General features: G+C 45.9%; 3 protein-coding genes across 3 annotated transcripts; 2 read left to right on the top strand and 1 right to left on the bottom strand.

Annotated features, from left to right (window-relative positions):
- Nucleotides 1-33,382: 33,382 nt before the first annotated feature.
- LOC307183811 (glycine cleavage system H protein, mitochondrial-like) lies at nt 33,383-33,901 on the top strand (the record flags this gene model as incomplete). Its single annotated transcript, XM_079916906.1, has 1 exon — nt 33,383-33,901. The coding sequence occupies one exon, from the start codon at nt 33,383-33,385 to the stop codon at nt 33,899-33,901; it is 519 nt and encodes a 172-aa protein (XP_079773032.1).
- Nucleotides 33,902-50,797: 16,896 nt separating this feature from the next.
- Nucleotides 50,798-77,879, bottom strand: SRD5A1 (steroid 5 alpha-reductase 1). The gene is made up of 5 exons (XM_079917299.1): nt 77,390-77,879; nt 64,671-64,837; nt 61,319-61,420; nt 59,474-59,624; nt 50,798-52,719 (listed from the first exon to the last, which is right to left on the bottom strand). Exons 1-5 carry the CDS (start codon nt 77,668-77,670, stop codon nt 52,653-52,655), a joined length of 768 nt encoding a protein of 255 aa, XP_079773425.1. The 5' UTR covers nt 77,671-77,879; the 3' UTR covers nt 50,798-52,652.
- Nucleotides 77,880-77,980: 101 nt separating this feature from the next.
- On the top strand, nt 77,981-107,513 carry NSUN2 (NOP2/Sun RNA methyltransferase 2). The gene is given in 20 exon segments (XM_079917298.1): nt 77,981-78,386; nt 78,489-78,646; nt 79,806-79,910; nt 85,344-85,449; nt 87,755-87,826; nt 88,607-88,691; nt 89,862-90,054; nt 92,083-92,157; nt 93,295-93,425; nt 96,353-96,426; nt 96,995-97,125; nt 97,437-97,533; nt 100,250-100,434; nt 101,080-101,172; nt 101,901-102,036; nt 102,828-102,908; nt 103,222-103,360; nt 104,563-104,602; nt 106,579-106,798; nt 106,801-107,513. Coding segments are annotated over 20 exon segments (2,328 nt in total). The 5' UTR covers nt 77,981-78,275; the 3' UTR covers nt 106,897-107,513.
- Nucleotides 107,514-141,353: the final 33,840 nt, after the last annotated feature.

Genomic DNA, 141,353 nt, shown 5'->3' with positions numbered 1-141,353 from the left:
TGGGAGGCCGGCGCTGCCGGTGGACGTTCCGCACCCCCGTGCGGGGTCCTCGCCCTCCGCTGGCCGACCTTCCAGACCTGCGTAGGGAACTGACAGCCCCCACTGCGGTCCCGTCGCTGCTCCAGGGAAAGGACAGAGATGCCCGAAGCCCCCTCCCGTCCATCAGGGTCCTGCGTACCGCCGGTCACGCTGCGGTCCCTCGTGTCGGCGCCCTCACAAGTGCTCGCCGGCGTCCTCCCGGAGGAGCAGGTCTTATACCCTGCGCCCGGCCGGCACTGGCCCCTGAGCGGCTGCCAGGAGCGGGGCCCAGGGGTGCCCTGGCAGAGCCCTACTCTGCCTGTTTCCTCACAGGCTTTTTTAGTTTCATTTAAAAATGACTTTCTATGCAGAAACGAGTGTTAAAACTTTCAGCTTAGCTCACTGGAGCGATTTCCCGAGGCAAGCTTGGCAGTGCTGCCCATCAGAGAAACAGCCCGTGTACGTGGGTGTCGGACGCGTGGCCTTGGCTGTTCGAGCTGGCACAGGTTCGCAGGATGCATTGGAGAATTGCCCAGCTGTCTGCTCTTTGAGTTCCCCGTGTCCAGAGGATGCTCTGAGCCGGGTCTGACAATAGTATTGTTCGGAATACAAAGCTAACCACGCAGTCTGTGAGATCCAAAGCAAGCCTGCCTTTGCCATGGCAGCCCAGACTGCCTGCCGGACCCCGCGGACCGCGGCCCCCCCCGCCCCCGCGCGTCCTGGTCTGAGTCCGGGGAATGCGTTCCCGGGCCAGGCGACTTCACGGCACCGAGCCAGGGACCTGAGGCTGTGTGCCTCACTCCCACAGCGCCTGGGCGCCATTCCTGTTAAATATGTGGGAACGAGGCGAATTTCAAATGATCTGTTCCTCGTCTGTGTCAGAGGTGAGTCGACGTTACCAAGTGCTTGACGCCTCAAACCTTGTACCGACATGAAAAGTCCGTGTGTTGCATACTAAGGTTTTTTGCCAGATGATGTTACTTGATAAAAGTGGCTCTTTGAGTTCAGACGTTTTTCAGTACCTGTATATTGTACATTTGGAAATTATGATCAAGTATTAGAACATGTCCAGTTAAATAAACTACAGAAAATCGCACACAAGCAAGTTAGGCGCCATTCTGGAACTCCTTGCTTCCAGTGCCTCAGGCCAAAACCCCTGGAGTCATCCCAGCCTCCTCTGTCTCCATAACCAATACGCCCTCGTGGCTTCACCTTCGGAAACAGCCAAAGCCCTACAGCTACCCTCAGTCCACCCTACCCCCTACCTACACCCCCCTTCAAGCCACCAATATTTTTAGCCTATTTTAAACAGTGCCTTCTAGCTGGTTTCCCCTATTCCATTCTTAGCCCTTTGGCATTGTCTCCCTACAGCCACTTGAGTGATCCTTTAAAAAACGAATGTGGACTTAAAAAATAATAATAATAAGATCATGCCACTTTTCTGCTCAAAACCCTCTGGTGGCTTTCTTTCTCACTCAACCTTACTGTGATCTACAAGTCCCTGCATTGTCTGGTGCCCTATCCTAGCCTGATCAAGTCACAAGCCAGTGGGCACACTCCTACCTCAGGGCCTTTGCACTTGCTGTTACATCTGCCTGGGATGCTCTTCCCTGAGATGTCCGTCCCCACTCTCAGGTCTTAGTGAGGACTTCCAAGTGGCTCTGTTTAAACTACAAAGCTAGCCTTCAACACTCCCTGCTACCCTACCCTGCATTATTTTTCTTAGCATTTATCTCCGTTAGTTTCCTAGGGCCACATAACAAAATACCACAAACCAGATGGCTTAAAACAACAGAAATTTATTCCCTCACAATCCTGGAGGCTAAAAGTCTGAAATCAAGGTGTTGCCAGGGCCGTGCTTTCTCTGAGGGCTCTGGGGGAGAACCTTACTCTTAACTTCTGGTGTTGCCAGCAATTCTTGGTGTTCCTCGGCTGGTAGGTACATCACTCCAATCTCTGCCTCCATCGGTGCATGGCGTTTTCCCCGTGTGTGTGTCTCTTCTCTTCCTATAAAGATACCATTTACATTGGGTTGGGACTCATGCTGTTGACTTCATCTTAACTTGACTACATCTGCAAAGACCCTATTTCCAAATACAGTTACATTCTACTGGTACCCAGGGTTAGAGCTTGAACGTATCTTTTTTTTTGGTGGGGGGGGGCGGACACAATTCAACCCACTATACCATCTAATCTAAATTTTGTTTACCGTGTTTGTCGTCTGTGTCCCCTCACCCCATTGGAATATAAGCTCCACAAGGAGAAGAATTTTTATCTGTCCTTTTCCCTGTTGGGTGCCAACTCAAGGACGGTGTCTGGCACATTACAGGTCCTCAGTGAACGCTGGTGGGGTGACCAATGTTCACCTAACCGACCCAATGGGAATGAAAGCAGGAAGTTGCCTTGCCGAGCTTCCAGGAACTAGTACACGGGTTGTCGTTGTTTACTTGTTTTCAACATTTCAACCTCCCCCCCATGACCTCCCACTCTGTCTTTGCCTCTAGCTAATCCCCCTTAGTTTGATTCATCAGCCACCAGTCAACTTCTTGTAATTATATCCAGATTTTGATATTTATGCATTTGATCAGAAATCTTTTATGTAAATTAGAAGCAGTATATTTCTTTATGTAAATCAAGAAACAACACTGAGGGCAAAATGCAGTCTCTGAGAGTCTGGGCAGGGGAGGTCTTTCTCTTTGCTTATCAATTTTCACAGTAAGCCCAACATTTACCCTTTTTGGCCAAAACCCACTCTTCTCTCGCTCTCCTGATATTAAAGGAGAGGTGATATTTGAGATTACATTATGGTTTTAGTGTTCTCACGAACAAATGGTTTCCAAAGTGTGTTTCATGGGCTTTCTGTACCAGAATCAGACATGCTGGTTAAAATGCAGGGATCTGGGGCTCATCCAATCTACTGAAACTTTCTAGAAGTGAAACCCAGGAATCAGTATTTTAAGTAAATTCCCTGAACAATTCTTAAGCACAGTAAAGCTTGAAAACCTCTGCCTAATCTAAGATTTCCACACTCAATTGCTCACAGGAACTGACTAGGTAATATAAGTAACTGACAAAAAAATCTGTGTGTGTGTGTGTGTGTGTGTGTGTGTGTGTGTGTGTGTGTGTTAGCTACTGCTGAGTAACAAACCACCCCCAAACTCAGTAGCTTAAAATAAGTGTTTGGTATAGCTCACAAGTCTGTGGACCAGCTGAGTGGTTCTGCTGATCTGGGTCAGACACGGCTGAAATTGGCTTAAGGTTACTTAGGTGCTTCAGTCAGCTAGAGGGTACCCCAAAGGCTGGCTGACCTAGAGGGGCCACACGCACAGGGCTGGCAGTTGGCTGGGTAGCAGTTGGCACACCAGGGTTGACTGGCCCATGTGTCTCTCATTACCTCTCAGGCTGGCCCCAGCTCATTCTCAGGGTGGCTGAATAGGATTTCAAGAAAACAAACGGGCATGCACGAGGCCAGACTGGCATGCCTTCACTTCCTCCCAATTCTGTGAGCCCAAGCAGGTGACAAGGCCTTGGCAAGATTTAAGGGGTGGAAAAGTAGCCTTCACCCCTTGATAGAAGAGCTGAAGTCACATTTCAAGGGTCATGGGATGCTATGAAGGGAATAATTAGGGCCCCAGAGTGACATGAATGAGGAATGGTGGGAACGAGGGGCCCTGGAGAGCACCTGCCTGCCGTAAAGGACCACAGATGCTGCTCTCCAGCTGGCAGGAATACAGGACTCACCCAAGGTACCAGAGATGGCCTTTCTCACAGGAAACTGGAAATGCAGACGTGAGCCTGAAATGTCCTGTTTTGTAATGTCAACCTGTAGGCAGGTGCTGTTGGTTGCCCACTCAAGTCCTTTGGCCCTGCTGCCCCCCCTCTGTTGTAGCAGGCAGAGCCCCCTTTCTGCCCAGGTGTCAGCATGGCCAGGTACACAGGAAGGGCCCACCTTCCTTGGATCAGAGGCTGAATCATGCCGCGTCTACGTCACTCCTGGGGGTCTCATTCTCCCTGCCAGCACCAATATAAGCACGACACATGACTCTGTCCTAGAGGACAGGACCTGTGGGAAAGGCTGCTGGACACTCCTGGGAAAGTCTTCAAGGTGAACATAAAAGAGACATCCAAGAGGAAACTCCCCTCTTCACCGCTGGACACAGTTATATAGGATGCCTGGCACTGCTGCAGCCACGCTGAGGCCAGTAAAGAGAGGGGACCAACGCTCTGGGGGCCGAGCAGAATGATGGAAAGAAGATGCCCTTGGTTGCCTCACTGAGCAACAGAATGAGCCACAGCACAGCCTCCCTCTGCAGACCCCTTGGCGTCCGAGGTGATGACCACCCTCACTAGTTGAGGCATTTTCTGGACGGGTCACACTTTGCTGCAGAAATCACCTTGATACAGCAATTTAATTCAGAAAATGCCACCATACAGTGAGAGCCAGACTCGAATAGTCAGTGGATTACATGTAGCTTATGGGTAATCTCTGGTCCCTGGGAGGCAAATAATATGATGGAGAAAAAAGAGGTGAGAGAAAGCAAGAGAGCGATCCATCTGTGCTGTGCCCTAGTGATTCTGTGTTCGTGAGCAGAGGTTTCCTTCAAAGAGCTATATTCCTGCAAAGGTGAGTGCTGGACTTTTTGAAAGTTGCAAGCACTGGGGCCACTCATTAAAGGAAATCTAGAATATATATATAGAAACTAACACAACATTGGAAGTCAACTATATTTCAATATTTTTTTTAAAAAAAGGAAATCTTGGAAGTGAGCATTTTGGTATAATAAATGACCTTCCTCTTATCATTAATTATGGAAATTTTCAGATTTATACAACAGTAGAGAGAATCTATATAATGAGCCCCTGTATACCCATTACCCAGATCCAGTAATTATCAACTTGTGGTCAACTGTGTTCACTCATATCCTCACGCACTTTCTTCCCTTCCAAATACGTTGAAGCAAATCCCAGCTAATGTATCATTCCATCCATATTTCAGTAGGTATTTCTAAGTTATAAGCACACTTGCTTTAGAACAAAACTATGATATTGTCCCATCAAGGTAGTAATAATAATGTCTTGATATCATCAAACGTCTGATCCATAATATAATGAATATCTTTGATTATCTTACAAAAATTTTAATAGGTTGTTTTTTCCCCAAAGTTCTATATATTGCAATGGTTGATTTGTGTCTTCCCAGGTTTTTAATCTATGATTTCTCCCTCATCTTTTTCTCTTTTCTCCTGCAAGGGTTGAGGGGGTTACCGTCTGTTGTTGAAGAATTTGGTTCCTTTGTCCCACAGTCTGGATCTTGCAGTTATATCTCCCTGTGGTAACATCTAACGTGTTCCCTGTCATCTCTCTTTTCTGTAAATTGGTCTGTTGGATCTAGAGTCTTGATCACATTCGGCTTCGGTCTTTTTTGGCAAGTGTGACAACGGCGGAGGTGGATCTGTGTCCTTCAAGTGCCTTTGATGAGCATCACCTAAGACCCTCCGTCCATTATTCCACCAGGGCGGGGTCACCACATTTCAACAGCACAGCCGTCCCAAGACGCTCCTTCCCACCTGAGACGCAGAAGATGCCATGCAGATCGTCCGGTCTAACTCCTCACAACCCCGGATGAGGACTCTGAGGCTTTCCTGAAACCCAGACTTCTAATCTTCTGGCCCAATCGGGTCGACTGGAGTGGGGGGCTCAGCAGAGCAAGTCCTGGCAGTTAAACCCCGTAAGAATTAACTTCAGTATGTCACGCAAATATGACATAACGGAATACGGAAGGAGTATTCCTGTGGAAGGCATATGTAACAGAATTTGGGAAATGGTCTGTAGGGAATCTATAAACAGGGAGCCCCATAATCATGCTTTGACTCTCTCTTGTCCCAGGATGGACACCCTGACCCTGGTGGACACACATGGTCCTTCACCATGAGATTTGAGGGGGGCAGGGAGATTTTCAAAAGGCTCCACCTAAAAAACCTAAGGTAAGATGGATATGTCAGCTTGGCTGTAGCAATTATTTTACTATGTACAGGTGTATCCAATCACCATGCTGTACACCTTAAATATGCACAATTTTTCCTTAAAAGTAAAATAAAGAAAGAAATGAGGTTGAATTTTTAAAACTTTATACGTAAGCTCAAGCATATTGAAAAAATTTTGGTTTTGAGAAAACAGAAAATGTATGTTTCAGAATGCTTCAAAATTAACACTAAATAAATGTATAATTGACAATATTAGAAGTGTGTGAGCATAAAAAGTGGTAAGCCTCAGTTTTCTGCAAAATCATTTTATGTGGAAAATCTAACTTCCTCACAATGTAAGATAAATGAAGTGTATTCCATGCATGTTGTTCTCCACCATTTTAATGTCTCTATGATAAATAATAAAAAACAGATCAGTGGTAAATATTTGGAGCCAATTTTTTTTTAAAGGCTCCACCTAGACATGAAAGAAACCAGCTTCATTTTCCCTAGAACAACAGCTGACCTGCTCCTCTCCTTCCCTTGTCTTCAAACAAGCACCCTGGAAATTAAATCTCCCAGTGTGGTTTTTAAGTTGGTTTTTCCATCCATGTCTTAGTGTATTCATTGAGAATAGTTTCATCTAAATGGATAAAGACGATGTGGTACATATAGACAATGGAATACTACTCAGCCATAAAAAAGAACGAAATAATGCCATTTGCAACAACATGGATGGACCTAGAGATTATCATACTAAGTGAGGTAAGCCAGACAAAGAAAGACAAATATCATGTGATATCACTTTTATGTGGAACCTAAAATATGACGCAAGTGAACTTATCTGTGAAACAGAAACAAACTCACAGGCATAGAGAGCAGACTTGTGGTTGCCAATGGGGGGGGAGGGATGGATTGGGAGTTTGGGGTTAACAGCTGCAAACTATTACATATAGAATGGATGGACAACAAGGTCTCACTGTCTAGCACAGGGAACTATATTCAATATCCTGTGATAAACCATAATGGAAAAAAATATGAAAAAGAATGTGTGTGTATGTATATATAAATAAAACTGAGTCACTTTGCTGTACAGCAGAAATTAACACAACATTGTATATCAACTATACTTCAATAAAATTTTTTTTTAATTTTTTAAAGAATAGTTTCATTTAAAGCAGCAGAAAACTTCACTAACAGTGGCTGTATTTGTTTCCTGGGTCTGCCTGTAACAAATCACCACAAACATGGAGGTTTAAAACAGGTGTAATCCACTCCCTAATAGTTGAGGAGGCCAGAAGCCCAAAATCAAGGTGTCGGCAGGGCCGCGCTCCCTGCTTCCTCTAGTTCCCGTGGCTCCTGGTGTCCCGTGGCTTGTGGCTGCATTGTTTCCTTCTCTGCCTCTGTCTTTCCACGCAGCCCTCTTCCTGTGAGTCTCCCCGTGCTCTCTCCTCTTCTTATAAGGACACCAGTCACTGGATTTAGGGCCCACCCTAAATTCAGTATCATTTCATCTCAAGATCCTTAACTAATTACATCTGCAAAGACCCTATTTCCAAATGAGGTCATATTCTGAGAATCTAGGTGGACATTAATTTGGGGGTCAGGGGAAAGATACTATTCAACCCACTGCAGGGTCTTACATGAAAACAAAGAGTTCTTTTTCTCCCATAACTAAGAGTCAGAAGAAAAAGCACCCCTGGCAGGGTGGTTCAGTGTCCGAGGATGTCCGAGCTGACCCGCCCGTGGCTCCGCTGGCCTTTGCTCCAGGGCTGCCCCAGGCCCACTTGTCATGTTCACAGTCAAGGATGGAGGGAGGTGAAGCAGGGAGGTGTCTCCTGCTTGCGGCCCTTTTTATCAGAAAAGCAGAAATTTCTAAAAAGAAACTAGATTTTGCCTTATATCTCGTTGACTAGAACCAGTTATAAGGCCACCCCTAACTGCAAGAAAAGCTGGGAAATTATATTGAGACACAGAATGATCAAGAAAGGCCTAGACTAATCGTGAGACATTGCTTGTGCTGGGCGTATGGCCGTGTTGACAAAGACCGGGGTCTGTTAGCTCAGAAGAAGCAGGCAGTGGGTACTGTGTAAGCCCAGTGTCTGCCACCCCAGGCTCTTCTGAATTTGGTCCCTTGAGAGCTTGTTTTGATAAAATCCAGGTTCAGGTCAACATTGACCAGGGTGACCCCACCGAGATAACGTGCCCTCTGATTTCTTGTCAGGATCAGCAGATGGTCCCTTCTCCCACCTGACTCAAAGGCAGGGCTTCTCAAGTGGGGTGGATTTTGCCTCCCAGGAGACATCTGGCAACGTCTGCAGACACTTGTGATTGTCAGGTCTCAGGGGTAGCTGCTGAGCCTCTGCTGTGTGTCAGGCACAAAGATGACCAGCACAGTCTCTGAACCACATGCTCTGGGTGGAGAAAACACAGTGATATGCATGGCGTGCAGGTTGTTGACAGGGATACAGAAAAAGGGAGCCTGGAGCAGGTGTTGCCAGAGGATCCTGCGGGATGCAGAGAAGTAAGCCAGCAGAGGGAGGTAGAGGCAGGCAGACGAAGGATGTTCCAGGCCTGGGGAGAGAAACAGCCCTGAGGACAGACACGTCTGCCGTCCCTGCATCCGGGCCCAGGGGATGGCCACAGAAATCTAACACGAGGCTGGCGCTGTAGACCAAGGCCAGGCCTGGGAAGACCATGTTCCACGCTGCAGCACTTTGGAGGCTATCGGAGTCCCCATGAAAAGATTTGCACTGAGGAGTGACAGGGTCTGAGCTGTGTTTTAAGAGGCTCACTCTGCCTTAGGAGATGGAATTGTGATGCACGAGGGACAGAGGTGAGGAGAACGTGGCCTGGGGAGAGAACTAGAAAGTCAGTAATGGGCACAGTATTAGGTTTGCACAGGAATATTTAGGAGAAGATAAACTAGTTCGGGTCAGTAGCTGTAGATGGTGTAAGAAACACCCTCAGATCGCAGTGGCAGGACGTAGTGAGTTTCTCTCTCATTCACATCCCCATCCAGCTGGGCCTGATGGGGCCTGGGTGTCGGGAGGGGAGGGACTTCACGGGGTCCCTCAAGGATGCAGGCTGCCTAATTCAGGAGTGCAGCGGTTCCCTGGCTCCTGGCAGGCTCCGCTGGTTCTCGGCAGTGGGCCGGCAGGAGAGGGAAGGAGCAGGATGGCGGGTCCTGCAGGAGGTTTGGGGCCAGGCCTGGGGTGGCCTGCGCATCTTCAGCCCACATCCCGGTGGCCAGAACTCAGGCTCACGGACCCACCTAATCGGAGGGAGTCTAGAAAGTGTAGTCGAGCCGAGAGCCCCAAACCGAAAGGAAACGGGTCTGGTAAACACACGGCACTGACTCTGCCATAGAATACTTTTCAGAGGTAAAACCCTCGGCCCTGTAATTGATTCCACCTGGAGGAAGGGACGAGGGAAGAGCTGGAGAGCTTCCAGGTTTCCAGCGAGGAGCCTGAGGGCAGACCCGCTGACGGAGAACACGGGAGCCCGGCCCTAACGACGAGTCTGACCAGGGCTATCCTAAAAGCACCGCAGAACACTTAACGGGCACCACCTGTTTTACTGTGTGCCCTGCATCCCATTGGAGGAGAAATATGGATATAAACGCATGTAAATCTATGATGTAAAAGACACCCTGCATGTGAAACCGGAAAATTCTCGTTTTTCAGGATCTCATTCTTAGCTAGGAGAGGCCCCTTGGCTTCGTTGTTTCTCCCACTCCCTGGAGAAGCCTTTACAACCAGAAGCACCTACTGAGTGTTTATTTTACACACCAGAGTCTCAGACACTTCCCGCAGCTGAAGTCGCCAGGGGCTCTGTCCCCGCCCCTGACAGAGGTCACTGGCAGCCAGGTCCATATGTTACTGCCACAGCCCCTGGCGTTCGTAAGCTACGGCTCCATACAGGGAGGCAGTCGTAGGCAAGTAAACCCAGACGCTCTGTCTCACAGAGTCTGCTGAAACTTCCCTGTGCTTTAGGACTGTAATGGGGCATGCAGCCCATTCTTAAACCCAGATCTGTTTCTCTGGTTAAGAACAGGGGCTGTGGAGCCAGCTCACTTTGCAAACACTCTGCCATTTCCTGACGGCTAGGCCTTGGGCAAGCTGATTAACCTTGGTGGCCCTGATTTGCTCATCTGCAGAATGGGGACAATAGTTGTAACCTGTGCGTAGGATTGTGTGCAGATTAAAAGAGTCATACATGTGAAGTGCTTACCGGAGTGACTGGCACAGAGCACAGGTGCTACATGTGTGTTCGCAAGGTTATTTCGCGGAGATTCTTAAAGAAGCTAGAATTTTCCTGGCATCCTTAGTTTCCTAGTTATCTCCTCCTCTAACTGAGGGGAAGATGCAGTCAAAGGCCATGCTCTCTGCTTTTGGCTCTTGGTCAGGATCCAACATCCCTGGTGATGGAAGAGAAGAGTTTATTGCTCTGCAGATCTGAAGAACTCATTCATTTTTCTATTTCTCTTCAGTCCCAGACAAACCCTCTGGCTGTCTGTTTTGTTCTATTGTGCAAACCAGGACTTGGATGGGTGGAATGGAAGCATCCCTATTTCCAGTCATTGCTAAACCATCGCTTGAGTCAAATCTCCTGTATATGACATTTAATAGCTAGAGACGAGAGGGGCCTCAGGACCCACAGACATGTGTCCTTCCTCACAGGCCAGGGCGACAGGATTCTGGGCCCAGCCATGGAGACGGCGCCTACACCCCCAGCAGGTCGCCCCGCATGCTCTGTGAAGGGCAACCGGGCAGAGGGAGGAATCCAGGCAGGGAACCAGTCTGGCGCCACGGCAGCTCCACGGAAGAGATACGGGCGCTGGTCCCAGGATGCTGGGGGCTGACGGGGACCAGTGGGCACATCCAGCATGGAGTTTGAAGGTAGAATTATTAGGATTGACTGAGGAGTGAGGCAGAGGGAAGAGTAAAGGGTCCACCCGGGTTGGTGGCCTGAGCAGTTGAGAGCCTTCCTTTCCCAGATGGAGACACAGGGAAAGCAAGAAGCATCCCTTTTGGAAACGTTAGGTTTGCGATGTCCCTGCCTGACATCCTGGGGAGATACCCAGGAGGTGGTTGGCCACATAAGTGCTGTGTTTGGAAGAGAAACTGGTCTGAAGAGGCGTGTCTGGGAGGGAGCTTCACTGCTGGCCTGTAGTGCCGATGGGTGAGCTCAGCCCCGTGGGTGTGGTTGGCAGGGCAGCCAAGGGGGGATGGGACCAGCCTGATGGCACAGGGCGAGGCAGCTCGTGTCACTGTGCGAATTCGCTGCATGGCGTTTTAAACCTGTTCAAATTTCTGAGTAGATTTAAGATGTGTGTTGTCACTTTTCAAGGCCGTATTCAATAAAATATTTCAGCAATTACTACATACCCTCGGGTAACTGGCTTAGGTCCACCGAGGCCTAAAAATAGAAAGTTACAGACCTGCGGGTTCTCTTCTCCTGACTGTGAGGCCTCGCGGGCCCAGCCAAGCAGTGCTGGAGGTGAAGGCAAGCTGGGCCCGGAGACTTGTCGGCAGAGGCGTTTCTGGTGAATTCCATGCTGCCAGGAGGGCAGATGCAGGCGGTGCTGGGGATCTCCTCGTCCAGCAACCCGCTACTTGTTGAGAAAAACATTCTCATCCTAACGTCGCCTTCCTTCTGAACTTGAGCCATGACAGGATCATGGCTGGAGTCCCCCATCACGAAGGGCCACAGCCCTTCATGAAAGAAAATGGGAGGTGGATGGTCACAGGACACAGGACGGTCACCTTCCCTAAAGCACAGGGCACCCTCCTGCCCGAAAATGAGGAAGCAATCAAATGAATCCGTTTCTGAAGTTTCAAACCAGTACACGATGCCGCAGTGCTTCCTTAACAGACCACAAGTTGTGAAAAAGGCATGGGTTTCACCCCCAGCAAAGAAACGATGACAAGTACCATGGTTTAAAAAATGTATTGGGCTTCCCTGGTGCCGCAGTGGTTGAGAGTCCACCTGCCGATGCAGGGGACACGGGTTCGTATCCTGGTCCGGGAGGATCCCACATGCTGCGGAGCGGCTGGGCCCATGAGCCCTGGCCGCTGAGCCTGCGCGTCCAGAGCCTGTGCTCCGCAACGGGAGAGGCCACAACAGTGAGAGGCCCACATACTGGAAAAAAAAAAAAAAAATGTATAGGACAGGATGCTAATCATTGTCGTTTTCCGTTTATTAATTCTCTTGAATTGGAGGAGTGTTTAATTTTAGCCATGAGGTGCCTTAGTGCAGCTCAGAGAGAATATGGTCATTCTATGGGAAGTATTTTTGGGCCGGACTCCTGCTCTGGACTTACAGTTGAATTTCAAGAGTTTGGGATTTGAAGGGAGTGGGCAGGGTTATCAAATACCCCTACACAAGGGGGCTGGAAGGAGGGTGCTCCAGCCTGGGGGGCTCTGCATGATGCATTTGCCTGTCCTGGCACAGACGCTTTGAAGGAGGACCGTGCCCTAAGGTAGAGATGGGCCCGCGTCACCGGAAGTCACTTTAGCCTTCCTGGAGGGGAGGGTGTGGGCATTGAGCTGCAAAGATCACGCTGGCCTGATACACGCTTCCTTTGGCCTACACTATGTTGTTCAACGTTTTAAAATATAAATCACTGGAATTCCCTGTCCTTCCAGTGGTCAGGACTCAGCACTCTCACTGCCAGATCCCTGGTCAGGGAACCAAGATCCCACAAGCTGAGCAGCGTGGCCATAAAATACCATAAAATGAATAAAATAAAATAAAATTCACTTGATTAGTCAGCTTTGCTCGTTTATGCTGCAGTAACAACCCCCAGCCCCCGTCTCAGTGGCTTCTAGGAATAACACGGCACACTTCGGCAGCACCTCCCAGCACTGTTCCACATCATACTTTCTTCATTCAGGGACCCTGGCCGGAGGATCAGTCCCCAACTCAGGCACACGGCGAGGGAAAAGGAAGACATAGCCAAGCCGCACCTTGGCTCTCGGGATTCTGCTGGGATGTGGCGGTGCCACATCAAGTCACACCCCCCTGGCTGAAGCCACGCCCAAGGGAGAGGATGGGATGCGTGATCCTCTGACAGAGGACGGAGAACAATCAGGGATAATGGAGATCCAATACCACCTCCGGACAAAGGATGTCACCTTGCATGCTCCACATCTCACCAGTGGTCCACCCCACTCATAGACAATGCTTCTGTGTTCCAAGGTGGCGCTGGAATTTGCAGACTCTGGGCTAATAAATGCAGGGCTGTTCATTGCCTCAGTCTGGCTAAGTTTAAAAACAGCCATTAACAAGTCCATTTCTTTTTATCTTAAAAATATTTAAGACTAGTGGATGTTCTGACCTCAAGATGTTTGGAAACAAGAACGAAACCATTTCAACTGTCAAAGCTTTGCTTTGTCTTTGTGGCCGTGTCTTTCTCGGTTCTTCTGTAGATAAATTCGTCCACTTGTGCATTCATTATGCAATGACTGAACAGACCTATGTGGAGTCCTTTTGCCCCCATGGGATGGGTACAGGATGGACAGCAGGGAATACTGCAGGGATCATCCTCCCATCAGAAAGAATGAGGACTCGAGGTCAAACACCTTCCTCAGTCCCGGGGAAGGTCCCACCCCCCGTGAGCAAAAGGCAAATGCCTGGGAAAAGGAGGTCAAAGTTCTGGGTAGAAAGTTTCAGTGTGACCGACCCTGTGCACAGGGGATGGGCCATGAGCCATGTCAGAGTGACGTGACCTTGGTGACGTCCCCTTCTGCTACCCCGGCTGGGGACAGGGACAGTGCCAACCTGCGCACCCTTTGGCACAGCTCAGCGGGGTGTCCCATACACAGTTGTCAACTGAATAAAGCAACCAACATTCAAGATCCTCCCAACCGGACCTCGATCTCCAGACCAGCTTCCCTCCAGGCACTCTGCCACTTGCTGGTGCCCAGGGTCTCAGAGTTCTTTGCTCACGGCCCCTGAGCTTAGCGAGCCGCAGTCTTTCTTGTCTCTGACCTGCGTTCAAGGTGCACCAATTTTCTGGAAGTTTCTCTCAACCTCATCTTTGCCTCTCCCAGTACAACTCAAACCTCCCAGACCCAGGTCCAGCCAAAACCTTTGCAAGGCTTTCCTGGCCACATTAACCCAAAGTGATGGAATTAGGAAGTGGAGATTTACAGTCATTCTGAACGTTACTGTAGTGATTTTGAAAAGGAGTGATGGGCTTCTCCCACTGCCTGGAATCTGGCAACTGTGGGATCCCTTGATTTTTCACCCTTTTACTCGGTGTCCCAGGTGGACCATAGGCTTCATCACAGCAGGAGTCTTACCTCCTGAGCATCTGAGCCCTGCACTGGCCCCAGCCCCTCAGCTGGCCGGCAGGAGGCGCTCAATCCACGCAGGTGTGACGTGTTTCCAGCTGCTTCTCTGCTCCTTTGTAATTCACGGGACAGGCACAGGTGCTTCTGACACTGCCTGGGATAACCCAGTATCACAGGGGAGGAAATGTCCTTAACCGCAATTGGGTACAGATCTTTTAAAAGAACTACAAAATTTCAAATTAACAGAAGACAGACACCATTCATCTCCAAGTGCTCCAGGAAGCAAAAGGGGGAATCTGTAAGTATTTAAGGAGTAACCACCGCACATCAGGGTGCCGGGCTCTGAGCTGCCCACTATCCGGAAGACCTCAACTTAGCGGACAAGAGAGAAGTTTTTCCACACTGGTTTGAAAACATAAGCTCTTATTAAGCAAAAATCAAAAGATTGAAATGGGTCGCTTGTAGGATTCAGTGAACTCAGCACAATTGCTGACATGGATTATCTGGGTGCTAAAATTTCAAAAAATTGTCCCAGAGTAAAGGGAGATATTCAATTTATTTTGTTTTCATCCTTAGCTCAATCAAATAATATTTCTAAAATTCACTTCCAGAGCCAGACAAAGATAAATATACGATATCTCTTATATGTGGAATCTAAAACAAACAAAAAAACCCAAAAAAGATACAAATGAACTTATTTCCAAAACAGGAAGAGACACACAGACATAGAAAACAAACTTACGTTCACCCGAAGGGCAAAGGGGGGTGGGGGAGGGATAAATAGGAGTTTGGGATTAACAGATACACACTATTACATATAAAATAGATAACCAACAAGGACCTACTGTATAGCACAGGGAACTATACTTAGTATTTTGTAATAACCTATAAGGGAAAAGAATCTGAAAAAGAATATATATATATAACTGAATCATTGTGCTGTACAGCTGAAACTAACACAATATTGTAAATCAACTATACAGCAATAAAATTTTTTTAAAAATTTGCTTCCCATCCTTTTGAAACAGAATATGTGCTTTATAATGAAACACTACATTTTATCATAAAGTTCGCAAGTGATCTTGGCTAAGTTTTTTCCCAAAGAAACTGGCTCTTTTTCAGGACAATGCACTCAGCATGGTTTAGAGACACAGACCAGAGCGTGTGTTTTCCACCAGGCACACGGCTATTGGAGGGAGACGGGAGAAACTTTGACCTCGTTTCTTTACCACTAATTTCTAAGAATGAGTTTGTGAAAATTTGAAGTGTCATAGAAAATATATGCACGAATCCTGTAATTAGGTCATTACTTAATAAAGGCCTGTGTAGTAACAGACAGGTGAACGCATTTCATGTCTAAACAATAAAATGATAAAATCATTTTTTTTTTCCAGGGGAGTTAGAAAGTTTTATTCCAAAAGCATCTTGTTTGCAAAATGTCTAAAGCAAAACAAACATGCTGTGGAGACAAAGACATTTCCAGAATTCAAAAATTTTAAATTGCTGTAAAGAATTATTGCCAACACTGGCACATTACTTACAGCTGCTAGTTAAAATTTTTGAAAGCTAGACATGTTTAAATCCAAATTGTGACCCCTTAGGACCCAGTCTCCTGACGTCTAAAATGTGACGTATAATTTCATGGGAGAAAAAATACTTACGGTAAAGTTAAGCCCAGTACTGAAAAATATCTTCTACATTTGTGAATTTTTTATGAAAAAGTAATTCGAGAGAAGAACATGTATACTGTTTTCAACTGGTGGATCATGAAAATAAAACAAGGGTTCAATGGGTTAGTATAATATTTTGAGAATAATGACCAACCACAGTGAAGGGATAAACAATTCATAGAATACTTTTTCTGACTGTGAGTCCCACTTAGAATTTCTTCACCCATTCAAATACATATATTTATTTCCACCATATATGTATGCATTTATATTATGCATACACAATGGAAATAAATATATGCGTTTATATTTCACATTTAAAACTTTAATGCATTTGAATTGATTTATGTGTAAACTGTGAGATAGGAAATCTGATTTAGTTTTTCCAAATAAGTAGTCATTCAATCCAATATTTCTGGGCTTCCCTGGTGGCGCAGTGGTTGAGAGTCCGCCTGCCGATACAGGGGACACAGGTTCGTTCCCTGGTCTGGGAAGATCCCACATGCCGCGGAGCGGCTGGGCCCGTGAGCCATGGCCGCTGAGCCTGCGCGTCCGGAGCCTGTGCTCCGCAACGGGAGAGGCCACAACAGTGAGAGGCCTGCGTACCGCAAAAACAAAAACAAAAACAATCCAATATTTCTCTGACTACTCTGATTGTGACATACTACATTTTTACAAACACTCGATATGTTTCTAAAGTTTCTTTCTGTATTGATAATTAGTCTGTCCATTCTTAAACCAGAAAATTACCATTTTAATTATTAGATTGTACATTGGTATGTCTAATGTCTGGTAAGGGGGGCGGTTCCTCTCCAGAGTTTTATGTTACTTTACAAGAAACAAATTATCTTGTATGTTTCAGTAAAGGTATTGTTCCAGGTAAATCTTAGAATAATTTTGTCAAGGTCAAATAAAGACCCAATAGAGTTCTATAAATTCAAATGTATTAAATTATATTACATTTTTAGATCCTATAAATCAATTCTATTACATTGTATTAAATATATATAAGAATTAATGTAAGTCTTCCCACCCTGAAGAATGTTATGTCTCTTCACTTATTCAAGAATTTTATATCTTGGGACTTCCCTGGCGGTCCGGTGGTTAAGACTCTGTGCTTCCAATGTTCCAACGCAGGAGGTGCAGTTTCTATCCCTGGTTGGGGAACTAAGATCCCTCATGATGCAAGGCGGGCCAAAAAAAAAGAATTTTATGTCTTGAAGTAAAGTGCTAGTAGCGACTTGACAGGGACTCTGCACATTCTGTGTTTTACTAGTATCTTTATTTTTTTAATTGAAAATATGTAGATGATTTTTTAACTTTACTGCTATTGCTGCTATTTCAGAAAGATATCGATCTCTGTGTATTGGATTGCTAACCACCACTCAGTTTGAGTTTGTCATTAATTAAAACAGTTTTAATAAGTTGATTCCCTTGGGCTTTTCAGGCAGACAGTCAAATTGCCTGTAAAATGAGATAACATTGTCTCCTACTTTGCAATATGCAGCTTCGTGTTTTTTTCATCTTATTTCGTTGTCTAAAATTTTCAAATGAATGATTAACCATAACAGTGATTGTAGGCATTTTTCTTGTTCTTGATTTTAATGGGAGTGCCCATATTTTTTCACTGCTAAATAAATTTACCTGCTTATTTCCAATAGGATTTTAGATTTTTAAGAAAATGACATTCTAGCTCTAGAAGCTTTTTTTTTAAATTCAGAAATGAATATTATCAAACACCTTTTTTATATTTATCAAAAAATCATAAACCCTTTCCACTTTTTTTTTGTGTGTGTGTGATACGCGGGCCTCTCACTGCTGTGGCCTCTCCCGTTGCGGAGCACAGGCTCCGGACGCGCAGGCTCAGCGGCCATGGCTCACGGGGCCAGCCGCTCCGCGGCATGTGGGATCTTCCCGGACCGGGGCACGAACCCGCGTCCCCTGCATCGGCAGGCGGACTCTCAACCACTGCGCCACCAGGGAAGCCCAAAGCCTTTCTACTTTGACCTATTTATTCATTCAAGAATTATAGAACAAGGACTTCCCTCGTGGTGCAGTGGTTAAGAATCCACCTGCCAGTGCAGGGGAGAGGGGTTCAAGCCCTGGTCCGGGAAGATCCCACATGCCACGGAGTAACTAAGCCCGTGCACCACTACTGAGCCTGCATGCTGCAACTACTGAAGTTCACACACCTAGAGGCCATGCTCCACAACAAGAGAAGCCACCGCAATGAGAAGCCCACACACCACAATGAAGAGTAGCTCCCGCTCGCCGCAACTAGAGAAAGCCCGTGCACAGCAACGAAGATCCAACGCAGACAAAGAAAAAAAAAAGAATTGTAGAACAACTTAATTTATGTTAAATCTTACTTAGACATGGTGGATTATTACTGGAATAGACCACTAGACATTAATATTTTATTAAAGTTTTTGCATCTGTGAGACTCATACGTAGTTTAAATAGTGACATTTGTTCCTTAAGGATTTCATGGCAATGATTTGTAAAATTATCTTGTGACAGCAATGTTACTGAAGACAGATTTCTGATAACTTTTAAAATTTCCAGAGTTCTTTGCTGGCTTTCTATTTCTTATCGAATCCATTTGAGTTATCTGCATCTTTCTAGCAAAACATCAGTTTTCACATTTCTATAGCATAAAGTTGTGTTTCTATCCATTTCTGTTTTGTAGTTCTAAATAGTTGTTGCCTTTTTTAAGCTCTGTTGTTTGGTCACTGAAGAGTCATTAAAGTTATATATTTGTTCTGAACTGTATAATCTAACAATGTAAAGTGACACCCCTGTGCTCCATTCAATCCGCTTCTTCTCGCTGGTGAGTCAGCATTCTGTCAGGATAACAGAGCCACTGTGAGCATTATGAGAATGAGGGACTTATTTTAGGACCCAGGGCTGACAGGTGTGGGAGAGGCTCGGGCACTGAAGGTCTGTGAAGGGGGATGAAGGATCTGAGAAGCGATCACTCACCAGCTCATCTGAAGCTGGTGGACATACGGGGGGGCTTGCAGGTCTTGCTTCCAAAGTGAAACCACAAAGGGCGAGTCCTTGGTGAGGGCCAGGGATACTTCTGCCTCAAGGGAGGCGCTGCCTCTGAGTACAGCCGTCTGTACAGGTCTACAACCAATTGCCTGGTGGTGGCCTGGGGACACGGTTTCTCAGCAGGACCAGGAGTCAGGAGCACAAGTTGGACCCAGAGCCAAAAGTTAGCAATATATAAACATGATGATACGTCAGGTCAAGTTTGGGGTAATTACAATAGAAGGTTTAACATTTGAAATCAATCTACCTAGTTTACCACATTAGCATAAAAAGAAGAAAAAGCATATGATCATCTAGATAGATTCAGAGAAAAAAAGCATTTTATGAGATTTAACACCCATTCATGATTATAAAAAATCCCCAAAAAACTAAACTCTTGAAAACCAGGAATATAATGGGCCATCTTTAATAAGAAACATCAACAAGAACCTTGAAGTAAACCTCTTAATGATAAAATATTGAAACTCCCCCCATAAAATCAGGAATGAGACAAGGATGTCCATTGTTACACATTCATCATTATATGGTAGGTCTTCCGTTTGTGACAAGCCAAGCAAAAAAAGGCAAGAGAATTATAAAGAAATAAATAAAACTCATTATCTGCTGATGGCATCATTGTGTACATAGAGAAGCCAAAGCAATCTACAAAGTATTCAAATTAATAATCAAATGGGGCAGAGTGACTGAATACAAAACCAACACACACACAAAAATCAAATGTATTTCTATATGCCAGCAATAAAGAAGCAGAATAAGAATTTTAAAAAATGTATCATTGACAATAACATACAAATAAAATACCTAGAAGTAGATGTATCAGAATATGTGCAGGAATTTTACATTGAAAGTGATGAAGCATTTCTGAGGGACATTAAAACAGACCCATGTGAGTGGAAAGGTACATCATGTCCATAGATGGGGAAAACCAATATGCTAAGGATGCCAGGCCTCTCAAATTGATCTGCGCCTTGAATCCAACCCTAAGTAAAATTCCAGCATGTCTACTATTGTGAAACTTGGAGAACTGATTCCAAAATGCATATGGAAACGCATAATGCTGAAACAGCAAGAAAATCTTGAATCAGAGCAAAGATGGAGTCCTTCTCCGCTTAGTTTCTTCCTTTAACTTTCAATCTGCTAATATCAGATTTTGTAGGCATGACTCTCATGAATAGTACTCACATTTTCAGAACTTTCTGAAAATTTTCTTTCTGATTCTGGGTTATTACACCATTTATATTTTTTATTCTAGTTGATAAATAATTGCTTGCTTCTGTCTTCTTGTTCTTTGCATTTATCTTCTACGTCTTTGTTCTTTCTCCTCGCCTTAATTTTTTTTTTTCTTGATGGTATGGAGCAGAAGCTTTATATTTCGAAGTTAGATATCCTGACCTTTAATTCTGGAAATGGTTATATTGTTGATTTTTAATACAAGCTCATGAGCTAACCTTCTCTAATTCTCAGAGTAAAGATCTAAATGTTACTTTTTGATTTACTATCTATTGCTCCATCTCACCCAATCCCCCAAATACACACATACACACACGGACACATGCACACCTCTGCACACACATACACATACACAAACACACACCACACTGTTTTTCATCCTATCTTCTCCCGTCCATGTCTCCACATTTTAAATATAATCTTATATCCACTCATTTAATTTCACCATTTTTCACTTTCTAAAACTTCTCTATTGAGAATAAACTCATTATTTACATTCCAAGAGTCCTGTGGTCACTACATCACATCTGCAATTTTCTCTTTCTCAGGCCCCAGCTTTGGCTGTATGTCCCAGCCAGCAGGAGCCCATCTTCCTGTAACTCATTTCAGTGTCTTGCACTGAGAAAACCTGAGTATTTACTACACACTGGTAAAGTGCATTATGGGGTGTTTTTGGCTCTTCCATTGGCTATAAATTAAAGTGGGATCAACTTAAAGTGACATGAAATAACAGAAACAATACATTTATGGAAGCATTGTTTTTTTAATTTTAAAGAAAAACATTTTTAAAGAAAAATAATTACAGGGGACTTGTCCTTCCAGATATCAAACAACACTGTAAGAGTATAGTCTTCCAAGAAATCTTGTATCTAGTAAATTAATAAGCAAAGTAGAGAACGCCAAAACAGACCCTAGTAGATTCGGAATCTAGGAAATGAAAAGAAGTGGTATTTCAAAAACCTGAGGAAAAGATGAAATATTGGTCTTTCCCAGGAAAAAAAAGATACCCACGAAGCCCTGAGGCAGCAGGTTCTCAAACCTCAAATACTTTGATCTCAGACTTCCAGGCTCCAGAATTGTGAGAGCATGAATTTCTGCTGTTTAAGCCACCCCGTATGTAGTAGTTTTCAAGGGCAGCCCCAGCTGACTAAGACAGTGAGTCCTACCTATTATCCCACCGCTGGTCCCGGGGGCTTCAGTCCTGCCTGAATCAGACATTTGTGCAAACCACACATCTACTTACGTGTGTACTGACTCATTAACAACTCCCTGCGAACGGGGCCTCCGCTGACTCAGCAAAGAAGGCTCTCAACAGATGACAGTTACATAGTGACGACTCATTAATTCTCCCTCGAGTATAAAGGCTCAAACCTGAAATATACAAAGAAATCCCGGTGGGTTCTTCAGTTCTCTGATTCCTAAACATGTCTCAATTGATTTTTTAAAAGATACTCAGCGAATTCAGGTGGCATTGGACTCGCTTTGCATCTGTAATGGTGATTTTCATCCTTTTTGGAAATGTTAAATGCCATGTTGCTTGATTTTTAATCACTTCCCCCAACTTGCTCAATTTTAAGTGGCCTCATAGTACTCTCATGAAATGAGTTTAAATTCTTCTGAAGAGATTTCTATGACCTTCCTAAAGATAATTTCAGATAACTACAAGTCAAAAACACAAGAATGAGGAAATTCCCTGGCAGTTCAGTAGTTAGGACTTGGCACTTTCACTGCTGTGGCCCGGGTTCGATCACTGATTGGAGAACTAAGATCCCACAAGCTGTATGGCCAAAAAAAGCACAGGAATGGGAAAAGGGTAAGCAACTGGGATTGGAAATTGTGACACTCAGCTGGGACTATTTATGTAACCATGTTATAGAAAAATTCTTAGGTCTTTCCTGCAATCATTTTGAACCTCAGCAAACAGGTGCAGGTCATTTGTGGTTTGATCTTTACAAAATTGCTGGAGGATTCTCAAGACTGTCCAGGGGTCACCTCCTCCGAGAAGACTTCCCTGAACTTCCTGGGGTGTAGGAACATCCCTCCCCCGCTAACTCTGGAGCTTCCACAGCACCCTGAGGTTACCCTAACTCTGCCATCACCACCTGGCAGCCTCCCCCTTCTGACTGTGGGTTCAGCTTCCTGGTCTTCACATCCCCAGGGCCCACTGCAGGCCCGGCCCCAGCAGGTGCTCAATGAATATGAAGGATGGAATAATCCACCGTGAAAGGAAGAGTGACACAGGTGGGGTTTAGAGAGCAGGAATCTGCCATCCTAACTGTTGGCGCCCCTCTGGTCCAACCCCAAGTACGTAGCAGCAGGCGGAAACCCAGTAAGCCTCTGTGATTGATGACAGCCCCCCAGTGGGGATGGGTGGGTGAAGGAAACAGAGCAGGTGCAGGCCCTGTGCCCTGTGCCCCTGACTCTTCCCTCCGAAGCATCCCTGATTCTCCAGGCTGCCTACACCACCCTTAGCTCAGCCTCTGCACAGTTCCCGAAGCCTCAGATCTGCTCAGGACTGTTATAAACTCTTATTATGAATTTCTCTCCATTAAAGTTTGGTGTTATTTTAAGGACTTCCCTGGCGGTCCAGTGGTTAAGACTCCGTGCTTCCACTGTAGGGGGCGTGGGTTCGATCCCTGGTTGGGGAGCTAAGATCCCGCATGCTGTGCAGCGTGGCCAAAAAAAAATGTAAGCTTAGTATTTTTAATTTTTTTGCATATATGTCATCTTTTCAAGATCTGAATTCTCCAGTGGAACTCTGGTGTGTCTAGGGGACAGGTATGGCTTATCTGATCCATAGGGGCAGCACCCTTGTCTCTGGCTGGGCCATTTTGAAACTCTATAGAGATAGGAGTTAACATGCACAGAACTGAGGAGTCCCCTTATTAAACATGCAAGTGAATTTTGTCCTGTCAAGATACAAGTGCTTTCTACCCTGTAGAAAGGATGATTCCAAACATCCTAGGGCCTCAATTGGCAAATTCATCTATATACATCTATTCTGCAGATTCTCCTTTGAGCTGATGGTAACGTCTTAGCAGTTCTCTCACTGATAAGAGCCCTGAGTAAAAAAAAAAAAAAAAAAGATCTGAATTTTCTAAGAGCAGGACCCTTGCTTGTGACGTTTGCTGGGAGGCTTAATTTTATGTGTCAACTTGGCAAGGCCATGGTGCCCAGTTGTTTGGTCAAACATGAATCTAGGTGCTCCTGGGAAGGTATGTTGTAGGTGTCATTAACATTTACAATCAGTTGACTTGAAATAAACATTCCTCTTGATATTGTGAGTGGGCCTCATCCAATCAGTTGAAGGTCTTAAGAGCAAAAACTGGTTCTCCAGAGAATAAGGAATCCTGCCTCAAGGCAGCAGCAGCAGCTCCTGTCTGCGTTTCTAGCGTGCCCTTCCTGCTGGCCTGCCCGATGGAGCTCAGACTTCTCAGCCCCACGATTGCATAAGTCTATTTGTTCAAATAAATCTTTTTGTATCTATTTCTCTCTGTGTGTGTGCCTGTCCCTCCAACCATCCTAGTGGTTCTGTTTCTCTGCAAAACCCTGACTGATATAGGTACATATTTAAAATATAATGCAGGGGCTTCCCCGGTGACGCAGTGGTTGAGAGTCCACTTGCCGATGCAGGGGACACGGGTTCGTGCCCCGGTCTGGGAAGATCCCACATGCCACGGAGCGGCTGGGCCCCTGAGCCATGGCCGCTGAGGCTGCGCGTCCGGAGCCTGTGCTCCACAACCGGAGAGGTCACAACAGTGAGAGGCCCGCATACCGCAAAAAAAAAAAAAAGAAAAAAAATATATATAATGCAGCTTTCCAAACAAGTGCACCTGTACAAGGCATAGTCGTTCCAGTGGAACTGTCTGGTTGACTTTCTCTCTCAATTGAATTAAATGTACGGGGAAATTGCTTTACTTTCTGCTTTTCTTATACCTCAGAAACCTGGCTGAGATTAAATCAAGTTGCTAATATGTAACTGACGCTTCTTGGCTACATGTTATAAAAAGTTTTGACAGACAATATTAAACTATGACTTTTAACTTTTTATTGGTTATGCATATGACATCATGGCTACAACTTTCATTACTGAGTCCTGTAGTTCTATGGGGAAAAGTAATATCCTTCCATTGTTATTGGAGAGGGGTCTGCAGACCTGGGGATAAAGTCACTCTCTGAGAGGGAATCTAGGCAGAGTCATGAAAAGCAGAGGGGACCAGCTATGAGTAGATACTTCAGATCCAAAATGCTTAAATCTGAAGCTGCATCACTGTTCACAACAGCCAGGACATGGACACAACCTAAGTGTCCATCGACAGAGGAGTGGATCAAGAAGATGTGGCACATATATACAGTGGAATATTACTCAGCCATAAAAAAGAATGAAATACCATTTGCAGCAACATGGGTAGACCTAGAGATTATCACATTAAGTGAAGTAAGTCAGACAGAGAAAGACAAATATCATAAGATATCACTTATATGTGGAATCTAAAAAAAAAAAGTGATACAAATGAACTTATTTACAAAACAGAAACAAACTCACAAACATAGAAAACACATTTATGGTGACGAAAGGAGGAGGGGGGAGGGATAAATCAGGAGTTTGGGATTAGCAGATACAAACTACTACATATAATATAGATAACAACAAGGTCCTACTGTATAGCACAGGGAACTATATTCAATATCTTGTAATGAACTATAATGGAAATGAATCTGAAAAAATATACATATACATACACATACATATATATGAATCACTGTGCTATACACCAGGACCTACTGTGTAGCACAGGGAACTATACTCAATATCCTATGATAACTTATAATGGAAAAGAATCTGGAAAGGAATCTATATGTTTAACAATCACTTTGCTGTGCCCTTGAAACGTAACATTGTAAATTAACGATACTTCAATAAAAAGATCTGAAGCTACTGCTCCTCCCAAGAAAGCCCCCGTTCCTTTAGCCCCCATCTTTGCTAACAATGGCACCTCCATCTTTCCAGTTGCTCAGATCAAAAACCTTGGAGTCATCATTTCTTCCTCTCCTACTGTTTCACTCTGGCTCTTCCTTCCCTGTGCACCCAGGACCCACCCCCTTTCAGCATCCCCGCTGCGAGCACCTCAGTCCCAGCCACCATCACCTCTGCCTTGAGTTCAGCCATAACAGCCTTGTTACATACAGACTGAATCTGTGCATCCCCCCAAATTCATATGTTGAACACCTGATGCCCAAAGTGATCCTATGAGGAGGCAGGACCTTGGGAGATGATTAAGTCATAAGGGTGGAGCCTTCATGAATGGAGCCAGGGCCCTTAAAAGAGGTGCCGGAGAGCTCCCTGGCCCTTTCTGCCATTGGAGGATGTGGGAAGTCTATGACACAGAAGAGGACTATCAGCCAACCACGTCGGTACCCTGATCTCGGACTTCCAGCCTCCAGAATTGTGAGCAGTCAATTTCTGCTGTTTATGAGCGCCCCCAGGGGTGGTATATTGGTACAGCGGCTGGCCCAGCTCCCCCTGCCCTGTCTGCCTCCTCTGCCTAGCTCTGGCCACATTGGCTTCCTTGCTCTTCGCAAGCCCCCCAGGCTCCCACCTTAGATCTTTGCCATGGCCCCTCCCTCCGCCCACCACCCTCCTCCACATATTCCCCTGGCTCCTTCCCTCCCCTCCGTCTCAGCCACGCCCGCCTCGGTAGCCCTGATCAGTACGCCTTTCTCTCCTCCACGATCCTGATGCCCGCAGTCCTGCCTGAGTCTGTCATTCTTCTCCCTACAGCACTTTGCAACTCCCAGCGTGCTGTGGAATTCACTTCTTCACTGTGTTTATTGTTTCTGTTCTGTCTTCTTCCACAAATGTGAGCTTTGTTCACTGATGTTTGCACAGTGCCTGGAACACACACACAGTAGGTCTTCATTAACTGTTGGTTGAGTGAATAAATGAAGGGTGAGTAAAAGTACTTTGTACTTGGCATGGGCCTGGGGCAAACAGGGACTGTTCCTACAACCATGTGTGATGGACAATCAAGGATGCACTGGTCAACCAGACCAGGAGCCAACAGGAAGAAAGGATGGCTCCAAGAGATGAAGAAGTTGGCACTGACCAAGGCAAAAGGAAGCTCCCTGGCAACCAGCCTCTCGAAGGCCAAGCGATGTCTCCTTGGAGAACACCTTCTCCCCTTTGCGCTTATTTCACATTCAACCAAGGAAGTTCTGACCAATAGCAGAGGCTTTTGGGTACCAGAAGGGGTGCTGGGACAGGAGGTCTTGTTATTTCGGCTGATGGACAGAAAGATCCCAAGTTGGATGTCTCTCGGTGGCGCTCTGACTGGTACATTGTCCCCGTGGCTGGTCCTGCACTTCTCCTAAGCAGACCTGTGGTTGTGAAATATTGCACCCCACTCTCTGCCTGCCCAACAGCCTGTGGCCTCCTCTCCACAGTGCCCGGTGGTCGGCGAAGAACAGACACTTTGGGAGAGCAGTTCTTGAGCCCAAGGCGCTGCCACTGATGCCCTGAGCCCCTTGGGTCAACGTAGTACAAAGGGAAGCAACCACAAAGACCAGCATCGGCCTGCATGCTAGGTTCCCTGCAGGAAGGGAGGACAGTCCAGTCCCCAGCTCCAGAGATTTCGAAGAGCCGTTCCATCCTTGGGCCAGATGTGGTCCCTGCAGAGATGCAGAGAGCTGTTTGTGTGGATGGAAGGTAGCACCAGACCTGAGGTGGGCAGCCTGAGCTGTCACAGCTGAAGCCAGAACCCATGGTGCCACTGCCCTGTGCCCAAAAAGGTGGAAGGAAGGAAAGAGGGAAGGAGGGAAGGAGGGAAGGAAGGAAGGAAGGGAGGAAGATAGGAAGGAAGGAAGGCTGGAAAGAAGGAAGGATGGAAGGAAGGAAGGATGGAAGGGAGGAAGGATGGAAGGGAGGAAGGATGGAAGGAAGGCAAATAATTGCTCACCTCCCTGAAATAAAAATAAATATCAGTATTTATTACCAATATTGAATATGAAACTAACAGCTGTTCTGTGTGTGTTACTGGTGAAAACACAGAAGTGCGTGGCACGGCTCTTACAGTCACTTTTCTCTTAGGGGGAGAACATGAGAAACAACCATGGAAGAACCCACTGAATCCCTCTGTACAAATGACAAGTGTTACTTTGAAGAAGGCGAGTGAGGAGAGGTCAAGTTCACTGAAGAAGGCTTAATAAATATCAGAAGCAGACCCTGAACTGGGCTAAGAGCCACCTTGCTTGTGGGGTGTCCCTGTTTTGGCTGCTCAGATACTGTCTCATTTAATCTTTTTTTTTTTTTTTTTTTTTTTTTTTGCGTTACGCGGGCCTCTCACTGTTGTGGCCTCTCCCATTGCGGAGCACAGGCTCCGGACGCGCAGGCTCAGCGGCCATGGCTCACGGGCCCAGCCGCTCTGCGGCATGTGGGATCCTCCCGGACCAGGGCACGAACTCGTGTCCCCTGCATTGGCAGGCGGACTCTCAACCACTGCGCCACCAAGGAAGCCCTCATTTAATCTTAACAACAACTCTGCAAGAGAACTACTATCGTTCCCACTTTACAGACAAGGAAACTGAGGTTGCAGAGCAGTAAGGGATGTGAGGAATCCCGTAACTGGTGAGGCGTGGGGCTGGGAGTCTGTGCAGAGCTCCTGGCTCTTACTGTAGCACCACACTGGCCTCCACCAGTGGAGGGCAAGATGTGAGAAAGGGATTCTAACCTGGCCTTGAGAGGAGATGCTATGGCAGGGGTGCACCCCTCCCCAGGGCCTCTGATGTCCTTGCCCACTGCGTGGCCTACAGCAGTGGCCAAGGCGAGCTCCAGGACGGTAGTGGCCACACAGTCGGTAGAGAGAGGAAAAGAGAGTGGGCCCTCAACACACACACACACACACACACACACACACACACACACACACACACACAGAGCAGCTCAAGGCCCAGAGAAGCCCCGCTGTTCCGTTGGTTCTCTCCCTTCACCATTTTGAAGTAAATTAACTATAATGCATCAGGTTAAAATGTTCCCCTACCTACTTACGCCCTCTATTGGAAATTACAGTTGCCAGATCCAACACAGTGAATTCAGGCAGGGATATAAATAATTAAAGAAATTCAAAAGCAATGTCTTTGAAAAGTGAAGAATTACTCCTTGAAAACGATCACTACTGCATTTATTATGGGGGTCACAGATTAAGGTATTTTATAATAAAATACGTCTTAAGGGTATTTTTATTTTTTTTTTTTAAGAAAACCTATTTCCTTTTAAATTTTTATTATTTATTTATTTTTGGCTGTGTTGGGTCTTTGTTGCTGCGCGCGGGCTTTCTCTAGTTGCGGCGAGCGGGGGCTACTCTTCGTTGTGGTGTGCAGGCTTCTCATTGCGGTGGCTTCTCTTCTTGCAGAGCACAGGCTCTGCGTGCGTGGGCTTCAGTAGCTGTGGCTCGCGGGCTCAGTAGTTGCGGCGCACGGGCTTAGTTGCTCCGCGGCATGTGGGATCTTCCCAGACCAGGGCTCGAACTCGTGTCCCCTGCACTGGCAGGCGGGTTCTTAAGCACTGCAACACCAGAGAAGTCCGTGAAGAGTATTTTTAAATCCTCTTACAAATGGAGAGTAAATTTAAGATTTCCTTTTAAATGCAGGTAAGAAATGATTCACAGCAAATGGATGCCTCAGGCATATGTCAAATCTCAAAGTGGTTTTTAAGATTCTCGGGGAGGTTATGGAGAGTCTTTGATGGCCAGTGACTCATCTTATTCATCAATCATTTCGCTGTCTGTCTCCCATGGATAGGGGGTCAAGAATTATGGACTGTGGGCCAGTTCCAGCCTGCTTCCTGTCTTTATAACTAAAGTTTTATTGGGGCATAGCCATGTGTATTGGGGCCATATTGTCTCTGGCTGCTTTTGTATTAGGACATCAGAGTTGAGCAGTGGTGGCTGGGACTCCCCTGACTGGGCAGGCATCCACATCAAGGGTTTCTCCACGTTGTGTAGAACCAACTATAAAGCAGGCATGAGGGCTTCTCCCCAGTCAACTAGACATAACAAATCTCCCACGAGGAAAATGAGGCAGCTCAGCAGGGACAGAGGTCAGAGTCTGAACCACATACTTATGCACCTTCCTTGTGCCTTCTATACCAGCCAGGGGCCAAGCACATAGACACAACACCTACTTGGTAATGAAATACTCATGCATCCACCCACACTTGGTAGCTTAGATAGCACCTAGTCCAGAATGAGGCATTCAGCTCTCAAGGACACCGATCCTGTGGTCAAAGTTCCATAGTTTCCAAGGCCTATTACCAAGCCAGGTGCTTTTATTCAAAGAGAAGTCTGTTGCTCTGCAGAAGAGAGGCCTTTGCTCCAAAAGTGTATGGTTCTGTCCCATGGTCCTCTTGTTGGGGTTTCCCAGAGAGGCAACACACAGGGAACATCACCCATCTGCTCTGTCCTGAGGCTCAGGTGGCAGGGCAGTTTGGATTGTAATCTGCACCTGCTACAGAATCTTCTCTCGCTCTGAAACCCCACTGAAAACTGGTGGTCTTTCTGGTTATTCTGTAGATAGGTTGGACTAGCAAACTCAAACGTGGAATGTGTTGCCTCCAAATTCTGAAAGTGCCCCTAAGTATTGAATCTGTTTTTATTTTTAAGTAGAAGTTGTGTGCAGCAACTTTTCTTTAGCCTTCAAAGAGTATTCCGGGGCTTCCCTAGTGGCGCAGTGGTTGAGAGTCCTCCTGCCGATTCAGGGGACACGGGTTCATGCCCCAGTCCAGGAAGATCCCACATGCCGTGGAGCGGCTGGGCCCGTAAGCCATGGCTGCTGAGCCTGCGCGTCCAGAGCCTGTGCTCCACAATGGGAGAGGCCCCAACAGTGAGAGGCCCCAGTAACGCAAAAAAAAAAAAAATATTCCGATGTGCTATAGACCATAGAGGCCTAGGGACATTATCAAGGTAATGGGCCCATGAATTTTCTTTGTATTTATCTCACCTGCTCTAACTGTCATGGTTCTTATATGACATCTGCTATACACTGAATTATGTCCCCCAGATTCATATGTTGAAGCCCTAACCCTCAATATTACTATAGTTGGATATGAGGTCTTTAAAGAGGCCTTTGAGGTTAAATGAGGTTGTAAGGGTTGGGTCTAATCCTATATGACTGGTGTCCTTATAAAAGGAAGAGACATTAGTGCTCACTCCTTCTCTCTGAGTACACAGAGGAGAGGCTGGGTGAGGATACAAGCAAAAGGCAGCCATCTGCAAACCAGAAGAAGAGATCTTGCTGGAAACCAACCCTGCTGGCCCCTTGATCTTGGACTTGTAGCTTGCAGAAGTGAGAAAATAAATTTCTGATGTTTAAACTGCCCAGTGTGGTGTTTTGTTATGGCAGCCTGAGCTGACTGAGATAGCATTGAAAGTACTTGTTATTTCTTGATCAAATCCAATCTGCATAATTCCAGGCACATGCAGGGTCAGTGTGATATTCTGAAGGATATCAAAATAATCAAGTTCTCCACAGACTAGATTACGGCAGAGAAGACAAGTGAATACAATGCTGAGGCAAGATTGTGAAGGTATATTGTTGGCCCTGCCAAGTAAAAGCAAACTTCTTCTGGTACTTGCAAGTTTGAAAATAATAAATGAAAGCATTTTTCAGATAAATAGCTGCATATTAAATGCCAGGAGCTCTGTTCATATTTTCCAGTAAAGGTACCATGTCTGAAAGAACAGCTAATATTGGAGTCACCATGTAATTAAGTTTGTGGTGATCCATAGTCCAATTACCTTCTGAAAAGATCAAGGCTTGGGCTTCCCTGGTGGCGCAGTGGTTGAGAGTCCGCCTGCCTATGCAGGGGCGCGGGTTCGTGCCCCAGTCCGGGAAGATCCCATATGCCGCAGAGAGGCTGGGCCCGTGAGCCATGGCCGCTGAGCCTGCGTGTCCGGAGCCTGTGCTCCACAACGGGAGAGGCCCCAACAGTGAGAGGCCCCAGTAATGCAAAAAAAAAAAAAGATCAAGGCTTGTGTATCTATCTTCCAGTTTGACAGGATCAGATCCTAGGTGTCCAGAACAGTGAATCTTGACCATCTCTCAGCCTTCTTTTTACCTAAAGACAGACCCCTTTTCCCTGTTTACCTCACTGCCTCGTGGTATTCTTGGCAAAGCAATCATCTCAAAAACTTAATGACTGCTGATATATTTGCCTCCAGTCACTCTCAGGTACCTATAACTGCACCCAAAGACATTTCCTAAGCACTGTTCTGGAATCTCCTTTGTTTTCTGGCCTCCTCACTCCTGTGACTCTCTCTCAACAAAGAGGCAGCCTCTTGGAGGCCACTGGCTTGAGGGGCAGTCTACCCGCTCACTCACACCTTTGTCCCAAGTCATGTTATTTCACTCAGAAAGTTCACCAAAACTGAAAAGTCAGCTCAATTACATTTTATTCCCATATTTTACTGTTTGGGGACTAGAAACAGTTACCTTTTGCAGCCTTACAAGTTCCTGAATTTCTGGACTCTCTATTACCTTTCATTTTCTGCTTAAAAACAGCCAACTATTTCCTGAGTTCATCTCTTCCTTGGATTGCCTTGTCAAACAGAGCCAAGTCCAATTAAAACACGCTTCTAACATTCCATTTTCCAGTACACCCCTTATCGTGATGGGGTCTGCCTTCCAAATCTCTGCAGGTGACCCTTTGGTCGAATGATTTATCACTACATCACATAGATGTCCAGCCACCCAGCATGCTGTTTCTTCACCCTCTCTTGCCCAGCTGCTAAGAAAATAGCCACCTATTTTTTGTCACCCAAACAGCCCACTGCAAAACAGCAATTTCCATGGTGTTAAATAAGTTTCGGTAGTTGTTGTAAACAACACCCAAATTTCAGTGGCTCGACAAAGAGGAAGTTTCTCATGCACTTGATATCCAATTCAGATTTTCCAGCTGGGGCACCTCCCTCAGGCAGTGACTCAGCAATCCTGGCTCCTCTGTCTTGAAATGCTGCCATTTCTAACATGTGGCTCTAGATTTGCTACAGCAGAAGAGGAGAAAGGATCAGGTGTGCAAGGTATTTTATGGGCCAGCCTAGAAGTATCATCTATCATATCTGCCTACCTCCCACCGGCTGGAATTAGTTTCAGGGGCCCATTTGTGTAAATGGAGCTGGTAAATGTCATCCTCCTGGTTGCACAGGAAGAGAATTAAATGGTTGATAACAATGAGAATTATTTCTGCCAAAGACTGGTCTGAAATGTTACCTGCTGTCTTTGCAGAATCAAACGTTTCCCCCTCCACTTACACATGTCTTGAACATACTTTGTATCACATACCTGCCACCTTGTGTTAAAAATGTATTTTATTGACTCATCAGGTAATGAGTGCCTCAAGGTTGAGAACTGTCCTGTATTCGTCTCTGTAGCACCTGAGCCTGAGCTCTGCCTGCCACTTGGCAAGAGCTGAATGAATGCTTGTCAGGAGGATGTTGAGAGGGGAGGGAGGCAAGTGGAGGAGAGTGGACATTGAATCTATCCTCTCTGCAGGGTAGGATGGGTGTTCTCTATTATGTGGACTAAAAATGCTGCCTGCCATATCAATAAACAAAGGATGTAGCAGCCATTAAGCCATCACGTTACAGTCTCCTGACGGTGAGCCCTGAGGGAACTCAGGATAGAAACAGGATGCCCGCCATCAAGCCCTCAGTCACTGCAGCCACCCCACAAAGATGCGCCCTGAGGAGACTCAGGATGGGAAAGCACAGGATACCGGCCCCAGACAGCTGAGGTGCACATCAAAGGAACGATTTCAGTGAGTCCAGACTCTTGCATCTTCCCATACAGAGAACAGCACCAATTTCCTTAACTTGAGATGTCTGGTTTTCTTTAATTAACAATAATCTTTTGACATACCCACTACCCAGTCTTTTTTGCAAAAACTCCTCTATAACCTGGCTCCCCACCTTGTCTCTTCAGAGTGATCTGAGATTCTTTGTCCCCGGCTTAAGTCCTCATTTTTTGTCCACCGGATTAAACAACTCTCAACTTTTAGGTTGTGCATTATTTTCAGTTGACAGTTTGAAAGAGAAAAATTGGGAGCTATTATAAGGCATATTTTCTAATAAAAATGAAAGTAGTGACCCCCGAGAACATGGCACTGCGAGCAGTGTGGAGTGTGCCAGCCGTGGTCTGCAGCCCGCGCGCCATCTCTGTGCCCAACATGCCCTGCCCGCCGTGGCCCTGGGGACTGAGGGTGGGCGCCGCCGGGGCGCTGCGCACCAGCCCCGCTCTGCTATCGGTGTGTAAATTCACAGACAAACATGAATGGGTAACAACAGAAAACGGTGTTGGAACAGTGGGAATCAGCGATTTTGCACAGGAAGCTTTGGGAGATGTTGTTTACTGCAGGCTGCCTGAAGCTGGGACAAAATTGAACAAACGAGGAATTTGGTGTTTGGAAAATGTGAAAGCTGCTAATGAACTCCATTCTCCTCTGTCAGGAGAAGTAACTGAAATTAATGAAGCTCTAGCAGAAAATCCAGGACTTATCAACAAATCTTGTTATGAAGATGGTTGGCTGATCAAGATGACACTGAGTAACCCTTCAGAACTAGATGAACTAATGAGTGAAGAGGCATATGAGAAATACATAAAATGTATTGAGGAGTGAACATGCAACCCCTAAGTAAACTAGTTTGAAACAACTTAATCTAGCATAGTTGTCTTAAATTAGTAGCTGATAGATTTTTTAAAAGCAACTTTTAGCAAAAGAAACTACTTGCTACAATATTGTCTGAAGAAAATACCCCTTAACTTCCTAATGATGTCAGATAAACCCTATGCATCTTTTTCTCAACAGCCTATGATTTTTAGGCTAGTCTCCAGTTATAACATTCAGAATTCCTGAAATTATCTGTGGTAAAACTAGTTATAAAAATTATGTAATTCAAGAATGACATTGTTATCTTACCTTATACAATATTGTAAATTGCTTACAGCCATCCCTGGATTTGGATCAAAATACTCAATGATTTTCCCACTGGAAATAAATGGCAGTGGAGAAAAGTTTGTGAGTTGTATAGTGTCCAATGAAGAGCATTACTCTCTTAATTTTGCAATATACTGTATTTGCTGGTACTATTTTTGTACAGTGAGGCAACAGCCTTGCAGGAAAATAAGAAACGGTTTAATAATAAAATATTCAACTTCTTAAAAAAAAATGAAAGTAGCAGTATGCTCCTTTTCATTTATTCAAGAGGGAAAATTGTCCCCGAGCCCCACCAGCCTTGGCATTCACTTGCCAATCTTGAAACTCCCAGCGCTTTATTCTCAACACAATGAACATTCTTAGTAGAGGCTATTATTTATATGTCTTTGAATAACATCTCTTGTCCTGAATTAAATTATTACCTATAATAGAAAAAACAGCTGTAAATTATGGGCATTGGACATTCTCAGGACCCACGTTGCACTCAGTACTGGGAGGGTAATGTACGGGGAGTCTGTCCACTGAAGATTTAGGACGGCACCCCAAGGCTTCTCTTCTCAAGGAGCCCAAGAGAGAAAACCTTCTTATTCAGGCAGAACTAAGTCCAATTAACTGATGGAAATAAACAGAAACGTGGAACAGTAGCCCATTTTTGTGCTATTAACCTAGAAAACTCCTAAGGACTCCTGATGAAGCTGCACGAAGGGATTCTGAACATCATCTGTGAGGTCTCCTGGCCCCTCAGCAGGGACAAGTGAGTGTGGAAAAGGATGCTTCCTGGGGGGCAGAGGGGACCAGCCACCAGGATGGATATTCCAGGAGCTGTCGGGTGGTTGGGGAGTGCGGAGGGGGGCACCACGTCTAGGAGGTACCATCAGAAGTGTGGACAGTGCAGGTTTGTACTTATCTTGACAGTTTTCTAGCAGATGCAAGTGTCTTGTTCTAAAATCAGAACAAGACTGGTGGTCCAGTGGTTAAGACTCCGTGCTTCCACTGCAGAGGGTGCAGGTTCCGTCCCTGGTCTGTCCGAATGGGCAAAATGCCCTCTCTTTCCACTTAGCTATTGTTTCTTTAATTAATTGACTTTACTTTTTAGAGCAGTTTTAGGTTTACAGAAAAAAATGGAGCGGAAAATGGAGTTTCTGTATCCTTCCCTCTCTCCACACATAGTTTCCCCTATTATTAACATCCTGCACTAGTGTGGTGCCCTTGTTACAATTAATGATATTAAAAATATAATTTAAATAAAGTAAAACCTAAATAGCATTTACATTTGACAATTAAATTATTATTTAAATGATGAATTAAAATAATTATAATAAAAATAATACATTATTATTAACTAAAGTCCATAGTTTACATTAGGGTTCCCTTGATGTTGTACATTCCATGGGTTTGGACAAATGCATAATGACATGTGTCCGTTAGTATAGTGTCATACAGAATAGCTCTATGGCCCTAAAAATCCTCTGTGCTCTGCCTACTCAATGCTCCCCTCGCTCCCAACCCCTGGCAAGCACTGATCTTTTTACTGTCTCCATATTTTGCCTTCTTCAAAATATCATATAGTTGGAATCATACAATATGTAGACGTTTCAGATTGGTCTCACTTAGCAATACGCACTTACGTTTCCTCCACGTCTTTTTGTAGTTTGAGAGCTTTTTATCTCTGAATAATATTCCATTGCATGGATGTACCATAATTTCCTTATTCATTTATCTTTTGAAAAATATCTTGGGGGTTTCCCTGGTGGCGCAGTGGTTAAGAATCCGCCTGCCAATGCAGGGGACATGGGTTCAAGCCCTGGTCCGGAAAGATCCCACATGTCCCCGCGGGGCAACTAAGCCTGTGTGCCACAACTACTGAGCCCACATGCCACAACTACTGAAGCCCACACGCCTAGAACCCGTGCTCTGCAACAAGAGAAGCCACTGCAGTGAGAAGCCCGTGCACCGCAACAAAGAGTAGCCCCCGCTCGCCACAACTAGAGAAAGCCCGTGCACAGCAACGAAGACCCAACGCAGCCAAAAATGAATAAATTAAATAAATTAATTAAAAAAAAATCTTGGTTGCTTCCAAGTTTAGGCAAGTGTAAGTAAAGCTGTTATAAACATTCATGTTCAGGTTTTTGTGTGGACATAAATTTTCAACTCATTTTAGCTAGGTTGGCAAACGTCTAGGAGCGTAGTTGCTGGATAGTATAGTAAGAGTATGTTCAGCTTTTTAAGAAACCACCAAGCTGTCTTCTAACGTGGCTGCACCATTCTGCATTCCCTCCAGCGATGATGAGACTTCCTTTTTTTTTTTTTTTTTTTGCGGTACGCGGGCCTCTCACTGTTGTGGCCTCTCCCGTTGCGGAGCACAGACTCCGGACGTTCAGGCTTAGCAGTCATGGCTCAGGGGCCCAGCCGCTCGGCAGCATGTGGGATCGTCCCGGACGGGGGCACCAACGCGCGTCCCCTGCATCGGCAGGCGGACTCTCAACCGCTGCGCCACCAGGGAAGCCCGATTAGAGTTCCTGTTGCTCCACGTCCTCACCAGCATTTGGTGATGTCAGTGTTTTGGACTTTGGCCATTTGAATAGGTCTGCGGTAGTATCTTGTTTTAATTTGCAATTCCCTACTTGATATGCTATCAAGCATTTTTTCATATGCTTGTCACTCATTTTTTCCCTATGGGCCTAAGGGAGATATCTGTAATTCAAAGCAGAAATAATTGGCTTGTCATTATGGGAGGAATACTTTTCTAGACTGATTGGGCCAAACACTCCCTTAACACATCTTTCAAAAGTGATGGGAAATGATACTAATGCCAAGTAACATTTTCTTTTTTACATGCTTTCAAATTAGACGGTACAATCAATGTTAAAACAATGGGGAATAATTGATGCCCTCTCCAGAGGATCCTAGCTGGGAATGGAGTTTTCTCAGCCACGTGGAGCCTTTGAGACCAAATCTTGCTGATGTGCAATGTGCGGAAGCAACCAGTCTAGACTGTTGAATACTTTGCAAAGAGCTAGACACGAATTAACTTGAGATAGTTCTACAATACTGCCTCCCACTTGTGTATTTTAGGTCATGCAAGCTAGAGTTTTAAAAAGAGAAAGGCAATTGTCACCTCATTGAGAGGATTGGCTTGTTTTCAATTCTATCAAACTGAAGAATTTAAATTTAGTGTCTGTGCTTGCTCCAGCAAATTCTCCATGAGCCAATATTTATTAAGACGTTAACGTTATCTCTTAAGGACCACCCTGTCAGCCACAGTGAGAGACGCAAAGAGCAAAGAGTCGTGGCTCCCTTGTCACCTTGATGGGAAGACGGGATTAATACACAGACAACAGCCCAGACAGCAAACATCTACAAACAGGAATGCAACTGCCAGAAGTTTCAACGTCCAGCTTGACCATGACGCTTGAGCTCTTTCTGTCTCTAGTTTGACATTGACAATGGGAGCTGTCTGCCCTGAAGCGTGCCACCCCAAAGAAGGACCTCCTCTTAGTGGGACTGAGTGACAGAGCCCAGTGGCTGTCTGTCTGAGATCCTCAATGTGTCCTTGCAATGGTCAGTGTGTGGGCACCATGGTTCCTAGAGGCCCCCTACTCACAGCTTGAGTTTTCCTCCTTAAGCTTTGGGGAATAATGAACTGTCAGGTCTCTGGAATGTCTAAGTCAGCATTTCCAGGAATCCAGGCCAGACTCTTCCCAAATGCACCCAGACTGTGGAGCTCGACTGTGAGCTTTGTTGCTGCTCATCTTCATCCTGGCCAAGCTCTGTCGAGCATCGCTCTATGAGGCAAGACGGGAAGTGAGATGTCTTTAACACCCTTGGGCTTTGTCTTTAGCCCAGGGGCCCTTCATTTATCATGGTTTTCACTCCGCTCTGGGTATTACATAAAACTTTTCCAAATATTCCCTCCAAGATATAGAGTTTTAACAATCTCATTCATTCATTCTTCCTCAACCAACTCCTTCATAGATACTGAAGAACCCACTCTTCCAGTGTAATCTATACAAAGCAGCTGGGTTTCCAGTATCTTCCTAGAGGAAATGCAAACTGGGGGAGGTACCCTGGCAAAGGGCAGATCTCTTTGACCAGAGGGCTTCATATATACAGTCTTCAAGAGATACCACCTCCCCTTTTCCATTTGGAGCAGAGCAAATGCTCACCGGGGGACTAGCTGCATGGATGATGCAAACCCTTAGTCCTCAGCCTAATGCTAAGGCAGCCCTCCCCAGCACCGCATCAGCTCTCCATGTTCCAGTCCTGTTGAATCCATCTTGCTTCATTTCTGGTGGGCTAGAGAGTCCCATCATCCTTCCTGAAAGCAGGAGCATAGTATCTAATCCTTCCTGTTCTTCCCTATATACAGACACCTGTCCATCTGCCAACAGACGTCTAGATAGACCACTAAATGCTGAGGGATTTTTATACTGCTTCTTTAAACATATCTTCATTTTATGTAAAAACTGACTGCTTTAGGAGACCCAAGAATTGATGAGGTAACAATCTAATATTCCATTCGTATTGTATTTGACAAAGGTGAGGCTTTTATAAATGAAGGTGAACATTCTGAAATATTACCTTTGAGTTCCGTTAGTCAGTGGCAATATAAATATGATTTTCCAACCCCATTTTCTTCAGGGAAAAGTGGAGAATGTCATTTTAAAAAAAACCTGCTTTCAGCAGTTTTTAAACTGGTTCATAGTTGAATGATAGTGTTAATTAGATTCCATCATTCTGTGGACAAGGTCCTAGAAGTTCAGAAAGACTATTTTACTGACTTAGCAGTTCCATTTACTATCTTCTGACAAGTTGGGTTTTGAAATGACTTAAAGCAGGAAGGACATTTTGACCAAACCTGATGTTAGCACTGGGGTTAGAGCAAACAGACAAAAGGCAGTTTTACAAAAGGTTCTGGTTCTTTGTGAGGTTAAGAGGATGTCCTAATATGTGTATATTTGTCTTAGCTGCTCTGAAAAGTTTTCCACCCTCAGTCCATTGTGGTTTTCAAACAAAAAAGCAAACCATCATACTCTTTATAATTGTATTAGTTACCTATTGCTGCATAACAATTGTACCGCAAACTTTAAGGTGTAAAACAACACATGTTTATGACCTCAGAGATTCTGAGGGTTGGGACTCAAGGGCACAGCTTAGCAGGGTCCTCTGCACAGGGTCTCACCAAGCTGCAGTCAAGGTGTCAAATGGGTTGGGATCCCATCAGAGAGTCTAATTGGAAAGAATCTGCTTCCAAGCTGGTGTGGTTGTTGACAGCCTTCAGTTCCTGTGGTTGTAGGACTGAGGGCTTCAGCATCTTGCTGTGAGTCATCTGGAGGCCATTTTTACCTCCTTGTCATGTGGACCTCTCCATGGGGCAGATTCCACCATGGCAGCTGGCTTCTTCAAAGCAGAGAGAGCATCTTACAAGATGGGTGTTACAGTCCTATATGTCATAATTACACATAAAAGAAATTGAATCAGTAATCAAAACCTCCCCAGAAACAAAAGCCCAGGGCTTCCCTAGTGGCGCAGTGGTTAAGAATCTGCCTGCCAGTGCAGGGGATGTGGGTTTGAGCCCTGGTCCGGGAAGATCCCACATGCCACAGAGCAACTAAACCCGTACGCCAAAACTACTGAGCCTGCGCTCTACAGCCCACAAGCCACAACTAATGAAGCCCACATGCCTAGAGTCTGTGCTCTGCAACAAGAGAAGCCACCTCAATGAGAAGCCCGCACACCACAACGCACAGTAGCCCCCACCCGACGCAACTAGAGAAAGCCCGCACGCAGCAGTGAAGACCCTATGCAGCCAAAAATAAATAAAAATAAAATAAATAAATTTATAAGAAAAATAAAAAGTCCAGGACCAGACAACTTCACTGATGAATTCTACTAAACATTCAAAGAATTAATATTGATCCTTCCTAAACTCTTTAAAAAAACAGAAAAGGAAAGTAATCTTTCAAACTCATTTATGGGGCCAGAATTACTCTGATACCAAAACCAGGCAAAGCTGCCACAAGAAAAGAAAATTACAGGAAAATTTCCCTGATAAACACAGATGGAAAAATTCTCAACAAAATATTAAAAAATCAAATTCAACAATGCATTAAAAGGATCATACGTGGACTTCCCTGGTGGTGCAGTGGTTAAGAATCCTCCTGCCAACGCAGGGAGCACTGGTTCAAGCCCTGGTCTGGGAAGATTCCACACGCCACAGAGCAACTAAGCCCATGTACCGCAACTACTGAGCCCGCATGCCACAACTACTGAAGCTCACGCACCTAGAGCCTGTGCTCTGCAGCAAGAGAAGCCACTGCAATGAGAAGACTGAGCACCGCAACAAAGAGTAGCCCTCGCTCACCGCAACTAGAGAAAAGCCAGCATGCAACAATGAAGACCCAATGCAGCCAAAAATAAATAAATAAATTAATTAATTAATTAAAAATTTTTTAAAAAAAGGATCATACACCATGAACAAGTGGGGTTTATTCCAGAGATGCAAAGATTGCTCAATATCTTCAAGTCAGTCAATGTGATATACCACATTAAATAAAATGAAGGATAAAAATCATACAATCATTTCAATAGATGCAGAGAAAGCATTTGACAAAAGTAAACATCCTTTATGGTAAAAACTTTCGACAAAGCAGGTACAGAGGGAAGATACCTCAACATAATAAAAGCCATATTTGACAAGCCTACAGCTAACATCATACTCAGTGGTGACAATCTTTTCCTCTAAGGTCAGGAACAAGACAAGAAATCCTACTCTCACCACTTTTATTCAACATATTATTGGAAGTCCTAGCCAGAGCAATTAGGCAAGAAAAAGAAATAAAAGGAATCAAAACTGGAAAGGAAGAAGTAAAACTGTCATTATTTGCAGATGACATAACATAAATATAGAAAACCCCTAAGACTCTGCCAAAAAACTGTTGGAATTAATAAACAAATTCAGTAAAATTGCAGGATATAAAATCAATACACAAAAATCTGTTGTGTTTCTATACACTAATAACAAGCTATCAGAAAGAGAAATTTAGAAAATAATCCCATTTACAATTGCATCAAAAAGAATAAAAAACCTAGGAAGAAATTTAACCAAGGAGCTGAAAGCTCTGTATACTGAAAACTACAAAATATCAGTGAAAGAAATTGAGGAAGAACGCAAATAAATGGAAAGATATTTTGTGCTCATGGATTGGAAGAATCAATATTAAAATGTCCATACTACCCAAAGCAATCTACAAATAAATGCAATCCTTATGAAAATTTCAATGACATTTTCACAGAAATTGGACAAATAATCTTAAAATTTGTATGGTACCCCAAATAACCAAAGAAGCCTTGAGAAAGAGCAAAATTGGAGGCATCATGCTCCCTGATTTTAAACTATATTACAAAGCTATAGTAATTATGGTATTGACGTAAAACTATGGGTTCGACTCTAAATTTTGTGGAAGCTTGATTCGAATGAGGTTTTTAGAGCTGAAAGTCTTGTCTCCAACTCCCAACAGGAACTGCAAATCTCAGAGTATGTGTTGTAAGTACGTATCAGAAGTGGGCTTGATCTGCAGGCACTGTCTGCGATGCTGGGCTTACCAGGGGAAGGTGAGGTAGCCTGCTGGAGATGCCTTCTCCATGAGCTGACCCATTGGGTATCCATCCCCTTTGGCATTTCTCTTCTCACTGAGATGTAATATCAAGAGGGTCCTACCCCATAAGACAGAGGTTTCTAGAAATGGAATCAGTGGGCAGAGTGATTCAAACTGCTGTGCTGTGGAGCCCGGGACAGACATTCCCTCCTGGATCCAGCAGAAATGGAAGTCACAGGAGGAAGCCTGGCCCTGGACAAGCAACCTCTGAGGAGGGCAGGTATAGTAAGCTCTCTGCCTTGTTGGATTTCAGATTTAGCTGAGACAGCCAGTGGATTATTTTCCCATAAATAGCAGCAGACTGAGTGGGTAGCAGTTAGAAGATGACTGACGCCTTGCGCAGTCATGGGAGGGAGGAGCCTGGGACTCAGGTGGTTTGGATGAGAAGCAGGTAAAAGGTAGAGAGAGAAGTCCCTGCCAGGCAGAGTGCCAACTGCTGCCAGGTCAAGTGAGGAGAAGCTTGGCACTGAGCCCTGGGGGTTGCTGGAGGGATTCTGAGTCAGTGAAGGAAAGGGACCGTCTGTTGGGGCTGAGGGAAAAATCACTTGGGGTTAAAACAAATAAGGCAGCTGGCAATTGTAAAAGATGACAGCTTCTGCAATACCGCTCGACTTCAGCCCCTTCATGCTAAACAAGTCCCGCATTCTGTCCTGCACCTTGTGCAGCAGCAAGGCTCAACCACAAAGTTGAAGGGCAGAAAGAAAGCCCAGTTAGGCAAGCGAGGACAGCGTGGGAAGCCTGCCCCTTCCAGACCTGGGCACAGTGAGGGGAGGAAGGAGGGGCTCTCTGAAACTGCCCCCGGCTTGGGCCCCTGCTCCAGCCCCAGGGCTGCCACAGCAGAGTGATTTTGGCAGAGGGAGGCCAGGTATGGGAAAGCACGCTGCTTATAGGAGACTGCAGATGCTGAGAGGCAGCTCAGAAGGCAGCAGGTCTGTGGGCAGGGCGGCCAGCTCCTCTCCATGCTGAATGAAGAGCTGTGGGTTGGACCCCTGGATGCACCTGGTTCCCCAGGGATTCTGAACGATGAGGGAAGACTGCCCTGGCCACTAGAGAGAGGCTGGGACGCTGGTCCCCGAGGAGAGGCTATAGCCTCAGCAGTAGCAGGGCAGTTTCCCTGCAGACCAGCCTCCTACCTGGGATGGGTGGACAGCGCCAGAGTCCAACATTGAATCTCAGCTAAGAGTTGGTCTCAGTCAGGGAGGGAGACACATGTTCCGATGGGCAAAACAAAGACAGCGGATTCTCCCCAGGGGCATAGCGGAAGGTTGGAGGAACCAGGGGCCCCTGAATCACGCTGGAGCTACAGGCTGTTAAGTCGTGACTTATTTGGCAATCTTGGACTTCATCATAGCGCAAGGATACCCCAAATCTCATCCTTAGCGATGCTAGTCAAGGCTGAGTCTGCGCTTTGAGAACAAGATCCAGGTAACAGAGCGAAGAGGCAGACGTGAGGGCCCCAAGCTGGCCCAGGGTGGGGTCTTAGCTTCTGGAAGTTGCTTCTGTGCAAGAGGGGTCACCAGGGGACACCCCCAAGAGCCATCAATCATGTGTACCCACTCACTCGCTTCCAAGCATACAGGATTCCAAGACGATTATGGGTCTAAAAATACACAGGCCAGCTGTGTTCGGCAATACACTTGAATGACCTCCAGCCAGAGGCAGCGACGGGCACACTTGTCCAGACTGTCTGTGAGAAAGCCACCAATTCCCCACAGGACACTTATTTCAGGATCCAGACCCTCGGCCCAGGTTGGCCCGTCCTAAAGCATGGAGCTTTTCTACCTTGGTTTTCTTGTTGAGCGAGAAGCAGTGTGGGAGTCATTGTTTCATTTAACAAGTGTGTTTTGGTCCCTGACTATGCCCCAGGTTCCCTACCAGGTCTTCAAGTGGACCTCGACGGACGGGCCCTGGGATAGTGCTGTCCAGGGGGGATAAAACGTAAGCGGCGGAGGCCACGCTGTGCTCATATCTAATCCTTGGAACCCAGCCTCCTGGGCACTGATCAGCCTGGGTGAATGGAACACTTGAGCTTGACGTCTCTGTGTATGATGGCTGCTAGCCTGCTGTCCAGACAATCACTTGGGAAAATGCCAGAGATTTCTATCATAGGAAGGCATAAAATGTCTATCAGGGGAGGATTTGCCTGCAGGAAGTGGGAAGAACAGCTAACCCTCTGCACATCAAAAGAAGTAGTCTCCTGGCAGCCGCTACCTATTTTTTATGCTGGTGAATCCATGTTCTATGTAAATAATTAGCATATAACCAACCATTTGATGTCTGAATAATTTTAACAGGTTAACAGTCAGCGTCCTGGTTTCGTTGCCTACGTGTCCAACAGGCTCATACACTGTCATCCCCGTAACTCATTCTGCAAATGCTCTTCTGGTGTGTCCGAGAGTGATTTCGCGAGGAATTCTGAGGCATGTGGTAGAAAATAAAATAGAAAATGACTTACGTCTCTTTCACTGTGGTTTGGAAGAGATGCATCTTTACAGGAAAAGGCCATTTTTGGACTAGCTTTTTAAATTAAATTTTAAAAAAGAGGGTTAAAATGTTGTCAATAAAGATTATATTCTCAGTAAGGTTTGCTTTTCTCTGGTCAAACAAATTTGCATTGTACTTGGAGAACCTCCACTTTGAACAGACCTAGTTTTTAAATGATTTGAAGTAAATGTAACAGTATTTAATGGGGGGAAGTAAATAAGTTATGACTTATGAATCTTACTGAGGAAAATGTTCATTTTTATTCACTACTTGACCAGCTTCAAGTCTCTAGAAAGAGCAGAGGGACACTGTGAAGTAAGGATTCTTACTGTGCACGCCATCCTTTGTGGTGCCAAGGCTTTGAAAATGAAGTTATTTTTATTTATCCAAATTGAAAATTTATTTTCTTTTTAAATACAGCATTTTAAGTCTAAATTATATTTTGCCTGCCAACTTGAACTGGAGTCTCTTATGGTACTATGGTCTTTACTTCGTATGTGATAAACAGTTTCCACATCCTCTAATGGCACATTTCCAGTTCAGTATGCCATGAAATCAATACTTCTGAGCTTTGATAATGAAGGAAAGCTTTCAGTAATTTTAAGTCCAGGCAAGATAAATATTAGGAATGTAACTCCTAAAGCTTCCAGCGGTGTGCTTATTAAATTCACACTGTCAATGGTCTTCAAAGAACAAGCAATACATTTAAAAAATTCAATCACTTTTACAGTTAACATTTCCTAAAATTCAATAGAAATTCAGCTTAACCTTCAAACTCAGAATTAAGAGCCTAAGAATATGTTACGGTGTTTTTGTATATAGATAGATGGTATGTTGTAGACCAACAATGTTCTACATTCATGATCAAATAGTGATAAAATGTAAGTGATAAAATGTAATAGTGATAAAAATGTAAGACCATTGGGTCTTTAATTAGCATTAAATATTTGACAATTCAAAACAAAATAAGGAAAAAAGGAAGGGAGAGAGAGAGAAAGAACATAAGAATGAAAAGAAGAAAACAAGGAAGAAACGAAGAAAAGACAGGGAGGGAGAGAGAGAGAGAGAGAAAGAGAAAAAAAAGAGAGGAAGGAAATTTCTGGTTTTCCAAATCGGTATTGCTATTTTCCATTCCCCCCAGCCAGGTGGGTGAGACTTTGAGTTGCTTCACATCCTCTCCAACACTTAGTATGCTCAGGCTTTTCATTTGAGCCATTCTATCACATGTGTGGTAGTATGTTTGTGGTGTCAATTTGCATTTTCCTAATGACTAAAAATGTTGAACATCTTTTCATGTGCTTATTTGCCACAGGTGTATTTTCCTTAGTGAAGTTCAGATCTTTGGCTCATTTAAAACTACAGCCTTTCATGGGACTTCCCTGGTAGTCCAGTGGTTAGGACTCAGTGCTTCCACTACAGGGGGTCAGGGTTCGATCCCTGGTCGGGGAACTAAGATCCCACAGGCTGTGCGGTGAGGGGAAAAAAAAAAAAAAAAAAATTAAAAAGAAATACAGACTTTCAACTTCTACTCCTCGGTATTTATCATGCCCACCCCTCCCCCAACACCTGTCTGTGCAGGTCCACACCTGCTCTTCTCCTGACTCCTCACCCATCTCCCTGTCCTGCCTACTCCTCTGCATCATGCTCATGGCTACCAGAGAAACCTCCGGAGCCTCCAGGTCTGATGTCATAGCCCCTCTCAGGCATGCCTGTGGGCTCTGAACGACGGGACTTTCTGTCCTTTGCCGGCCACATGGTGTCTTCCTCACACGTGCCTCACCTGTTTTATCTTAGCCCCTCCAATTCCCCCTTTCTCACTTATTTTCACCAACATTGGACTAAATTCGGTCCCAGAAGCCTCCTGGCCTTCCACTCCTCTGGCCTCTACAGATATGGCCTCTGCCCAGACTGTTTTCCCCAAATTGTAAACATACAATAGCCACTGAGCAGACTGAGGGCCCTCTGTCCTTTTCATTTCCCATAATGCAGCATCCCATTGTATTTTCCTTCTACACTAGACCCCAGATCTACTGGGGACACAACTACATTGTGCCTTTTAGCCCCCTTGTCTAATTCCGTGACTGGCCACGGTGGACCACAGGTTTCTCCAGAAACGTACTGAGTAATCTAACCCTGCATTTCTCTTTTGGGATACAGGGATACAGTATCTGTCATCTGTTAAACTTCCTCATTCAGTGTGTAGGAACTGTCGTCAAATCTCAGTGGTGTTCACGAACTCCTTGTGCTGCTTCTGACGCCCCCAACAACAACAACGACAGCAAAGGAAGGTGTGAGACCCTCTGCCCTAAGAACAGGATGGCTGCCTGTGTGGAGCTCTCCAGAGTCCTGTGAGTTTCCATGTGTACGGCTGCTCCAACTCAAGGCACGCCTTGCTTACAGCCCGTTTTCTCCTTTCCTATTTACAGCATCCTGGCTTCACTTTCCTCACCATCCAGACTCCACTGTCCACTTCCGTATTCTTTTCTTTTTTTAATTAAAAAATAAAAACACATAGAACTGCAAAGTATAACATAGCCACCCAGCATAAATATTATTTGAAACATAGATTTGATATATTTGCTTTAGATCTTTAGAACAAACATGCCTGGAAGCCTGAAGTAGCCCAGATTCTCCTCCCCATTTCCAGTCTCCTCTCCTTGCTGCCGAAATGTTGGCTTCCCTGTGCACCTAGGCTGAACAGAAATACGGAGATAGGGATTTTGGAGGAAGAGAGAGATGGCTTTATTTTTCTGCCAGGCAGAAGGGAAGATGCAGCAGGCTAGCACCTCCAGAGCTGTGTCCTCCCTCCTTGGGAATCAGGGAAGATTTTATATGTGGGGCTTGCAGTCCAGGGTATATGATAAGGATCAAAGTAGTGAAGGTCTTGCATTCTTCCTTTCCTTTGCATTATTTCAAAACAGTCATAGCTGGCGTCAGGCCGCCCCGTAATTGGGGTCCCGCTGTCTGGTAATTGCAACCGTTCGCCTCTGGTTTATTGCCCGGTGACCTTGTTTCTGAAATGCAAAACCTATAGGGGGTGATTTGTTACAAGAGGCGAATAGAATGTAAGTGCTGGACATAATAAGATTAGGGAGTGAGAGGCAGGGGGTGTAACTCACACAGAGTCAGGGGTGATGGGTGCCGAATGTAAATTACACAGTGTCAGGGAGTGAGGGAGTGAGGTTAGCTTTGTAAAGTACAAATCTAGTTACTCCAAATTAGTGACAGTTAAAGTAAACCAAGGCGTGATTAACTCTTTCAGGCCAGGTTATGTTTCTTCTCTAGCCTGTTCGCTGTCCCTTTGTTTTCCTTGCTCTCAGGGGAGGGAGGACTTCATTTCTATTTTTATTGCTGAAACATCCTCCTCAAAGACAACCATGACCAAGGACTTCTGTGTATCCAATCCCTGTTTTCATGCTTCTACTACATGTGCACGCATATTCTCCACAGATACAGCGTTTTGTTTCCCTCTCAACTTGCAAACACTGTATCATTCTCCAGTGATTGTCGTGCCGCTTGCTTGCTTCCTTCACCAGAAGGCCAACCAGGGCTTCCTGTCTAGTCTGAGTCCACCTTGTTTCACAGGTCACCTTGAAGCAATCCTCAGATCAGCTTATGTGGACGGAGGTTCTTGAAATCATCCCAGTTAGGGAAGAATTGGGGAGAAGGCTTTTCTGTTATGCCCATGAGTCAAATGTGGGACCGTCTACGTGGTGCTGTGTTTCCTTGTTCTTGGTCGTTATATTTTCTAGGACAGCCTTGATTTTGCCTTCTACCTCTTCTATCAAATTCTCATTTTCTAAGTTCCTAGATTCATTGTTCTCAGATAAGTTCGTTTTCATAGCATTCTATTGTTTTGCAAGTGTAATAACATGATTTTTTTTTTTAAAAGCTCGAGGTATAAGGGACATACAATGAACTGCATATATTTAAAGTGTATCATTGGATGCACACAGCTTCACATAACCAAGATAACAAACGTCAACCCCAAAGGTTTCCTCATGCCCCCTCCCCCTTGCCCTCATTCCCAGGCAAACGCTTATCTCCACACAATGCAGCAGGTACTCTTTTTTATCTGGCTTCTTTCAGCCAGCATGATTTTGAGACACATTCACGTTGTTGCTGAGATCCATAGTTTATTCCTTTTTATGCAGGGTAGTATTCCATTGTGTGGATACACAACAACTGGTAGACAACTGGATTGTTTCCAGGTTTGGGCTACTATAAATAAAACTGCGATGAACATTCATGTAAAAGTTTTTGTATAGATATGTGCTTTCATTTCTCTTGGGTAAATACATAGGAGTGAAAATTTTGGGTCATATATTAAATGTATGTTTAAGTGTTTAAGAAACTGTTAAAGTGTTTTCCAAAGTGGTTAGCTCATTCCCCATTTCCTCTAGCAGTATGTGAGGGTTCCAGGGTCTCCACATTCTTGCCAAACCTTGGTTGGTCATTCTTTTTAAGTTTAGATATTCAAAGAGATGGGCAGTGGTATCTCCTTGTGGTTTGATGGGTGTTTCCCTAGTGACTCAAGATGGTAAACACCTTTGCATGTGCTTACTTGCCATTCGAATGTATTCTTTGATGAGTGTCTGTTCAAATCTTCTGCCCATTAAAATATATTTAAAATATCTATTACTGAAGTTTGAGAGGTCTTGACATATTTGGATACAAGACCTCTATCAGATGTGGTTTGTAAACCTCTGTCAGCAGGCGGAGGAAGTCAAAGCATAAGTTCAGCTCATCATATTTAACTGGGAGCTTCTAAGCGAACTCCTAAAAACATAAAATCATTCCTAAGGTGCTAAAAAATAAAGGGAATTTTAACAATATAACTAACATGTTTGAATTAACTATAGAACAAACAGCACCAACTTTAAAAATAGTGTTGTTATTTTATAAAAAAGGTTTGAGGCTACAAAGGAAAACTCAAAATCCACAAAGGAGAAATCTCACAGAAAATGGTCTCTACTATATCCACACATGTGAAAAGAACAAAAAATGTTTAAATAAAATCCCCCCAAATGGTTGAAAAGTAAAAAGCACCATTTCAAACAAAAAAACTAGTTTCCTAACAATATTTGGATCAAAGCAAATCTAAGAAGTATAGCTGGGACTCCTCAGGATCATAATTATAGGAACTTGGTTAAACTTAAGGAAATGTGGTCGATGTTACTTAGGAGAAACACAGAGCCTTAATAAAAGCCAAAAAATACACATGCTCAGAAGAAAATAAATGAAGCACTCCTTCTCAACAGCTAGGAACACAATGGAAAAATCTCCCCCAAATTAGAGGAGTGAAATTAGAATCGTGAAAATAAGATCAAAGTGAATATTAACAAATTAGGCAATACAGAGGAAATTACCATAAAAAACATAGAGTAAAACAGAAAAAGATAAACTCCAAGAACATCTAATGAATAACCTGCAAGACCAGAATGTCCAAGTGGGCCTGTTCTTAGTTTGCCATCTCCTCTACGCCTGCTGGCCAACCCTTGTCTTCATTCCTGATTTGTATGACGTGCATTTGAAATTCTCAATAAAAAGATAAACAAAAAAAGCAAAGACAAGATCCCAACGGCTGAAGCTTAAACAGAACCATAACCACACAAGAAAATCAGTGCTCAAAATAATCATTTCACATTAGGCATTCCTGTCAAAATTATGCAAGAATCCTAGCAATCACCTCTATTATTTAATATTGCTTTTGAATTTCTTGTTAATATAAGCAGCAAACGACAATAGCAACAGCTTCAAATACTGCAAAATAAGAACTACTTATTGAGAATGGTATGACCGTAAAGCTAGAGAACCTAAGAATAACAGCAACAAAAGGTGGGAATTCATAAAATAATCTTAGTAGCATGGCTGGATGTGACAAATATACAAACCTCAATAGGTTTGATTTATCCTGGTTATAAAATGTATTTGGGGACATATTCTCATTCACATATATCTAAAAATAACCTTAAGCTGGGACGAAGTGAGAGAGTGGCATGGACATATATACACTACCAAAAGCTAGTGGGAAGCAGCCGCATAGCACAGGGAGATCAGCTCGGTGCTTTGTGACCACCTGAGGGGTGGGATAGGGAGGGTGGGAGGGAGGGAGATGCAAGAGGGAGGGGCTATGGGGATATATGTACACATATAGCTGATTCACTTTGCTATATAGCAGAAACTAACACAACATTGTAAAGCAATTATACTCCAATAAAGATGTTAAAAAAATGAAATAAATAAAAATATCCTTAGCAGAAATGCACAAGATTTATACGAAGAATGTCACACAGCTCTACTGAGAGATAGAAGAGAATATTTAGCACTATGAAATATTAATATGGGTGGGAAAGAGATTTCAGGGCTGTCTGAACTTCTAGCGTGAAGAATTGTCCACACAGAAGGGTAACAAAACAACCGAACTTTTACCAGTAATTTTATTAATCTCCTTAATTATTATAACTAACACAATAACAAACTGTCATAATCTGCTAGTTACAGTTTTTAGCAAAGGGAAGACAGGCAGACAACATAGAACAAGATTTCGTCCTGTCAATCATCCACCCAGCACATGACAGTGAAGTAGCAACCATTCATCAAATCCCCACTTAACCCAAACTTTTGGTCACTCAAATAAAAAAGAAGCACCAACAGAATTAAAAGTCACAGTGAGCATCTCTAGCTCTCAGACAAGCATCTTTCTGGCCAGGTACACCTTCCAGAACCCAGGGGCCCAGATCCATCAAGACTTGCTCAGATTTCTGAGTTTTCTGGAGGAGATCCTAAATATTTATTGTTTTATGGTTTCAAGTAATTATTCAGTCAGAAAAAGGGCCAGAGTTATTTGATCATAACATTTCCCCACAAAAGCATTCCATTTTTAGTTAAAAATGAAGCACAGACACATCAGGAAAAGTTTTCCGTGTCATTCTAAAACCCTAAGGGACTCTAAAAACCACTAACACCAAGAACACAGTTTCTACATGAAACCTCACGGGGAGGGAGCCCCTGGTTGGGAAGGTGAGCCAGGAGAAGGGGGGAGGGAGCTGATGGGGTGCCCAGGGGCCCCGGGGTGCAGGGGGCAGGAGGGCCTGCTCCCTGCCCAAAGGTGGCAGTCGGTCGGAGAACATACAGGACGCAACGTCAGGCACGTCCCGGAGGCCTCTGCCACCCAGCATCGTTAGAGATCGTTAAGTGAACACGGACTCTCTCCACTTACACCTTGCTCGGTTCCCACCCCTGCAAATGCGGGAGCAATAGAGGTAGTGCTGTCCCAGGTGAGGAGGGGTCCGTACCATGTGTTCATTGGATTTTCACAGAGCGGGCAAGAGACTCAGTAGGTAGCCTTCCAGTGGGGAGATTTCTTTCACATATCTGGCAATAAGTAGTACATTTTATTACTGTCATTCATCTCCGTGGAGGTTTTGAGTGCATCTAAAATAAGAAATTCTGCTTCAAATTATAGTTTTGCAATATTGAGAGGTATTTAAAAAGAAAAAGTGCCTTTAAAAAATGTTAATTCTACCTAGAAGGAGGAAGAAAAATCATCCCAAGCCAGAGACTCCTAATGGCTCATGGCGAGTGACCCGAGATGGGAAGGCTGCCCCGCAGCACCTTCGTGCTCCCAGCTGAGGGCCTCCAGGAAGTAAGTCCCTTTCGTGGGGGACACAGCAGCTTGCTCCTTAGGAATGCCCCCAGTGCCCTGTCCTGCCAGTGAAGCCACCTGGTGGTCCAGGCTGGAGCAGGTGCCAGAGGCCTTTTGCATCGGCCTCCGCTGGGCCTCTCCTCTCTACGCCCAGCTTCTCTGCCTGCCCAACACCCAACAGTGAGAGGCTGTGGTGGGTGTACTCTGTGGGGACCCGGGCCTCTCCGACCTAGGGGGATGAGAGGGACATGAAGACAGAACACACCTCCATAGGGGGAGGGGACAACATCACCTTTGACCTTAAACCCATTGCTGTAGGGAGTTGTGCAAGGGGTAGAGAATGTTTTGGTCCAAAGAGGCAGACAAATGAGAGGAGGGTCAAGCTGCAATTAGAGTTCCAGATCCGTGACCCGGTATGCAGCGTCATACTTCCAGCTGCCATTTCAGTTTGATTAGACTGTTATTAGGTAGCTTACACATTGGCTACTGTTATTAGCTATTTACTCATTTACACAATCCTAGAGCAAATCTTGAAAAAGGTGAAGTAGCAGAAACATTACACAGACACACATTCATTTATATCATCCTGAGAGAAACATGATCGAAAAGCTTCAAGTTGAAGGTAACCCCATTGACAACGAACTTAAAACAAAAATGGAATCATAATTTTTCTGAATTTGGGATAGTCTTCAAATTTCTCATGGTACCACCTGAAATAAGACAAAAAAATACATTAAAAATTAATTTTCTCACTGAAACATTTAACAGTTGCTAACAAAACGGACAATATTTCTCATCATAAAGGGATACTGAGCTTTTTAAAAGTAGTAATAAAAATTCTGGCATCTCAGACACATAGCTTGACCTTGTCTGTATCATGAATGAACATATCAGATGGTACAGCACGATTCACGAAGATGTGACTCATATAATTCACCTTTATATTGGCAGGGAAAACTACAGGCATGTGATAAACACACAGATCAGGATACTGGGGCGCCATCTTTGCAGATCTTGGGAAGCAGGCTGACTGGGGGAGGGGAGAGGAACCGAGTAGCTGTATCCTGAGTATCTCTTAGTTACCCCAAGAGTTTTCTCCAGTTCCCAGAAGAGAACTACTGCTCCAGACCCAGGGTCTGTGGCAGGGGCACGCAGCTAAATGCCAGGTGACTCTCAAACAAACCTAGGAACACGTGACACGGGTCGTTCATAATTCGGCCCTGCACTCAAACAGGTATTTTCAGTTTTGATATAAATTAAATCAACAAAGGCACACTCATTCGTTGTGGGGTAATAGCCCGTTGGGAAGGGTGGCAGCTAAGTGGGTGGAGTAAAAGATTAAAAATAATTTGACAAAATGGAGAAATAGGCAGAAAAAGCCTTTCCATAAGTACAAAAGAGTGCTAAACAGACTAAAAACAACGATGAAAAATAATTAGCTATTGTAGAGAACAAACGTATGGACACCAAGGGGGGGGGAAATGGCGGGGGCGTGGGGGTGGGATGAATTGGGAGGTTGGGATCGACATATACACACTAATATGTATAAAATGGATAACTAATAAGAACCTGCTGTATAAATAAATAAATAAAATTAAATTAAAAAAAAATTAGCTAATTTGTTAAGACGGCAGAAACGTATGAAAACAACAACCTGAAAGTGAGTCAACAAAATCCTGTCGATTTTAGATCAACTAAACACTGTCATCCACAACTACAGAATTACAACATAGCAGATGCCATGGTGCTCTCATGCGCTGTTCTGTATTCCCCAAAAGACACAGGATGAGAAACACCCACAGAAGCTGGTCACTGGGCCTCAGATCAAGCAGCACCTCCCCTGACATGAGGCCACAGTAACAACGGACTTTTCCAGATCAGTGATGTGTGTGGAGACAAGCAGGGCTACGGGCAGCAGAGGTGCCAAGAATGTGTACAGTCCACATATTTACTCATGTCAGCCTGTGCTATGGTCTGAATGTGACCCTTGCAAAAGTCATGTGAAGGACCTAACGCCCGAGGCAATGATAGTATTAGGAGGTGAGGCCTCTGGGAGGCAAAGAGGTCATGAAGGTGGAGCCTCAAGGATGGAATTAGTGCCTTGATTAAAGAGGCCCCCCGGCTCTTTCTGTCCTTGAGGTTACAGCGAGAAAGCAACCCAGAAGAGGGCCTTTCCCGGAACTGCCAGTACTGGCACCCATATCTCCAATTTCCAACCTCCAGAACTCTGAGAAATAATCGTTTGTTGTTTTGTTTTTTTCTTTTTTCCGGCACGCGGGCCTCTCACTGTTGTGGCCTCTCCCGTTGCGGAGCACAGGCTCCGGATGCGCAGGCTCAGCGGCCATGGCTCACGGGCCCAGCTGCTCCGCGGCATGTGGGATCCTCCGGGACCGGGGCACGAACCCATGTCCCCTGCATCGGCAGGCGGACTCTCAAGCACTGCGCCACCAGGGAAGCCCTCGTTTGTTGTTTATAAGGCCCTGGGTTATGGCATGTTTGTGACAGCAGCCTGAACAGACTAAGACAGTCCGCTCGGGATCCAGGACACAGACCAGGCAGCCAGTTCCGAAGAGCCTCCCATGGGGCAGCAGTGTGGACAGCATGCTAGGAGAGCAGGAGGCAAGCCCCTGTCCTGAAACTGCCCGGGGACCTGGGACACCGGCCTCAGATGGGCAAGAGTGAAGGCCGCGGCCCAAAGACAGCAAGAACAGGACAGGCGCTCCCGCCCACGCCCTCGGGACGGCTCCAGGCGCTGTGCAGCCACCCAGGAAACTTCTCATTTGTTTGAACACTGAGACCACAAACCCACCTCAAGAAAACATACTTTAAAGGACTTCCCCGGTGGTCCAGTGGTTAGGACTCTGTGCTTCCACTGCAGGGGGCATGGGTTTGATCCCTGGTCAGGGAACTAATAAGATCCCACATGCCACGCAGCCAAAAAGGAAAAAGTACTTTAAGTATATGCGTATGTATAGATAATTTTAAAAGGACAAGCGGCATATTTCTATTACTTTTCTCATTCATTTTGCTACCCTTAGAACCAAAGTTTATGTGACACTGACCAGGGCTGGATACCAATTTTTTGTCTTGATTTTATTACTGTGGAGACTGAACTAACATCTCATTGCCTTTCTGTTGAATGCAAAATAATCCCTAACCGTTTGTGTGTTTCGGGCTCAGAAACAGCTTTGTGTTTGTGAACACGGGGACGGGCCACTGACCGCTGAGTAAACACTTTCCGAGCGTTCACATATCACGGTTATGCACCCACGTCTCATGAAACAGGCTGTGACAAGATGGCAGCATGTCGTATTCACATGGGTCTTTTAAAAAAAAAAATAATTGTGTCATCAACGAGTGTCTTGAAGACTCATTGTGTTCATTTTTAAAAATGACATTAAAGTTAACAGATAAGCATGCAACAGAGTCTGCCCTCAAAGACTGTGCTTGAGGCCGGCCCCAACCTCCAGTGCCCGGGTGTGAATGAGCACACGTCTGAGTTCATTCTCACACACCTGTGAAATCAGGTGCAGCCACACCCTGGCCCCATCCAACAAGCATGGCTGCTGGAGGCTGGCAGGGAAGAAAACGGTGAGAAAACGTGCCCGCCTTAACCATTCCTTGAAATGTGGCCCTCGAACCTGAATATCTGGTAGCTACTCGGAACAGGTGACCCTAAGTTTCTGATCTACAGATCTAATTATCAATATAACAATCATTTATGGATTTAAACACTTCACATCTAGCTGTTACAGAAAGAAGTTCATTGTAATAAAGTACGGCTTTAGGAACATTGTCAGTAAGTCAAATATAGTGCAAGGACTAGTCCCAGGGATTGTTTCCTTTGGAAGCAATTTATCTGATGGTTTCATTAGTTGGGTTGACTGGATTTAAAAAAAAAAAAAAAAAAAAACAAAGATAGGCTTAATTTTGTCCTCAGCTTGTAAATCTAACATTTCTGAACATACTTCCCCTAAACCGAATTAATTGTTCAGCAATTAAAATTGCTTTCACACTGACATCAATTTAAACAGCAAATGAACGAAAAAGAGCCCTTTCAACCCGTGAATCTGCAAAGAACACCTTTGGGTTTTCTTTACAGAGACTTTCATTTGGAAAATAGGATTATTTTCTATTTCTATCTGTGTCACACTGCAGCACTGAGAGGGATTTTCCTGTGCCCTGTTTTCATTTGAGAAAACATCTTTACAACTGACCTAGTGTGCTCTTGTTCAATCTTCCTCTGTTCCACTTTCTTAAAATGTCAGGACTATCTCTTTTGCTTTTATTATTAGACACCAATCAATATTCACTTTTTAATATCTAATATAACAAATGGACAGGAATAGCATCTCCCCCATGGCCATGAGAAGGTGGTCTTAGGCCCCTGCACTGGGCTGTGTGGGGTAGGTGCTGGTGCTGAGGTGGGGGAGGAGGGGGAGGGGAAGAGGGAGGGGAAGAAGGGGGAGGGAGAGAGGGAAGGGGGAGGGAAGGAGAGAGGAAGGGGAGAAGAAAGGGGGAGGGGAGGGAAGGGGGAGGGAAGGAAAGGGGAAGGGGAGAAGAAAGGGGGAGGGGGAGGGAAGGGGGAGGGGAGGAAAGGGGAAAGGGAGAAGGGGAAGGGGAGGGAAGGAGAGGGGGAGGGGAGAAGGGAGGGGGAGGGGAGGGAAGGGGAGGGAAGAAAAGGGGAAGGGGAGAAGAAAGGGGGAGGGGGAGGGAAGGAGAGGGGAGGGGAGAAGGGAGGGGGAGGGAAGGAGAGGGGAGGGGAGAAGGGAGGGGGAGGGAGATGGGGACACAAAGGGGAGGGGGAGGGGAAGGAAGAGGAGAAGGAGAGGAAGGTGGAGGAGGGGGAGGGGAAGGGATGCGGGGTGGGGGTGGGGAAGATAGTTTGCAGTTGTTGTCACTGCTGTTACATGAACCTAGTTTTGCTTTATTCATTTTCTAGGACGTTGTTAGATACTTTTATTCTAAAGTGATAATAACATATTATTTCAGCCAGGCCTGCTGAGAGTATGAATCTTTCTGGTTCTGAGAAAAGTGTTTCATAGGCATGAGATCTGGGGAAATCATCTAGCAGAGGAGAAAACTGAGGACCTCAGACTCACTGCCTTTGCTTACAGCCCCATGGACTGTAAATCCTGGAAGGGCTGGTGTGCTGGTTTCTCAGGGCTGCTATAACGAAGAGCCACAAACCCGGGGCTTGAAACAACGGCATTTATGCCGGGCGGCCAGAAGCCTGCAGTCCGGGTGTGGTAGGGCCACTGCTCTCTCCCAGGCTCCAAGGGAGGGTCTTTCTGAAACAGGAGCGAAAGAGGCAGGGCACAACCTTTGAAAGAATGACACAGCCCGAGGACGTGACATAAACGGATTAGAACCAAATGGGTCCAAGATGGCGGACAAGTCGACTTTTTCCACTAGACCTTGAGCCTCGGTATCAGCAAGCTCACGTTAGCACGCTAAATGACACACCCGCAGGTGCCATGATAGTTCCAGGACAGGCCATAACGATCAAAAAGTGGGCAGTAGCCCAATTCCTGGAAATCCCCGCCCCTTCCTGAAACAACTGGAACACTCCTCCCCCTCATTAGCCTATGAAATTACCCGCTCCCATACCCTGGTGCCTCTCTCACCTTCTGAGATGGCCCACACTCTGTCTGTGGAGTGTGTTTCTCTCTACATAAATCCACTTCTTACCCATCACTTTGTCTCTCACTGAATTCTTTCTGCGATGAGACATCAAGAATCTGAGCTTCATTTAAGTCCTGAAACCCGGTGTGTGATCTCAGTTGGAAGACTGGGTTTTGGCCCGGTTCGAGTCCCGGCCGGCGTGGGTTTAAGTCCCAGTCTGAGGTGTACGGTTTCACTTCCAGCCTTTCCCAGCTTCCGGCAGCCTCTGGGGCTCCTCGGTTTGTGGCTGCATCACTGCCACACTCTTGGCCCTCAGCTTCCCTCTGTGTCTGTCTGCACGCAGCCGTCGCTTCTTTTGCGTGCATGTCTGTGTCCAAGCGTCTCCTCTTCGTAAGGACACCAGTCCTACTTTACTAGGGCCTGACTCCAGGGTGACCTCATCTGAACTAAGCCCGTCTACACGGACTCTGTTCCTGGGGTTAGGACTCAATCCAACCCTAGACGGCGAATCATTCCTGAACGTTTGTGCGTCTGAGCCACTTCTTACGCTGTAACCCCTTTCCTGAGCCCTCGCTGGTATGGGCTTCCTTCCCACCCCTGTCTTCACAGCAGCTCCGGGATACACACGGGACCTGGCTTTGTGGCCCTGCTCCCCTCACTGGCAGGAGCGAAGCTCAACAACTCACCAGCGCAGGGGGTACTTCAAAGAACAGAGGTGCTGCTCTCAGGATCTCAATAACTCTCACGCTTTTGCTGTAATGTCTTCAACTATTAGCTAAACAGATATTTTTAGCTCTTCCTTACTACCTCCGATAATAATCCTCTGTGTCTTCAAATACATGGTGAGCCTGGGAAATAAACCCAGGACTTCTGACTCTAAGAAGTCTGTGTTTCCCACTGCACCGAGATATCATCTATTCTTCTGCTGGCCTTCCAGCTCTGTCCTGTTCCCCAAAGAGATGGCAAAGTCCGTGAAGCAGGACAATGATATACATTTTTGGATGCCTCTGTGTCAGCAGCCCTGGAGGTCAGGATGGAATGTTTCCGAGTGCATGAAGCCAGGGAAGCAGAGCAGCGTCCCCTCGAGCTCAGAGGACACGAGCTGTCCATGTGGGCACTGGGGAACGAGCCGCGCCAAACTTCCAGCATTGCTGCGGCATCAGGGGACTGTCCCGGTGCTCAGATGGTCTGCGAGCTCTCCAGTCTCAGCGAGACTGACTTCCACCCTGTCTGAGCCTGAGCCTCAGTTTCCCCACCTGTTAGATGGGGAAGATGCCCTCCAAGCTCACTTCAGCTTTAACATACTTTGTTTTCTATACTGTTGGTCAAATGGATCACAGACCCTTTTGGGGATCTGATAAAGGCCTCACACTCTGGAAAACAATGTGACCTCGAGGTGTGGTATCCCAGGAGTCCATCAGGGACCCTGCACAGTGGGATGCCCTTGTGGGAAGGGGCTCTGCCAGGGCCAGACACTGATGCTTCCAACTGCAGCCGCCCGAGGGCCTGCTGCCCGGTCAGTGTCCCCTGTTATCATTGGCGAGTCCACGTCAGACCCTGAATCCCCCTGCCTGACATTCAACTTGACCACCGAGTCCAGCAGCAGACATTCAAAGAGGCTCAGAGCAGGGTGGAGCAAATGATGTGGCTGACGCGTACCTGACGATTACAGCTGGGCTATACTTCAGACATTTGCGTGGTTCCATGCTCGTTTAGCTAAAGCCTGGTTTAAACTGGGATTTGGCAAATTGATACGAACATTTCAAAAATCTAACCTGCAGATTGCTCTACCAAGGTCGGAGGACAAATTAGAAATGCTAAAAGCATTTTCAAACGTACTGGTGATGCTGCTGAGCCCTGGTGAGCAGGACACAGAAGGTGAACACGGCAAAAGCCCAGCCTTGGATGGACCAGCTGGCGAGGGCGAAGCCACACCACTCGACGACCTCTCCGAAGTAGTTGGCCGCAGTGATGTATTCAAACAAGCCCCCTAGAAGAAAACAGAGACCCAGCAGTGCGTTTACTATGAAACAGTGCCTAATGAAATCCTGACTTAAGAGATACCAGTGGATATGTCCTCGGAGAACACACAAATCAACTCTGGGGAAATACAACCTTGACAGAATTTTCATCAATGAGACACATCTAACATGACCGGTTTTACTATTTCATATCACAACTTCTGGTAGGAAGTACATGCCTGTATCCATACCTGTTTGTCGGACTATAAAATGCTACGGTTCTAACACACTTCAATATATCACCTCCCTGGTTAATGACTCAAGCTGACAAAACTTAAACAAGGATGGGGAACACAGACTAACAGTAATGAACCAACTTGATAAAATGGACCTAAGGGACCCCTACACAAAGAGCTGGAGAAAATACAGATTTTCAAGGACAGACTCATTCATTCACTCCTCACATCTTCACAGATGCATCAAGTCTACATGACAGGCCAGACCTTTCTCGAAGCACGTGGGGTGCTGTGTGGACCAGACCCCTCCCCCAACATCTGGGCCATTACACCCCAGGGAGGGGGGGGGCACCCAAGGGGCAGAGCAGGGCGCGGGGGCCTGGAAGTCATCGGGCCGGAGAGCAGAGCTGCACACTCCAAGGGGAACCCCAGGGCCACAGTTTAAGTCATTTGAGCTTGACAGGGTTTTTGGTCATTTGTTCTGCTGTTGTTCCTGTATGGTTTCCAGGAAGGTAAGCTGAAGGATTCCAAACTAAGTGCTGCTGTGTGCTTCTCACTTTCACTCTAGTTGTAGTCTTACCTACTGATATTTAAAGAAAATTTTCAGAAGCTCTGTTGGTTTCCAGCTTGTATCTATGTTGTCCTTTTAAGAGTATATTGCTCCTTTGCTCATAATTTCAATCCCTTTTTTATTTTTTATATATTTAAGTATTCACTTTACAACTGGTGTCTATGAACTCTAAGATCTGAGCTCGCTCACGTTCATGAAGCTCTTGTTCACGGTGCCCTTTTCCTCATGGGCCCTGCAACTTTTGACTGCGGCCCTTATTCTGTGGCGTGTGGTCTGCTGGGCTCTCGGAGGCCTGAGTTGAAGGCAGGTTCCCTGGGGATCTGGGCTTGCGTTGGCCACAGGCATGAGCGCACCGCCCCCAGGAATACATGGATCCTAATTCACAGCTGGACGTTTTTCAGACCAGGCGAGTGGCACGAATTTGGGCCACAAAACCAGCATGAGGGTCAGCCAGTGGTTAAAACAGGATGCACTCTGGACTCTAGCACTCACTTAGATTTTGCCCTCTGATGATTACTTGCTTTCTTGATACCACACTGACGCATTTAAATTTTTCACCCAACATTTTAAATTGTTTTCGGAGGGAGGGTCAATCGAGCTATCGATTCTATTCTGTGGCTAGAAATGAGGTATCCGACACCCCTTGTAGACCACAAATTCCTACTAATCTCTCTTTCCAAACACAGATATAACTAGAGCTTCCTTTTTGCTTAATAAGCGTCCAGTTAGTCAGAATTGCTTCTTCATCATTTTAACAAAACAGTCATCAGTCACTGTTACGAACAATAATGGTGACTCACACTGAAAACCTGCAGCTAAAACATACTGCACTTTAGTTACGAGATCTGGCAAAACTAAAACAGCAAAGCATCATTCAGTAAGATTTTAGAATAAATTCCCCATCTTCGGTACATACCCCTTGGTATTTTATATCCAGTCTCCCCTGGTTTCCTGAGGTTCCTCAGGACATGGTCTGAATGGATGTTTATCAGCAGACCTAACAACCACAAGACAAAACCTAAAGAAAATGAGATATAAAGAAAATAAAATATTCAAGAGTATTACGGTTAATAAACTACACAGTTTACAAACCCAAGCCTGAATGAAGGGTATTATTGGTATAACACATTAGCCATGACGGATAGCAAAAATCATTGTATATAATAAATACTGTGCTTTATTTAGGAAGATGACTTAGAAGCACTGCTCTAGGCCTGCTAGATAGGGCTTTGCTTTTCTAATAATACTATTAAATTATCTAAACTATTTAAGATAGCTTGACCGGATGGCCACAATCTATGTTTGTAGGATGACTGGTATGATCAGAAATTTGGCTTATGACTAAGGCACAAGGCTCTTTTCTAGGAAGAGGTATTACCATTGTCAGTGGGTCAGCCCACAATGTTTATTTGTCCTCTCAAACACTGTCTGAAGCACGATGCCCCCTCTGGCCCCTCTGTTTCGCAGAAGAGGAGACGGGAAATCCCAGCGCGTGCCTTACCATGACTGGTTGCATTCAGGCCCCTTGAGGGGCGGTGCGGAGGAGCTAACCTCTGGTCCTCTTCTCTTCTTTCTCCATAACCTCATTTGAACAATTTAACGCACATCCACGGCCTCCCCCACCCGACTTCCTGCTTATTCATCAGTCGGTGTTCCTGGGTCTGTTCGTCCACCTCATCTCCCCCAACTAAATCTTCAACTGCCAGCCGCCCAGCTCTGCGTAGATATTCCACAGCATCTGAACATTTTCTCTCCAGTTCTCCAAAGCCTTCAGAGGTTTCTCATCACTTAAAGGAGACTTATCAGTATCATACCAATTAATTCCAACAAGAAAAGGCAAGATGTCAAAATAGTGCTTGATAAAAGGAATAACTTGATTTCATAAAAAGAGTTAATTTGATTATTCTGAGATACTTAAAACAATGTGAAAGGTAGATGGTGCTTAATGGTGGCATTCAATTCAATTTCAAGGGAACGTACACTTGGAGTAACATTATTAGTTACCCCCGTGGCATTAAATAGTTTTCCACAGTTAGAACAGGGACATGTGAATCATATTCAGGTCTACAGTAAGACCTGCAAGATTTCTTCCTATTGATTTCACTAGACAGCTTCCTTTCTAAACAGTTTGTACCAAATTGTCTCATATGTTTTGTAAGTCACTTATTGGATCCATCAATTTAGGGCTGACTCGCTACCTTGTTTGAATTTCAGCATGTCCCTTCTAGGTGATTTGGCCCCCAATGTGATGCTCCAGAAAGCATCACGTTCTCAAAATTCCATGCTTCCTTTATTTGTCTTCTAAGAGACAAGCTCCCTCTATTGCCTAGATTCGTAGGAAAACTAATATTTGTGCTTATCTGAACTAAACATTTAATTCCATGGTTAGGGATCTTAAAATCTCTGTATAAATTCTTTTAGCTTAACCACACTTACTTCTCTGGGAAACTTTTTGTTAGGATTCTATTACTATTGATACTTGCTTAACCTTTTCATAATAACTATTGTAAGTATAATTAATTATGTGATTTCCAAAATTATTCATGTAATTACAAAATCTATAAACTTTATGAAATGAATATGAAAAAAGTAACCCAGTTTGTTTCTCAGTTGGCATATTTCCTCATTTTCAATTACTTCTGTTCAATCATAGAGAAGTCAAGAAGTCTGTATACAATTTATTGATGTCTTAAATTTTAGACCAATTTCAAAGGCACCTGCAGGTAACATGGTCTATCTATAGAGCTCCTTTAAATGACACTGAAATTCACAGACCAAAGAATTCTTTTGTTTTGTTGTTCATCAAAAGTTCAAACAATTCATCATAAACACGATTCCCATGAGAATCTCAAATAAACATTTAAAACCTTTATCTTTTAGTTTAAAAAACAATCCCCTTTCTCTGTCCCTCATTGCCTTTTGTGGGCCAGTGTGATGAGCTGGTTTAAACCACCACTCTGCTGTTACTCGATTTAGATCTGGGGCCAGCTGCTTAACCATATGACCTTTCTTTCTCCTGTGAAAAGGACCTAACTTTTGCCCTTTTCTGAACCTCGGACAGGCAGAAGCATGGGTACAGCTCCTGGCAGATGGCCAAGCCTGTTCTGTCTCCTTCTGAGAGTTGGGGCAGAAGAAAATCAGACAGTCAGGGAGCAGATAAATCAAGATGATATTTGGGGGCAGGGTGCAAACGAAACAATTTAGTCTGGTGTTTCATGGAGGCACAGACTTGTGGAGCTAGAAAAGGCTCTTGAAAATTTTCGCATTCGTCCCCCCTCTGACAGATGAGGAAGCAGATCCCTTGTTGTCACAGTTCTCAGGTTCGATGAGGACTCTGCCCTGGGAGCAAAATTTTAATTCACAGAAAAAAATATAACCGAGAAATGTGAAACTGCTTCGTCAACAACAAAGTACTACTCAAATGTTCGTTTTCTCTATTATGACAAATTCATACACATGGAGAAAAAGCCAGATGAAACGTAAGATCACTTTATGTACTTTAGGGTGAAGGGCTCTGGGGCAGTTTGAGAATTTGATGGACCAACTGCAGATTCTTAGCATGCTACCTTGGGGGTAAGCTATACCTGAATGTGCTAGAATGTCTAAATGTTAGGAGGGTAAACATATAGAAGAAACTTCCTTACAAACAAGAGCTCCCAAATTACGTAGTTTTAACATCCTTGCAAATATTTTTGATGGCTAATGTTCTATCATCATTTTTGTTCAGAACTTGTAAGGTTATACTTAGAACTTGAAAATGTACATTACATTCATTGATAAAAATTTAAAAAAAATTCAAAAACCTCACAAACCTCAAAGTTTAAAGTCAGTATAACCATAAAAGTCTAATTACCTTGTTGGAAGATGACCCAGTCTGACTTTCTCTCGCTTTCCGGAAGAAAGCGTGGCAGGTTTAACCCTGTCTTAGATTACACAGTCAACTAGTGCCCAAATGAGCTCACTCTCCGTCCACTGCTCACTCTGCTGGAACCGGTTGCTATTTTTAGGCTCACCTTAAGAACAGGTATTTGTGCTTTCAGTGCTTGAGTGGGCAAGGGTGATGGGCACCTGCGTCATCTCCTGCTACTGATGCGGTGCTGGGACAGCCTGACCGTCCCTCCCGCCAGTGCTTGGGCCCCTGCTAGGTCATGGACCTACGCAGACTCTCTGTTCTCTCAAGAAGTGTGCACTTTCTCACTGGACACTACTGGAAGGTGAGCACCGAAGTTATGATTAGGAGGATGGAGGGCATCACTAAGGACACTCACCTGTTAGAAATCGGGGGTCAGTGAGCCAGTTGTCAGCATACACCGCATACTGGCTCAAGTATCTGCTCTGCAAGTAGCCATTATAGGTGCAGAACATGAATGCCAGGATAAAGGTGTACAATGGCATGGGCTTTCCTCCTCGGATCAAAAATGGGAAAATCAAGGCCCTTCGGAAAAAAGAAACATACATATATATATATATATTTTTTTTTTTTTTTTTAAGAAAAGCAACAACGATAAAGAATCTAATTTCTGCAATTCTACTTTAAGTGTCTTGGGTTTTTAATCCTGCTTTTTGTACAAAAGTCATTCTTAGTAATACTTGCCCAGAGTACCACATCTGTTAAAAGCAGCATTTCTAGTTAAAGAATTAACCGTGTTTCAATAATGGACACCACTGTGCACAAACTCAGGATTCCAACTGTACAGAATGCGAAACAGACACACTGAATGAGAGAGACTGAAGGCTTCAAGAGACTCTCAAAATTCCCACCATCCTAGAACCAGTAACTCGTTCTAGTCTGAGCACTACGCGTTGGGGACCACCATCACGTTGTCCATCACCATCACAGTGGCTCTCATTCCCTGAGTGTCCATCACAGCAAGGCCTCCCAGCTACCTGCACAGGAGATAGCGTTACGCACATTTGACAGAGGACAAGATTAAGACTCAGAGTGGTTAAGTAATCTGCTCAAGGCCACAGGGCTAGAGAGTGGCTGAGTTTCCGTGTAAACCTGGGCAATTTGACATCACGTTCTTTGGTTATATCATGCTGGTGTAGGGGCACATTACTAAAAATTTAAAGAGGGAAAATACAAGGACAAGAAACGTGAAATGTATGAAGAAAACAGGATGCAAAATTTTATTCTGTGTTTGAATTTTCTCGTTAGAATCAGTGTGTAATACATTTAAAAAAGGGGCATCACTATGTAACCTACAGCACTTAAGAGGATAATAAGAAACTATTTTCAACAGCTTTATGTCAATACATTTGACGTGGATGAAATAGACAAAATTCTTAAAAGACAAAGGTGACCAAAACTGACCCAAGAAGAAAGTGACAACTTGAATCCCTCTGTCAGTGAAAGGAATTGTTGTACACCAGTTCTGTACCCAGATTGTGGCCATGACTACACAACTTAATCCAATCACCAAAATTGATCAAACTATAGACTTAAAACGAGTGAATTTTATTTATGTAAATTATAGCTTAAAACAAGGAAAAATGTAAACACTTATTGTTTCCATTTTGGCCATCTACTCTAGAGTAAAAACATAATTGATTGTTAATAGTAATAGTAATAGCATGAGAATAGTACTATAATGTTGGCTATACATCCTCAAGGGATTCTCTCCCCAACAGTCTCACTCAGCATCTTGGGAGAACTTTCACACGAATCACAAGCAGCCCTCAAGGTTCTCATCTTGTTCACGACACGTCCCCCAAAGAAGACCTTATTCAAATTCAGGGCAAAGCATCCATTTGGTTATGACATCATCAGTGAAGTAGAGATTTACCTGGAAACTATAGTGTCGACAAGCCCCTCAAAATGAACAGGGAATCTCAACCATTTCTCTCTGCCTCGGGAAAACACGGTTCCTATCTGGCAGACAGTTGGTACAGTGGGCTGGCACTGGGGATGCAGGTTCACTGCGAACACTCACACTGCAAGATCAGGACTTGGTCTTGATTGGGGGTAAGTGTGCGCGTCTTGGACCGGCAGAGGCTCCCTTAAAAACAGGAAGGGATTCTGACGTGTTGTGATTGGGCACTGTTGTCAAGGTGCCTTTCTGCCTCTCCCTGTTTCTCAGCCCGGGTAGGGGCCCTTGTGTGAAACCCAGAGAAAACGATAGATGGCAGAATACAAAATGGTTCTCACCCTGTCCCTGAGTTCCCAGACTTCAGAAGTACCAGGAGTGAGCAGCCTCATTTCCACAGTCAGCACAGGGGATTCTCTAGCCGTGGGAAAGTAGAAAGGGGACAGTATGGTGAGAAAGTTAGGAAAAATCTCCTCGGGGAGTTATGGTCTCAGGGAAATTTCCAGGAGGCAAATTGCAGGACTGAACTGAGAAAGTGTTAGAATTCCAAGTTTGGAGAAACACGGAAAAAAAAGAAGAGAGACCAGGATATAAGACTTGTGGTAGACGCAGGGGTTGGACTTGGTTTAGAAAGATGCCTGTTAAAATGTAGAATGCTCCGTTCCTGAAAGACTGGGACTGTTGACCTGAATGGAACATGCCGAGTTCAACACAGGCTAATAGAAACGCAGGGTCAGAGAGTGGAGGGAAAAACAGTAAGCTTGGAATAGGAAAAACAGGTACTAAAAAATGGTGGGAGGCAACCTTCTAGGCTAGATGTCACAAATTTCTAGATTATAGATGTATAAAGTGTTGTAGAAGCAACTCTGAGGAAACATTCTGCAAAGGTGGTAGACGTTTCTGTACAGCAAACTTTTGATGGATTTCTCCCAATCCGGTTTCAAGTTCAGGGCTGAATTCTGAACTGGCAAACATTGGCTGGCACACTGTAAAGGTGAAACCCAAACCTCTCTTTTGTTTTGCCTTCACAAATGTTCCTCATCTGTCACTAATGTTCTATGCCTGTGATATCAAAACGTGAGTCTGGATCAGGTGTCAGCAAACACAGCCCCTGGGACAAATCCTGTCCACCACCACTGTTTTTTACAGTCTGTGAGCTACGAATGCTTTTTACATTTTTAAATATTGGGGATAGGGGAATCAAAAGAATATTTCATGACGTGTGAAAATTATATGAAATTCAAATCTCAGTGTCCATAAATGAAGCAGTACTGGAACGTGAGCATGGTCCTCTGTTTACACGTTGTCTGCGCAGAGTTCAGTAGCTGTGGCAGAAACTGTACGTGACCATCTTATCGCCTTGCACTGCTGCTTGGTGTGCTCGCTGCCCATCACCGTGATGCAGTGACCTGAGTACCAAGCACAGCACTGGGCTGTGTGTGACCAGTGCATACCCATCCTGTCAGAACAAGAAAAGTTGACGGCCTCTTCGTGCTTTGAAGGTACAGTGGAGTGTGGGCTATTTTGTTACTGCATCAGACGGCAAAGCATTCTTTGGGATGCAATGCCACTATAGCTGTGCCAGGAGAATATAACAGAGGTCCCCACTACCAGGCTGAGCCGTCATCACAATGTCCCCAACTCCCAGGAAAGCAACGATCAAAAAAATCAGAGAGTTTAAAACCGCACCCCATGACAGAATTTCTTTACAAAAGAAATGAAAATGAGGCTACGGACCCCCAGGAAGCTACCAAGCAGTTCATTTTGTTAGCCAAACAAGGAAAACCATATGCCAATGGTGAGGCAATTAATTGCAGCAGCCAAAGAACCATGTCCAGGGAATATAAACTTGTACATTATTATTAGCCTTTTGGGGAGAACAGCACTTGAGGAGTTAGGATACCAGGAGTGACGTCTATAGTTAAAAAGCGAGGCAGGGGGCTTCCCTGGTGGCACAGTGGTTGAGAGTCCGCCTGCCGATGCAGGGGACGCGGGTTCGTGCCCCGGTCCGGGAAGATCCCACATGCCGTGGAGCGGCTGGGCCCGTGAGCCATGGCCGCTGAGCCTGCGCGTCCGGAGCCTGTGCTCCGCAACGGGAGAGGCTGCAACAGTGAGAGGCCCGCGTACCGAAAAAAAAAAAAAAAAGCAAGGCAGAAGATGCAGCATGTGAGCATCCTTGGCTCTTGGTGTGTCCACGGAACTGGATGCTATCGCTCAGCTGTTCATTCTAGGGTTCAGTGCCGAGGCTGGAGCGACTGCAGGCTCAGGCTCTCTAAACAGTCTGCGTGGAACAGCTAAAGGTGAGGATACTTCCAAAGAGGTTGAGGAAACACTAGTTCAGTACAGCCTAAAGGGGAATCAGCTAGGATGTTATTACTCATGGTGGTAAAAATGTGTGGGACAGACACACAGATAAATTACAAATTTACAAAGCTTGTGAAAATGTAAGGTGTTTAAAGCTATCTCCTATACCATCAGGTACTCGGCAAAACAAACAAAATCTATTGTGTGTGACTGAATCAACAGTGTCAACAGTGCATGTGACATTCCCTCCATGGACCTGACCACTATTTAGAGCTCAAGACAAATTTTCTCATTGAGAAAAATTGCTCTCAACCACTACTATTGAGTTTTTTTTTAAAGTAATTAATTTATTTTTGGCTGCGTTGGGTCTTTGTTGCTGCACGTGGGCTTCTCCTTGCGGTGGCTTCTCTTATTGTGGAGCACGGGCTCTAGGCGTGTGGGCTTCAGTAGTTGTGGCTCGTGGGCTCTACAGTGCAGGCTCAGTAGTTGTAGCGCAGGGGCTTAGCTGCTCCGTGGCACATAGGATCCTCCCGGACCAGGGCTCGAACCCGTGTCCCCTGCATTGGCAGGCAGATTCTTAACCACTGTGCCACCGGGGAAGCCCACTATTACTGAGTTTTAAAGGGTTTGGAAATTAGCTTTTGCTGCAGGTTCAATTCACCTTCTTAGTGAATCCACCTAAAACTGTAGGACAAAAATCACTCAGGTGCAAAATTTACACTGTGTTAGTTATTTCAATGACAACTGACACTGTTTGAATCACAAGTCATGTCAGACTGCTCTATATATTAATACTTTCCGTGCTGTTAAAATTAAAAGCAGCAGCAAGATCTACTTTCTCACATCAATGTGCAGTGGACAATTTCCAAGCCCAGACTAGTTCTAGCAGTGCTTCTCGAACTTTGGTTTCCATACTTCAAAATCCACTTAGCTGTGTAATCGAGGAGCTGCCACCTGATATTCAATCGCAAGATATTAATCTACAATGTCATGACCCACTAAAAGGCAGATATCAAGAGAGGAGAATGCAATAGAATTTCATGGGACTTCCTTGGTGACTCAGTGGTTAAGAATCCGCCTGCCAATGCAGGGGACACGGGTTCGAGCCCTGGTCCGGGAAGATTCCACATGCCGTGGAGCAATTAAGCCCGTGCGCCACAACTACTGAGCCTGCGCTCTAGAGCCTGCGAGCCACGACTACTGAGCCTGCACGCTAGAGTCTGCGTGCCACAACTACTGAAGCCCACATGCCTAGAGCCTGTGCTCCACAACAAGAGAAGCCACCGCAATGAGAAGCCCGTGCACCGCAACGAAGAGTAGCCCCCACTCGCCGCAACTAGAGAAAGCCCGCGCGCAGCAACGAAGACCCAACGCAGCCATAAATAAATAAATACATTTATAGAATAAAGTTTAAAAAAATTTCACAAAAGGCTTTCAAGCCAGGGTTGTGTTAAATTGCAATCATAAACGTGTGGACTGATACGAATATTTGGCAGGGCATACATGCGCGAAAGGACATTTTCAAAGATAAAATGTCATCGCGGTAAGAGGTAGACACAAGAGATTTTCATAAGAAGGTGCCCTAACCCTGATGTCCAATTAAGTTGCATGTTATTCCTCAACATTACTAAGGTATCATATTTCAAATTTTGTCAATACAACTTTTGTGAAATCTTTTCTCTTTTGTTATAAATTCCTACACCATGTACCTTATTTTGTTCTTTGGCCCAGAAAGCTTAACATATGCACTATCTGGCCCTTTCCCCAAAAGTTCACAGCTCTTGGTCTAGATTAAAACAGGAGATCTAACCTAGAACCATCACTTTGATTTTCTTAGAAAACACTCCTGCCTGTGGCCCCAGCATTTGGGCTTCGGGCAGCCGCTGCATCCCGGGGCTCACTGTGGCTTAGTGGCTGGCAGGGACTGCGCACCTGTGTCCTGTTACCTGACCAGGCAGGAGAGGTGCGCTGACTTTTGCTCCTATGCATGCCCTGGGGGGAACTTGGGGAAGACAGTCATAAAGAACCTGGGGAGAGGATTTACCTCTCTTTGGTCTCATGTGAATGTCAGTAAAGGGGCAAGGACTGGAAACAGGGCCTTATAATGGTTGACACAGGCCTCTTCCGTTGCTCTCTGCTCTCTGCCCTTGGAGGGGACAGCAGTGACCCTGATGTCCACAGGCCTGGCCATAAAAACCATCGAAGTCAGAACAAGCTATGCTGAGCAATGCCACCTATGCCTGCAGACCTCTAGAACTGCCTCTGAGGACATGCCGGCCAGGGTCTTCAGGGGCCAGATGTCCAAATGCAACATGCCTTCCAGAGGGGAGTGCTCTGCCCCCTCTTGGCATCTTTTCGATTATTTTTCTCTTTTTGGGTTATTCCCTTTAGCTTTACATCTTTTCCTCGGAAATCCAGGCAGCTGTTGTCAGCAGTGTTTTCCTTTGACTTGGGCCATTTAGGAACCAGAATGGGACCAAGGAGTGGTGGCTTCTGGGCTTGGCTTTCATCTGAGCCTTCATCCAGACTTTGGAGGGGCAAGAGCAGCTCAGGGATTGCCGTGGACCCAGCCGCCTATCAGGGCGAAGGATCCAGGCTCAGACAGTAAGGAAGGCAGGCACACCTGCTGGATGGACACAGCACCAGTCATGCGCCAGGGTCTGGGACCCAGGCCACCTTGGTTACAACAGACACTCGTCTTCAAAAGCTCTTCTCAGACACTGCCTCACCCTCACACTCACCTATGGGAAATGAATACCACCCCTCTTTAAAATAACGGCATTAAGTCAGAGGTTGAAAATTCCTTAAAATAGAAATAATCTTTTGAGAAACTATGAAGCACTTGGACTTAAAAGTATTTTATTTAGGGCTTCCCTGGTGGCGCAGTGGTTGAGAGTCCGCCTGCCGATACAGCGGATACGGGTTCGTGCCCCGGTCCGGGAAGATCCCACATGCCGCGGAGCGGCTGGGCCCGTGAGCCATGTCCGCTGAGCCTGCGCGTCTGGAGCCTGTGCTCCGCAACGGGAGAGGCCACAACAGTGAGAGGCCTGCGTATCACAAATAAATAAATAAATAAATAAAGCCACAAATTCCACTTATTAAAAAAAAAAAGTATTTTATTTAGGTGCTGGGTTATAAAGCCATTTCCTCTTCTGGATACACAGTAGCCAGGTCCCAAGGAGCTAGGAAGGAATTCTTTTTCCTACATCATCAGAAGCAGATATGGGATTGAATTTGACACTTTGTTCTTCATTGTGTTAGTTTCCTTATTTTATTTTCTTTCTGTTCCATGCGGGGCCTCTCACTGCGTGGCCTCTCCTGTTGCGGAGCACAGGCTCCGGACGCGCAGGCTCAGCGGCCATGGCTCACGGGCCCAGCCGCTCCGTGGCACGTGGAATCTTCCCGGACCGGGGCACAAACCCGCGTCCCCTACATCGGCAGGCGGACTCTCAACCACTGCGCCAACAGGGAAGCCCAATCATCAAATTGTTTTTAATTACCCAGGGAAACTTACAAAAGTTTGTGTTTGTAGGACCATCAGGAACGCAGGGAATGTTTGACGACTGGATGAACCAAAAGCCCTGAGATGCCGGAAACTCCGCGGGGCTTTGATGCTCAGGGCAGTCTGCCACCTGTTTACTTTTTGGGTGAGTTTCCATGCTTAGAAAGCATAAAGGTGCTTTTCGTAGTTCCTGATAAAAATGTTCCCAATAATTCCTAATCCTATACAACATACTTTTTTTTTTAAAAAAATACTTTCAGAACTGTTACTATTTACCCTATTTAATAGATCAGGACCCAGAGGCTCAGAGGAATACGGTGCCCTGGGTGATGGAGAGAGACAGTAGGCTAGGAAGAGGCAGGCTCCGAGGCAATGACCCAGGTGTGCCATCCAACACATCGCAAGGTGGTGGCGAGAAGCAGGACCAAGCAGGGCTGGCTCTGTCTGTTCACTCTGTGGCACATTGGTCTTTAAAAGTCATCCTTAGTAAGTATTTCTACTAGGCCAGTATAATACTTATGTTAAGTGACAAAAGTGGGATATAAGGTTTTATGCATGTTTATACGTGTTATCTTTACTGCTTAGAAAAAAAAGTGATCAAAAACTTATTAAAGACAGTGAAGGAGATGGGAAAGAGATATGCCAAAATATCGTCAGTGTTATCTCTGGGTGATGGAACTATAGGTGGTTTTTATCTTCTTCCTTCAATTCCTCCACATTTTCTAAGTTTTGTACAGGAGCATGTACCTCAGTTGTAGGTTCTTTTGCATGCAATATGCACACATGTATTTTAAGTCCTGGAACCTAATACATTCAGAACAGACCTGATGAGTGAGAGGGAGAAATTTGATTTCTTGGGCTGAAGACTTGCAATTGCTTACTGGAAAAGGCTCAGAGAGAATCAGGCAAAATTAATAAAGCAAACCAAAAATTTTTCCTTAAATTTTTTCCTGAATTTTAAGGAAACAAGAAAGTATCCTATTAGCACCCATGAAGGAAAATGGATTACGGAAAAGAACAAAGTCCCCAGAGCTAGCCCGCATTTCTACTCTCACTGCAAAGTAGCGCCCAGAGACCCAAGCTTCTCATCCTCCCAAGCAGCTCTCATGTGGTTTCTTGAACCATTCAAGCCAGTAGGGTTAATGCCTACACAAAACCCAAGTTAACTGGCAAATAACCACTGCGCCCATCTGCTGGAAAGACTCAAGTGAAAGCATTCCTTTCAAAGGTCAACATGCCGGCAACCATGTGGAATGACAATTCTCTAATGGTTGAAAGTTAAGATTTCAATTTTTGGGCTCCCAGACACAAGCTCCATGACTGCTTAATTTGCATAGTGAAGTATAAGAATTCTCTCTTCAAATGTTTTCCCAATAAACTGCAATAACAACACTGCAGTTTTCTTGCAACGAGAAATAACGCAATCACTCAGCAAATGATTTGACTCTGGAAATGGAAGCAGTTGGACATCATCTCCTAGGACAGCCTATAATGTCGCCCACCCAAGTTTGGGAACACTAAGTAACCAACTTGGTGATCTGGCAGTAATTTAGGTAATGGTAGATTTAACCATTTTTAAATGTTTAAAACTGAGAGTGGTTGTTGATTTTAATATTTGACTGTATTACTTTTTTCTCAACAATTTGACATCGTTGAAATCTACAGCACTTCCTACATTTGGATCAGTTCCCTTTGCTTTTCTTTCCCTGGAGTGATTAAACTGCAGTAAAGCTACATACTTAAATAAGCACTTTGCTCTTTCAAGGCAAGGTCACAGACACAATTAATACTTTACTTTCTGTCATTCTATACTTTGACATAAAAGTTTTCCTCTTCTCAAGTTATTTGAATCCACAAGGCAAGGGCCAAGGATGTGGTGTGCCCTTCACCCTCTCCAGTCCTCTGCTGTGTTTTAATGTTATACATGCTTTATGACACAGTTAAAAGAGAGGCTGGGCCAGGCTCTGCCCAGACCATTAACAGGCCCCAGCTGGAGGAACGATGAACCTGAAGTAGGTGAGGGGCTTTGAGGCATTGCCGTCAAGGATGACCACAGAATCAAGATCCCACAAGGTCACAGGTCTGGTTGAGCACAGACCTTGGGGTGGGTGTTTGAAAGTCTGCACACTTGGGAGGTGGGTGTTTGGCACCCTTCCTCTGTGGCCTCAGGGTGACTGGGGCCCCAGCGGTAAATAAACAGCTCAGCGCTCAAGTGGGATTTTGGTTTATAACTACTGTTAGACAGAGGAGCTGTTAAGAAATAATCAGTGACTGACTCACTCACTCACTGCTGAAGGGAAAGGGAAAATCTGTGACACAGGTACCCAGGGTTCGGGTCATATCGAATCCCTGCTTGGCTGGACAGAAAGCAGCAGAACACGAGGTGGGATGGGGTTGAGGCAGCCAAACCTGGGCTTCTGACAAAGGCAGAGCAGCTCTGAGTTGACTTGAGAACAGGCAACTGCCCATTTCCGGCATACACTTGCCTCAGGTGAGCAGGCGAGAGGTCGGATACGCTCCACACACACGAAACCAAGGGCGGTGTAAGAAGATGCGGTGGTGCCCTTGGGAACTCAGAAGCCCGTGACCAACAGGAGGTGACCTCAGTGCAGACAGGATGCAAAGGCCACAGGCCGCTGGCGGGACAGCCATGTGGTTTGCCATAGATTAAAAAATCCTTCCTACGGGGACTTCCCTGGTGGTCCAGTGGTTAAGACTCCACGCTTCCACTGCAGGGGGCATGGGTGCGATCCCTGTCAGGGAACTAAGATCCCACATGTCACACAGTGCGGCCAAAAAGTCAAAATAAAAAAAAGTTACTACAGACATCCTTCACCGTCCTTGGGGGAGCTGGTCAGGGCCCTGGTGTGTTCTGTCCCACAGTTGTCCCCTCTTGCCCTCCTAGGCAGGCCTTCCCTCCCATCCCTGGCTCTTGTGCCCCAAAGATCCTGTTGATTCTCCAGAGTCTGTCCTGTATTCATTGACTCAAGAGAACATCTCAACCCTGTACGCCCAACGGTGAGTAGAATGCCAAATACGTCAAACAATCCGTAGTCAGTGTGTGCCGAATGAAGAGCTAGAAACACACAGGCAAACACTCCTTCTCACAGACCGTGGGAAGCCTCCTTCTGGCTTCAGTCCTCAAGAGGCTCAAGCTCCCCTAGGCGGGGCCCCGCCTCCCTCCCGGGTCAGCCCACGTCTTAGCACAAGGGCCTCGGCACACGTCTGCCAAGTTCTGGAAGTTGCTGCCCACTCGGTCTCATGTCTCCCAAGCATGTCCCATGGTTTGTGTTTCTCCCGCCACTAGCCTGACTCGGGCTTGGATTCACCCGTCTGCCTTCTCACTGTCTTGTCTGGCCTACAGAGCCCTGACAAATGAGGGGCTGAAGAAACAGCTTCTGGGTCAAGGAGTTCAGTGGTTTGGAACAAGCGCTCAATGTGGTTTGCACTTCCGTTCTCGTCCAAGAGCTCACCGACTTAGGTCAAATGACCGTTTAATAAATTAGTTGCTTGGGTAGAATGGAAGATGTTTATCTTTTCTATTTGGAAAAACTTAAATGCCCCCAAACCACATGGGCTATGTGTATAGTAACATGAACGACTTGGGGAAAAAAAAATAGCCCAGCAGTTTAAAAAACTACACGTGACCCGTCCAATCCTTTGGAGCAGAGTTTTTGAAACCACTGGTCTAGAAACCGAGGAGGGGAGCAGGGTGTTAGTCCCGGCAATCGCTCATCCAACAAGCTTGGATAAAACACCTGAACTCTGGGGCTCTGTGGCCTCATCTGTATGAAAGGATCTATTCCAGTTCTATCTGTAGAAGCGACTTCGGCCCTCTGGGAGGCCGCATCCAGTCTCCCACTAGAGTGAGCCCCGATGCAATTACACATGACACCTTACATCAAAAAGCTTCAACTCCAGGCTTTCAGACAAAGCTCTGTAAAGTGCTCCCTTCACATCTTTCCAATGCCTTCAATGTCTTCAGATTTTTTTCTTGGCACTGGAAGCTGGCTGCAGCGTGCACAAATGTCACGCAGAGTGTGTATGCGGATACGCCCATTTGCATGGTGATATCAAGTGGTGTTATTTGTCACCATTGAGCATTCAGATTTCCCAGAACCTCACAAGCATTTTATGGAATGCCTTTAGTATCTAATATGCATGCCAGTCCCACTGGTGGGTAGCTGGTACCATGGCTATACCAGTTTCATTGATGGGGCAATCTGCTGCAGAGCAGCTTAATAACTTACCTCACCAGTCACCAGTGATGCGGTTGAGATAACACCTAGCAGTCTGACTCGAGAGCTTGCTTTTAGTTGTGACAGAAACAGACAGACACAGGTTCTGGCATATTTATGGAGAAATGTATGTAGTCATGAGAATTCTATTGATATGCAAATTGCAGTAATGCTCAATCACATTACAGAACCTCCATGAGTCTGGTAACAACTTTGCTTACTGGAATTCTCTAGGAGTGTCAGAAACAGGGCACCCAGAAAGCCTTGTGGAACGCGGACTCTGCCCACTTCCCGTGCCTGCTTAAAAGCAGGTGGGGACACAGCTGTGCCAGGGGCTCAAGAGAGGCTTAGAGACACCCACACTTCTTTCCCGTCCCACTTTATGAAGCGGGCGTAGTGGGGTGAGACCCACGATCACAGAGGTCAAGTAACCTGCCCACGTTCACAGAGCAGGTGAGCCCAGGTCTCTCACATGCAGGGAACGCCCTTTTTAACTTGGCAGCCTTTTGAAGTCTGAATACACATTTTCAAATTCTGATTTTAAACTTTTGTCCAGCCATTTGGTTTAGCGGTGTAAAAGCCAAAACCTAAGAGCTGGAGAAAGTCCCAACTTATTACTAGACCTGAACAGTTCGACACAGCCATTGAGCATTCTTCACAAAAACGAAACACTTGGAAGTCAGTGTAAAGACCTCATGTGTGTTTAAGGTTATTTCTTGGAAAGCCACTTCCACAGTCGCGGGGGCCCTTGCATAATGTGGAGGTGAAAGTCTCTGAGCGTGATCCATTCAAGCCCATACAGTCCATGCATCGTAAAGGGCAAGTCACAAGGAGTTTGAGGAAACCAGGCTCCCAAGTTGCAGGTGCCCATTTGGCTGGAGGAAAAGAGCTCCTCCACCCACAGCAAAGAGCCCAAAGTGGAACTAGAAAAGTAGAAAGAGGATGCTGGGAGAAGAAGCAGAGGCGCAAGGAGAGGGCGCCAGGCCCTGATGCACAGGTGGAGGGAGCCAGCCTGGGGTGGCAGGGAGGGGACAGGGCACCAGGGGTGGCAGAGAGAGGGCAGCGCACCAGGGGTGGCAGGGAGAAGGGAGCGCACCAGGGGTGGCAGGGAGAGGCACGGGGCCGCCCGCCCTCACCTTTGCGCGTAGTGGACGAGGAACATGGTCAGGAGGATGCAGTTGGGCCAGCGGTTGAGACGCTCGGCGGGCGCGCAGGCGCACGCGAGGAGCGGCACCGCCAGCGAGGGCAGCTCCTGCACCGCCCAAGCGGCCCGCGCCGGCAGCCGAAATGCGGAGCGCGGCGACGCGTAGCGCCCGTAGGGCGAGCCCACCAGCTTCAGCAGCACGTAGCACAGGAAGCCCAGGGCGCACTCCAGGTAGGCGAGTGCGTCCAGCAGGAACCGCTCGGCCAGCTCCATTGTGGGGGACAGCAGGCGTGCTCCATGGCCCGGCAGCCGCGACGCGCCACATATAGGGCGGCGGCGGGGGCGGCGGGAGGCGCGGTTACCTGAGGTCGGGGCCCGCTGTCAAAATCCGGGGCCGCGATCCACGCCGCCCTGGCGGCCAGGAAGCAGTGGGTACGCTGACTCCGCCTGTTTCACCAGTACAAGGGGCGCGCCGCGGACTGGGCGGGAGGCGGGTCTGCCACCCGCCCCGCCCACAAGTTAGAGCCACGCCCACTCCGGGCCCGCTCCGGCCCCCGTCGTCTTGGTGCGCATGCGTGACCTCGGGCTGTCCGCATCGCCGCCTGAGCCCGCGCGGAAACCCAGGCCCTCGGCCAGTAGGCGTCTCTCGGCCTGCTCTCTGGAGCCACTTTCCCACTCAGGACTGTCCCCGGCTCCTCCTGCTCGTCGTTTTCCGGGAGCACGGGTCGCGGCGCTCTGGCTTGTTTCCTGAAGGGTCCTGCAGGTCCGGGAGAGGCGCAGGCGCTGACCCACGGGGTCCTCGAGCTGCAGCCCGGAAGTGCTCACGGCCGAGGGTGGCGGCTCGCTGTGTGCGGGCGGCGTGCGCTGCCGCGTGGGCCATGGGGCGGCGGTCGCGGAGCCGGCGGCTCCAGCAGCAGCAGCAGCAGCAGCAGCAGCGACCCGGGAGCGCGGAGGACGGCGCCGAGGACGGCGGGAAGCGCAGTGGGACGGTAGGAGCCGGGGACCCGCGGGGACCTCCCCGATCCCCAGGCCTGTGGGGCGGCGAAGGGGAGGCTCCCCGGCCCTGGGCACACGTCCCTCTTATTCCTCAGGGCTGGGAAGGCGGGTACCCCGAGATCGTCAAGGAGAACAAGCTGTTCGAGCACTACTATCAGGAGCTCAAGATCGTGCCCGAAGGCGAGTGGGACCAGTTCATGGAAGCGCTCAGGGAGCCTCTCCCGGCCACTTTAAGAATTACGGGTTACAAAAGGTAGGGGGGTCATGCTTTTCGTATTTCCTGGAAAGTTGGGGTTAGAACGCCCAAGGTTTAAAACGCGGGTGTTATTTTTTCCTCTAAGAAGCGCATGTCAGCGGTGCAGATTCGAGATCCTGGAGGCCTTGAGGGGAGGGAGCTTAAGTGTCCTACGGCGTAGGGAAAGGAGGGATTGCAAGTTGGGAGGCCAGAATGAGAAAGGAAAATGCAGCCTGAGGAAGGGTTGACTCCTGGGAATTCGTGAGTTGAGGATGCCCACCCTTTGGAACACATGAGAATTTGTGACATTACCGAGTTTAAGTGAAACGTACAGTGTTCTCGTTCCTTAAAAAAAATGTTTTTTTGTAGTCTTGTAGGTGAGCAAGTGCGCGCCCATTGCCCGCTGCACAAAGACCAAATACCGAGGCAAGGGGCTTTTGCAGAAAGTGAAAAGGCTTTATTGCAGGGCCACCAAGCAAGGAGACAGGAGGCAGAGCTCAGCTCTCCCCGTCAGCTGTTGACTGGGGTATTTATCTTGGAGGTGGCCAGTAAGAGGAGGAGGGGACTTGGAAATGATGGGTGGAAAGTTGGGGTGAGTTTCAAGAGTTCCCTACAGGTTCTCTGTCCTTCATGCCTGTTTATGGGTCCCATGTGCAAATTCGGGGTGGGGCGTTTTGTCTGTTACATGTGGTGGATTTTCAGCCTGTGATGTCTAAAGTTTACCGTGCGTTATTTTAGTCCCTAAACGCGCCTGTGCCACGCGAAGGGGCCTTTAGCATGTTGTTTCCATGTCTGCACATCCCTGGTCTTTTGCAAAATAAGCTTAGAGGTCTCAGTTAATCACTGTGTTTTGCCTATGGGCCTTGAGTGTGTAAGTTACAGGGTATGGTTTCAGTTATACCTTTTGAAGATGACCTGCAAGTGAAATTGGAACTCGAGGAATATTTAGGAGGGAAGGAACGCAGTAGTATTGTATTTAGTTTATCACCTTTTAGTGGTCAGACAATGAGGATTGTTAAGCTTTGAAAGAATAGAGTAAAAAGGCAGTAATGAAAGAATGTGTTCTCTCCACACAATGATGGTTTTAGTTTTAAAACATAATCTTGAATTTACAGAGAGATAAAATTTATTAAATTAGCTTTCCAGATGGATTTGAAACTTGCTTACTTTTTAATAGCCACGCAAAAGAGATTCTCCATTGCTTAAAGAACAAGTATTTCAAGGAACTGGAGGACCTGGAGGTGGATGGGCAGAAAGTTGAAGTTCCACAGCCTCTGAGTTGGTAGGTATAACGAGGCTTCATCCTGCTGGATATTTCTCTGGAGTTTTAATCTTTTTCACTTGAATGTATTTCTTGGTAGTGCGTTTGCTGTTGGCCTGAAAGAACCTGAATATATTTTCCGGGCATTCTCCTGTTCTTCCCAGTGCTTTTTTTTTATCGCTGTTAGTTCACGCTGGTGTGCAAGTTTTCCTATGTGATTTGCAGCCGTAGTGTGTTGAAGTCTTGATCTCAGTTAATTTTTCCAAGTCAGTCCAGCCTCTTACCTTCCTTGACATTACCATTTCCACCATTTCCATTTACACCCCTTGTCTTCATGTCAGAAGCGTTGCAAACTTAATGTTTTGTTGCAGGGCCCAGCCGTTAGGCCAGGTAAGAATCGTGGCACGCGAGGTAACATGGAGGGTAGCCGATGTTCAGTTTGTGAATCGCTCGGTTTATTGTACACACCACACGACATAAGAGAAGGTAATCATGCACCTGAGGGAAGGAAGGGGGTGATGAAGGGGGCGTCTCAGCATGAATGTTGGTCCCCTTTCCTGGGATGTGAGCAGGCGGGAAGTCCCCATCTAATCTGACAGTGCCTCCAGCAGCGTCTCTGTCTGAAGCAGCTCCTCGGCCTTGGAGCATAAGGTCCTGGGATGATGAGCCTTCCAGCCACTGTCTCAGTGTTTTAAAGAGTTATGCAGCTGGGGTTCTCTTCTCTATCTGTCACCCTTCTGTTCCCATGCCGTCTTTCTGAGGACGTTACCAAACACCAGACGTTTCCGAACAGTCACCACGGAGATTCACACTGGTCACTGTGACTCCATTTCGGACTACTCAACGCTGCCAAAAGTCATACAAGAGAGTAGGAATCGGGGCTTCCCTGGTGGCGCAGTGGTTAAGAATCCGCCTGCCAATGCAGGGGACACGGGTTCGAGCCCTGGTCCGGGAAGATCCCACATGCCGTGGAGCAACTAAGCCCGTGCGCCACAACTACTAAGCCTGCACTCTAGAGCCTGCGAGCCACAGCTACTGAGCCTGCGTGCCACAACTGCTGAAGCCCGTGCACCTAGAGCCCATGCTCCGCAACGAGAAGCCACCGCAGTGAGAAGCCTGCACACCGCATCGAAGAATAGCCCCGCTCGCCACAACTAGAGAAAGCCCACACGCAGCAATGAAGACCCAACGCAGCCAAAAATAAAATAAATAAATTTATTTTAAACAAAAGAGATAGTAGGAATCACATGACTAGAAATCACAACATAGCCCTTCACCTGGCAAAGGCTCAGCAAGGCTGCTTCAGCCGTCCTGTGTGTCGGCTGTCTCCAGTGTCTCCCAAGCACACTCCTGCCCTCTCTGCTCACTGCCCTTTAATCTTACTGTCCCGTAGGTGTCCTGTGGCTTACTTGTTTCTCAGGGTTCAGTTCAGGGCTCAGATGTGTGAAGGCAGACCCTTCTGTCTCGTAAAATGTCTGGAGTACTCGAGCACAAACCATAGCAATGCCGAGCCCTGGACTAATTTATAAACAGAAAAGTCGTTAAATTGCTGTAGCTCCACATTTCCGATGATCAACTTTGCGGTATTGAGAGTTCTCACAAAACAACAACACATTTTAAATGATTGCTATAAAAAGCTGAATTTAATCAGCATTTCCTGGCAAATGCTGAAGCTTTGACTCTTCATGTATTTGATGTTACCTTTCATTTTTACCCTTGTGATACCCTTTAGTGATCACAGACCAAGGTCAGGTTCTCATTAATCATGGGCTGTGGATTTGCTTCCTTTTCATTCTTTTGTTGGCCGTTTGGATTTTCAGTGTCTGTATCACAGATGTGCACATCATCCACCTTTAGAATGAATGCTGAATGGCCAGATGCTAAAATCAGATCAAAACCAAATGTCAGCATTATAGAATGCATTTCTGGGACACAGGACTAAACCTTCAGTATTAAGCCAGAACATTTCATGGTGTTTTTTTTCGTTAAAACGATTTTAGTCAGAGTTTAAAAGCTTGACTGTTAGAGGACAGGAAAAGGACTCAGGTGCTCGGTGGCTGTTGGTGGTCACTCACTGCATGTCCGCGGTCCTGAGGCCAGTGGACAAGGAAGATGTATTTCCAGTTGCTGTACCTACAGTGTTGCCGAGTGAGGTAGCCTTCACGTGGTGAGCTGCTCTTCCTCTCAGAGGACTTGGGTTGTAGACGTAACTCTTCCGTGCCGAGGTTTGGAGATGTGATTGATGTCCTGGCGCTTAAGCAGGGGGCATCTGATGTTTTCAGAAGCAGGTTTAAGGTTGTCTTTGTGCACGTTTCTATTTCTAATAATCTTGCCTGCATTTGCTGCCTCTCACAATCACCTGAAAACATTTTTATTCCTTCAGCCTTACGTTCAGAGGTGCAGCTTTTCGGATGCGAAGGTCTCTGAGTGTCCTCTGGGTCTGGGCAGTAAGAGGAGGTGAAAATTCAGCACGTGCTCCTGTGGGAAAGAGGCGCCTTTTCTCTGGGCCTGTTCTCGTGGGATTTTCCTCCACAGCTCCAACAAATACGGGAATTAGTCTCGCTATTATTTTTTATTTATTTATTTCTTTTGCGGTACGTGGGCTTCTAATTGCTGTGGTCTCTCCCGTTGCGGAGCACAGGCTCCGGACGCGCAGGCTCAGCGGCCATGGCTCACGGGCCCAGCCGCTCCGCGGCACGTGGGATCTTCCCGGACCGGAGCACGAACCCGCGTCCCCCGCATCGGCAGGTGGACTCTCAACCACCGCGCCACCAGGGAAGCCCTAGTCTCGCTATTTTTATTGTTTTCTGCAAACTGTGGTCATGCTTTTGTTTAATCAGCTCATTGAACATTTAACGGCTATTTTTCGCTCTCGATTTTTGAATTTGGGGTATGGGTACAGGACCAGTCAGTTCCCAGACTTGTTGGAAAGGCTCTGCAGGTGTTCTGTGGGTGAAGAACACAAGCGAGTCACTCCAGTAACAGCCAGGCATTCTCTACACGTTACTGTTTGCTTTAATTTTCTGAACATGGCTGAAGGGTGTGAGCAGCATGTTGTAAGATTTGGGTTCCTGATAGTCAACCTTCTTCCATTATCGGTGAAGTTGTGTGATAGTTTTATTGTATAAACATTTAATCAATCAAATTCACTTGTCAAGTGTGGGAAACCCATAAATCAGTAAGCAAGTAAAGCAGAAGCTTAAACTACTTCTGGTGGTTTTCTATATTGTTCAAAATGCAGAAATAGGTCATGTATTCTTCTAACCTTTTGCTACATCGTGGGATATAATATAGGAGAAATGTTTTTGGGAACCAGGTTTTCTAGAAGGTATAGGACTTATCATGTATAGGACTTATAGCTTGGGCAGATTTCATTTTTATCCTTACTTTTCATAGACTAGGAACTGTAAGGAATTATCCTAAAGCAATTTTTAAGAGACCTTGTTTTGACAATCAGTTGTTGAGAACACACCTTATTGTCATGCTGTTTGTGTTCTTTTTAAATGTCTGGGTTGAAGATGATTTACCGTAGGTGTTGTATATATTTAGAGACTGTTTCTCTTAAGAATTTTTTAGGGACAAAGGGGACAGTGGTGCTTTTAATTTATCCTTAAAAGATACGACAAGTTTGCAAAATAGGACTTTAGAGACTCAGGAGCTAAATTTGAATTACATAACTATAAATTAAATACAGTTTTTTAAGATTGTTTGATGTTGAAATCTGTGAAGATTTTCATAAACATCTGTTAGCTCAAAAGAGTTGTTCCTAAAGCTATATAAGAAACATACCTTTTCATTTTAATTGTCTGTGTTTAACTGTCTAAAAGTTCTTAAATATTTTTCTCATGAGTAAGAGCTTTCACAATCATAATAACGTACAATAACTTACAATCGAATTTTATTCTTATAATAGTAAATTTACATTTTAACTACTAGAAATTCGACCTGTAAGGCACATAAGGAAATATTCCCTCAAATTATATCTAGAGACTGCTGTCTCTATTTGAAAATGAAACTTCAGCAATGTACAGTGAATAGTGGCAGGCAGCATTCAAATTAGTGGTGTTTGGTGGCTTGGTAAAGTAGTAACTGGCATGTGTGCTGTCATTAGTCACGGACAATTGGGGGTTGCCAGTAGATGTTTGGATATCAGCAAAGGTAGCAGTGAGTCAGCAGGTTTTCTTCAGTTCTACAGCTGGAGCCAACCTGAGTGAATCCCTGCCATTCACCTCTAGTGAGGCCAAAGGGCGTATTTAAAGCTAAACTTTTTGAAATTGTCTGATAAGTATGATTGCATTTTGCTTCTGTATTTTTGAAACAGGTTAAATATTGAAGAGAGAAGCAGGCATAAGAGATAGAAACAAAGCACCGGGACATTTGGAGGGTGGCCGTGAACAGATTCAGCCAGTTTAATCTTCATTGTTTGGTGGAAAGTATTTTTCACATGTATCTCATGATAACATGACAGTTGAGCAGTGTCTTCAGATCTTAAGCCTGAGTTTGTGTCTGTCAAATAATCAGAGTCTCAAAGCAGTCAGATGTGTTGTTTTTCAGATGTTCCAGCTTCATTTTCTTGGCTGTCGCCTTAGCTGCAGTTTGACACATGGAAACATTGTGACCCTGCATTGTTAAGTTGAGCTCATTATTGTACCTCAGAGTTAACAATGAGTTTGGTGTGATTTGTCACCGAGTGCCACGTTATGCTGAGCGTGGCCCCATGTGTCCTATCCGTGTACTGACCTGTGCAGTTGGAGCTCAGTGGGTGGGCAGGTGCAAGCTGCGATGAAAAAGCACACACTTCCTAATCAGTGGTGGTGTGATTTATAGACAGTTCAAATATATTCCCAGAAATGGCAGGAGAAGCTTCATTCTTAGGTCTGTATAAGTAGCAGCCTAGGAGCTCAAATTAATGCATTGGTGATTTCCAAGGATTTTGGTATGTAAAACATTTCAGTACATTATTGGACTGATTTGTTTTGGAAATAGTGAAAAATATAGTAAAAAGGATTGTAATCAAACGTCTGGCAAACATTCTAATACCTGCCCTACGGCATCACTTTGATTCTGTGTGATCTGCATTTTAAGTAATTTGTCACCTTATGTCCTCTGTTGGCCTCCGTGCCGTCACGTTAGCTCACCACAGTGGAGAGCAGCTGTGTGGGAGGCTCCCGTTTCATCAGATCGTGGACATGCATCACCATAACTTCTCAGTGGTGTCATGTGCGTGTGTCTCTCAGAGCGCCCAGGCCGCCTGTGCCGGGGCCACGGGGCGCAGTGAGAGTGCACCCGTGTGTCCCAGAGCTCTCACGGTGCTGCTGGCCGTCACGCGAGGACGGGACTGAGCGGCCGGAACACAGCCGGGTGTCTCGTTTGGCTTATGACCTGTATAAGCAAGAAATTGTGAAGAGGCCGCTTTAACATAACCCATAAATGTTTTGCTTTCTTTTCGGTCAGGTATCCTGAAGAACTTGCCTGGCACACAAACTTAAGTCGAAAAATCTTGAGAAAGTCTCCACAATTGGAAAAGTTTCACCAGTTTCTGGTTAGCGAAACTGAATCTGTGAGTAGATGCCTCTACGTTTGTTGGTTTCCTTGAAACTTTAACTGGGCCTTAGTATCAGTCCGGTAGTTTTATTTTAACCATACGTGCCTCTGGGAGTGCCGAGGTGGATGAGGCAGGCAGAAAAACCCGCTGAAGTGTGTGCGCGCCCCCTGAATTTCTGCTAAGTTACGTGGCTGCTGTCTCGTTTGGCGCCTCTGATCGTGAAACGTCTGGCGGGCACCGTCACACATGCCGGCGTGGCTCCTTGTTTCTGGCCGCTCCGGGTTGGGGTGGCCGCAGCCGGGGGCGGAGCACAGCGCCCTGCTCCATGGGCCTCGCTCAGGAGCAGCTGCCCTGTCCGCTCTCATGTCCTTCCGAGGTGCACGTGCCACGCGCCTTTCCCGCGGAGAAAGCGATATGCTCTCGCGGCCATGTGTATTTTATTAAAGTGTTTTACCCCGCATTTGCCAGGCAGACAAACAAGACCTAAATGCGACAACTTTGGTTCTCGTAGAACGACCTCGCCTTCGCCCTGTCAGCCCCTCCGCCTCCCCAGGTTCCCTGATGGCGGTTCAGTCACTTGAACTTCTAACCTTTAGCCTCACATCTTCCCCGACAAAATAGCTGTTCCCGCGTGTAATGCATGATTGAGTGAATGCCCATAAAATTTGGATGTTGTGAGCTTTGCAGTTTACTTTCAGTTTTTTGGGCATTCTTAATAGTCTCACGTTTAAAATCAGAAGCTGCCCCTTCTTATTTTCTAATCTCCTTTTTCTAGCCAAGGAAACCTCTGTGTCACCAGATGGTTTTTATTTCTTTTTCACTCGGAGCGTCTGTGTCCAGCTGACAGGGTTATCGTGCTTCCCATGTTTCTTGCCGTGAAGCCATAACCAATTTAGAAACCTTTCACCCCGCTCCGTTCTAGTAGCTACTCAGTCCAGGGTAGAGCTGTTCCCTCTTGTGGCTCTGTGTCCAGCTTGGTAACCCGGTAACCTGGGCTCCGCTTGCCTGGTTTCCCACCCCCATCCCTACCCTGGTAAGGAGTAAACAGAGCTGAGCACCACCACGGGCCCAGTTCTGTGCTCGGGCTCATACAAGAAGGGGTTCTCTGGCTCGGCTCTTAATCTACTTGGATGCGTTAGAGAGCAATTTAGGTTCAAACTTCAACAGAGCAGAGGGTTTGTGGGGAATGGAGGGATACACAGTCCGGTAGGTCGTGAAGAGCTGGGTTTTGGCAGCTTTGAAAGGTAGAGGACACTGGAGTTTAGTGTTGGCGGCGTGTATGGTAGGGAACCAGTCCAGATTTTTGATCAGGAGTCAGCAGGGTGCAATACTCCCTGGGTTGTTCAAAGTTGACTGCAGAGTGTCCATGAATCCAGGGACCACCTGCTGGGGTGTCTAGCCACGGGCCTGACATCCTCGTCCTACATGAATGCTCTGAGTGACAACTCGGGTGAAAACAGAAGGCAGGCTCTTCAGAATCACAGGTGTAACCCAGAACTTGGGATCCGTGCCCCTGGCGAGGCAGTCGTGGTTCAGTCCTCACAGATGCAGTGCTGGCCGGAAACCCATGAGGTGAAAGGAACAGGTGTGAGTGGAGGCCTGTGTTTAGGTTCTGACAGTCAGGTGCGCAGGTGTAAGATGAGTGATGGCTGCTTGGGTGGCCTTTCCAGGACAGGGGCCCCAGGTTGTAAAGAAGCAGAAGCCTCCTGGTAGCTGATGCTCTTTTGGCTTTTTGTTAAGTGTTTAGTCCTAAGCTGTTACAATAGAGTTGTGATTGGCACAAGTGCTGGATTTCACTAAGGAACTTTGTCTGAATCTGAACAGCTGTACATTTTAACAGATGTCCTGACCCACGAGTGAAGATCTAGAGGATGGTTGGTTTAGTGAGGAGTTTTAATTATTCTCTCTCTTCCACAGGAAACATGGGGGCAGTGGTTGATGGGGACAGTTCTCAGGAATACAGAGCAGGCGTGGGCTGTTCTGGAAACAGGAGAACTAAGAGATAGAACTTACAGTTTCAGCTATGAAACTTTTAACGGGGACTTTCTGTCCTGTCCTGTGCTCGTGTTATACTTGAAATTCTAATATTCTAATGTTGTTTTGATATTTATGGTCATCCTTACTTAGTCTTTTGGTAGCAACCATTTATCCACTAGTATAAAAATCTGTCTTACTTACTGTCTATGTGATAGTACTAACTTTTGTGTTCTGGTATAATTATATGGTATTTTCCTGTTGCATTGGAAATAACGCCCAGTATTAATTTTTTTCTGCCTTTCTTAATGCCATTGCTGATTTTTAAAAAATTTTATTTTCTAAGGGAAACATCAGTCGTCAAGAAGCCGTTAGCATGATTCCACCACTGTTGCTTAATGCTCACCCTCACCATAAGGTATCGTGCATTGAATAGAAAATTCTGGTGGGTAGACCACCCTCAGTGTTTGTGTCTCTCTGTTCTGTTGAGACCTTTTTTTCTTTATATAGTTAATCATTTCTGTTTTCCTTTTCACTTTGGGTAAAGTGGAGAATGACATTTATTTTAGGTTCTTTTTGCAATTTTTACAACTCAGTTTCTTTACTTACTACTCAGATAATCTTCAGTGTTCTTGATTGACTAAATCGGTTGAAAATCATAGTGAACATGTATTGAGGACTTGTTGAATGCTGAGGATTGTTCTATGTTCTTTTTGTGAATCGATTCACTTTATTATCCACATACCCCTGTGAGGGTAGATGCTATCACTGTCCCCCTTTTTCCAGATGAGGGGAAGGAGGCAAAGGAAAGTGGAGCCTGAAGTCACCAACTAGTCGCCAGTGACTGAGCTGAGACTTGAACCCAGCCAGCTCTGCCTTTTAGCATTTTGTTATACTGCTTCTCGCACTTAGCATCTTTACTCATCATCCCTAAATGTATTGCTTTCACTGGTGTCTAGTGCCATTTTGTTCCTATCCCCTGTGGAGTAAGTATCTTTATCCTTCTGTGGTTTGGGGACATCATATAATATTAGGCCTCTGGAAGTTCAGTATAATATGCTATAGATTCATTCTATAAATAAATGTATTTGGGTTGTGAAATAGAAATGAGAAACTAGTTTTAAGTCGTTCTAAATTAAATGTAGGATGATTGATTTATTAAAAGAAGAACATCAGACATTTTATTGCTTTTCAGTAGATTTTAGATATGTGCGCAGCACCTGGATCAAAGACCACACAGCTAATCGAAATGCTGCATGCCGACATGAGCGTGCCTTTCCCAGGTATGCACTAGGCTGGTTTTTGAAGGGTAGGGGTGCTACTTTGGTGGGTTGTAGACAAGGAAAAGAGCATAACACAGGAGGCATCAGGCAGATGGGTTTTGTGTCTCTGGAAGTAGAGCTGGACGCTGTGCACACCTGTCAGTTGTCCTCAGACCCACACGTGCATTGTGGGGAGGGCCTTTACTTTAGAATTACGTGTATTTTCTTTTTCTCTTCTTTTTTTTTTTTTTGCGGCACGCGGGCCTGTCACTGCTGTGGCCTCTCCCGTTGTGGAGCACAGGCTCCGGATGCGCAGGCTCAGCGGCCATGGCTCACGGGCCCAGCCGCTCCGCGGCACGTGGGATGCTCCCGGACCAGGGCACGAACCCGCGTCCCCTGCATCAGCAGGTGGACTCCCAACCTCTGCGCCACCAGGGAAGCCCCCTACGTGTATTTTCTATAAAAGCAAGTGGTGTTTCTTTTTAAAGCCATAGTAGGTAGATTGCCCTTTGAGTTTTCAGTAGTAACAGTCTCACATTGGGGTTTTTGTTTCCTTTTGACTCTTTACTACCTATGTGAGAGGCAGGAGAATGTAGTTGTCCAGAGCTGCTGTCAGACTCCCCAGGTTCAAATCCCACTGCCATTTAATAGGTGAGTTCTGTGACATTGCCAGACATCACATACGAAATGGGACATCTGTCTTGAACTTGGAGGACATTATGTAAGATTGCAAAGGTCAGAGCCTCCCAGGGAGCGGGTTGACTTGACCCTGAGGAGCCTCGGCCCCTCCCCAGGAAGCAGATTCGCAGGGTCCAGAATGGAGGCCCAGCACATGTGCACTATTTTAAACACTTGTTGGGGGATTTCGTTGTTTTCTACATCTTTCTTCCCTCACCCTCCTTTTTAGTTAATCGTTAATAATGGAAATGTTACTTTTGGCACAGTAATTGGTACAAAGTGAATAATTGTTGAACAGATGAATTTTGAAGTTTTGACATTTTAATTGACTGTGAAATCCATGCCGAGCCACCTGGTTCCTTTTTCTGGACCACTTCCCTAGTTCTAGCAAATCTGAAGCTCGGTCTTACGTTTGCTCAGTTGTCCGTCTCACCTGCCAACCTAGAGGTTACACATTTCAGGAAATTGCTCCACTTACGCCACCTTTCACCTGACGCAGTTTTATGTTCCCAGAGGGGTTTGTCATCGCGAATGACGTGGACAACAAGCGCTGTTACCTGCTTGTGCATCAGGCCAAGCGGCTGAGCAGTCCCTGCATCATGGTGGTCAACCACGATGCTTCCTGCATCCCTCGGCTCCAGATGGATGTGAATGGGAAGAAGGAGATTCTCTTCTATGACCGCATCTTATGTGACGTCCCTTGCAGGTATGATTAAGAGTCCGGAAAGCCCAGAGTCCACTCAAAATCAAATCAGATATAGTCTAAAGTGAATCTGCACACGGTGTGCATGCAATTGCAGGTGTCAGTCTTGTGGCAACTGGTTTGAAGAGAGAGACACTGAGCGTAAATCAGAAGCCAGAAACTCAATTTTAGTGATAAACAGAACGAAGAGATCAGAAAGGGGGTGGTTTTGATCGTCTTGAAAAGGGACACGAAGAAGATACCTGAGAGGCAAGCAGTGTCATCATAAAGCCTCGTTAACAGGCATTTCAGGATGTTAGTGCCGCGAGCGATTTGCTTGTGCTTATTTCCGGTGAGTATGTAGGATACTTGTCATAGGATAATACGTGATCACATTGGGCTTCTGTGGTGAATCTTATGTAGCACAGTGAAACTCAGGGGTTCCAACCTTTGGGAAACTCAAGTGTATTTGTACACGTGCCTTTCTTCAAGTTTTACAAATAAATTATAGAGTTTTAGAGTTTACCTATAAAAGAATTTCATGGCATAACTGAATAACTTAGTTTTTCCAAAAAGAAGAGAATCAAACTTAAAACGTCTGTTAATTTCCTGGAGGCAGTGACACAGGCACTGGTGTCACACATGTTTAATACCTTCTGAACACACGACTTTGTTGAGACAAAATACAAACTTTGTTGAGACAAAGTTTAGTACAGACGCTGCCACAGAACTTTGTTAGCACTAAACACAGTGTTTAAATATGACACATCGGAATTAAATCCTGTCTTATTTAAACAAGGGGCAGATTACTGCTGGTGGCAGAACTCATTAGCACTGAGTGTGACCGCCTGTCAAATACCGAAAGAATTCTCCTTCACAAAATTGAAATAGGTCATGAGCTATGTTCCTTTCTTTCTAGATTGCAGCTTTTTAGTTTTCCTTTGGATCAGAAAAACTGATTTTTCCCACCCCTGTGTTTTTGCGATCACAAATATCATACTGTGAGAAAGACGTGACCTCATGAGCTCTGAGTTGTAAGCTGAAGGAATTAGAATTTAAGTCACCACCATACATGCAAGGGATGTCATTTGAAAGCAGTTATATCGTATAGGACGTTTCCATCCTGCAGACCCCTCACCTCAAGGACATGTGACTAGACCATCAAGGAAAATTAAATTTTACAGAGAAAGCCAGCAGACACAGGAATTACTCAAATTCTGAGTAGATAAAATTCGACATGCACAGAAAGATTAATTGATCAACTCTGTATTATGGAATTTACATGTAAATGATTTCCATTAAGTAAAAGCAGAAATTAAAAAATGTTTAAGTGTGATATATAGAAAAATCTTGGTAAAGAAATTAAATTGGCTTAATTGAATTTGCTGTGGAAATCCTTTATGAGTATAAGTTTATCATTATTCTTGTAATTCTGATTAAAATGTTACTGTTCATTAGCCAAGTTTCTTTTCTAAGTAGCAGGATCAAAAGGTTCTGTGTCCTAGGTCTGAAGATTAGTTTTTTGTTTTGTTTCGTTTTGCGGTACGTGGGGCTCTCACTGTTGTGGCCTCTCCCGTTGCGGAGCACAGGCTCCGGACGCGCAGGCTCAACGGCCATGGCTCACGGGTGCAGCCGCTCCGCGGCATGTGGGATCTTCCTGGACCGGGTCACAAACCCGTGTGCCCTGCATCGGCAGGTGGACTCTCAACCACTGTGCCACCAGGGAAGCCCTGAAGATTAGTTTTGCTATAGTATTTTTTCTCAAATGGAAACAAATTACTGTCTCTTTGTTGAGAGAGGTGTTCTTTTCAAATCTTTATTTCCTTATTGCATTGAAATGGAAGTGCAATTAGTTTACTGTACTAGAGTGTCCCCAAAACAAAAATAGAAAGTTTATTGTAGCTTGTGAGAATTTAGATTGTTTTCTAATTGGTGTTTATAGTAATAATAATGATACCTGTTTTGTAATTTAACTCAAATATGACATATTTGTTAAGCTGTGATCATCTAACCGGTACAGAGTTTTAAGTTTTTAAATATCTTTCTTTGCAGTGGAGATGGCACTATGAGGAAAAACATTGACGTCTGGAAAAAGTGGAGCACCTTAAACAGCTTGCAGCTGCATGGGTAAATAAACTGTGTAATTGGTAGCCCTGTGTGACTAAGAGATTAGTGAAGGTTTATGGTTGAATTACCTGGGCATCCAGAGCTTCAGCTGATTGACTGTAATCCTCAGAATGTTAATGGCCACCTTCATGCGAGTTTGCTTATTTGTCAGAAGTAGTTGTTTTTAAAACCTCTCAAGAGTAGGAAACTGAAGATTGTATACATTTCAGGTATACATTTATTGAGAACGCCTTTTATAAAAGTTTCCTGTCACATTTCAGACATGTGTTTTCCATGAAATGACCATTTCTTACTAATACTTCTCCTCTCTGTTTTCAGTTCTTTTGTGTTGAATTATTTTGCTTAACATTTTGACCTCTCAGAAATATGTTTTGGTTGTCTTTAAAGAAAATTTGGAAAGTTCTTAGAAGTGAAAGGGAAGAGAAACTCTTATAACTCAAAGATAATTTCTGTCATGCCTGGTATATTATAGTGTTTTTCTGTGCAGAGGGATTTTTAAAATAGCTGTTTTGATTTTACTGTCTACAGAGCTTTGCTTTCTTTTTTTCACTTAACATTAAAATTATACAAATGTAGAACTATGGGTGATCTGGAGGGTACTAATGAATATTTACCATAAATAACTTCAGGAAATTTTGTTTCTCTGTTAAAAACTTACTACTGTTTTTGTGAAACAGGCAATTGGGAATATAATGTACTAAGAGATACAAACTGCTCATGGAAAGAAAAAGCAAATATTTGTATAAGTATGGAGACTTTTTAATAGTGAAATTTAGCTAATATATTGAATTCATTTGTTAATCAGCTTTATGCTTTGCTTGTTGGCATGTTGGGAAAGGTTAACAACAGTAACAACATTGTAGTAACAACATATAGTAACAACATCTATAAATAGGTGCTTTTTAGATAAACAGGGAACATCTTATATAGGGTTAATCTAACTTCGCTTAAAAATCTTAAAATTTTTGTTGTTATTTTTTTCTTTATATGGGAGTTGCTCATCTTACATAGAGTATTTTATATTTTATTATGTCTGTCATAAAATTTGTAATGAATATGTGCTACAGTCAGTGCCTCTGATGTATGTGCCATGCGGATGTGCTCGGCACATGGGGTAACCTAGTCTCCGGCCCTTAGTTTACAGCTGCGGATTGCAACTCGGGGCGCTGAACAGCTAGTGGAAGGCGGCAGGATGGTGTATTCTACGTGTTCACTAAACCCCATTGAAGATGAAGCAGTCATAGCATCTTTACTGGAAAAGAGTGAAGGTAAGTGCATGATGATCTTTCAATAAGAGTATGTACTTTTCAAAACCTTTATTGCTATAGTGTATTTTTCTGTAGGCTTTTTCTACGTTTGCTTGTGTGATTAGCCTATAAATCCTAAAATGAGGTATCCCTGATTAAAAACATGCTTATATAATGGGTTTGTTGTGTTTCGTGAGTTCTGCAGTTTGCCCATTTTGTTTCTCTAGGTTTGAAAGGTTATGTCAGATCCTTACCACACTGTTGCATTTTTTAAAAAATTGTGGTAAAACTTACATAACTTAAAAATGTACCATCTTAACTATTTAAAAATATATAGTTTGATAGTGTTAACTACATTCACATTGTTGTGTAGCCAATTTCCAGAGCTCGTCACCTTGCTAAACTGAAATTCTGGACCCATTAAACAACTCCCCAGTATCCCCTCTGCCCGCCCCCCCATTATTTTTCTGCCTCTGTGACTTTGACCACTCTAGATATCTCCTTTGAGTGAAATCATTACAGTATTGTTGTTTTGTGACTGACTGGCTTACCTCTTTTCAGATAATGTCCTCAAAGTTTACCCATGTTATGTAATATATCAGAATTTCCTTCCTTTTTAAGGCTGAAAATATTCCATTGTGTGTTTAGACCATATTTTGTTCATCCATTAATCTGTTGATGGACACTTGGTTTTGCTTCTGCATTTTAGCTGTTGTGAATAAACGCTGCTTTGAACGTGGCTGTACCAATAACTCTTTTAGACCCTGCCTTCAGTTCTTATGTGCGTACACACAAGTGGAATTGCTGCACCAGATGGTCATTCTGTGTTTATTTTTAAGGACCCACCATACTGTTCTCCACAGCAGCTGCGCCGTTTTACATTCCCACCAACAGCACACAAGGGTTCCAATTTCTCCACAGCCTCGCCAGCACTTGTTATTTTCTGGGTTTTTTTGTTGTGGTGGTGGTTGTTTTTTTGTTTTGTTTTTTGATAGTAACCATCCTAATGGGTGTGAGGTCTTACCACACTGTTTTATACTGAGGGACCAGCGTAGGTTGTAAGAACATTTCATAGTGTTTTCATGTTTTTGCTGAAATGTTAAGCTTTCCATCAGTTTCTCCTTAACAGAAATAATTGGAGATTTCAAACTAACTAAATTTCCAGAATAGAATGCTACCGAGTTTTCTACTTATGTATGAAGCAAGTTGAAATGCAGATGTTGAAACAGGTGTGCATTTCCTGAGGCAGTAACCGAGACCATCTAGGCTTCCGTTACATTCTTAGTGGCCGAGTGATCTCTGTGCTGTGTGGTCAGCCCTCTGATTGTTCGCACCTTTGGGGTCTTTTCGACCTGAATTTACTATGTTGTGTTTATTTTGTTTTGCTATACTTACATGAAGATGTGATTTCTTTTTTTTTTTTTTTTTTTTTTTTTTGCGGTACACGGGCCTCTCACTGCTGTGGCCTCTCCCGTTGTGGAGCACAGGCTCCGGACGCGCAGGCTCAGCGGCCATGGCTCACGGGCCCAGCCGCTCCACAGCACGTGGGATCCTCCTGGACTGGGGCACGAACCCGTGTCCCCTGCATCAGTAGGCGGACTCTCAACCACTGCGCCACCAGGGAAGCCCGAAGATGTGATTTCTGAACAGTGTTTCTTGCATGGTTATGAGGTCTACATTTTTGATGGTACTTTATTTCGAAAGGCATGTGAAGAGGAGAGCTGTGGGTGATGTAATTTGATAGTAAATTTAACTCTTAGTGTCCTATTCTGTAATTACTTTCTAACCAGGCAGGTGGGTTTCCAGTCTCGGTTTTGCTCTCACAGCCATCTCTGCACGTGGTTGCTCCAGACCACACTGTACATGTCTCATCTCTGTCCTCCGTCACGTGTAGACATCATGTAGAGGCGTCATGCGTGGACGTGGCTTCATCAGACAGTAGGCCTTGGCTGGGCCTTGTACTCTGCAGTTGCTGGGGCTTTCGACTGGAGAGGCTGTGGTCCCCGCCCTGAAGTCCTCAGACTCAGCTGGGGGAAGGGTGGCCGATACGCATTCAGTCTACACGCGCTGGGCCAGCGTTGGCAGCTTCTGACCCAAATGCTGGCAGAAAGTCACTGCTGAGCGCAGGGCAGTGTTTGATTGAGAAAACCAGTTTTCGTACACTTGCCCTATTATTTAGTGTTTGCTTTTAAAAGCCAGAATATTTGGATGTACTAGTGGAGGTCAGTATGATGCTTTTGTCAAAGGTTTCTTACTGTTGGACCTCCACCTCGGGGATTCTTTCGCTCTGTTTTCATGATTGCCTGCATTTTTCATAGCTTCCATGGAGCTTATGTTGGATTTTCCTCTTCCTGAGACCGTCTGCTCTGTCTGTGTTCTGTGGATGGTAGTTCATTTGAGAGGTTTCCTGTAATGGCCCTAACTTACAGCTTCTTGTAGCAGTACTACTGTAGACACAGTGTTCTTTTCTTTCTTTTTATAAATTTATTTATTTATTTTTGGCTGCGCTGGGTCTTCGTTGCTGCGCGCGGGCTTTCTCTAGTTGTGGCGAGCGGGGGCTACTCTTCGTTGTGGTGCGCAGGCTTATCACTGCGGTGGCTTCTCTTGTTGCTGTGGACTTTGTCTCGGACGTGGTGTGGACTCTGCAGCTCCTTACTGCAGCAGCTTTACTGTGCTGTCATTTATGCACGTAACATTCACTTGTTCTAAGTGTGCAGTTCAGTGACCTGTAGTGACTTCACTGCATTTTCGAGAAGAGCTCATTTGCAGTCTCTCCCTGTTCCCACCCCGCCCGCCGCAGGAACCACTAATCTGCTCTCTGCCTGTGTGGATCTGCCCTCCCTGGACATTCCCTGTAAATGGGATCATACAATATGTGATCTTTTATAATTAGTTTCTTTCACTGGGCGTAATGTGAATTTTTGTTTTGTCTTTTGTTTGATACATAGGTGCCTTGGAACTTGCTGATGTGTCCTCTGAGTTGCCAGGACTAAAGTGGATGCCTGGACTCACACAGTGGAAGGTAGTCTTTCTGCAAGGACTCTGACTCAGAAGGGCAGCTCAACTTGATAGACCTGTTAGACTTGTGGTGTGTTAGAGCACCCACAGTTGGGTAACTTGAATAAATAGTACATTTGGTTATGCAGCTCAGAATCAATTTCAAAATTATGTTTAATGACAAATGGTATGATTACACAAATATTTCTCTCTGGCACTGGAAAAGTTTTCCTGTCTTTATTCTGCAGTTAGAAGTCAGCTTTGTTTATTCTCATCCCCATAAGTATAGTTTTGCTTTTTTTCTTTTAACTGGCTGGAATTCAAGCCTTGTTTCCAATATGAAACAATTCAGTTTTCAGTTTTAAACAAGGAACAATCTGAGGCTTGTTTTAAAAAAGAAAAAGAAAAACCCACATGGAAAATGAAAATGCTGCTTTCTAGAACGATTGTCCTGTTTCATGGAATAAAAGGTTGTCGCATTTTTATCTTTGCAAACAGTCCTCGCTTTGGAGAGAAATGAGAATTGCCCACTCTGACTTTTCCTATTATTAGGTGGGGCTGGTAATCTAGAATCCCACCCTCTCGTTCTGCAGGTGATGACGAAGGATGGGCAGTGGTTTGCAGCGTGGGATGATGTTCCGCACAGCAGACACACCCAAATTCGGCCTACCATGTTCCCCCCAAAGGACCCCGAGAAGTCACAGGCGATGCACCTAGAGCGGTGGTGAGCTTGTGGGGAGGTGGGACCTCTAGCGTGTCCTGCGTGGTCTGGGCTGCGCCCATGGCCGACCCCTCATGTGTGAACTTTTCAGCAAGTAAGGTTCTCAGGGCCTGAGCTGCAGGCGTTGAGCATTTGTAAATAACAAAAATAAATGGCTTGAACTTAATTAGGTAATACTTTGGCCACTACGTTAACTTTTTACACATTACACATTGATGATTCTGTCAGTGAGGGTTGGGTGAATATTTACAGCAAAAGAATGTACTTAGGATCAGTTAAAAAGGGTAAATTGTGTGGGTTTTTGTTTTTTTCAGTCTTAGGATATTACCACATCATCAAAACACTGGAGGGTTCTTCGTAGCAGTATTAGTGAAAAAGTCTTCAATGCCATGGAATAAACGTCCCCCAAAGGTAAACATCTTCCGAAACAATGTAGCATACCGTGTGGTCTTTTTGTGCAGTTGAGGCAGAAGCTGGCCGAGGTCAGTGGAGCGTTTTTGTGTGTGAGGCGGTGATGGTGGTGTTCTTAAATTTAAATTTTGAGTTTTCCAGAAAGCAGCCGTGTCTTATAAAGGAGGTGGAAAAGGCGGAGTTGGGAAATGCATTTCTTCTATATCTTAAATCCAGTTCTTTAATAAAAATTGGAAAGTCATAAAGACGGCTGCTCTGTGGTTTAGGATCAGAAGGAACCCCTGCAGGCCAGTGTCTGTGTCTGCCTTCCTGTGGGTAGTTTTCAGTTGGAACAACTCTGCCAACCTCAGGCCAGCCAGTCTTTGCCTTGGCCATAAGAGGTAATGACAAGCTGTCCAGGCCTGGCTGAAGTGGACGTAGATAGAGCCTGACCTGTCGAACGAACCTCAGCCGCCCCCTGGGTTATGTAAGGGAGGCCATGAAGCCGAGGGGTTCGGAGAGGGCAGCCTTGAGTCTTGACACAAAGTTGCCGTGTGATGCGCTCTCTTCCCCTTTATCAGTGTATCAACGTGGGGAACTTTGTTAGCGTGTCCATCAGCCTTCCTTCCGTTGCCGTGGAACATGGCCTGGAGTCACAGTCCATGCTGGAAAACGAGGACAAATAATGCTTGGCCTTTGGAGAAACAGAAAGGAAACTGTTCTCTGGGGTATGGCTAATCCAGACGAATGCTTGGGTCACAGCCTCACACTGAAGGGACGTGGCATTTGCGGGCCGTCGCCACGGCGCTTGTGAGGTTGGAGAGGTTTTCCCAGAGGCGGAGCCCCTGGCTGTCACAGCCCGTCACTCCCGGTCAGGAATGGGGCCACGGGGCTCAGAGCAGCACTCCCTGACACATGAACACCAGCCACATGGTAACTTAAATTTTCTTGCAGCCGCATTATAAAAAGTGAACGAAAAAGTGAGATTAATGACATTTTATTTATCGCAGTATAATAAAATGTGATTTTCATGCAATTAAAGTAAGTTATTAGTGAAATATTTTTCATGCTTGCATTCCGAGATTTAAAAACAGTGTGAACTTTCACTCTAAGAAGCATCTTACATAGCACCGGGCACATCTGACATGGTCAGAGTGCACGACTGTGCTGTACTACAAGGGTACTGGTCAGAGCCTGTCACGTACGTGTACTTCAGGTTCACTTGCACTTGGGGCTGTGTTGACATTTTTGTCACATAAGTGGTTTTGAGCTTTCTCTTCAGTGTGCCACCTCTGATGGGGCATCTTACCTTTTAGAACAACTTGGTATCATTTGCTCATTTAAATCTTACTACTACTTCTGTCTCCTGTGAGTATGTCAGTTCCTCATTCATTTAGCTTTGAAAACCTGTTTTGGCGGCCTGCCCCGTGAGCTCGCCCAGCGTGACTCTGCTGGGGCCACATTGATAACTCAGATTCTCAGTCTTCAGGACGCCGTTGTCTAGTTGAAGTGATGGAGCTTGTAAAAACAGTCAGAATTGGAGCCGGGGAGAGCCATGCTGACAAAGTGCTGTTGGTATCCTTGTGAGGGGGCAGGATTAGATCTGGGTCATTGCAATGGCACAGAAAAAGCCTCCTGCACAGAGGGCCGTGGGAGACGGGCTCCGAACAGCAGGCACAGGTGGGCATAGAAAGGATACGTACCATTGCTAGCCTTGGCAAAGGGTTTGTTCTTTTTTGCCTTTTTTTTTTTTTTAAAACAAATAGAGTACATTTTCTGGGAGGCAGTGTTGCCTAGTGTTAATAGCTTTAGAACCTTACCAACTTGTCCACTTAATAGCTTTGTGAACTGAGGGACATGTTGAACTTTTCTGTGTTCAAGTGTCCTAATTTGTAAACTCACTTCATAGGGATTGAGAATTATCACTTTTACCAATCTTGTGACCTGTTAGAAAGGACGTGTAGCTTTAAAGAATTTTATTAAGTTGAGGTGTAATTGACATAAAACATTATATTACTTCAGGTGGACGACATAATGATTCTGTTTGTATATACATAGTTACAGAATGTATTTCCTCATGGTGAGAACTTTTGAGATCTGCTCTCTTAGAAAGTTTGAAATATGCAACAGTGTTATTACCTGTAGTCGCTGTACTGTGTTATGTAATAGTTTTTTTATATAAGATCGTATATAAAATATACATAAAAAATTAATGTAAGTGAAACATTTTGCACATTCTTAAAGCCAAAATTATACTGTTATCCCAGATCAGAAGTTCGTTTTTCTACAGGTAGTTTCTCAGTCCCTAGAGGGCCACTTTATCTTTCTACTATCTTTCTTCTAACTTCCACAGCGGTTTATCCAGGGGTCCTGGGAGAGTTTCCACTGTCCTGTATGTATGTCCTTGTCTTCTCGGCCCCGGATAGTATGTTTGGGGCAGCATGCGACTCATCACGCAGAGCAGATGCACGGCAGCATTTCTGAGTGAAGACAAGCTGGCGTTGTTGGCCTTTGCTAGGAAACAGGAAGTTAAAACTAGAATCAGTGCCCGTGAATTTTGCTTATAATAGCAGATAGATTTAAGACACTTGTTTTAAAAAAATTCTGTTGTCTCTCTTTTGTACATGAAATGCTGTATTCATTTGGATGGATTTTGCGACATTTTGAGTTCCTTCTTTTCCTGTATCAGGGCAGAGGAGGTTGTTGTGAGTTTAAACAAGCTTACCCCCTGTTCCAGCTGCAGGGTGAGTCTGCAGAGCCGCGGGGGCCTGTGCAGCCGGGCCCCGCAGATCCCATGGGAAGGAGCGTTTCCCACCCCTTGGAGCTGGAGAGTAAACCGGCCGCTGGTATTAGTGACACAGAAGCAACTGAAAGAGCTGAGAATTTAGAGAATAATGAAAATAAGAAAGATGGTGTGTGTGGGTAAGAAACGGTTGTGTCTTTTTATTTTATTTATTTTCTTTTTGGCTGCGTTGGGTCTTTGCTGCTGCACGCAGGCTTTCTCTAGTTGTGGCGAGCAGGGGCTACTCTTTGTTGTGGTGCACGGGCTTCTCATTGTGGTGGCTTCTCTTGTTGCGGAGCACAGGCTCTAGGCGTGCGGGCTTCAGTAGTTGCAGCACATGGGCTCAGTAGTTGTGGCTCGCGGGCTCTACAGTGCAGGCTCAGTAGTTGTGGCACACGGGCTTAGTTGCTCCGTGGCATGTGGGATCTTCCCGGACCAGGGCTCAAACCCGTGTCCCCTGCATTGGCAGGTGGATTCTTAACCACTGCGCACCGGGGAAGCCCAACGGTTGTGTCTTGATTCTCACGTTCTTGTGTCTCCCCAACCCTTGTAGATTAAACAGGAACCCAGATCTCTCTCGGGGGTGGTTTTGCAGGGGTGAGAAGGTCCTTGCTGTATAGGACGCGGTTCAGTGCTGATGACCCCCGGAGGGAAGAGACCTACTTCCCTCCAGAGCCTGGGCGGCATGGAGCTGGGATGAGGGCTGGGCGGGAGGAGGGATGTGCTGTTGGGATTTAGCGGTATTCCTCGGATGACAGATTACCTCGTCTCCATTCCCTTCTCAGTCCTCCTCCATCTAAGAAAATGAAGTTATTTGGATTTAAAGAAGATCCGTTTGTATTTATTCCTGAAGACGACCCATTATTTCCACCTATCCAGTAAGGATGAATTCAACGTTTTAAATTCTTCTTTTAAATTTACTGTAGGGTGAAATGCACATGTGGTCACATTTAACTGTAGTTTTTCATTTAGCCCCTTTTTAACAACGCATGTCAGAGCTGGATGAAAGTTTAGAGGGTGTTTACTGAACCCTTCAATTTAAGGTGAGCAGTAATCAGAGAACCTAAGCCACCCAAAGGTATAGAAGATAGAGAGATGGAAAACTCTGGACTGCGGCCAGGGCTCCCCGCCTTGCTCCCGGTTAGGAAATGAAGAGTAGTGCGTCTGGGTGGGATTTCCAGGTAGAACAAGGTGCTCAGGATAACAGTCTTGGGTTCATCTCTTCCTTGTTTGTTGAACTTAGTATCTTTAAACCAGAGTGGTCACTTACATTCATCGTCTTGTAGATAACTGGTCCTTTGCCTGTGTTTGTAAAATTCCCTCCTAAAATGCCCGTGGAGCAGGTGGGTCCTCTCAGGTGTGCTGTTGGAGCAGCAGTTGGGGGGAGAAGTTGCACCTGTTAATGCAGGTCCCAGATCTAGCTGTGCTCAGGCGAAGCTCCTGGAGGCCCAGGTGAAGCAGGTGAAGGTGGGCGTCCACGGCAGAGTGCCAGCACCCTTGACCACAGCAGCTTTGAGAAATGGGATCTGTCGGGGAGAGCAGGCCGCCAAGAGGCATTCTCACATTCTGAACGGAGCTCTTATAAGCAGCCCTGTCTTTTTCACAGGAAATTTTATGCTTTGGGCCCTTCCTTCCCAAAGATGAATTTGTTAACTCGAACCGTGGAGGGGAAGAGAAGGCAGCTCTACATGGTGTCCAAGGAGCTGAGAAACGTGCTGCTGAACAACAGTGAGAGAGTGAAGGTACAGCTCACAGCCCCGGGGCCCGCGTGCGCTCAGCGCGTGGTGCTTTCGTGTCTGCTCGGACTCGGCTGGGAGGGGCTGGCCCTGACGCGGCCCTGCCAGTCTGTCCATCGTGGGCAGAGGGGAGCCGAGCTGCCCGGGGGCCTCAGCCACTGCCAGGCACAGGCTGCCCGGCCGTGTCCCGTCCGCCCCTCTGGGCTCACACCGTCTGCGTCCCGGGGGACCGACGTCTGCCTGCTGCTCCTGTGGGCACTTGGCTTTGTTTTTTTCCATTTTCCTTAGATTTTTTCCACTTCTGGGCCCTCTTTTCGTTTGCTTTACAGTTTTCCCAGCTCATTTCCCTCTTGCCTGCTTGTTTAACGCAGCTCATCTCTGTGGTCTGGAGGCCCCCGAGGTCAGAGTGTTCTCAGGACAGTGCTAGGCCATTAGGTGCCGTCTTTCCTGTCCTCTCTTGGGTGTCCGCTGGGGCTTCCAGGCTGACGGCATCCTTGCTCCCGATGGGCCGTGGAATGTGTGCTGACCTATTCTTGTATTCTCGAGTTTCCTGGTTTTAACGTCTATTGTAATTATCAGCCCGTATAAGCCACAGAAACCAAAGCCGTGTGAGAGTATCGGTCGGGGCAAGAGAACGTCTATTTTAGTCAGATGACTCTTGAAGTGTTTTCCACTCCTTTTTTCCTTCTTTTCAGCAGCTGCTTAGAGCTCTGTCTCCTTGTGCTAGAAAGGAGTATTTTAGTCGATTATCCTGACTTTTCACTTACGTGCGTTTCACCTGATATTTTCCATTCCAGGTTATTAACACTGGGGTTAAAGTCTGGTGTCGAAATAACAGCGGTGAAGAATTCGACTGTGCTTTCCGGTTGGCGCAGGAGGTAAGCGCAGCTGGTGGGGCGGCACGAGCCGTGAAGGCGTGGATGGGTGATTCTGAGCCGGCCCGGCGGGTCAGGACCATTGAGCACCGGGCCGGCTGCTGCCAGGGGGGCTCTCGAAGACACTGAGCTTTCCCGGGGCGCCAGGGTGGGGCTGTGCTTGCTGGCCTGTGTCCCGCCTGCCTGGGGCTGTGGTGAGGGTGGGGCTGACGTGAGGGGAGGGCCCGCCGAAGCCCGCGGCCTTGGGCGGGCGGCTCCCCTCACTGCATGGGCGGTGTGCTGCCGTTCGTGATGGCCACTCTCTTTATTCCCACAGGGAATATATACCTTGTATCCATTTATTAATTCAAGAATTGTCACCGTCTCGATGGAAGATGTTAAAATTCTGTTAACCCAGGAAAATCCATTCTTTAGAAAACTCAGCAGCGAGGCATACGGCCAAGTCAAGGACATGGGTAAGCAGTTTGACTGGCGCAGAGGCGTCGCTTGTCCTCGCACACATAGTGGAGATGCAGGTGTTCCTGCCTGACGGAGCTTTTCACTTTCATGTACGTTGTGGCTTTGTTCTTAGTGCCTGTGTCGATTTTCGGAGGGATTTCTGGAGACACGCCTGATAATCCTTTTCATTGAGGGTCAAGGGCATTGCTGGGGTTGCTCTCCTTCCCCGAGCCAGCCTTCCACGGTCACCTGTGCAGGTGTCGGGGCCCGGCCGGCCCACCTGCCAGAGCCCCAAGCCGCCCGCTGTCACTCAGGCAGCCAGGACCGGGCCCCGCGTGGAAGCAGAGGGCAGGTCCCAGCGCTCAGGTGTGTCTGCGTCTCGAGGCCCAGGAGAGACGAGCGCAGGCTGTCGGCTTGGTTTGGCAGCTTGACCAGCCCCCCGCGGTAGAATGTGCGTCCTTGCCCAAGGTTCCTGCTGCTCTGCGGGTAGCGGTCACATCCTTGCTTTTCTGTTTCATAAACGTCCACCTCGAATCACTGAGTGACGTTTCCTCCTACGAATACAAATAATTCCACCTGGGACTCTAGTTCTGTTTTTCTTTTCATTCTTGCTTGCTTTTTTATAACTTATTCCTTATTTCCGGCTCGATTGGATGAAAAGGGCACAAATCAGTCATTGAAGTTACGTGGTCTCATGCCTTACGTTCCGGCCTGAAGCCTGAGCAGTAGGAGCTCGCCGTGCCGAGGCGTCCTCGTCTCCCCAGGCAGGGCTGCGTTCAAAGTAGGGATTGCTTTAAAGGATGAGGGGACGTGTGTTCTCTTTCTCTTTTAATCCTACATTTGGACGACCGCAGCATAATTTTTGACAGTTTTTAATGTGTTGTTCCATGCTCTTTCTGGGAGTTGGAGCAGTTATTTACTTAGTCTTGAGTTCTGAGAATTAAGCAGTAGTTAATCCCCACCTCCCTGCTCCTGAGAGAGGCTTGCTGAGTGTTTTCCGTCTCTCAGTGGTCTGACGTGAGCCTCTCCTACACTGTCCCCTGGCACTTGGTGCCTGGCTTGCGGACGGCATTGTGAATTTAGACGGAAAGGCCTCTTTTCTGCCTCAAGACCCCTGAGATCAAGAGTCCAGATTACTGTTCTCTGGGCACATAAACGTGCACCGCAGAGGTGTCCCTGCTGGCAGAGCTCGACCAGTGTGTGTCTGTTTCTCTTCCAGCCAAGGGCAGCGTCGTCCTGAAGTACGAACCGGACCCCACGTAAGTGAGACGCTCCTGCCATCGGAGCCTCCGTGTTCTTGGAGGTGGGAGGATGGTGGGTGGTCTTAGAAGCCTTTTATGATGTTCCCCTCAAATAGTACTGTGCAAATTTTAGAAATGGAATATTTTCGTATATCATGAAGATACTCTTGATAAAACAAGCCATGTGTATTTTTATTTAGAAGATAAAATGCAGAGTCCTATTCTCTGTGCCCCAGAAATCTAATTCTGATTTTTATCTTAAACAGAGGAAGTGTACAGATAGGACAGTCAAGAGAGGTTGAGTTCTTCCACCTCTGCTGTTGGTTTGGCTGGTGTTTGTGGATCACCCGTTAGGTATCAGGCAGTGTTGCTCTGGGCCAGGGCATGGGGGGCCGGCCCCCGTAGCTAGACTGACAGCCACCTCGGGAGCACAGAACCACTGTTCTGCGACACCCCTCACAGGGGGAGCAGGTCCCACGTGGTCAGCACTTGCCAGAAACAAGACAGAGGACTTGGGTGTCAGGCCCAGGGGTCCTCAGCAAGGGGATGGCAGAGTCAGCGTTTTCATCCCCAGACTGGTTTACATTTAACAGCTGCCTCTGTCAAATAAAGCACCATTTCCAAAGGAGGAGATAGAACAGGGTCTGGGCTGGAGAGGGGTTTGGGCAGCTTCTCTGGAAGGCAGGACCCAGCTGGACAGCAGCCTGGGTGGAGTCTGCACAGGAGGCCAGGTCCCAGCATCCAGCATCGTCTGCGGGGAGCAGCCTTGGGGGGGGGGAGGTGGGACCAGGAGTAAGATGGCAGGTGGGTTTTAAGGTAACAGTGCTTGTGTGGCCCACGTAGAAAACTGTAGGCTGTTTTAAGATGTGGGTCCGCTTTTCCACATACACTGGTTTCTACCAGTTGAAGTACACAGGTGAAAAGACAGCTTCAGGAATTAGATTTTTTAAAGAGGAAGACAATGGGAGTATGGGAATTTTCTGGTATTTTCCTGTCATCATTTTTTACCAAACCACTAAGAAAAGGAGATGTGTTTCCATCTCCTTTTCTTAGTGGTTTCTCTCTTCCTGGTTCAGGCCTTTCTCTTCTCTTTTTTTGTTTGTTTTTTAAGAAATATGATTGAAACGCTTGTTTGTTCCATGCACAGCCTGTGTCACTGATGCCTGGCATCAGGTAGGCTTGGGACACATGTTTACTTAAATGAGGGCTTTAGGAGCCTAAAAACTAGACCAGAGTCACGTTTGAAAGAAAGTAAATAACAGTATGCATGGTACACGCTGGTACGCACAGTGCTTGATAAGGGACACATGCGCAATACAGACAGTAGCCGCCCTCCCAGTTAGGAAAGGGGAGTCGGTGCCGCCTGGGAAGCCGGTTGCGCAGCCAGGGTGTTTGGGCCCGGATGGCACTGCTTGCTGGACACAGGCAGGCTTGGTGTGCTGGGCATTGTACCGTTGTGGGGGTGGGTGACCAGACCCAATTCTGGGAAGCACTGAGTCTGCAAAGACTGGTGGTCCTGGCTCCCGGTCCTGGCACCCCACGCGGCTGGCGCTGTTGCTCTGGGCCCAGTTACCCGGCCTCTGCGGGGCCTCAGTTTGCTCACCTGTAGACGTGGGCAGGAGCTGCAAGGAGCCATGAGGGACAGGACAGATTCCTGTTGGTGGGTAGGGTGGGCATACAGATAGGTCTTCACATTGGCGAAGACGCAAGTATTTGGAGATTCTAACACTGAAAGTGTTTGAAATCTGCAGATTTGGGGGTTATTCCACTGTGAGTTTTTAGAAGGAAAGACTGGCCAACCTGAGGGTGTTGATGCTCTTCAGGACAGGAAGAAGGAAGCTGGTTTTCTTTGAGAGAAGCCTCCATAGAATCACAGACTAAAATGCCTTCCCCGTGGCTTGGGGGTATTTTTGGGGGAGCAGTTCTATGTTAGTACTGCCTACGGTGCAGTTAGGAGGATGTTTAACGCTTACCCGGAGCCGTTCTGTTCACAGGAAACCGGACACACTCCAGTGCCCCATCGTGTTGTGTGGATGGCGGGGAAAGGCCTCGATTCGAACTTTTGTGCCAAAGAACGAACGGCTTCACTATCTCAGGATGATGGGGCTGGAAGTGTTGGCAGAAAAGAAGAAAGAGGGGGCTGTTCCGACAAGCGAGAGTGCAGCCAGCCCTGAGGCTCCGGAGGACAAGGCGGGTGCCGAGCAAGGGGCAGAGTAGCCGGCCGGCCGGATGCCGCCACAGGCAGTGACCCGGCGGCCGGCCCGCCCTGGTGCGCTGGCTGCAGGGGGTCTCCACCTCGGCGTCGCCGCTGAGACGAAACCCAGGCCTACTTCTGACTGGTGAGGCACACATCTGTAAAGACTGGGAAGTGACGGAAGGTTAGGTCTTTGAATGACCCCCGGACTCCTTTCACATGGAGCGTATGGAAGGTATTTTTTTAGCTTGTTAGAATTTCCCCATTTCTTTGGCAAAGATGGGTCCAGTATGCCTGTTGCCGATAATAGACTTTCATTGTAAAAGTCTTATTCCACCAAGACATATAACTGCCCTGGCAGAAAATTTCAGGTCCCTTTTGTTATGCCTATATTGGTCTTAAGGCCTAGTGCTTCTTTTAGGCATTTTTTTAGGGAGAATCTGTAACTACGCGTGGATTGTTGGAAAACTGTACTATCAGCTTTAATAATTGTATTAAGTTGCCCATTAGTGCGACATTAATACGCAGTGGGGTTAATATCTGAGGTCTCAGATGACTTCTGTGCCTTTGTAATAAAAGGTAAAATACACTTTCTCACAGTAAGAGCTGTATTGTGAATTGTGATACTAGTCGTGAGGGGCTTATGTGCTGTTATTGGAGTACCCTGCAATTTTAATTTTTAAATGGGTTTGGGATCCTTCGAAAGTTTAAATAAAGAGTCGTTAATGAAAATGGGTATGTGTACGACTCTAGTGTTTACTCCGGTTCATGAGGCAGAAGGAACTAACTTATTTTGGGGTAAATGGAAACATTAGGATTAAAGCCTTAGCTGGTGGAAGGAATTTTAATGTGAAGACAGCTCTTGAATAAAGTCAGTAGTTAGGCCTGAAAGCGCTTGAAGGACTTTCTTGTGGGTTTACCTTTTATCCTCCAGAGGGCGGTATTGACCCTTCAACTACAGTGAGCCCGATTTGGGTGGGTAGAGGGTTGCTTAGCAGCTTGGGAACCATCTCCAGTGCTGAATGGGCTCCCTCGGGCACTGTGCTGACCAGGCAGGAGCTGCGCGGTCATTTCAGTTAATCACTTACCAGGTCCCTGCTATGTGTCAGGCGGGGTTCTGGGTGACACATCTTATCATGACAATCAAAATTTCAGAAGAGAAGAGTAGGGTGTGGTGAACCTTCATGGCCCTGTCATCTGGCTTTCACAGTGAATACAGTCTTATTAATACCCACCTTTTTATATTATTTTGAAGTAAATCGTGTCTAACATTTCAAAAGATAAGGACCCTTTTTCTTTTTAAAAAATAACCTCGGGACTTCCCTGGCGGTCCAGTGGTTAAGACTTCGCCTTCCAGTGCAGGGGGCGTGGATTCAATCCCTGGTCTGGGAACTAAGATCCCACACGCCTCATGGCCAAAAAACCAAAACATAAAACAGAAGCAACATTGTAACAAATTCAATAGGGACTTTAAAAATGACCCACATCAAAAAAATCTTTTAAAAAATAAAAATAAAAAATAACCTCAGGGGCTTCCCTGGTGGCACAGTGGTTGGGAGTCCGCCTGCCGATGCAGGGGACATGGGTTCGTGCCCCGGTCCGGGAAGATCCCACATGCCGCGGAGCGGCTGGGCCCGTGAGCCACGGCCGCTGAGCCTGCACGTCTGGAGCCTGTGCTCCGCAACGGGAGAGGCCACAACAGTGAGAGGCCCGCATACCGCAAAAAAAAAATAAAAATAAAAAAATAACCTCAATAACTTCACACCAAAAGCAGTAACAATTCCTTAACGTCAAATAACTTACATGAAAATTCTGTACACCGAAAACTATTAAGACATGGATGAAAAAATTGAAGACACAAATAAATGGGAAGATACTCCATGCTCATGGATTGGAAGAATTAATACTGTTGAAATGTCCATACTGCCCCAAGTGATCTTACAGATTTGACGCAAGCCCTAAAAAATTCCGATGGCGTTCTTCACAGAAAAAAGAATCCTAAAATTTATATGGAGCCACAAGAGACCCTGAATAGCCAAGGCAATCTTGAGAAAAAGGATAAAGCTATAGGCATCATATTCCTGATTTCAAACTGTATTAAAAAGCTATAGCAAAGCAGTATGCTATTGGTAGGAAAACAGGCATGTAGATCAGAATAGAAAGCCCAGGAATAAACTCATGCATATATGGTCAATTTTTGGCAAAGGAACTGAGACTATACAATGAGAACAGGACAGTCTCTTCAATAAATAGTGCTGGGAAAAGAGGATTGCCACATGCACAGAGCATGAAACTGGACCCCTATCTTACACATATACAAAAGTCAGCTCAAAGTGGATTAAAGACTTAAATGGAGACTGAAACTCTGAAGTTTCTAGAAGAAAACATAAGGGGTAAGCTCCATGACATGGCTCCTGGCAATGATTCTTTTGCGTATGACAACAAAAGCAAAAATAAACAGGTGGGACTACAAAGGAAACCAACAAAATGAAAAGGTAACCTATGGGATGGAAGAAAATGTTTGCAAACCATACGTCTGATAAGGGGTTAATACTAAAATTTAACCTGTTAATACTAAAAATACAGGGAACCCATACAACTGAATTAAAAAAAAATCCAATTAAAAAAAGGGGCAAAGGACTTAAGTAGGCATTTTCCCAAAGAAGACAAATGGCCACAGATACATGAAAAAGTGCTCAACGTCAGCAGTCATCAGGGAAATGCAAATCAAAACCACGAGATGTCACCTCACAATTTGTTAGGATGACTGTTACCTAAAAGAAGAAAGGCTGGTGAGGACATGGGGAAGAGAGAACCCTGGTACACTGACGGTGGGAGTGGAAAACGGTCTGGAGGTTCTTCGAGAAATTAAAAATAGAACTACCAGATGATTCAGCAGTCTTCTGGGTATTGATCCAAAGGGAATGAAACTTATCTCCAAGAGATATCTGCACCCCCGTGTTAGTCATAATGTTATTTACAATAGCCAGGGTACGGAAACGGGTAAACCTAAGTGTTCATCAACAGATGAAAGGGTAAAGAAGTGGCGCATGTATATACAACGGGATATTATTCAGCCGTAAAAAAGGAAGCAGTCCTGCCATTGTGACAACATGGATGGACCTCGGGCGTTGTGCTGAGTGAAATAAGGCAGACAGAAAGACAAATACGACATGGTGTCGTTTATGTGTGGAATCTAAAAAAGAAAAGTTGAACTCAGAAAAAAGCAGTAGAAAAGTGGCTGCTGGGAGATGGAGAAGAAATAAAGACGAAAAAACCCCACCAATAGCTTAGTTAATGTTCACATTTGCTTCTTCTCAGTTTGTTTTTTAAATTGGTTTGGACAAATAGGCCACACGCTGTGTTTGGTTGATTTGTCTCCTAAGTCTTGATTTTGAAATACTTTCCAGCTCAGTAGTGTGAAGAGTTCCTATTTACCCTTCACCTAAATTCCTGTGTCTGTGTGTGTGTAACTAATTTTTTTTTCTGAACCATTTGAGTTAGTTGCAGACATGTTTCATTATCCCTTACTACTTCAGCATGTCTTTGCTAAAAACAAAGGCACCGGGAGCATATCAAGAGGCTCGTGACGTGGATTTGTCGCTTCCTAGTTAAGTTTTACTGGAGTAAAACTGCCTCCACATTTCTTCACTTAAAACATTAACAGGTATTTTGCAGGGAGATACTTTGACTGTGTATCTCTTTGTTATCAAACTTGACCAGCTTTAGCATTTCTTGGTAATTTTTCCTGAACTAGTATTTACTATGAGATCTGCAAAATGATAATTTGCTATTTTATCACTCCTCTACATTATTAGTTTGCATTCTACACTAAACACTTTTCCCCTCTCCCCCATTTACTTCTTTATTCATTTATGTCATGTGGACTCAAGGATTCCTATTTTATTCAGTAAGCTATATGTTACTGTCATTGTCCCAGGATTTGCTGATGGGAGTTGCTTCTAGTTGGTTCTAACGTCCTTCCACATGTTCCCATCATGCTTCTTTCTGGTACAATGATGGTCCAGTCCTGGAGCCACCCCGGATCCCCAGATCCTTTTAGTGGAACCTGGTCGTTAGAAACCAACGTCTGGTATTAGGTGTGCTCACAGCTACTGGGGTGTTGTTTCTTACAAGCCCTCTCAGCAGAGAGAGCTAGGAAATAAATGCGTGTGTGTGCACACACCTTACATTTGTACATCTGCATGTGTTACCTGTACATTGTTTAAAACCATGTCACACCAATACCTCTGATTCCAACCCACCACCTGGTTCTATTGTAGTCCCCCTTCCATATTTACCCTCGCTTTTTTCCCACATAAGCAGCGTAGCCCTGGTTTTCCTATTTCTATTTGTTCAACATTTGAAGGTACTAATCCCCTCTTTCACTGGAGCTGAAAGCCTCAGACCCTGGCCCTTCCAATTCCCACCAGCTGTGCCGAAGCCAACTTCACCAGCCAAAGGGAAGGGGGAGCTCTTAGTTCTGTTCAAGTTTCTCCAGAGCTCCTTTAAAATGCAGATTTCTGGCCCTATTATTGGAGACTCTTATTTCTTATGGCCGGGTGGAGTCTAAACCCCATATGGCCTGACTTGTGATCAGGTTGAGGACCATTGGTTTATATAACCTTAAAGGCAAATTAGAACCCTTGCCGTTTTCTTTGCAGTAAAGATGGCTAACATTTGTTCAGCTGAGGTACTTTACAAACATTTTGTGTAGCTGTAGTCTATATAGGCATGGTTAGATCGTCACGACCAATATTAAAAGACAGCCATAATTCAAACCCAGGTCTGTCCACACTGCATCCTAGTTGCTGTGCGCCCACGCAGTCGATAAAACACCCTTGAGTATTTAGATCTCATCCCGATTTAATGTATAAGCCAACCCAAGTCCTAGGTAATAACAGTCATTTAACAGGGCAATGTCGGACCTTTGCCAATGATAAAGTGATTTACTTACACTGACTCATATCAGTCAGGTGTGACCAGGAGAAACCACATAGTAATTTGTGGGAACGGGAAATTTAATAGGAAGGATGGCTTATGGTAGTGGAGTCGGGGTAATGAGGGCTTGGCTGGTAAAAAGTAAAGAGAATGGTGAAGGGTATGGGAATGACAGAAGGAGCAGCTAGCCCTGGGCGAGAGCACCGCAGGAGGAGCCCATCACTCCTCACCCCGGGATTTGTTGAGGAGTGTGTGACTGCAGGGACATTGCTATGGCTCTGTGTTGGTGGAACTTGCTGGAAATCTGCCCTCTAGGGTGCCGGGGAAGGCTGTTGGCCACTGGGCGCTGCTGGCCATTGCACCCCGCAGGAGCTGGACACAGGGCAGCTGCACACAGTGGGGCAGCTGGGGAGCAAGGACACCAGAATCTTGAGGCAAAACCCCTTCTTCCTGCAGTGTCTCTCTAGTGCCCTCTACTGCCAGAACTGGCAGAACTGTTTCAAGGACCCAGATCCCTTTTGGCAGAGAGGGCAATGATGGATGAACTTGTAGCCATGAGACAATAAACTGACCAGTGATATGTGACTCATTCAATACAGCAACCTAACGGAGGGCGGTATTATCACCCCTGCTCACAGATAAGGAAATTGAAGCAAGAAATAAGTAACTGCCAGACATCACACAGAGTAAGTGACAAAGCCAGGATTCCAATTTTTTTGGTTTTGTTTTTTCTTTAAAACACAGTAGTTTATTTTTTTTTTATCATATTATGAGCAGCCTGCAGGTAGGCTGTTTTGATAAATACGGGAACTTTAGTTACCAAAACATAAAGAAAATAATTCAAATTTAAATGTAAATGATTTCCCCTGATTCCCTAATTAGGGGTACAGCAATTGGCATATAACATTTATTATTATTATTTACATAACCAAGTCTTCATTACCTTTTGAAAAAATAAATTCAGATTTTTTTCTTCAGACCTGCTCCTTCCCTGAATTAACAGGATTCCAATTTTTAAAAAAGTCTTGACCTACAGGAGCAGAGCCGGCAGTTCAGTTGTGACTGGGGCCTCTATCACAGGACACCTCCCTTTTTAAGGGATGGTTGCATTGCAAGGGCTGCTTTTTAGTGATCGCATTTTCATGGTTTCAGCAGCTTTTCAAAATTGCCAGTAAGGAGTGAACCTCCAGAGGAACAAATGTGATATATGAGTATATGTTTTCTTGCTTCTTTTAAAATTAAAGCTGTTTAAAACCTCTAAGCTTTTTTTGTCAAATGTAAATTTATGAGCTTTTCTCGAAGCAGAGGATAATTAGGAGGGTTTGGTTTGAGACATGGATTGAATCCAGGCGTCTAATTTCACTGCCCCCCAAGCCCTCATAAAACTACAGTAACCATATTTTAACAAACAAAAACAAAAAGAGGGCAGTACAGAAGCAACACAATTTCAGAAGCTGGAAAGCAAACTGAGAGGTAGTACTAAGAGAACCGAGAGAGTGAACGCCTAAGTCAGTGGTGAGCACAGCCGAGAAGCAGTCCGCTGTGCAGCTGTCCACAGGCGGCCCTTCCCTGGGCTCCTGAATGTTTGGGGCAGTCAGTCTCCCCGTGGGAGATTATTGGAAGACACTTCTCTGGAACCCGTCCAGCTCCAGGGGAAAGATCTAAAGTGTGGCCTCAGGGTTCCCAGAGCTGGCCGCCTAGAGTCACCCTCAGGTGGCGTTCTCTCCAGCAGTGCCGCTGAGACGCCTTGGAGCCCTCGGTAGTCAAGAGTGGACAACCAAGGATTCCCCAGACACCTGGAAACAGCCTCTGTCATTGAATATAGGAATCAAAGCAAACAGGACAAAGCAGCTAGGAAGAAGCACAGACTACAGGGAGAAGAAAGCTTCTTAAAAAATACCCCTTTTATTAAAAAATAAGCTAGAGGATGATGGTATATGGCTAAGCCTGATGAGACCATTTAAAAACCCGAAATAAAAATTGACAAGGATGTTCTTAACATGAACACTTACACTGAAGGTTTCTCTCCGGTTCTAATCAATATTTTGGTGAGGGGTTTCTGCTCTGAAAAGAGGGTGTTGCAGGAGAAAAGACCGATCTGGCTGAAGAACGAACGTTTTCTCGCCAGGACACAGATACGCTCGTATTTGCCTAGAGGGCATCTCTGAAGGAGACCCACACGTCCAGAAATAGCGGTGGGTTGGTTGCAGGTGAGGCAACCTGGGAGACAAATTTTTCACTTAAAAGCCTCTGTTTCCTTTGAGCCTTGGAATGCCACCTTAGAGAAGATGATAAAATAAAGTTCCTAAAAAAGAATGACAAATATACATAACCCTGACCCAGCAAGTCCACTTCCTGCACTTGCAAGTGAGCAAAATGATGTGTCTGCATCATGCAATGCAACATCGTTTATGGTAACAGAAAACTGGAAAGACCTGCGAAGCCCATGGCAAGGGCACTGGTGAAATTAATGATGCCTAACCATGCAGAGGAACACTCCGGGAGGAAACCAAGAGTCCTCTCCCAGGGGACTGGGAGAATCATCCAGCCAGTTGCGACGTACGTGTGAAGTGCTGTCCACCAGGAAGCTCATCAGAGACTCAGAGCCCAAGGTTTGTACCAGGGCTGGTCATGTAGGCACCCCCTGCCTGGCACATTCAAAATCCCAGCCTTCCGCAAGGAAAGCAGGTGTTCTGGACATTGCATAAACAGTCGAGGCACAGAAACCCTCCCAATCAGTTAGGGTGGGAGGAACACTCCCCAAATTCAAGTTCCCAGAGGCCAGCCTTGCATTCAGGCCTTTCTGAGGACAGTGGTCTCAGCCCTGCTGTGTTAGCTCTTCCCGGTACACCTCTGCCCTGGCTCACTCACTTGGATGACGTGAGTGCTGTGTTGAAGGAGCAAAGAGCTGAGGGCCCTCGGACAGCATCTCACATGGCACTGAATCCTGCCAACAGCTCGGGCGGGCCTGGAAGTGGGTCCGTCCTTAGTCAAGTCTTGAGATGACTGAGCCTCGTGAGACACCTTGAAGATGGACACCCAGAAAAGACCCAAATTCCTGATCCACAGAAACCACAAGACGGTAAACATTTCAAGCCACTAAATCCTGGGGTGATTCGTTATGCAGCCATAGATATCTGATATAGTCACTTACTGACTGATTGACTGACTGTGTGAGCCCGGGCAAGTTTCTTAACATCTCTGGGCCTCCATTTCCTCATCTGTGAAATGGGCATAATGACGGCACCCACCTGATAGGGCTGAAGTTGTGACAGAGTGGGACACGCTGGGGACAGCACTTGACAGCAAGTGTTTCAACGTGGAGGCTGATTTTTTTAGGCTGCTAGGACAAGGCATTCACTGCTAAGCCCTTGTTTCTTTTTTTTTTTAAGATTTAATTTTATTTATTTTTGGCTGCATTGGTTCTTCGTTGCTGTGCATGGGCTCTCCCTAGTTGCGGCGAGCGGGGGCTACTCTTCGCTGCGGTGTGCGGGCTTCTCCTTGCAGTGGCTTCTCTTGTTGCGGAGCACGGGCTCTAGGCGTGCGGGCTTCAGTAATTGTGACATGTGGGCTTCAGTAGCTGTGGTGCGCGAGCTCTAGAGCGCAGGCTCCGTAGTTGTGGCGCACGGGCTTAGTTGCTCCGTGGCATGTGGGATCTTCCTGGACCAGGGATGGAACCTGTGTCCCCCTGCACTGGCAGGCGGATTCTCATCCACTGCACCACCGGGGAAGTCCATAGCCCTTGTTTCTTTTCCCTCTTGGATAAAACCTTTTGATCAGGTAGACAGAGATCAGCTGGGTGAAGTACATGCAGCTTAAACTGTGGTCTCGCTCACAGGTTCTGTTGCTGCAAAGGTCCTCAGTCTCAGGAGTGACTAAGGCAGTCAGACACGGAGGGAAAGCCCGGGAACCGCATAGCACCACCTGGTTCATATGCTTCTGCTCTCACTTCTTTTCCTGGGCTCGGGGAGGGGGTGTTTCATGCCAGGGGTAGCAGCTCAGGAACTGGTCTCGGCAGGAAATACAGAACTGTGTAGTGGACCCCATTCTTTGATTTTCAAGCACCAGTTTCCATCACCAGCTCCTTCCAGCCTTAAAGTCAAACTTCAGTATTGAAGATAGTTTTAAAGTAGCGAATGAGAAACTCATAAAACCTGGAAAACATAGGTCTTGCATTAAAAGTATCCAAGCACCTGGGAAATTATGCAAATTTGTGTTCTAATTAGATTATTTATAAGATTGTCATTGGTGTCAGGAGAATGGCTACACTTTTTGAAATAAAAATAAATATCTGTGGTTTGTTTTCCAGGTGGATTTTGGTTGCAACAGATAGCATTTCCCAGTAACAAAATGTCTAAATATTTAAGCCAGTTTTAAACAATGACAAGTACAAACAGTATAAAGGGTCCAGAGCATGCACTAACGGGATGCAACCAGTGCCAACGTTCAGATATGCCTTTTATAACTGATCTCTCATTATTAGCGTTGGACCGCTTGCATGGCCCAGGCTTTGGAAAGGCAGAGACATAAAGTACATATAAATATAGAAGTGGGCAGTGCTCTGCTTCCCAATGATATCAGCAAGTCAAGTCCGGCGGGTGAGGGAAGGTCGAGGTGTGCTGAGGGCCTGTCCTGCTTGGGAGCGAGGTGACAGTTCTCTAAGGCTGATTAATCAATGCATGTTTTAGTTAGGTTCCCTGGGAAACAGCCCCGGGCTGGAGATCTGCATGCAGGAAGTTTGGATCAGAACGCTAGGCCCAGGGAAGAAAGCAGGGCTGGGCTGTGTGCCCAAGCATGGTGCATTCCCTACACAACTGACACGTGTTTGGCAACATGGTAGAGACATAAAAATAGGAATTATGACTTCCCATCCACTAGAGGAAAAAGGTAACAAAATTTTATCAGTCTAAGGGGAGCAATGAATGGGGAAAAAGGATAGAAATAACAAGAAAACACAAACACAAAACAGCTCAAACAACTGAAACGAGACGGACACAGGCAAACACTAACGAAAGATGGAGGTGTGGGTGTTTTGCTTTAATATTATGTGGAAGAGTCCAACATTCACAGCGTTCAGTATTTGAGAAGTTCAGATCAGCAGGATGCCTCCCCCCACCTTCTCCCGGCCCCCTTTCTCCTCCATGGCAGCCACGAGCATCAGTAATTTCCTGTATATCCTTCCAGAGATATTCCATGCAGGTATTTTCTCCCTTTTACACAAATATGACTTCTGTACAGAATGTTCTGCTCCTAGCATTTGTTTTTATTAAATAATGCAGCTTGGAAATGATCTCATATCAGGACCTCAGGAGCTTCGTTCTTTCTTAGGGGGCAGAGGATCCCCTTAGCCAAAACCTCGTGAATAGACACTTGGGTTGTTTCCGGTCCTTTGTTACTACCCCAAAAGCCTGCAAGAATAACCTTGTACCTTTCATTTCAAATACTGCACACGGCATGTGGGTTAGAATAAATTCCTAGCAGTGACATTTATTGATCAGGGAATATGTGCGTTTTAAATTAGGACAGATATCAGGCGTGTTGATATTAATATCAAATAAAACAGAATTCATTGTAAGACACATTAAATGGGAAAAACAGGAATATTTTATATATTTTATATTCATAAAAGAAATAATCTACCAAGAACATATAACAGCATTTAACCTTAAAACACCTTACAACAAAGTACTAAAAAAGCAAAAAATATTGCCAATAGAAGAAGAAATTGACAAATCCAGTTACATTAAGAAATTTTAATAATAACATCTATCAGAAATTGACAAGCAAAGTAGAAGATAGCGATTTGAGTATCAATTAACAAGCCTGAGCAAACACTAAGTAATGAAATAGAACACATACCCATTAGGGGTGACCGATCATTCAAAAGCTTTTGGAAAGACCAGTAAAACAGGCACCTCTCTGGTAACTGCTCAAGGAAGAAAGAGACAGTGAGAGAAGGCAATTGCACTACTGGAGAGACTTGTAAGTGTGCAAGGACACATCCATCCCCCTTCGTGCCAATGGGCTTGAAGGCATGGGTGAAATGAAAACATACAGGAAATCACCAGATTTGTTCCAAGAAACGGAGAGAAACAAAGGGAAAGGGCGGTTGCAGATGCACCCACCTCCTCGCCCCAAACAGGCACGAGGCCCAGGGGGATTTCCAGGTGAACTTTGCCAAATTTTCAGGGAACACCTCTTTCCTATGTTAAATTCACTTTATAGAAAAAGTTAGGACATTTCCCCCATTGTTCTGTGTTGGCGTACCCAGGAGGCCCCACGTGGTCAAGGACACATACAAAAAGGAAACCCTGCTGCTGACACATCACTACCGTGGATGTGAAAAGACCTAAGTAAAACATTAGTGAGACAAGACAAGCCAGGAATTAAAATAAGGGATGTGCTATGATGTATTCACGGGGCATAAGGAATTACATTCTCTATATAATTATATATTCTATTATATATACTGTAGACATTATTTATTATATATTTACATTATAAAATAAACTATATATGAATGTATACATTTAATACAGCTACATAAGGAATCATAGGAATACTCAGTGGTTAAAGGAGAAAAATTAAAATATTGACTTAATGAAATTCAAGACTCATTCCTTACCTTAAAAGTAAAAATAAGCTAAGAATAGAAGGGAGGGCTTCCCTGGTGGCGCAGTGGTTGGGAGTCCACCTGCCGATGCAGGGGACATGGGTTCGTGCCCCGGTCCGGGAAGATCCCACATGCCGCAGAGCGGCTGGGCCCATGAGCCATGGCTGCTGAGCCTGTGCATCTGGAGCCTGTGCTCCGCAACAGGAGAGGCCACAATAGTGAGAGACCCACGTACTGAAAAAAAAAAAAAAAAAAAAAGAAGGGAACTTTTTTAACTTCATGAAGGGTATTTATCAGAAATCCTGTATCAAACATCATAATTAACAGTAAAAATATTAGAAACCAGAACCAACTAACAGATATTGTTCACTATTGTCTCAATTAGTCCACATCGACAGTCCTGGTCAGTTCAGTGAGACCAAGAGAAGAAATGAGGGAAAGAAGAAATCAACACTGCCATCATTTGCATGTCAGATAATTATCTATGTATGAAAATCCAAGAGAATGAACTGTAATGGTATATAAAACTCTCTTATTTAAATAGTTCAGTGATTTGATAAAGATAAAAGACATCATAAACAAAGATTTTTACAAAGTGACACGCTGAGAGAAGATATTTGCCATATGTATAACAGATAACACATCACCTCCATGCTATGTAAATAGCTTCTTCAAATCACTAAGAGAAAGATGAACAATTTGAGAGAAAAGTAAGCAAAGGAGAGACACAGGTAGTTTGCAGAAAAAGATGTGCAAGTGACCACTAGACAGCCCCACGCAGACTTCAGAAATGAGAAATGACAGTGTCAAGGAGTTTTGATTATTCACTCATCAAAGGGACCAAAGTTGAAGGGGTGAAGGTGGTGGGCAAATGGGTCCCTTCTGGTTAGCGCCACATCTTGGGAGGTGGGCTCTCCCTGTGCTTCCGGTTAGATTTCAGGAGAGGCTGTGGTGCTGGGTTAGGGGCGGGGATCTCCGTGGATCTCAGTTGCTCTAGGACTTGGGTCCCAGGAGTCGGACGGATGAGGCTCTTCCCTGTTCTCTCACGGGGCTGAAGGGTGGCCAGGTGTGTTTGTTTGCGTGTTTAGCCTCTGCCTGGCTGGCTGTGACCCTCCAGGGATGACAGTCCTAGTAGAGGTCTTCACTGGCATGATGTGCATAAAAGCCACAGCGGTGGTGTCAGGTGTCACCCAGAGTCTGGGAGCTGAGATGTCTCCCAAGCCCTCTCTCACCAGCTGAAGCCGCAGGCCCTGCCCAGGTGCTCACCTGTTGTCATAAACCCTGGCGGCCGCATTGGCACCTGCGCTTCCACATGCCCTCTAGCATTCGCTCTCTGTCTGCTTCCCTCCCTCTAGACAGCAAGCTCCGCCAGGACGGGGAGGTTTACCTCTCTCCGCAGGGCCTGGTGTTGGTAAGCGAATCCCAGCGGCAGGCGTCCTGTGTGAGGGATGCCAGCCTCTCGTGGGGACACTGGCTTTTCTGTCCCTCCCTCAGGCTTATGGTTTGGGAGGAAGTGAGACTGGCTCTCTGGTCACGTGTGTGTGTGTGTGTGTGTGTGTGTGTGTGTGTGTGTGTGTCTGCTTTGCCCAGCTGGTCACAGGACTCAGGGAAGGGGCTAAACAAGCCCCCATCCCCCCACCCCTGGGACACCAGCCTATTGTGAGATTCAAGGAGCGGAACCTGAACCAGCCGGTGCTTGGGAAGCATCTACCTGGCGTGCGGCCCCCACGTGCTCTCCGATTCATCTCCCAAGCCGACACCTGCTGGATGCTTGTGCCTTGTTCCCACATGGAGACACGCTGCCTGGTGGGTGGGCATCATTGCCTGGCACGTTTCAGGACGAGGAAACGGGAGGAAGCGCTCAGAGGGCTCTACCCAGGGACAGAGCTGGGGTTTCTCTCCTGCCTCGCCAGGGCAGCCTGTGGGGGGAGGAGAGACCCCTCGTGCAGTCTTGTGCAGATGTAGCTTAAAAAGCATGTCTATTCAGCATTATGAATATGAATTTTACACTTGGAACATGACACTAAGAACATTAAAACATCATTAATTGCAGAAAATTAAGCTCATCTGAATCTTGGCAGGTGGAGCTCTGTAGAAGACCCCCTTCCCAGCCTGGGGCCCTCCCAGCACCTCCCCTCCATGCTGGCACAGTATCAGAATCTCCAGGAGGGGGAGCGAGAGGAAAGATGCCAAGATTCAGCCACAGGATTTTAAAAGCTCCCCCTGGAGGTTCAGGACCAGGAGGCCGGGTAGGTCTCAGACGGCCCTGAGCCCTTGTTCTCCTCTCCCTCTTTGTCATCAGGAAGGGGCAGAAGGGGCTGCATACATGGGGGGCAAACGCTTCCACGTTTCTGTGAAACGTGCTGCCCTCGCGGTGAGGGGGCGGGGAGGCCCTTCCTGTAACTGACATGCAAAGACCCACTGCCTCACCCGCTGATGAGCATGTCTGTGCAGCTGTAACTGGTGCATCTTCAAACCCCGGATCTCTGGGAACAAACGACGCACTGGCCCCAGGAGCTGCAGAGGCTGCCCACACCGCACAGGCGAACGCGCTGCCGACTCGGGTCCCCGCATGGCTTGGCTTTCCCAGGCTTGCTCGGCTCCCGGGCTCTCAGCCGAGGGGACAGCAGGGGGCAGCTCTGAGTCGCCGTGGATGGGCTGGATTGGAGGAGGGACCCGGGCGCCCAGATACCTCGGGCTGTTCCTGGGGACAGCGGGATGCGCCAGGAGCATGTTGGTTTCCTTTGCCTGGGGAGGGGTGGGTGGGTGCATTCCGAGGCTCCTTCGATGATGGACGAGGGTGAGCATCCGGTGCCTGGGATCCGCAGGGCTGGCGGGGAAGGCACAGCCCTCGCCGAGGAGGACACACAGGTGTGCTTTCCCTGAGTTCTTACAAGGGGCTAACTCCTGTGGAGTAGGGCCAGCCACAGGCCACAGGGCACCCCGATATCTGTGAATAATAAAGATCAGGCCAGTGGTTGATGTCGGCCTCTGAACACCCCTCCCCTCCCCACGCCGGGCCACACTGCCCCACCAGCCTCCCGTCACATTTTCACCTTTGCTGCCCCCTGCTGTCCCCTCGGCTGAGAGCCCGGGAGCCGAGCAAGCCTGGGAAAGCCAAGCCATGCGGGGACCCGAGTGGGCAGCGCGTTCGCCTGTGCGGTGCGGGCAGCCTCTGCAGCTCCTGGGGCCAGTGCGTTGTTTGTTCCCAGAGATCCGGGGTTTGAAGACGCACCAGTTACAGCTGCACAGACATGCTCATCAGCGGGTGAGGCAGTGGGTCTTTGCATGTCAGACTCGCCAGGGGGAGTCACTAAAGCCCTGAGGTCTCCGACCTGCTCACAGAGCCCAGCTCTCTCTGGGGGTGGCTCTGCCCTCCCTTCACTAGAGTTGGGGTGCTGTGCCCACCTTCTGAGCCCTGGGCCCCCAGGATTTACAGTGGAGCAGAAGGCCAGGGATCTATTTGAGATCATGTATTAGATGGTTAGAGAGAATTGCTCTTTGATTTAGAGCCATCGGGAAGTGAATCGTCCCGGTGGGATGGGTAATAAATGACTCATTTTATAGACGAGGAAGAAACGCCAATCAGCCACTTCCATTCCCAGTGGGGGAGCTTCTCGTAGGTGACCCGTGGGCTGGGTCCCACCGAGCAGCAACAGTTAATCCTCAGTGTCCAGAAGAGCTTTCGCGGCCACTATTCCTCCATCCCCGCCCTCTGGTCAGGTGCCCGGGCATCTTCCACCGAGTTCTCCCCAAGGGCTGCGCGTGGATGGGCAGAGTGGTCCCCCTTCTGAGCTCTTCATCCTGTACTGTTCGGTGTGTCATTCTCCAGGGAATGCCACGGTCAGGATGGGCATTTTCGAGGATGTGTTTTTCTATCCCGCAGAAAAAGGATTGGCAGGAAGAAGAATTTCTTCTCTTTGCTCCCTGGAATTCTACCTGTACCTTGAAATTCCTACCAAAGCCCCCAGCCTAAGGCATTGCATGATTTAAATATCAATTGAATTTCAACCAGAAACACCGTGAACTTTATAAACGGAAGCCACGCCTCAGCTCTTCTCTGGGTTCGCTAGAGAGACTGGGCCTGGAGGTGGGGTAGGGCTGGGCAGAATCCAGGGGTGACCGAGGGTGGGTTCCCTGTGGCCAGTGCTCACACAGCCACATGGCCAGTTGCCAGTGGGACTGCAGGGGGTGAAGGTCACTACAAGCGGGTCTCAGTTCCCTCACTGCTTAAACAAGGGGGCCAGACCTGTTGACCTTTGATCTCCCTCCAGCTTAGAAGATCAGTGATTCTATGGGGGGACATTAAGCAGTGTGACTGCAGTAGACTTACATTTAATACAGTGTGAGTGTGAGTGTGAGTGTGTGTGTGTGTAGGGGGCGTTTAAAGTTCAACTGATTTTTACAACCTTGGGGTGGGGAAGGCTTTAAAAAATATGCCCCCAAACCCAGAAACATGAAAGAAAAGATTCAAAAATTCAACTACATAAAAATCCCCTGTATGGAAAAAAGAACCTATAAAATAGTCAAGACGAAAGATAAACGGAAAAGCATGCCAAATCAAAGGGCTAATTTCTCCAGTTGAGTGCCTCCAAATCAAAAACAAAAAGACCAACAGCCAGAGAAACAGGCAAAATCTATAGATACTAATAGCCAGTAAACATCTGGAATATGCCCAGCCTTATGAGAGGATGCAAATTTAAGCAATGGGATAGTTTGTCTTTCCCCTGTAACACTATGAGCAAGGTGCCCTGGCACATTGCTGGTGGGGTGCACACTGATGAAGCCTCTCTGGATGGCGGTTGGGCAATCTCTGTCAAATTTACAATTCCTATACGTTTTGACTTGGGAATTATACTCCCAGGAACTTATACCACAAATATTTTGGTAAGTGGGAAAAGGGTGTGTATTCAGTTTAATTACCATGGCCTGGTCAGAGCAAAGGATTGGAAACCAGCTGCTGATAGGGGATCGGTGAAACAGATTGCTGTATGTCCACAATGGAATAAAACTTGCTCAAGGAATAAGGCAGCTCTATATTTACTGGTGTGTATCTCTAACATACATCGGTGAGTGCAGAAAAGCAAGGTGCAGAATGGCCCATATGGCCTGCCAGCTTTTGCACTATTTATATGGCTATCTCTGGAGGATACCCATGGAACTTGTCACTGCGCTTGTCTCCAGAGAGGAGACCGGGTATCTGGGGCAATGGGAATCGGAGGGGAATGCATTGTATACTTTAAAATTTTGTCCTGTGTATATATATTACTTGTTAAAAATAAATGGTACACAAAACTAATACATTTGCTTTGGACTGAATGTTTACATCCTCCCAGAATTTACATGTTGAAACCCAAATCCCTAATGTGATGGTATTTGGAGGTGGGGCCTTTGGGAGGTGATTAGGTCATGAGGGTGGGGCTCCCAGGATGGGATTAGTGTCCTGATGAGAAGAGACAGAAGAGCTGCTATCTCTCTGCTCTCTGCCACATGAGGACAGAGCAAGAAAGCAGCATCTGCAAACCAGGAAGAGAGTCCTCACCGGAACCCGACCTCACTGGCACCTGATCTTGGGCTTCCAGGCTCCAGAGCTGTGAGTAATAAATTTCTGCTGTGTAAGCCATCTGAGTTACCAAGATGAGAGCTAACCACTTCGTGTGACCCAAGTGATGCATGGTGCCATGTAGGAGGTAGACAGAGCTTTTGTCTCCCTGCTGCAGCAGATCACTCCTTCTTCACCTGAGCCTCAGGTAAGGAGATGATCTGGGGCTAAGGAAACACATCCTCAAACCCTGGGATAACCTCCCAGGCGGTTTGATGCCCACGTGGGCAGTTAGACTCCTTCTCGCCTCCCCTGCTCTCGGGCTGGGTGCCTGCTCGTGAGCTCACGGTGGGTGGAACTGTGCCCTGCCCCCCCACCCCTGTGCCTCTCCAACCTCCTGGCCCAGGATGGGCTGCCTGGACCACTCAGGCATCAGGCTCGTCTGTGGCTAGCACAGCCCAGCAGGTGGTGACCCTGCCCTCTGAGGCTGCAGGCTGGCACCAGACAGCCCGTCAGTGACTCAAAGAAAAGCGTGTCTGGAAGCCATGGAAGAGTCATCAGAATCCCTGAGCCGGGGCCCTACCCTCCCTACTGACCCGCTGCCACGTCACCTCCACATCAGCTGAATCAGCAACGCCCATCAACCTCACACCAACGACGGACACTGGCTCTCGTGTGTGGTCCTCCCTCGTCCCAGGACTGGCAGCCACTATGAATCAGGGAGATCCTCCTCTGTCTTGAAGATGCATCATTCATCTTCCGAGGATGAATACATGCTGAGGTTTCAGTAGCTTCCCAGACACGCGTGAATGTCCCGCGGGGATCAATCTCTTTGGAAGAGAGCGCAGTGGCTCTAAGAAGTACTTGCAGGCCTTTGGAGAAGCCCCTCAGTGCCCTGCTTCCCCATCGTGGCATACAAGGCGGCACGAGGTGTCTGGGGCCTTCCTCCCCCAGCCCCCGTTGCTCTGCACCTTCAGGACCGTCACTGTGGGTCAGCCACAGCAGGGAACTCGCAGGCCGACCCCCGACCGTAGCAGAAGCTCCCTCACCCCGTGATTGGGAGAGCCCGGCACAAGCACCACAGGTGTTTTGCCGGAGTGCATTTCCAGAAATGGTTAGAAGGCAGGCAGTATTTCCCCAAGGGAACAATGAGAATAAGAGATGGTATAAAATGGGGGCGAGCTGGCTGTCGTAACAAGGGCTTGGCATCAAATAAGTCAGAGCTAAGACCAAAAAAGTTGTCATGCAAATAAAAATATGATTACTATAAACTTCCATAATCAGGGGCGGGAATATCATCACTCACCAAGATGAAGAATCTCAGAGCTTACACAGCCCTCCCGGCTCACTTATCGGTGAGGAAGTGGCGTTCGGGATGGAGAAGGGCGTCACCCAAAGTCACAGAACTGGAGGCACAGGAGCCCCAAGACTGGCAGGCCTCCTCCTCCAGAGCAGGAAGCCCGAAATCGCCTCTCCCCGCAGCTGGGACTGAGGGCTCCGGTCCACCCCCTGGCTGTTTGGTGAGGGAGCAGACCACACGGGGTCCAGCTAGGGCCTGAGCCCTGTCTCCTGAGTGGGGCCCCCTGACCCCTCCACAATCCGTGTCGTATCAGATAACTGCCTCACTTTCCCATCTCGATAGGGGGTCTCGCCAGATACAAACCTGTGGGCTGCGTGCTTGTCCCATCAAATTAGGTCGCCTGAAGGGCCTTTTGTGATTACTGCTGTTCAGAGTAGCTCTGCCCCCTCAGGGCTTTGTAGACAAGGACACAGCACCATCACCAGACATCAAGATATGCAAGCACATGCCCCTTCCCCCCATCCTGGAGGTGACAGTCCAGAGTGGAAACCAAAGTGGGTGACAATCTTCCAGTCAGTGCTATAGTTCTCCAGTCCCGGCTGCTGCCATGGGCCCCACAGCTCAGCAAGCCTTTTCTTTTCTTTTAAAAATAATGCTGGTCTTTGAGGACAAGATAAATATTAGCCTGTAGCTAATCGTAACATCAGACTTTTACTGTATATGGGTTTCTGGAAGCACGGCTTGATTTGCTGCATGTAAAGAAAACCGGTCAGCACAAGCGTGCCGTCCTGGGGTCCAGGTATAATGGCGAACATTTCAAAACCCGATTCTGAGACACGTGTGTGGTGACCGTGGATCAACGATTCATTGATGATTCATAAGGCAACGAGGGGAGCGGCAGGAAGGTGAAGCTGGTTTAGTGAACATTTGAGGAACGGAGATAGGCACAGTCAGCTGGCAAGGAGATGCTGGAATAAGCTTGTATGATGCAAAATTGGGCACTAGCCACGGGGCAGCTGTGGCATAACATCTGGGGACAGATGTCGCTTGAGGTTTATCAAGTTAACAGCCAGCGTCTCCGAGTGGGGCTCTAATCAAGGCACAAGCACGTGCGTTCTGGGCGCAGAGGTAAATCGTTGGCAGGTGAGTTGAATGATGCTCTTGCATTTTCAGGCTCGGAGAATCTCTTCTCAGGGGGGTCCTCCCGCCTCGCCCTCTTCCCAGCTCACAGCCTGGATGCCTCAGGGGGCAGAGGGGGAGCTGTGTTTGCTGCCTGTGGTCAGCTGGATGAGGTGGGCACCCAACCACACGATGAGGCCAGAGTGCGGGTCCAGCCCTGCTGTGACCTCGGCTTCCCCATCTGAAATGGGTGGAATTATGACTGCACAGTGTCGATTAGAGGATCATTCGTGACACGTATGTGACTGTGTGACTCAGGCAGCCGGCAGGGCCCCCTCCCCAGCTTCGGGGGAGCGCAGAGGTAGTGCAGCTACCACACCTCCCTGTGTGCACATCAGCGTCCTGAGTCTCCGCTTCCTTCTTTGAAATCTTGGGGGCGTAGAGGTCCTGCTGCCAGAGACCATTCTTTCTTGTCCCAAGTCGTCACTGAGCTGGGGGAAGGGGGGGTAAATGGCCACCTGGAGAAGCACAGGGTAGGGTCATCAGCCTTCGGAAATAAGAACACGGGACACGTGGTCAAATTTGACTAGCAGATAGACAACACGTGTACAAGCTGACCTCAGAGATATCCTGGGTTCGGTTCCAGACCACCACGATAAGGCGAATGTGGCAATAACGTGAGTCACAGGAGTGTTTTGGTTTCCCAGTGCATATAAATTTATATTTACATTATACTGTGGTGTATTAAGTGTGCAGTAGCAGTTATGTCTAAAAAATGTACATGCCTTAGTTAAAAAATAGTGCTGTTGGAAAGATGGTGCCAATAGACTTGCTCAACAGGGTTACAGACCTTCAATTCGCAAAAAATGCAATATCTGAGGAGTGCAATAAAACAAGGTATGACTGTATATTTTTTTATTTTTATTTTTTTTGCAGTACGCAGGCCTCTCCCATTGCGAAGCACAGGCTCCGGACGCGCAGGCTCAACGGCCATGGCTCACGGGCCCAGCCGCTCCATGGCATGTGGGATCTTCCCGGACCAGGGCACAAACCCGTGTCCCCTGCATCGGCAGGCGGACTCTCAACCACTGCGCCACCAGGGAAGCCCATGACTGTATATTTTTAAGCATAAGTATGTCCCATGCAATATTTGGGATATACTTATACTAAAAAATTATTTGTTATTTCTCTGAAATTCAAATTTGACTCCCATCTTGTATTTTATCCAGTAAGCCCAGTCCAGAGACCAGCAAAGGCAGAAAGGGGAAGAGGAGGGAGCACGGGCAGCAGGGGCAGAAGTGGGAGGAAAACGGTCTGGGGGTGAGGGCTGTAGAAATGACAGAAGGCCCGCCACGTGAGGAGAGCAGAGTCTGCTTGCCCAGAGCCGGCTGTGGCGAGGCATTCTGGCAGAGACGAGGAGTGGGCGAGCTTCCTGGTGGGGAGAAGGGACGCTCAGGTGGTCCAGACCGAGGCTGCGGGCCTGGGGGCTGGACGCCGGTAACCTACGTGACTGATTAGGGGAGCACATCTGGCTTTCTCTGGCTGCTCCTAAGTAGGAAGGGGGAAAAAAAATTAGGGAAGTCATTAGTTATTAATCAAGTGCTGTCCACGTGAAGCTGGGATTATTGTTTTGCTTCCTGGATTGTCACTAAATACTGCAGGCCGCGTCCTGGGCTGGTTACTGCAGATAAGGCGTTTCTTCCCGCGCTGGTTACTGCAGGCTGTGGGCCTGTGTGTTATAAGTCCTGTGTGTTTCTTCTACCACCCGCTTCAAGGTTCAGTTCTCCTGGACTGGTTTGAGTCCTGCATTTTCAATATTGCGACTCAGCAGTCCAAATCCCCGAACGGTTTCTGTCTTCTTTAAAAGGTCTCCAGTGTGGAATATGCCGTAACTGCCTATTGATATAATGAGCTTCTCCCTCCTGCCCTCCCCCTCCCCTCCCCTCTATCCCCCCTCCCTCCCTCCCTCCCTCCCCCTCCTTCCTTCCTTCCACAGTGTACCCTTACATGCCCAGCGCCATGATGTGTGCTCAGGATGGCTGGTGAGAGAACAGCCATGACCTCTGCCCCGTGGGATGACCGCACAGCAAGCTCTTCAGCGTCTCTCACGTGGCTCACCCCTGATCCAGAATAGAAACCTCTCATCTCCTTTGGGTGCCACATGGAGAAATAGCCAGTCCCATCCCGGTCCAGACCTTGCACGTCTGCGGTTTGCCTTTGCTCCCCCTGCTAAGGCCCTTCTGTCTCAACATCTCCACTCTCTCCATTGTTTACATCCTTGGGAAACAGGGATCCCCAGATGGAAGCATCTTCTGCAAGGGCCTGACCGGACCTGGAAGGAGAAGAAGAAATCAGTCGGTTTATTTTGGTTCTGTAAACGCCCAGCGATTTTTCAGGGACTTCTCTGCACCATGTGCTGTTCCAGGCGCTGAGGGTGCAAAGAGATGCAGACCTGGCCCTGCTGTCCCGGAGATCTTGGTGGAGGTGGTCCTATCAAGAGCGCTGTCTCTCTCTCTCTGTCAGGAGCCCACGGCCAAGGCAGGGGCAGGTCCCAGCCCAACGCAGGGTCTCGCATATGTGTCAGGTCATAATGCACGTGGTTTCCAGGTTCAGGGCCGTGATGATCTTCTCATGCAGCGGCAGTGCTCCGTGCCGCTTTGAACTCCTCTGTTTCTTCTTAAGGTAACTTGTAAAATTTTAATTGGTGTGTTATTCTTTTGTCTCTTGGTTCATCAGATTAATTTTGTTAACTTTTATTATGGAAAATTTCAAATGCACAGAAGTGGGGACAATGGTACAATGAACCCTCCCTATGCAACCATCGCTCAACTCTGACAAGTCACATTGGGGCTTACATTGTTATGTCTACAGATCCCGCCCCCTGACACACACACCCACACACACACACACCCACACACACACCCCTGCCCTAGATGATTTTAAAGCAAATCCAAGACAGTCTATGATCTCATTCATAAATTTCCAGGAGGAAAAGGTCTGCCTTCTCTTAGCACACCATGATACAATTATCTCACCTAAAAAGTGCAAGATCACAGAGTTGAATCCTGTTGTGCTCCAGTTAAAACACACACACACACACACACACACACACACACACACACACACACAGCCAGGATCTGAGCAGCTTTTGGGACACATCGTGTTGCTGCCGTATGTGCCCAGGAGACCACAGCTCCATGAGGGCCGTGCTGTGCACAGTGGGCTGCGTCTCTGGCCCCGTGAATCCTCCTCTGACTCTGGATGTCCTGGAAACAAGCCATCCCTCCCCCATTGCATGAAACCAAGTGCTTTCTAAGCTGTATCCCCGCTCCCTACAGGGCTCCAGTTTTGCTCTAAAAAGCTGGGTACGCTTTCATCGAAATCAGCTTGGTTTCTAATTGTTATCTTATTAGGACGTGTTCCCCAAATGATTATCCAATGTAGTGGTTCTCTGCCTGGGCCGCCCGTTAGCGCCACCTGAGCAGTGCTGAGAATACACAGGAGAACGTGATGTGATCAGTCTCGGTGGGTAGGGCCCAGGCACCGGTTTCTTAAGGGTCCCTAGGGGCTCTCACGGGCAACCTGGGTGGAGACCACTGTCCACCCGCCTCCAAGCACTGACAGCGTCTAGAGCACAGACAGGATGCTCAGCAGACAGAACTCTTTCGCAGGCCCGATATCATTTCGTTTGACCCAGTTTTTTTACCTTCAAGTCCGGGCAACAGACTCTTTAGCCAGCAAACACAGCTAATTGACAACCACAAGGGGTTCTCTTTTGCAGAGAGATGGAGCGACTCACACACTAACCGTTCCAGCTGCCTGTGTCTTGCAAATGCTCCTCCTGAGGTCTTCAAAGCAGGCTGGCCCTGTGGAAGGGTAAAGACTAATTTTTCATTCCTTCTGTGTCTCACAGTAAAACCTTCTTTCCCAGGAGGCTCTACAAGCCGAGCGGAGAACCTCAGTGGAACCAGCTGGTTATTGTAGGTTGAATCAGATTTAGTGGGACTTCTAATATACACGGGCAGGTGTGGTAGCAGGACTCTAAGATGACCCTGAGATTCCCATCTCCTGGTGGGCATGCCCTTTATAATCTGCCCCCTGGAGGCAGAAGCTGTGAGTCCGATGGGATATCATGCCTGTAAGCAGGTTACTAATCAGTTGACCTTGAGTTAATCAAAAAGCGGAGGATCCCGGGGTCCTGGACTAATCAGGTGAGCCCTTCAAGGAGCTGAGCCCTTCCTGGAGCAAGAGGTTGGAAGTTTGAGGGGCCTGCAGAGGGGGCCACATGGCAAGGGCCTGAGGGTGACCTCTAGAAGCTGAGGGTCATCCCCGGCTAACAGCTAGCAGGACAATGGGAACCCCAGGCCTCCTACGACTGCAAGGAAATATGTTCCACCACCACCCCGAGGGCCGTGGAAGGTGATCATTCCTCACCGGAGCCTCCAGGTAAGGACACAGCTGGCTGACAGTGTGATTTCAGCCTGGAAGTCAAGAACCCTGCTGACCTGTGCTCGAGTGCCATGGAAACCACGAGAGAAATTTAGGGGTTTTGTTTATTTAGGTTTATTTATTGTAAAATATACATCATATAAAATTTACCATTTTAATCATCTTTAAGTGTACAGTTCAGTGGCATCAAGTACATTCACAACGCTGTGCGACCATCACCACTACTTCCAGAACTGTTTTGCCGTCCCAAACTGAAACCCTGTGCCCATTAAACACTAACTCCCCGTTCCTCCCTCCCCCTGCCCAGTTAGCTTGGCTCTGCTTTCTTTCTCTAGGACAGTAAATTCTGCCTCTTTCTGGGCTCAGGTCAGAGCCTTAAACGTGCTCCTGTGTCTGTAGATCGCAGGAAGGGCAGACGGGGCGCTGCCCTTTCCAAATGCATTCCCCTCAAAGGACTTGGCAAAGAGTACCTCCTAGGATCACGTGCTACGACCCTGGGACGCCTGGTGCCTGGTGATAGGGAGCAAGGGAGGGGCTCTGAGCAGGGCCCACGCTGTCAGGTGGGCAGTTGGGAAAGGTCTCCATGGTCGTACGGACCACGAGGGCTGGAGGCAGTCCAGGCATCTCAGAGGTCAGCACTGTCATTCAGAAGGGACCTGGGTGGTGGCTTCGGAGGGGGACAGGTCGAAAGGGGTGCAGGCAGTGGAGTGGGGGAAGTGACGCCCCTCACGGATCCCGGGGAGCACGGGCTTGAGGGGAGAGGCTGGGCTGTGCCCTGGGGAGGGGGCTGATAGGTGCCTCCAACCTCTGTGCCTCACGCCCCACATCTGAGGCCACAGCAGTGGCCTGGGCGGGTCAGAGAACTTAGCAGGTCAGCGAGTGCCACGGCCCTGGTGCCTGGGCTCCGGCGAGCGCTCAGTGAACAGCCTGCACAGACTAGTGGGATTAGAGTCGCAGAAAGTTGGAGAGAATCTCGTCTCTCCTGTGGGTGCCCATCCTTGTTTATGTCGACGTGTCCAGCCTCTCTGTCTCCTCGGGTCGTGCTGGCCGGGGCAGTTAGGTCCAGGCTCATGGTGATGGCAAAGGTCAGGGGTGGCTGCCCCCTTCCAGCCTCAGGCTCTGGAAGCAGGAAGGGCTCTGGGTCCTGGTCCTTCCAGAGCAGGCCATCCATGTGACTTGCCAGGGGCCCATCCTTCCAGGCACCCTCTCCCCTTCACACGTCAGCCTCCCTCCTCCTGACTCTGCTGGATGCTGAGGCTGGTCCATGCTGTTGTCCCCGCAGGCCCCAGAATGTCCTTGTTGCCCTCTGTCCCCCTGGGCAATGCTGAGGTTTAATCGCACATCTTCAACAAGTAATAATCACACTTGATGTTTTACAGTGAACATGGGCTGAATGGTTTTTTTTTGTTTTTGTTTTTGTTTTTTGCGGCACGCGGGGCTCTCACTGTTGTGGCCTCTCCCGTTGCGGAGCACAGGCTCCGGACGCGCAGGCTCAGCGGCTCACGGGCCCAGCCGCTCCGCGGCATGTGGGATCTTCCCGGACCGGAGCACGAACCCGCGTCCCCCCAGTCGGCAGGCGGACTCTCAACCACTGCGCCACCAGGGAAGCCCGGGCTGAATGTTTTTAAGGCAACAGGTACTTTGCTAGAAATATGCGAGGTTGTCCCATTATGTCTCTGTTTATAAATGACCAGCTAAGCCTTCAGGAGGTTTAGCAACTTGCCCAAAAGGATGGCACTGGATTCAAAGATCGTGTGGTCATGACTAAGTCCAAGGCTCTCCACGGCAAGCTACAGACTTGGGCAAACGGGACGTCTGGGGAGACGGAAGCAGGAGCAGCTTCTCAGAGAGGGAGAGAGACAAGAGTTCGGAGAAGGGGCTGCCCCTGAACTTTCGGTCCTGGTTCTACGCCAGCTTGGCCTCATCTTGAGCGTGTGTGCTGCATAAAGAAGCTGGAGCTGCCATGAGTGGATTTGTCCTTGCAACAAAACTGTCTTAAATAAAATAAGATATTATGTAACTGTCTCATTATATTTTACGTTTATCGTTTTCCTTTTGCCTAAGAACTTCCTACGCATTTCAAACAGGCTAGGGGAAAAAAAACCCATAAAAGCAAGCTAAAACAATTCCTACTCGCAACACAGAGCAACTGACGAGGTTATTTGTTGCTTATCCATGCAATTTTTCCTCTTTCTAAATGTTTTATGAAATGTCATGATCAGTACCTCCTGGTTTATAATCTGCATGAACTCTAGATCACTGACATCTCTGTAGAACTTTCTTTGGGTGGCTACATAGATTTCATTGAATAAAAGAACCATAGTTTATTCAATCACGAGTTGTCGAGTATGAGTGTCTCTGTTGTTTATGCTGTGATCAGCACCATTGTTACCACTCAGAAATATGCAGCAAACACTCTATTAATAAGATGAAGATCTGTGATACTGCTTTGCGGAAAGGAAAATCCAGGTTCTTAGGTGCCAGTATTTCCAATCCTGGCTACAGGTTAGATCCACTCAAGAGGGCTTTTAAAAAATGCAACGGCTGGGCCCAACCCCAGAAAGTCTAGTCTAATTGGCCTGGGTGTGCCTGTCATAGGCAATTTTTTTTTTGCAGTACGCGGGCCTCTCACTGTTGTGGCCTCTCCCGCCGTGGAGCACAGGCTCCGGACGCCCAGGCTCAGCGGCCATGGCTCACGGGCCCAGCCGCTCCGCGGCATGTGGGATCTTCCCGGACCGGGGCAGGAACCTGTGTCCCCTGCATCGGCAGGCGGACTCTCAACCACTGCACCACCGGGGAAGCCACACAGGCATTTTTTTTAAAGCTCTCCAGGTGATCCTATTTTGCATCCAGGGTTGAGAGACACTGAAATAGGCTGTCTTTATAAAACATGTTCTTGTTCATAACCTAATAACTTGTTAAAATGCCCCTCTTGTCTCTTTTTGAACTCCTTCCCATCTTGCTTACTGAGCTGGCCCTGTTAACTTGAAAATGTCAACAAGGAGAGATAGGAAATTAATTTATTTGAGAGAACTGGCTTTTGCTCCTTCTCTAAGTGAGGTATGACCTTGAAACCAAGGATAGTATAAGAAAGCCAAATTGTTGGCCCATCTCACTTATGAAGATGTATCCCTAACAAAATATTAGCAAACTGAATCCCAGAGTGTATGAAAATGATAATAGCCAATACCTAAGGATTGCCTACAAGTTCAAGGAAGATTTAATGTTAGAAAATCTGAAAATGTCATTCTATTGAGAGAGAAAATCATTTCAGTAGAAGTTGAAAAAACCTCATATAAAATTAACCATTCATGATGAAAAACAAAAATTTCTTATTAAACTAGGAGTAATAGTACATGTTCTTCACCTAATAAAGGGTACCTAATACATACACAATGAATCATTCTGATGACGAAACACGGAAGCACCCACTTTAAAATCAACAACAAGGCAAAGCTGTCCCATATCTCTATGCTTCTTTTTTTTTTTTTTTTTGCGGTACGCGGGCCTCTCACCACTGTGGCCTCTTCCACAGCGGAGCACAGGCTCCGGACGCGCAGGCCCAGCAGCCATGGCTCACGGGCCCAGCCGCTTCGCGGCATGTGGGATCCTCTCGGACCGGGGCACGAACCCACGTCCCCTGCATCGGCAGGCGGACTCTCAACCACTGCGCCACCAGGGAAGCCCCTATGCTTCTTTTTGACATTACATATAAAAAGGAATTAATAGCATAGGATGAAAAAGAGAAACACTTGTCATTATTTTCGGATGTGCAAATATTAATATCTACAAATCATTATTTGCTTACTGAGCAAATACAAATCATTATTTGTAGATATGATTATCTACAGTGATAACATAAAAGTCTATAAATTATTAGAACAATTGGGTGTTTAGCAAGGTGGCTAGATGAAAAATTGATTTTCAAAAGTGAATAGTGGGGCTTCCCTGGTGGCTCAGTGGTTGGGAGTCCGCCTGCCGATGCAGGGGACACGGGTTTGTGCCCCGGTCTGGGAGGATCCCACGTGCCGTGGAGTGGCTGGGCCCGTGAGCCATGGCCACTGAGCCTGCGCGTCCGGAGCCTGTGCTCCACAACGGGAGAAGCCTCAACAGTGAGAGGCCCGTGTACCGCAAAAAAAAAAAAAAAAAAAAAGAAAATTAGTGAATGGTGGACTCCCCTGGTGGCACAGTGGTTAAGAATCCACCTGCCAGTGCAGGGGACATGGGTTTGATCCCTGGTCCAGAAAGATCCCACATGCCACGGAGCAACTGAGCCCATGCACCATAACTACTGAGCCTGCACTCTAGAGCCCATGAGCCAAAGCTACTGAGCCCACGCACCACAACTACTGAAGCCTGCGTGCCTATAGCCTGTGCTCCACAACAAGAGAAGCCTCTGCAATGAGAAGCCCGTGCACTGCAATGAAGAGTAGACCCCGCTTGTTGCAACTAGAGAAAGCCCACATGCAGCAACAAAGACCCAACACAGCCAAAAAAAAAAAAAAGAAATAAAAGAAAAGTGAATAGCAAAAGAAGTTATAGTAGAAAAAATCTGCAAGTTTCTTAGAACAAATCTAAGAAATTATTTGTAAAACCCTTACACAGAAAATCTGTACAGACTATGACATTAAAGAAGGACCAAAGACATGGCTGGATCCATGTCCATGGCTGGATATCCTATGTTCGTGAATAGGAAAACAGAACGGCTCAAAAATACCAATTCTCTCTAAATAGATCTCTAGATTTAAGACAGCTCCATTCAGAATCACAACAGGGTTTTCATGAACTTGACACCTGATTTGTAACACGTGTAGTGAAGATCAAAGGACTGAGAAAGAGCCATGTGTATTCTAAACAAACATGAGGAGGATTTGCCTAGCAGACGTCAAGTATTATCACGAAGTTACAGCAATTAAGACAGTGTGGTGTTGGGCTAAGGATAACAAATCAGCCAATGGGGCACAACAGAGAACCCACAAGCAGGACCACCTGATACACGACTGAGGTGACATTGCTGGTTGGAGGGAGATTGTTCAGTGAATGGAACTAGAAAAGTGGCTTTTCTTCGTCCATACAGAAGAAAGTAAAATGGGATCCCTGCCTCACATCAGACACAAAGGTCAACTTTACATGTAGGAACATCAAAACAAAACGCTAAAATTTTTAACGAGGAAATATAGGTGATTATTTTTCTGACCTTGGGGTAGAAAAAGCTTTCTGTAATAATACACCAAAAGCCTGCGTTATGAAACGGATGAGTTTGGCGACTAGAATACAGCATTAGCAGCACATGCAACTGACACGGACTATAAAACAAACTTCTAGAGATTAATAAGAAAAAGTGATTATGGGAAAAGAGCGCGTATGAAGGCATTAGTTATCTGCAGTGTTCTCATGCTTGAGCTGGCTGGTGAGTTCAGGGTGTTTATCATATACAGACAGACAGACATGCGTGCCTAACAAAGACAGCCATACATGGACCAATGGTTGTATGATAACCTGAATCTAGGATTATGCACAGACCCCGATTCTGCACATCTGAGGTCCAATGTTTTTTAAAAAAAGAGAAGAAACGAGAACAGAAACCTTACTTTAGTTGAGCTACCACATGTCAAGAAGATCAGGAACAAATGCACTGTTTATAAATCTTGTGGCTTGGCTTTAGTTTCCAAATCCATCTTCCAAGACTGACAGACATTCTTGGCTCAGGGGTGTATTGGGGAAGGTTGAAAGGGGCTGTAAGGCTGCAAAAGTCTTCCCAATAGTCCTGATTACCTCCACCCCAAGCAAATGCACCTTCCGTTCCGTGCTGCTCTAGAACCCAGGTGTAGAGTCTGCATGGAGCCGTCACGCCCCTGTCAACAACTTCCTTGAAACTGTCTTGGTTTGGTCCTTCTAGCACCAAAAGTAGCATTGTGTTCCCAAGGCTTCTTGTAGATGAAGCCAAAGCCTGTGCTCTCTAAAGACTCATTGTTTGAACAAGTCCCTGATGACATACAAAGAACTTCCTTCCCAGGCAGTAAACTGCCCTTGAGTCTTCCCTGATCTTGGCTGGCATGCTCTGACCCTCTTGAAGGAGTATGAGGTGACTGATTTTTCTTGTCAAGCAAACATGGACCTGCTGGGCAGTAGGAGGCCTTTTCTACAATGATGCTATTAATCTCATTCACTTTTATTTTTTAAACTAAGTTTTATTGGAGTATAGTTGATTTACAAGGTTGTGTTAGTTTCTGCTGTACAGTAAAGTAAATCAGTTATACATATCCATATATCCACTCTTTTTTAGATTCTGTTCCCATGTAGGTCATTACAGAGTATTGAGTAGTGTTCCCTGTGCTTTACATGTTTTTTCTCAAATTTATTTTTTATACAGCAGTTCTTATTAGTTATCTATTTGATACACATTACTGTATATATGTCAATCCCAGTCTCCCAATTCACCCCACCACCATCACCCCGCCCCCCCCCTCGCTTTCCCCCTTTGGTGTCCATATGTTTGTTCTCTACATCTGTGTCTTTATTTCTGCCTTGCAAACTGGTTAATTTGTACCATTTTTCTAGGTTCCACATATATTCGTTAATATATGATATTTGTTTTTCTCTTTCTGACTTACTTCACTATGTATGACAGATTATAGGTCCAACCACGTCTCTACAAATGACACAATTTCATTCCTTTTTATGGCTGAGTAATATTCCATTGTATATATGTGCCACATATTCTTCATCCATTCATCCGATGATGGACACTTAGGTTGCTTCCATGTCCCGGCTACTGTAAATAGAGCTGCAGTGAACATTGTGGTACATGACTCTTTTTGAATTATGGTTTTCTCTGGGTATATGCCCAGTAGTGGGATTGCTGGTTCATATGGTAATTCTATTTTTAGTTTTTTAAGGAACTCCATACTGTTCTCCATAGTGGCTGTATCAATCTACATTCCCACCAACAGTGCAAGTGGGTTCCCTTTTCTCCACACCTTCACCAGCATTTGTTGTTTGTGGATTTTTCCGATGATGCCCATTCTAACTGGTGTGAGGTGATGTCTCATTGTAGTTTTGATTTGCATTTCTCTAATAATTAGTGATGTTGAGTAGGTTTTCGTATGCCTCTTGGCCATCTGTATCTTTGGAGAAATGTCTATTTAAGTCTTCTGACCATTTTTTAATTGGGTTGTTTGTTTTTTTAATATTGAGCTGCATGAGCTGTTTATACATTTTGGAGATTAATCCTTTGTCTGTTGATTCATTTGCAAATATCTTCTCCCATTCTAAGTGTTGTCTTTTCATCTTGTTTATAGTTCCTTTGCTGTGCAAAAGCTTTTATGTTTCATCAGGTCCCATTTGTTTATTTTTGTTTTTATTTCCATTGCTCAAGGAGGTGGATCAAAAAAGATCTTGCTGTGATTTATGTCAAAGAGTGTTCTTCCTATGTTTTCCTCTAAGAGTTCTATAGTGTCCAGTCTCACATTTAGGTCTTTAATCCATTTGGAGTTTATTTTTGTGTATGGTGTTAGGGAGTGTTCTAATTTCATTCTTTTATATGTAGCTGTTCAGTTTTCCCAGCACCACTTATTGAAGAGACTGTCGTTTCTCCATTGTATATCCTTGCCTCCTTTGTCATAGACTAGTTGACCATAGGTGCGTGGGTTTATCTCTGGGCTTTCTATCCTGTTCCATTGATCTGTATTTCTGCTTTTGTGCCAGTACCATATTGTCTTGATTACTGTAGCTTTTTAGTATAGTCTGAAGGCATGGAATCTGGTTCCTCCAGGTCTGTTTTTCTCCCTCAAGATTGCTTTGGCTATCTGGGGTCTTTTGTGTCTCCATACAAATTTTAAGATTTTTGTTCTAGTTCTGTAAAAAATGTCACTGGTAATTCGATAGGGATTACATTGAATCTATAGATTGCTTTGGGTAGTATAGTCATTTTCACAATATTGATTCTTCAAATCCAAGAACATGGTATATCTCCATCTGTTTGTGTCATCTTTGATTTCTTTCATTAGTGTCTTTTAGTTTTCTGAGTACAGGTCTTTTACCTCCTTAGGTAGGTTTATTCCTAGGTATTTCATTCTTTTTGTTGCAATGGTGAACGGGATTGTTTCCTTAATTTCTCTTTCTGACCTGTTGCTGTTAGTGTATAGGAATGCAAGAGATTTCTGTGCATTAATTTTGTATCCTGCAACTTTATCAGATTCATTGATTAGCTCTAGTAGTTTTCTGGGGGCATCTTTAGGATTCTCTATGTATAATATCATGTCATCTGTAAACAGTGATAGTTTTACTTCTTCTTTTCCAATTTATATTCCTTTTGTTTCTTTTTCTTCTCTGATTGCTGTGGCTAGGACTTCCAAAACTATGTTGAGTAATAGTGGCGAGAGTGGACATCCCTGTCTTGTTCCTGATCTTAGAGGAAATGATTTCAGTTTTTCAACATTGAGAATGATGTTTGCTGTGGGTTTGTCATATATGGCCTTTATTATGTTGAGATAGGTTCCCTCTGTGCCCACTTTCTGGAGAGTTTTTATCATAAATTGGCATTGAATTTTTTCAAAAGCTTTTTCTGCATCTATTGAGATGATCATATGGTATTTATTCTTCAGTTTGTTAATATGGTGTATCACATTGACTGATTTGCATATATTAAAGAATCTTTGCATCCCTGGGATAAATCCCAGTTGATCATGGTGTATGATCCTTTTAATGTGTTGTTGGATTCTGTTTGCTAGTATTTTGTTGAGGATTTTTGCATCTATATTCATCAGTGATATTGGTCTGTAATTTTCTTTTTTTGTAGTATCTTTATCTTTGGTATCAGGGTGATTGTGGCCTCATAGAATGAGTTTGGGATTGTTCCTTCCTCTGCAATTTTTTAGAAGAGTTTGAGAGGGATAGGTGTTAGCTCTTCTGGAAGTGTTTGATAAAATTCGGCTGTGAAGCCATCTGGTCCTCGACCTTTGTTTGTTGGAAGATTTTTAATCATAGTTTCAATTTCATTACTTGTGATTGGTCTGTTCATATTTTCTATTTCTTCCTGGTTCAGTCTTGGAAGGTTATACTTTTCTAAGAATTTGTCTATTTCTTCTAGTTTGTCCACTTTATTGGCATAGAATTTCTTGTAGTGTTCTCTTATAATGCTTTGTATTTCTGCAGTGCCCGTTGTAACTTCTCCCTTTTCATTTCTAATTTTATTGAGTTGAGTTCTCTCCCTCTCTTTTTCGATGAGTCTGCCTAAAGATTTATCAATTTTGTTTATCTTCTCAATGAACCAGCTTTTAGTTTTGCTGATCTTTGCTATCATTTTCTTTGTTTCTGTTTCATTTATTTCTGCTCTGATCTTTATGATTTCTTTTCTTCTGCTAACTTTGGTTTTTGTTGTTCTTCTTTCTCTAGTACCTTTAGGTGAAAGTTTAGATTGTTCATTTGAGATTTTTCTTATTTCTTGAGGTAGGATTGTATTGTTATAAACTTCCCTCTTAGAACTGCTTTTGCTGCATCCCATAGATTTTGGGTCATCGTGTCTCCATTGTCATTTGTTTCTAGGTAATTTTTGAGTTCCTCTTGGATTTCTTCAGTGATCTCTTGGTTATTTAGTAATGTATTGTTTAACCTCCATGTGTTTGTATTTTTTACAGATTTTTTCCGGTAATTTATTTCTAATCTCATAGCATTGTGGTTGGAAAAAATGCTTGATATGATTTCAATTTTCTTAAATTTACTGAGGCTTGATTTGTGACCCAAGATGTGATCTATCCTGGAGAATGTTCTGTGTGCACTTGAGAAGAAAGTGTTATCTGCTATTTTCAGATGGAATGTCCTATAAATATCAATTAAATCTATCTGGTCTACTGTGTCATTTAAAGCTTGTGTTTCCTTATTAATTTTCTGTCTGGATGATCTGTCCATTTGTGTAAGTAGGTGTTAAAGTCCCCCTCTATTATTGTGTTACTGTCGATTTCCTCTCTTACAAATATTAGCATTTGCCTTATGTATTGAGGTGCTCTTATGTTGGGTGCATATATATTTATAATTGTTATATCTTCTTCTTGGATGGATCCCTTGATCATTATGTAGTGTCCTTCCTTGTCTCTTGTAACATTCTTTATTTTAAAGTCTATTTTATCTGATATGAGTATTGCTACCTCAGCTTTCTTTTGATTTCCATTTGCTTAGGATATCTTTTTCCATCCCCTCATTTCCAGTCTGTATGTGTCCCTAGGTCTGAAGTGGGTCTCTTGTAGACAGCATATATATGGGTCTTGCTTTTGTATCCATTCAGCAAGCCTGTGTCTTTTGGTTGGAGTATTTAATCTATCCACATTTAAGGTAATTATCAACATGTATGTTCCTATTGCCATTTTCTTAATTGTTTTGGGTTTGTTTTTGTAGATCCTTTTCTTCTCTTGTGTTTCCCACTTAGAAAAAAAAATGTCATGAAGAACCTAGGGGTAAAGCAGGAATAAAGACGCAGACCTCCTAGAGAACGGACTTGAGGTTATGGGGAGGGGGAAGGGTGAGCTGTGACAGGGCGAGAGAGAGTCATGGGCATATACACACTAACAAACGTAGTAAGGTAGATAGCTAGTGGGAAGCAGCCGCATGGCACAG

This window comes from Stenella coeruleoalba (genome assembly GCF_951394435.1).
Source record: "Stenella coeruleoalba genome assembly, chromosome: 3".
NCBI lineage: Eukaryota > Metazoa > Chordata > Mammalia > Artiodactyla > Delphinidae > Stenella > Stenella coeruleoalba.
Note: the sequence above shows the minus strand (reverse complement) of the source record. Positions and strands in the feature narration are given on the sequence as shown.

Coding starts and splice junctions, on each gene's coding strand:
- SRD5A1 (XM_079917299.1), bottom strand. CDS start 77,670: ATGGAGCTGGCCGAGCGGTTCCTGCTGGACGCACTCGCCTACCTGGAG. Junction 61,421..64,670: donor TGACCCCCGATTTCTAACAG/GTGAGTGTCCTT, acceptor CATTTTCTTTAG/GTTTTGTCTTGTGGTTGTTA. Junction 52,720..59,473: donor AGGGCTCAGCAGCATCACCA/GTACGTTTGAAA, acceptor GTCTTATTTCAG/GTGGTACCATGAGAAATTTG.